At 41.5% G+C, this 142,930-nt stretch overlaps 7 protein-coding genes across 10 annotated transcripts; 3 read left to right on the top strand and 4 right to left on the bottom strand.

Moving 5' to 3' along the window:
• Positions 1 to 1,368: 1,368 nt before the first annotated feature.
• Positions 1,369 to 4,149, top strand: fzd9b (frizzled class receptor 9b). Its single transcript, XM_038693410.1, has one exon. It carries the CDS (start codon positions 1,856 to 1,858, stop codon positions 3,599 to 3,601), a length of 1,746 nt encoding a protein of 581 aa, XP_038549338.1. The 5' UTR covers positions 1,369 to 1,855; the 3' UTR covers positions 3,602 to 4,149.
• A 20,424-nt stretch (positions 4,150 to 24,573) lies between these two features.
• baz1b (bromodomain adjacent to zinc finger domain, 1B) lies at positions 24,574 to 41,968 on the bottom strand. The gene is made up of 21 exons (XM_038692899.1): positions 41,201 to 41,968; positions 39,733 to 39,849; positions 38,364 to 38,508; positions 37,427 to 37,619; positions 37,192 to 37,313; positions 36,745 to 36,942; positions 36,469 to 36,657; positions 35,032 to 36,352; positions 34,549 to 34,710; positions 34,217 to 34,355; positions 33,963 to 34,126; positions 33,730 to 33,844; positions 33,532 to 33,630; positions 33,067 to 33,244; positions 32,571 to 32,756; positions 32,121 to 32,268; positions 31,447 to 31,594; positions 30,738 to 30,853; positions 29,745 to 29,884; positions 29,500 to 29,606; positions 24,574 to 27,301 (listed from the first exon to the last, which is right to left on the bottom strand). Exons 1-21 carry the CDS (start codon positions 41,317 to 41,319, stop codon positions 26,662 to 26,664), a joined length of 4,746 nt encoding a protein of 1,581 aa, XP_038548827.1. The 5' UTR covers positions 41,320 to 41,968; the 3' UTR covers positions 24,574 to 26,661.
• Positions 41,969 to 42,415: 447 nt separating this feature from the next.
• bcl7bb (BAF chromatin remodeling complex subunit BCL7B b) lies at positions 42,416 to 44,908 on the bottom strand. The gene is made up of 6 exons (XM_038693699.1): positions 44,750 to 44,908; positions 44,183 to 44,258; positions 43,999 to 44,083; positions 43,694 to 43,852; positions 43,254 to 43,357; positions 42,416 to 43,086 (listed from the first exon to the last, which is right to left on the bottom strand). The coding sequence occupies exons 1-6, from the start codon at positions 44,860 to 44,862 to the stop codon at positions 43,015 to 43,017; spliced, it is 609 nt and encodes a 202-aa protein (XP_038549627.1). The 5' UTR covers positions 44,863 to 44,908; the 3' UTR covers positions 42,416 to 43,014.
• A 2,812-nt stretch (positions 44,909 to 47,720) lies between these two features.
• hip1 (huntingtin interacting protein 1) lies at positions 47,721 to 95,354 on the top strand. Of its 2 annotated transcripts, none has more exons than XM_038693696.1 (31): positions 47,721 to 47,963; positions 67,144 to 67,207; positions 67,854 to 67,996; positions 68,192 to 68,248; positions 72,797 to 72,877; positions 75,348 to 75,424; positions 76,310 to 76,371; positions 77,569 to 77,709; positions 79,216 to 79,273; positions 79,463 to 79,538; positions 80,152 to 80,295; positions 81,156 to 81,253; positions 81,442 to 81,514; positions 81,685 to 81,868; positions 82,937 to 83,025; positions 83,208 to 83,324; positions 83,635 to 83,736; positions 85,466 to 85,660; positions 85,843 to 85,990; positions 86,154 to 86,240; positions 86,809 to 86,916; positions 87,893 to 88,029; positions 88,187 to 88,297; positions 88,493 to 88,551; positions 90,115 to 90,208; positions 90,744 to 90,844; positions 91,069 to 91,174; positions 91,333 to 91,456; positions 91,622 to 91,683; positions 92,492 to 92,609; positions 92,694 to 95,354. In XM_038693696.1, the coding sequence occupies exons 1-31, from the start codon at positions 47,847 to 47,849 to the stop codon at positions 92,702 to 92,704; spliced, it is 3,144 nt and encodes a 1,047-aa protein (XP_038549624.1). In that variant the 5' UTR covers positions 47,721 to 47,846; the 3' UTR covers positions 92,705 to 95,354. The 2 variants fall into 2 exon arrangements, with proteins under 2 accessions (XP_038549624.1, XP_038549625.1); XM_038693697.1 differs by lacking the exon at positions 47,721 to 47,963 and adding an exon at positions 56,129 to 56,629.
• A 6,358-nt stretch (positions 95,355 to 101,712) lies between these two features.
• ypel2b (yippee-like 2b) lies at positions 101,713 to 126,503 on the bottom strand. 3 transcript variants are annotated; one of them, XR_005440595.1, is made up of 6 exons: positions 125,867 to 126,497; positions 119,546 to 119,777; positions 118,682 to 118,725; positions 118,165 to 118,273; positions 115,675 to 115,877; positions 115,460 to 115,585 (listed from the first exon to the last, which is right to left on the bottom strand). XR_005440595.1 is itself a non-coding variant. In XM_038693695.1 (5 exons), the coding sequence occupies exons 2-5, from the start codon at positions 119,660 to 119,662 to the stop codon at positions 101,895 to 101,897; spliced, it is 339 nt and encodes a 112-aa protein (XP_038549623.1). In that variant the 5' UTR covers positions 119,663 to 119,777; positions 125,867 to 126,503; the 3' UTR covers positions 101,713 to 101,894. The 3 variants fall into 3 exon arrangements, 2 of the variants coding, with proteins under 2 accessions (XP_038549623.1, XP_038549622.1); XM_038693695.1 differs by lacking the exons at positions 115,460 to 115,585; positions 115,675 to 115,877 and adding an exon at positions 101,713 to 101,963 and having other exon boundaries at positions 125,867 to 126,503; XM_038693694.1 differs by lacking the exon at positions 115,675 to 115,877 and having other exon boundaries at positions 112,746 to 115,585; positions 125,867 to 126,474.
• A 427-nt stretch (positions 126,504 to 126,930) lies between these two features.
• On the bottom strand, positions 126,931 to 135,818 carry gdpd1 (glycerophosphodiester phosphodiesterase domain containing 1). The gene is made up of 11 exons (XM_038693692.1): positions 135,660 to 135,818; positions 134,794 to 134,943; positions 134,179 to 134,221; positions 133,663 to 133,798; positions 132,408 to 132,453; positions 131,960 to 132,081; positions 131,432 to 131,521; positions 130,940 to 131,073; positions 129,343 to 129,402; positions 129,081 to 129,132; positions 126,931 to 128,547 (listed from the first exon to the last, which is right to left on the bottom strand). Exons 2-11 carry the CDS (start codon positions 134,927 to 134,929, stop codon positions 128,413 to 128,415), a joined length of 954 nt encoding a protein of 317 aa, XP_038549620.1. The 5' UTR covers positions 134,930 to 134,943; positions 135,660 to 135,818; the 3' UTR covers positions 126,931 to 128,412.
• An 845-nt stretch (positions 135,819 to 136,663) lies between these two features.
• On the top strand, positions 136,664 to 140,510 carry LOC119883531 (ion channel TACAN-like). Its single transcript, XM_038694230.1, has 12 exons — positions 136,664 to 136,766; positions 137,057 to 137,175; positions 137,378 to 137,494; positions 137,635 to 137,694; positions 137,921 to 138,016; positions 138,112 to 138,201; positions 138,422 to 138,487; positions 138,624 to 138,685; positions 138,779 to 138,871; positions 139,064 to 139,128; positions 139,979 to 140,047; positions 140,365 to 140,510. Exons 1-12 carry the CDS (start codon positions 136,698 to 136,700, stop codon positions 140,476 to 140,478), a joined length of 1,020 nt encoding a protein of 339 aa, XP_038550158.1. The 5' UTR covers positions 136,664 to 136,697; the 3' UTR covers positions 140,479 to 140,510.
• Positions 140,511 to 142,930: the final 2,420 nt, after the last annotated feature.

Genomic DNA, 142,930 nt, shown 5'->3' with positions numbered 1-142,930 from the left:
GTTATTATGAGTCAGCAACAGTAAAATGCCACTGGGACTATCAATTTACAGGAGAAGCGGGCTTTTTTACTATACTGGAGAAAAATAAACTACTCAGTGTTTGACTTACAGCATGCTCAAGTGGATCCAGAAGGGAAATTGTTGCGTCACCTTTTTCATTTTCTTCTATAGTTCTTGGAATTACTTAATAAAGATAATAATAATTTCAGTTCTATTTGGTGGTTCTTAACGTGACTCTTTCTGTTGATAACTGACAATATAGTCACCCACCAGTAACTAAAAAGTAGTGAGTAAATAAGCGTAACCACTCAGTGTAAGTTAAAATTCTGCTTACATAATCATGCCTCAGCAGTATAAATTTACTCAAACAACAAAATAAGCACAATTGTGAGGTGTTTTACTCAAATTTTATGCTAATTTATACTTTTCGGTCCACTATATTTATCCAACAACTGCAGTTACTAGTTAGTTTGCAAATTAAAATATAACAAATTACCCAATACCCAACATTTTTTGTTGATTATACTTATTGTACATACTTTTACTGAAGTAGGTATAGGGGCTCACAGCTCAGTTTTGCCCAGTGGCCCTGTTCAAGTGTGATTTGGAGTATTTTTACATTTCTACTTTTACAAAACATGTGACTTCTTCCACAACTGTACATGAGTATCAATAATCCAATAAAGCCAAGGGTCATCTGCAACAACAGCAGTGGTGGTTACTTAACTAAAAGTAGCAAAATAAATACTTCATTACAAGAAGTCCTGCATTCTAAATGCACTGAAAGTATCTCGTAAAAGGATTCATCACGTGCATGTTATTAAATCACTGAATTATCAATCCTGATGCATCAAAGTCTAAGTAGCATTTTACTGTTGTACTTGGTCGTGTAGAAGAACATTCGAAGTGTTATCTGTAGACCTATATAGTAACCACAAGTTAAAAGTTGCAACATTTACCATAGATACAGTTAGCGTGGCCCAAGTAGCCCATAAAGAAAGTGCAAAAACCTCAAATGTGTAGGCTACACTTTCACCACTGGAAAAGAGTAGGCTACTTCAGGTATATTTCGTTAATAATAGGCTGCTTCTGTAGTGCTTTCAGAATAATTAAAATTTTGAATAGAATACTTTTCCCTGCAAATGAGTGTTTTACATAGTGGCAGTTGCTGTTTAACTCAAGTAAAGGATCTGAATGCAATTCAGAGTAGAAAAGTCAGAGGTATCTGACCATCCTCCAGCATCTGTCTGATAATTTTCCTTGTGTGGTGCCGCCGGTTGAAATGTGAGCGTCACGGAGCGTCCACCCCCCTCCTCCTCTCCGTCTCTCCCCTGCCTTGAGTCCCACTGAGCGGCACTCAAACTTCAGTGTCGAGCCTGAAAGCAGAGGACGAAGAGCAACAGCAGCCGACAGACAGACAAACAGACTGAGGGAGTCGCAGCTAAACAGCCTTTTTGGACCCGCGACAAACAGCCGCTTTGATATCTGCTTTTTCATCGACGGCTACTAACGGTCGGTTTGAGGATTTACGCTCAGCTCTCGGTGTTTGATTTTGATGATTTTCCTCCATTGTTGGTCGAAGTTTCCGACTGTCACGTCTTAGTTACGGACCTTTATCGCCACTGTCCCTGGGATTAATCGCTTTAATTCAAGACTGAATAAATCAGCACGTACCCACTTTCTGTACACGGCTGTTTTTTTGGAGTGTTTTCTCTAACGGAGCGGGAACGTGAAGGCAGATTTTGGACGTGCCTTCGCCATGGGGAAATAGCGGGGATCTCTCTGTAACCGATCCCCGTGTGTTCAGACTTTTTCATGATCATTTTTAAAAGACAAGTTTTTTTTGACCAAAACAATGAGCATGGACGGTTGTCCGCTGAAGGTGGTGATTTTTTTGTGGTGTCTGCTGGTGATTTCTGGCTCCAGCTTTGAGATAGGCTCCTACGACCTGGAGCGAGGCAGACCAGCTAAGTGCGAGCCCATCGTGATCCCCATGTGCGAGGGGATCGGCTACAACCTGACCCGGATGCCCAACTTCATGGACCACGACGACCAGAAGGAGGCTGCCATCAAGCTGCACGAGTTTGCCCCTCTGGTGGCTTATGGCTGCGATGTGCACCTCCGCTTCTTCCTCTGCTCCCTCTACGCCCCCATGTGCACGGACAAGGTGTCCACCTCCATCCCCGCCTGCAGACCAATGTGTGAGCAGGCCAGGGAGAGATGTGCCCCCATCATGAAGAAGTTCAGCTACACCTGGCCAGACTCGCTCGACTGCTCCAAGCTGCCCACCAGAAACGACCCTAACGCTCTGTGCATGGAGGCCCCCGAGAACGAAACCAGGACGGAGGGCAAGAAAGGCGAGGGCATGCTTCCAATGCCCCCTCGCCCCAGGCAGTCGGACAGCAGCGGCGGGAACTCCCTGGGCAGCGTGGGCTCCTGTGAGAACACAGACAAGTTTCAGTTTGTGGAGAAGAGCCAGTCGTGTGCACCACGCTGCTCCCCTGCTATAGACGTCTTCTGGTCCAGGCAGGACAAGGACTTTGCCTTCATTTGGATGACAGTGTGGTCCATCCTCTGCTTCATCTCCACTGCCTTTACCGTTCTGACCTTCCTCCTGGAGCCTCACCGCTTCCAGTACCCTGAGCGCCCCATCATCTTCCTCTCCATGTGCTACAACGTCTACTCCGTGGCCTTCATCATCCGCTCGGTGTCTGGGGCGGAGAACATCGCCTGTGACCGGGAGCAAGGCGGGCTCTACGTCATCCAGGAAGGGCTGGAGTCGACGGGCTGCACCATCGTCTTCCTCATCCTCTACTACTTCGGCATGGCCTCTTCTATCTGGTGGGTCATCCTCACCCTCACCTGGTTCCTCGCTGCAGGGAAGAAGTGGGGCCACGAGGCTATCGAAGCCCACAGCAACTACTTCCACATGGCGGCTTGGGGCATCCCCGCTCTGAAGACCATCATCATCCTCACCATGAGGAAAGTGGCTGGAGATGAGCTGACGGGGCTGTGCTACGTGGGGAGCATGGACTCTGGGGCGCTCACCGGCTTCGTCCTCATCCCTCTGTCCTGCTACCTGATCATCGGCACCTCCTTCATCCTCACAGGCTTCGTGGCTCTCTTCCACATCCGCAAAGTGATGAAGACAGAGGGCACCAACACAGAGAAGCTGGAGAAGCTCATGGTGAAAATCGGCATCTACTCCATCCTCTACACGGTGCCGGCCACCTGCGTCATCGTCTGCTACTTCTACGAGAGGCTAAACATGGACTACTGGAAGCTGAGAGGGCTGCAGATGAAGTGCGGCCTCAGCAGCGACTGCTCGCTGCAGACGTCTGTGCCCACCGTGGCTGTGTTCATGCTGAAGATCTTCATGTCGCTGGTGGTCGGCATCACCAGCGGTGTGTGGGTGTGGAGCTCTAAGACCCTGCAGACCTGGCAGGGCCTGTGCAGCAGAAAGCTGGCAGACAGGACTAGAAGCAGGAAACCCTGCAGTGGTGTCAGCTGTGGCAGCACACACTGCCACTACAAATCTCCTGCCGTGGTTCTGCACATGGCCAAGACTGACCTGCACTCAGACAACCCCACACATGTCTGAGAGTGACACACACACACACACACACACACACACACACACCAAAATGCAACCACGTACACTCAAAAACACACACATTTACACACACATGCCCTGAGTAAGGAGCTGCTAAGACTTTGTAAGAAGATGAGTGGTTGAATTGAACTGTCAGTTACTGCTCTGCTGCTGCCAAGGGACACACAGGTACTGGCGTCACTATGAGAAACTACCTATAAACAGTATTCAATACATAAAGGGAAATGTTTAGTATTGTTACCCATATTTTTCTGTTTCATAGTGCAGTAGACATGCCCAGTGTTTTAAAGCAAGGCTGTCATGGGAGGCATCTTGGGAAATATTCTCCTCCTGAATGTGGCATGATTCACTGTATAAATCTGTATAAATGTTTTATTTATTGTAAATATATTTAATTTAAAGTTCACCTCGGCTCTTATCAGATTTGTTGTTTAGATGCATTTATTAAAGGTAAAGGGAAATGAAGTGCCTTTTATAAGAACCCTGGTTCTGGCCTTTAAAAGGGTAATAAATTTGTGGAATTCATGTTAAACGTCTTCGCTGCCTGGTGTTATTGTTGTCATCTAACTATCTCACAGTAGCTTATAATGAATATTTAACCATTTTAAAAGTCTTGAAGAGCTCCCAATTCAATAGTCACAAATGATTGCTCATTTCAGTCTGGTTTTCCTGATCTTCCTGCCATTCTTCTCCTGGGAATTTCTTTTACAGCGGGGCTCCCCGCCAAATGTGTTGTCTTCCAAGTGCATGCTACACATCCCAGAGGCGTCCCCGACAATAATCCTCAAAGAGAATCACTGATGAATAGAGTGATAATCCGTGGAAAAGTATTAATGTTTGCATCATCGTCTTAAAAATGCAGGAGCAGTCTGTGGAGGAATATATTTAATTAATGGCTGTTTTAATCCTTCCACAGAATCACTGTTGTGGCCCTCTCGCTGCTCCATTTGATCCCCGTGCAAACACTCGGCACTTTGATCTGAGAGGACAAATCTGAAGTGGATTTTAGCCTCATTGCACGGTTTCTCTGACATATTTAAGTTAAGCACAGGCTCAGAACTGTGGTTGTTCACGAAGTAGATGGATTAATAAATTAATATTTAAGTTTTTATGCGGTTTGTGGCTCGAGGAAGCCGTGTGTCTGATATTGAGTGATTTCCACTATACAAAAGATCCAAATTTCCACGTTTAAATGTTTGAATTTGATTCAGTGCAAGGCCTTTTATTTGGAGAAAGAAGCGTTGTGCCATCAGATATAAATAATCACTGACTGATGCAGAGAAAAACTGCATAACATTTTTTTCATTAAATATATACCCTAAGTTGGGATCTTGCAACTAACATTTCACTAATAAAGTCCATTTTATCATGCACAAGAGCCACCATGTTCTCAGATGGTCTATAAAAAAAGTGAAAATAAATAGCTTTTACATTACGGGACTTTAACAATTTAAGTGCCAACGCAAATTGCAGCCACACACAGTAAGTCATTTAGCAGCAAAAACACGGTGGAAATTACAGTGTTTGACAGCAGTGGAATTGATTATTATGTCTGTGTAATTGTGTGCTGTGTCACCAGCAGCAGCAGCAGCACATGGGAGTGATAGCATGGGAAAAAAATGTGATGACCAGGAGCTTGTTTTCATTACATTACTGGAACCTCGGCAGTGTGAAGCAGGCGTGTGCTCGCTTATATCTCCAGAGGTTAACAGTTGTTTTGTTTTCATTTTTCCACCATTTGCAATTCCGTCAGAGTTATAATAAGACCCATGCACGACAGCTTGTTCCATGCACATGTTGGTGTTCATTTACTAAACACACACACCGGTCTAAATCAAAGCTGCATTATGTCTCCGTTGTGAATTAACCACACTTCCAGTCAGTGCAGCGTTGTGTAGATCTGTGCAACGCCTGAGTTAACTTCAATTACTTATTCCTTCCTCCTGCAGAACACGATGTGGGTTAACTACCAACATCCTCCCCTTTTTTTGTTTTGTTTTCATTACTCAGCCATTGTAGACGTTGTCCACAGCTTGGCAGGCGAGCGCTGCGAGTCCTGGACTCTGACACTGTGCGGATCACATTTAACTGTTAAATAGGGCTGTTTTGCTTGGAGCACGCTTGCAGCCAGAGACTCGGCTGGTGGTGTTTCAGCCACATGTTCCAGTTCATGGGCGCCTGAACGGGGGGCGCGTGCTTCCTCCCCAGTTTGCACTCCAGTGACATGACCCAGAGAGGCCAAACACTTGCTGTGTGAGACACAAACCAGCTTGTCCCACCTGCACTGAGCTGCATTGATTAGATAGGAAGGAGGTAGCTGCAGAGGGTTAAGGACATGGGGGTAGCACAGAGGGCAAGTTTGTCTTCTGCTGCAGGGCTTTGTTTAAATGTCTTTTCCCCTTCTCAGCATTTCTTTTTTTTTCATTTTCTTGCCCTTTCTGCATTTCTTTGTTATTTATTTTTCCATGTATTGCTGAATATGATTAAGACAGGTTTTTAAAAATGGCGAAGGTCAACAGAAACGACTTTTTACAGCAGCAACAGGATGTCTTTACTGTTTCTTTTTCCACAAATATGAAGTCTATCGCTGCATTTCCAGGTCACTGACAGCTATTTTTAGCTTCTCTCTCTTGCAGAGGAAAGGAATCACACAGCACAGAGCTTCAGATAGAGGCAAAAAAAGAAAGGCTCACTCCAAAAACAAGAGTTTGTTTGAGCTGTGGTTCCTTTGGCGCCAGAGATGTGGCTGCCGGGAACACCTTCCCCATCACACACACACACACAAACAAACACACACACACCTGAGGTCTGCAGTGCTGGAGCAGCGGCAGCCAATCAACACCAAGCTTGTTCTGAAGAAGACCCCACCCCATCTTCCAGTAATGTCCAATTTCAGGAGTAAGTAAGCTCGGCCTCACTCAAAAAAATTTAGTTTGGCTGAGTCTCCACACTGTTTTTCTTCTCTTCTGGCTCAGGAGGTTAAATAGTGTCAGTCGCACTGAGCACCAAGTTTGTCTGGGCCAAAAGTGAGACTACTCCCAGAAAAGGCAATACTTTTCATTATAGCTTTCTCAGGAATATTACATTGTGTAGACTGTGAGCTCAACAGTGTATTTATTGATCTTAAAGCAACAGAGAACAGGCCTGTTTACCCAGGATTTGTACAATTTGTTTTTTTATTAAAAAGACATAGAAACACCTCAGTGGTTATCCTTCTTTCAGCTGCTGACACCATGTTTTTGTCTGCTGAGGAGAAATCCCTCCATCTGGTCATGGGTCTGATTAAAGGCGATCATTATGGCATCAATGTGCCTCCCTCATAGACTTAAACCCCTGCCCACCCCTGAGGGGGAAAAAGAGAAAATAAAGCATCCTTCATTACCCTGCCCTCCCTCCCTTCTGCAGGCCTTCACCCCCCTTGAGCACTATCCCTTTCCTGTGCTGTTTTGATGTGTAAATGAGCGTATTGAAAACCCGCAGGCCCCCAAAGAGATGCTTTCCATGAAAATGCGGCAGTCAGAGAGCACCAGAGTTCACACAGCTCGCCACTCCTCGCAACCGGACTCCAATCAGACACCCAGTACGCCGCTGCTGTCTCGCCTGTTAGAGCACGATACAAACACGCATAAAATCACACACACACACACACACACACACACACAGGCACACACAACTGCACAGACGCATGCTGACTCATATCGTGCAGACATAAACATTTACATGGGGAAATAAAAACCCGTGCAGGCGAGTTTGAGGATTTGGCTTCACTGTGACTTTTTGTTGGGATGAGGAAACAGCGTCAGGCGTGTGAAGTGGCTAAAGAGATACAGCAGCTGAAACTGTTCCGCAGCATCTATCACGTCAATGAAATCAAAGCACACAGGCTGAGAGATTAAAAGTCTGCTCTGGAGTACAGAGGGTTGGCTGTGTCTTGGAATTTCAGAAGCGCTGCAGAGGAAGAAATAGTCTATTACAGGTTACATGTAATCGAATTACATGTTATCAGATCAGCAGCAGTAGCACCAATTTGTCTTTGAGATTCTTCTTTGAGGTTATTTTTTATTCTTGGGTCGACATAATTAATTTAAATGTAATAACCTTTTCTTGAATTTTCTAAAAATGAGTCTTACTATCTCTAAACAAGACTAGCAAATAAGACAAATTGCTGCACAAGCATCAAGAAAAGGACCCTTGATTTGAGATAGTTTCTTGGAAATAGGTGAAATAGTTTTACCCCACTAGCAGATTTTGTTCATTTTAAAGATAATAATACTAAATAATAGACATAATAGAAGAGTTAGGATGAAGATTTTATGCAGTGTTCAAGTCCAAGATGTAACTACTTGATCTGACCTGAAGGTCTCAATTTCCAGACTTCATCCTTTCATCTTGATATAAAAGAGAGTCAAGACTTGACACCACTGAAATGGAAGTCCTTTTGAATTTAAATCAGAAAGAACTTTTAGTTAAACATTGACCAAAAAGGATCCAAAACAAGATTTGAACTTGAATCAACTCAAGTCAAATCAAGGCACTTTTATTCATATAGCCCAAAATCACAATTCACCATCAAAGGGCTTTACAATCTGTACATCATACAGCACCCTCCATCCTTAGACCCCTTGAAATGCTGGATAAGAAAAACCCTAAAATAAACCCTTTTATGGGGTTTAAGGAAGAGCACCAGATTAGGGATGCCTCTTCCAGGATGGTCAGACATGTAAGGGATGGTGTGTGTACAGAGGAGACAAAAACAGTAATATTACGTTGTTGAAAAGAACCATTTCACCTCAAAGTTAAATGTGTACGAACAAGCACCACAGCTTATCAGCAACGGAACTTACATATACATTTAAGGGATGAAGCTGGTGCTGATTGTGAAAAGACTGTGAGTTGCTCCCACACAAAAACAACAGAGAGCTGCTATTAACTATTACTAAAGTTCAAGGAAATGCAAAAGGAATTAACTATTACATAGCAAGGCTTTACCCATCCTCCACCACAGGCTGAAAACTTTCAAACTTCGAACACCCCATGCTCTCAACTGTTTTAGTTGTTTATTTGGAAAAGATGCACTGACAATGAATTGAATGCATTTATTGTACGTTACTTTGGACAAAAGCATCTGCCAAATAAATGCAATGTAATGTCTGAGACGCAGACAGGTCAAAATGGATGCAGATGAAAGCTGTGTTGCGACACAAAGTGGAAACAAGGAAGAGTACAGGCCGGGCAGATTATATTAAGAATACGGTGCAGGAGGAGAAAGTTTCAAGAAAAAGTTTCCAGCTTTTTGCTGTATCTTTTTTTTAAAGTGTTTTTTTCACATCCTTTGATCAATAAGCAGAAGACAGAGAAGTAAAGCTTTCTCATCCCTCTGTACTCATTCCTGTGCTCCGTCTGCCTGTGGCTAAAGTAGAGATGAATCAGTGAACAGAGGGAGGTTCCGCCGCTCGCTCTCACTCTCTGAAGCCAACAGCATTGCTGTGATCACTGTTAATCTCCTTTGCCACTCGGCTGCCATCTCCTCACATACATTCATCTCATTTCCAATAGTGTTTGCGGCCTCTTCTTCCTTTCTAATTAGGCGCCGTCAAGATTTCAGAAGTCATCCTTTGGTGTTCTGCAGCAGGCGAGATTGCTCTTTGAGCTAGGGGGTCAGTGATGGCAAGTATTTGTTTGAGGGTTAAATCACAGCAGGCCTTTCATCATGTTGTTATGTTGCACGATCAGAGGCTCGGGATTATGTAGGTCAGACGTTGGAGAGTGAGAGCGCCCCTTTTGTAGCTGCCATTTTTATTCAGTTGCTAGGCAGCACCCGCTCTAATCTCTTGTACCAAAGAGTCTCTCCCCAGAGAAAAAGAGAGGGAGCAGGAGTTACAAAGGACGAAAAAAAATTTGAAAACAGCATCAACAAAGAACACAAACCCATGCAAGGACTGCTTTTAGAAACACTCTAAAGGGAGGGAGTGGGTAAGGACAGGATGAGGGAGTCTAAGCTTGGCCCTGAAACCCACGTGGACCCTGAACATCTTTAAACCCCTGTGGGTTTGTTTGTGCCATTGATTGAGGGTAGATTAAACACCCAAGTCTGTGCCCCTTAGTAAATGCTGGGAAACATTATTTTAGTGTTGGGGTACAACTTGAGTTCAGCTTTTAAAAACAAGTGGAAAGGCTCCAGTGGGTCAGGGAAAGCAGGACAGTTGATGTGAGTCAAGATTTTGGCGCAAGTTGTTTGTCAGCAGGTACCAGAATGGATCAGATTTGGGGCTGGGTCGTCTGGCAAGTGTGTCTGCTGTCACACTGTCAGAGCACCCACATCCTAAATGTGCTCATGTCATGCTCCGCCATCAAAGGCTCACCCCTCGGCTCTGTGTTCTGAGAGAGGAGCCCCCACCCCACCCCACCCCACCCACACACTGTTCCCCTCCCTCCCACCCGGGCCTCGGGCTCGGTAAGGATCTGCTATTCTCCGTAGCATTTCACACACTTTGATTTGGAGTTTTGAAGTTTGTTCTTCTGTGACTCTTTTTTTAGACTTGGTTGTGTTTCATTTTGACTGTCTTGATTCATGAAGTTTCCAGATGATGTCTGTAAACTTGGCACTGTAGCACTGCTGGTTCTCGTGCTGCCTTTAATCACTTTTAATATACCTGCTTTAAATCACTCAGTTTTTATAAAGACAGAGTAAGTCAATGATTATATGAAACAAGTCTTATACTGACTTTTACTTTTAACAAATGTTTTACGGTAACAGAAAAGCTTGACATTTTGGGAAATTCGCTTTCTTGTCAAAAGATTACTACCACTCAGTCAATAATATGACGCTAAAGCAAGCAGCCCATTAGCTTAGCATAGCATAAAGACTGGAAACAGGGGGAAACAACTAGCCTGGTGCATACCAGCACATCTTAAGCTCACTAATTAACTTTTATATATTATTATATTTTTTTTCATAAACTACTACTACTAGCGTTCATAAACTACTCCTTTATTGTTTTGCGCTTACGGCAGACAAATCACTGACTAAGTGGGACCCATGTAGCAGTCTGAAATATCCTCGAGCAGACTGTCTAAAGGTATAAAAGTCCTTTGTGAAGCAGCTCAAATGTTTATTTGGAAGGATGTAATTGGCTAATTACAAAGAGAGCGGAGAACCTATGTGTGTGTGTGTGCTCTTTAGTGTTAGTTTCTGTTCTTGGTTTCTCCAAATGAACACGTTAATTAACTCAACATTTGTACGTTTTGCTCTGCGTGTTAAGTATCTGCTGAGGTTGTCCAGGGTTGTTTTGTATTTTGTGAACAAAATGACACAGAAAATTCAATGGGACATTTTGGGGCAGTTCAAACACATTTGGCCAAAAAGTTTCCTATCATCAATTAAGACCCTTTTTCCGGCTAGGGCTGTTGACTCAGGCTGATCACTGTACATTAGCCAGTCTGTGTAGTAAAGGGAACCAGCTGGGGCCACACTCACTCTAACACTGGACCTTTTGTCAAGGTCTCAGCCCCCCCTACAAGTAAAATAAAAACCCTGTTGCATGAGAGATACTCTTTGTGTAGAAGCAGACATTGTTCCTATTGTGGCGTGTCAAAGCTGACATGCCAGGTCCAACACAGTGCTGAATAAACTGTGGTTTGTGTACATACTGTAACTGTAGGCTGTGGAAAAGGAGCAAGGCAGCGGTCTGTGATGATCTTGGCGGCCAGCGAGGATTTGGCATTCAGAGCAAGAGCTGGAGCAGCAGTACCACATGCAGCCCTTTCCCTCAGGATAATAACTGCTTGTGGAGCAGTGAGAGAGAAAACCTGCACGGATCAGCCTTCCTGTTCACACCCCATCATGCATGAGCTGGCAGGATCCTTGTGTTGTTATGGTCATGAGACATTTCCTGTGTGTGTTTTGGGGTTGCATCTGGGCTTGTTTACAGCCCAGGGTAGAGCCTCATTAAGTGGAACATGGTACTAGGCGGATGTGGGGGGGCTCAAGTGCCTATTAGTGGGGTCAGCCTGTAGCCCCAAACCAGAACCCAACTGGGCCAGGTGCTTCATGCTACAGCCTGGTTTCCACAACACAAGGCTAATGAAGGGCTTACTCTTTAGAAAAGTGTGCATCATTAAGTTTATCTAAAAACCCCTCCTCTAAAACATCATGTTTTATTATCCATGATGACAGATGTCAGATTTGACATTTCAAGGATGTCGATATTCTTTATTTTACAAATGTAATGAAAACACCAAATTCAACAATCCATCCATCTCTCAATACTTTCCAACTTCTCTACCCTGTCTGTGGCACTCAGGTTACTACTGAAGATGTAAATCTTTAAGAACATGTCATAAATATATAGTTTAATTTAAAAGTCGGCTATAAATTTTCCTAAAACAGCTGGGCATTGTAGATTTTTAGAAAACATTACCAAAACATGAGTAAAAGTGCATTAGTCCGCGACGTATTTCAGCGCATTTGGCACGCTAATGAACATTTACAGCATTAAAGACAACAGTTAAGACAATGTGTATGTGGGACAGTGACCACATTCATCACAATGAAGGAACATGTCACCCAGTGCAGCAGTGTGGCTTATTGGTGTGTTTTAATAGTTTTTCTACAATAAAAATGTAGCTCTATGGCACAGAGGAATAAGATGTGGCAGGCTTTGGACACAAACACACTTGTTAGTAGAATCACTTCTTTGTTGGTTTTGGTCTTTTGATAATACAAAAAACACAGAATATCATCAGGTTTATTCTCTAGAGGAACTTTGTTGTTAAGTGTGAGCAAGGCCCCCGAATTTAGACCAAGCCAGAAATATGACTGAAAACTGTCTGAGCACACTCAGGTGTCCTTGGTTCATTGTTTCTGGTTGTGCACGTGTAAGTTGCCCTTCCTAGTTATTTTTTTTCATGTGTGCATAACTATGAGACCCTCACATCCCACAGCCCCCTCTGTCAGCAGCAGCTCCATGAAATCCTCCACAGTTCCAGTGTGAAGTGTCCTGCAAAGACTAAAGCTGGGCAGCAGAGGACAAAGCAGAGAGGGATTAGCATCCCCCGCCTTTCTGCTCATGCACACCCGCACCGTGTAACACTCAACATAATCAAACACTCACCCAGTGTGACACCCAACACAACCAAACACTCTTCTGGGGCTATGCTACTAAAACAAACCCTGCACTGGAACCCCAGGGGCTGAGGAGAGTAGCGGAGGAGCTGAGGAGGCGGATGTGAAGGAGGCCAAGAGCTCGTGGTGTTTATGCTGAACAGCCAGAGAGTGGGAAACGCACGGAACACGATCCTCATGTTTTCCTTACCCCAGCTAATCCGACGAAACGACGGAGGGAGCAGATTCCCTTACAGAGAAAACTGCCACTTAGATATTTATCCTCACTAAGGCAAACATCTGGCCCCTGCGGGCTCTTTTCATAGGGCGATATGAGTGGGTGTGATACTCAGCGACATTTATTTGGGTGTGAAGTTTTAATTAAAAGTGAAAGCGATGCCCGCCGGCCAACCCCCCATCCAGCTTTGTCTATTCCCTGAGCTATCCCCTGTGGAATGAAGAGAGAAAAGAAAAACTAAAGAATAAGAGACAGGTGGCAGGGAAAAAAACACAAAATAGACAAAAAAATGCAGAGGCATATAGGAGAAGAGCTACAGACAGGAGATATAGAGTAATTTATCTGCTCAGGAGGTGCTCAGGGTGTGAAATATCCCATCTTGCTGTTGTTTTCAGTTGCAGTCAGATGGAACAGCCTGAGTTACAGACATTGTGCCCATTGCCCCCCCCCCATACACACACACACACACACACACACACACACACACACACACACACACACAGACATTGAAGGTGGCGTACTGCTTACAGAAAAATCTGCTTACTCTCCAGAGTCTGGTTTTCCAGAAGTACCTCTGGATGCAAGATCACCTCTGTCAACTGGCTTAAAAGCATATTAAGGACCTTTACAACCCAGAACCAGGAAAACTAGAGGTCAACACCTGACATCCATCCATCCATCAATCCATCCATCCATGCTTTTGAGAATCATCTGATGGTATATATTTCTGTTAACGTAAATCCTGACACTGCTGCAACTTTTGCATTGTGGTCACAGTCAGAGCAGCAGTTTACTAGTGAGACTGAGCTCATGTTGTGTTTACCAGTCGCCTCCGGATACAAAGTGCTGGGGCCTCATTTATGAGCTGGCACATGGATTCCCTCATCACTTTAAACTAAAAAAAGCTCATTGTACGTACACCTTGTTTATAGCAACACAGGTAATAAAGCTAAACCTTCCATCTATCAGTTGTAATTGCCTTCAGGAGGCAGAAAGTGTGTGAATGAGCTTCAGGGCCCCCACGTGATAAATGTTCCAGACAACTTTTAATTAAAGCTTGGGATGGCTTTGCTGACACAGAGCAGAGAACGTTTACACATTTGTCAAGTTAAGATTCTTACATGTAGTCCAGATTAAACTTTACTTACATCATTTCTAGATCTTGTAATAATCACTCATCACACTTACCATACACACAGGGTCCCAGGCCTTTCGGCTGAGGTTACAGCGCTTCAAGGAAGGGTTTGACATTTTGGGGAATACACTTGTATGCTTTCTTGCCACTTAGATGTGAATACTGATACAACTCTCATACTTGAATATGATAAATATGAAGCTACAGCCAGCAGCTGATTAAATTAGCTTAGTGACTGGGAACAGAGAAACTCCTAGCTTGGGTCTGTCCAAAGGGACAAAAACTTGAGTTTCAGTTAAAGAGCGACAAAGTCTGTGTAAGGAGGGGAGTGAGGTGGATGGATATGTCAAGACTTTCACTCAGGTGAAAGAGGTTTGAGTCAAAGTTGACATGTTTTAGGTTAAAGAACATTTTGTAGATGTCTTACATAATGTGACTTACGTAATGTACTTATTTGAACTTATTTCACAACGTTTACCACGTGTACTTGCCAACGTTTGTACATGTTGTTTTGAAAAACAGTCATATATATCGTTTTGGGAGAATCGACCTATTTAGTCGTTTAGGTAAGAGGACTTGTTGGTTCACAAGCTTTAAGCTTTAAAAAGATGTGTTTTCTTACTATCAACCCAACGTTTACTTTTGTCCTCCATATTTTTGCATAATATGGTGTCAAGTTGGCAAGTCGTGTGCCAACATTTTCACATGCTTGTGGTTACAACATCTCCTGGCTCATTAATTATTATTCCAGAACCACATGAATGCTGGGATAGATGAGAAAACTGATACCACTGTCAAGTCTGTATAGTGAAACTACTGCAGTTAGCTTAGCTTAGAATAAAGACTGAAAATAAGGGGAAACAGTTCGCCTTGCTCTGTCGGTAAATTATAAAATCTGTCCACTAGCAGATCACCTCACTAATTAACACATTCCAGTTTGTTTAATCTGTAAAAAATCGAAGAGCAAAGACAACAAGTAGTGGTTTTCACAGGGAGCTATGTGACATGTTGCTTGACTATTTGTTAGCTTTGGACAGATCTAAGCTGTTTCCCCCTGTTTCCAGTCTTTGTGTTAAGGTAAGCGAACTCCACTGTTGGCTCTCAAGCTGTGACACAAAACACTTGCCTCGGGTAGTATCACCGAGAGATGTCCAGCGCATGGATGAGTTAATGAGTCTCACCCCACCTGACTGTCTGCCGGGCTCTTTGCTAGATCAGCCTAGCGTGTGTTACCTGGCCATGCTCTCAGTGTGAGAGGATGTTAATTGGCAGTGAGGCGCCAGTCTCCCCCAGCCCCTGCCGTGGCTCAGTCAGAGCCAGGAAAGGTGGCATAAAGCCTGGCCCCGGAGCGGTCCAGACTCCGTGGGTCCAGAGGGAACCAGCATGATGCAGTGTGTGGAGGCAATCCCTGAAGCACACACCTGGCCTGAACTTGTACACTTGAACGGAAAACCTGCCCAGAGAGCAACACAGGGAAGTTGTTCTTTCAGGAATAAAAGGGAGAATTATTTTCTATTTAAAAGCCAGAGTGGCTCAAAGGAAAACTCCTGTCTCCTGTTTAGTGCCATGCAGAGTTCCCCTCCTGGCTGATTGGAGTTCACCCAGTGTGTGTGTGTGTGTGTCTCCTGGCTCCTGTCTGCCGTCCGTCTGCCTCCCCTGGATTGGACTCCTGTCGCCTTCGCAGTGAAGGGCCACTCAGCCTGGGTGGATATTCTTTCCCTCACATCTGCTATGAATTTACCAGAGCCAAGTCATTCAAAGGCTCCTTTATGGAGCCGTCAGCAGCCCTGTGACTGCTTCCTATTAACACACATGCACACCTTGGCACACACACACACAAAGTGCACACAGGTTTGTTCTCATGCCTTGAATAGGTATTTTCATAGATGATGTGTTGTCTTTCTCTGCCCTTAGTCATTTTCTATATACAAATACAAATACACACACACACACACACACACACACATACTGTATACACACTCACCTCCGGTTTCTTACTAAACTAAAAATTTGAACTTAAGTCAGCCCTAACAGCTGCAGCCTTCTTGTGTTTTTTTAAGTGAATCACCCGTGCATGGTAGAGCAGTGCATGAGTGGTTATTGGGCCATTACACACTTTAATCTATTTATTGCTGACATCCCCCTCACTGGGCATATGCACACTCCAGAGAAACATGAGCCGTGACAGCAGCAAGGCCATCATGTAACTTTAGATGGATGTGATTTTAGAGAGAAAGGAGAGAAAATGTAGACGTAAAAAAGAAAATCTCCAAAAAAGATTTTAAAAAATGCTTTTGGGAAATAGGGTCTGGTTTGACAGGAAAATATTCTACATATATTCCCTTCTATCATTAGATCAAGATTTAAACTTCTTCACAGAGATGAATGGTAGATTTAGATGTTCACCGGCTCTGCTTTTTGCTTAAAACTCCTTGTCAAAGACATGGAAATATAATTTTAAAGTAATAGACATTCTGAAAGTTCATTTGCTTTCCTTTATTCCAACATTGACACCGCTCTCTGCGCGGTAAACTTTAAGTTACTGCCTACAACCGGTTAGCTTAGCCTTGCTCTTTCCAAAGCTAGCAAAATCCACCCACCTCTGAAGTTCACTAATTAACATTATATCTGGGAGAGGGGGGGTATTCATACAAAAAGACAGGCTTAGCCCAGCACGAAGACAGGGGTAAACAGCTAGCCTGGCTCAAAGGTAAAAAAATCTGCTTACCAATACCTCTAAACGTCCTAGTTACCAAGTTATCTCATCTGTTTAATTTGTACAAAAATGCAATGTAAAAACATCATGTTACGGTTTTGATGATGAAGTGAAGTGATTATGTGTAGGTGTTATTTCTTATTACTCAACCGAGCCCCGGAATAGCAGCATATAAAGACAATTTGATTAAAACAGTCATGGCCTCAAGGGTGGGAGTAACAAAAAATTATTAAAATATGGAAGTGATTAAAATGCTTATGAATTATTAATGGAAGTGATGAAATTTCATGTGAATTGAAAAATAGAGTGATATATTGTCAATTGATTTTATGAAGCTGATTGAGTGAACTGAGTGTTGTTTTGAAAAACAACAGACCTGTGTTACCATCTGATCCCTGCCCTTCATCATTCACAATACCCAACTGACATTTCATCAGGCATCATTTACAGCTAGCAATTTTCAGTTTTCCAACCCACTTTTGATGAATCCACGCCCACTTCTTTTTGAGGAAAGCCTTGACAGACAGAATATGACAGCTACAGTAGCTTACATCAGAGTGCTGATCGCTCATTATTTGTTTTACAAAAGAAAAACACAGACACAACCAGCTGTACATAATATGCCCAGAGCTATGACTCATTTCACATCCATTTCCAACCCATTTTTTTAAATTCACATGCATTTTCATCACCTCCAAACAATTCATTTTTATTACTTTCACCCCGCATAGCTTGATACCGCTTTCATGTCCGTATGTTTAATATTAAGCTATAGCCTGGCTTAGCAAGACTGGAAACAGGGAGACACAGCTAGCCTGGCTCTGTACTGCACACGGTTGAGAAAAAAAAATCCTTTTCGTTTTCACACTTTGTTTTTTTGTCCAAATTAAGCGGATTAGAAATATATATTTACATATATATATATATATATACACTCACCTAAAGGATTATTAGGAACACCATACTAATACTGTGTTTGACCCCCTTTCGCCTTCAGAACTGCCTTAATTCTACGTGGCATTGATTCAACAAGGTGCTGAAAGCATTCTTTAGAAATGTTGGCCCATATTGATAGGATAGCATCTTGCAGTTGATGGAGATTTGTGGGATGCACATCCAGGGCACGAAGCTCCCGTTCCACCACATCCCAAAGATGCTCTATTGGGTTGAGATCTGGTGACTGTGGGGGCCATTTTAGTACAGTGAACTCATTGTCATGTTCAAGAAACCAATTTGAAATGATTCGAGCTTTGTGACATGGTGCATATCCTGCTGGAAGTAGCCATCAGAGGATGGGTACATGGTGGCCATAAAGGGATGGACATGGTCAGAAACAATGCTCAGGTAGGCCGTGGCATTTAAACGATGCCCAATTGGCACTAAATGGCCTAAAGTGTGCCAAGAAAACATCCCCCACACCATTACACCACCACCACCAGCCTGTGGTAACAATGCATGATGGATCCATGTTCTCATTTTGTTTACGCCAAATTCTGACTCTACCATCTGAATGTCTCAACAGAAATCGAGACTCATCAGACCAGGCAACATTTTTCCAGGCTTCAACTGTCCAATTTTGGTGAGCTCTTGCAAATTGTAGCCTCTTTTTCCTATTTGTAGTGGAGATGAGTGGTACCCGGTGGGTCTTCTGCTGTTGTAGCCCATCCGCCTCAAGGTTGTGCGTGTTGTGGCTTCACAAATGCTTTGCTGCATACCTCGGTTGTAACAAGTGGTTATTTCAGTCAAAGTTGCTCTTCTATCAGCTTGAATCAGTCGGCCCATTCTCCTCTGACCTCTAGCATCAACAAGGCATTTTCACCCACAGGACTGCCGCATACTGGATGTTTTTCCCTTTTCACACCATTCTTTGTAAACCCTAGAAATGGTTCTGCGTGAAAATCCCAGTAACTGAGCAGATTGTGAAATACTCAGACCGGCCGTCTGGCACCAACAACCATGCCACACTCAAATTGCTTAAATCACCTTTCTTTCCCATTCTGACATTCAGTTTGGAGTTCAGGAGATTGTCTTGACCAGGACCACACCCCTAAATGCATTGAAGCAACTGCCATGTGATTGGTTGATTAGATAATTGCATTAATGAGAAATTGAACAGGTGTTCCTAATAATCCTTTAGGTGAGTGTATATATATATATATATATATATATATATATATATAACGTGTTAACTTTTTACATGGAATAAAAAAAGGGATATCTTATCAGTTAATTTTTGTTTCTTCCACCCCTCCTATAAATGTTCTAATTAAACTCTCCACAAGAAAGTGAATCCAAAATGTTGAACAGAAAACATTTGTAGAAAAGACACAGGCTTTGAAAATCATCATTCACTGCCAACTCCCTATCTGAGGTCTATGTAGGGGGACTATACAATGAAAAAAAAAATAAATATATATATATGTAGGCTATTGCTGCCGCACAATTAAAATGTACTAGATCAATATCAGCTGGTGGACCATTTTTTTGCTACACATGATGGTGTATATGGCTGGATTAATGACCACCAGTTGAACACTACTTTTCCAAATTCAAATACATACTTGGAGTCCAATTACAGTATAATAATTCTCAGTATACATTTGGACAGCTCTATAAAATGGCGAACTCACTATATTAGACTAAAAAAGAAAAGATATAGTTTACTATACAGTGAGTAGTGAGTGATTTTGGACACAGTCACATTGTCCATAATAAATTGGATTCAACAGTGAAACTAAATTAAGGGTCAGGTGCCTGTGTTGTGAGAGAACACATCATGATTTATTTTAAAATATCACTGTGTGCCTACTCAGAACAGTGGGTATACAGTGGTATATATATATATATATATATATATATATACTAAGCCTATTCAACATTTGCGATCACTAGCTTGACTGAATGGTAAGATAAAGCCTCAGTATGAATCATGAAAGGCCTCAACCCACTTATTACGACTACAAGTTTGACTGCCTTTCATCTTCCCCGTAGCGCGCTCATCCAATTGTTACTGCTGCCATATCTGGATCCCCAAGTTCAAAGAAATCCCTGGGTGATTCTGAGGTTATTCTCTCCGGTACTTTTTTTCAGATTGCCATTAACATTTTTCACATTTGTGCCTTCATGTAAATCCTGAATTCAAATGTTATTAATAAAGAAGGGAGCAATGTGTACAGGAATACCCTACATTTACCTGTTTGATGGAAAGCCAGCCTGAGTAAGCGAGCTAAGTGTGTATCTTGACACTGATGTGTGTGTGGTTGCAGTCGCGGCTGAGAGGATACATGACTGATATGTTAATGCTGCTGTTTGGAGACTGGTCTACAGGAAGATTCAGACTGTTTCAGAAGAGTGCAGGGTTCCCTTTGGGATGAGAGTTCTGTGTTCCCAAGAGAAAAGCCATCCTCTGAACTACTCCGTTTCTGCACTCCCTCACTTTTCTCCCCTCTCACTTTGGTTATATCATCAAAGGGAGAGGATGCACACGAGGGGAGAAAATTGGGGGAGAAGGCTCTGTTTCGTGAATAATGCATTAATAATCATTTGTACTTGCACTTAAAGCAGAAGGGAGGGAGAAATTTAGGGCATGTCGTGGCTGTGGTCATATAAGTTGGTTTTGGCACTCAATTTTCAGGTCACCTTTATGCTCTGTGAATGATTATGTTTCTTCTCTTCTTTCTGTTCTGGCAGACTGTCAGGATATTTCTGTCTCTTTCCCCCCTTGTCCTCATTTTCCCTGTGTGTGTTCCTGCAGCTGCTACCGTGATAGACTATTGACTGAGCTCATTCTGAAGTGTGCCGTGATATGACACAAATCCAGTTTACTCTTACAGCTCAAAACTCCCTTCATGCACCGCAACACCGACTCCAGCAGGAGAGCTTGACTCACGGTGTCACTTTGTGTGACGGCGCTGGTGGGACAGGTGTCAAAAAAATGCAGCAAGTAGGTCTCAGTATAATCTCGTCACAAGCTGAAGACCTGTTCAACACGTAGAAAGATATATATATGAAGATTTGAAGGTGATTACCCACAATGCAACCCACGTACAACAAGCAACATGCTGTTAAATTGCTTTTAAACTCTGCTTCACCCATAACAATAACAACAGATATTATGATATCATTATGGTAGTTTATTTAATTATTAAAGTTTTAAGAAGACATAAGGAATAAGTGCACTCGCACAAATAATTTTTCTGTTGTTTATTGTTCATTGGATCTCTATTATCTTCGCCAACGCAATCACTGAGGTCCACAAATATACACAAATACCTGAATAAAAATAAACTAGATGTTAACAGTAATTGCATTAAGAGATAAGAAAGAAAACAAAAAAGGACTTAAGAAATATAAAATGACAAGACACATGACAAGAATAAAAGAAAAGACGTTCAATTCATTTAATGATTGCAGAGGTTATATGAATGATTGAAACACTATGTGTCTTAATAACCAGTGTTATCAGTTGGACATTGAGGAGCTGTAAAACCAGACCCTGCCACAATGAAATGCCTCGACTGTCCTTTTTATGTGGTCACAGTAATGTCAGTTTCACTTCACAGAACAGGTAAATATTTGCAGGGTGGGTTGCTCTGCTCTGCTCTTACACACACATGCATACGTACACTCACACTGTGTGGATGGCTCGGTCGTACACACTGCTGCTGTCAGTTTGCACAGGGTTCAAAGATTAGTCAGCTCATGGCCAGTGTTTGCTTGTTACAGAGCGAGAGCACCTGCTGCTGCTGTCAGGCCAGACTTGTGATATAATAGCAGAGGCAACATAAAATCTGATAACTGTATGATATTTCTAAATAATTCAGAGGAGGTTAAGGCATCCAGACACATTCAATCAATGACGTGTCCTGAAGTGACCTTGTGATGCTCAGTAGTTGTCTTGTCACACCACACCCATCTGCTACTACAAGAAGTTAAAAAAAACACACACACACACACACACACACACACAGTGAAGTATAATTTACACCATGTGTGATCCACTGGAATAAACTGAGACACAATTTTGTGGGCTCCTTAAAAATAGTGTGGTCTTGAGATTCTGGTTCGTTGTAAGTAGTAAGAGAGAGAAAATTTGAATTTAACACACTGAGTCACCATGGTGTTTAACCATTAGTCAGTTGTTTATTTGTGTGTAAACAATTGCCTATGCCGCTCCAGCTGTTCCGGAGCAACATTATCATTTATTTGTAGTCACATTTGTTTCCACCTGGTGAATGTTAAGTCCAGTATTTACATGTTTTAGCTCTGATTTTGGTCTCTACTAACTCCTGAGGGATGTATCTGGATCTTTGGCTGCTTTTGCTTCACTATGTTCACCAGCTAATCTCTTACTGTCTTTTTCTACTGTTTGGTGCTGAGCAGCTAACGTTGCACACTACAGTTTCAAATTCAAAGTATTATTTCACTTTCAGACGTGGTCAACAGATGCATGCACCCTACACTGTGCTCCAAAATTGGACAAACATGTAAACAATGCTGAATCAGCTAGTAGTCTTCGAGGTTCATTTGATCTCATACAAGGGCACATAACCTTTGATTAGTAGAAGCAGTACAGATGGGATAATAAAATACAATCAACAAAAACATGGACAACAGAAATGTTCTATAGATAATTTAACAAGACTAAGAGTCTACAGTTATGTTCGCCGGCTCTGTGGTGCTTTAAAGCAAATACTAATGCTAGAATGGCAATATGCTCACAATGCCAATGCTAACATGCTAATTCTAGTAGTAAAATGTTAACCATGCAAGTTTAGGTGTTAGGATGCTAACATTTACTTACAAGTACTAAAGGCAAAGTACTAATGGGTACAAATGAGAATGTCATTACTTTTACAGGTATTCTATATAACGTGATGATGGTGCCAAAGGAAAAGTGAAGGGTTTTATTACAAGACATTGCGCTAAAATTTAGGTTATCGCCAAAGTCAAAGGGATTCATCCTCTGGGGACAAAAAAAATGTTTGTACAAAATTTCATGACAATCCATCTAATAGCTGATGAGATATTTCAGTCTGAAACAAAGCAGTAGACCAACCGACTGAAATTACAGCCCCCAGAACCAAGCTGCTAGCTTTAACCATAAATAAGATATATAACTCATCATATAGGAATCTTTCACAAAATTGTATTGTAACTATATCTGAACCTCAGTCCTACCAGTAACAACTCAGGAGCTCATTTGTGCTACACGGCAGCATGTACAGTCACTGACTTATTTCACCTCAATGGGGAGTGAAAGTTGGGTGATTAAATGCCTGTCTCAACTATGTTTCACTGCGTAGGATGCACCCTTTAATCATGAGTGCGTCATGAGTTTGGAAAGACCCTTGATAGATCCACCAAACTTCTAAAACTTAATATACCATGACTGTCTTGTATTTTATTCAATTTAACAGCACATTGCTAAAGAGGCTGAGCCTCCTAAGAGCGAAGTGATCCACTTCTCAGAGTTCACCAGAAGTTCACTCAAAGCATTCAGAGTTCATTTTGGTATACAGCAATGTTCAGTAGGATTTGGCTCCAACTGCAAAAAGTGGCTGTCACAGCGATTCAGGCAGCATTAGGTCTCAGATAAAACAACAAAACAGATTAAAAGCTGCGATTTCCCACCAAGCCTCGGGGCGTGTAACTGATATTGTCCTCAATCTGCCATTGACTTCTTTTCTTGTTGGTCAAAATCAAGGATCTGCAACCTTTTTTTTTTCTTTCATGGCTCAAAAAAATATTTCTGTGAAGATGGACAGAAATTACACACATTGATTTTATATGGGTAAAAGAAATCTAAAATACAGTGAAGGACAATCAAAACATAACAGAGTGAAAACATCATTTTATTTTAGGTTCATTAGCTGAATGCAGCTGCCACTGTGCTCAAACTGTCTCTAATCAAGTGGTACGTTTCCACTGACTTTTCACATCTCTGACCTTTACTCTGATACGCCTTAGCCTCCTACACCTGTTGCCAACTTACAGATGGCTCAGAGGCTGTCAGCACCTCAGTAGTTATTTCATAAAATCTAGCTGTCCTGCTGGCACTCTCCTCTGCCCCATACATCAGTGACTCATTTTGTTCTACAACTGTGGGACTTAGTTTCCAGTTGGTACAACCTGTACAGGCACATTTTTGTGGAGAGAGCTCCCTGTGAAACTGGCTCAGACTGCTGATTGTTTTGGTCAATAAATAACCTTAGAAGCCACATTCAGGTGCAGTCTAGACACTATACTAGCCTTGCGTAAATATCTAATGCTTCTTGTGTCTACTGCTTTCTACTGGCCAAACAAAATGAAATTGATATTCATCTTGCCCCTGACAGTTCAATATAGAGTGAATTTCAAACACTACAAAGCCAGAGTTGTGTGATTAAAGCCAAACTCTGTCTCTGTCGGCTTCACCTTTTCCACAAAATGTTTTCATGCACCAGTTTTAGTCCAAGTTGCTCATCCTTCACCGTGAATGATGAAACTATTTATCCTCTGCTGTGTCAGTTTTGGCTTCAACATACCATATTTGTTACTAACTTGGCTTCTATTTGAAGATGCAGATGTTTCTGAGAAAAAGAGCGCACACCAGAAAGTAAGAATACTGATATTTTATTAAAAAGTCAAATTAAGACATCAGTCGGTGGTCACGGCTAACCGGCCGTCCTCGCTGTTCATTGTCTTATCACAAGGTTTACAGATGGCAGTGATGTCGGTCTGGCCTGGGGGATGCTCACCAGCTCAACGCAAATAAAACAGGGAGAACTACAGTCTTCATCCATAGCCTTTATTGGAAATTCTTTACATGTGAATCCTCCGAACCTGCCCAAACCCAGCTTTAGAGACTATAATATATATATAAAAAAAGGAAGTGTAAAAGACTTTTGCAGTTCCTCCAAGAACAAAGAAAGCATTTACAGTCAGGTCTCAACTTGAGAAGGGCAGCCAACCTTTTCGTTTGTTCGTTGAAATGTCAAACAATTATAAAAGTGATTTTAACAATTATTAATCGTGTCAGGAACAAAGCTGAATTAAAACAAAAAATAATAAGCTGGGGGGGAGCGCAAATGAAATCAGTAAAGTCTGGATAACCGCTCTAGAGAAACACAGGAGAACAGCACAGTACAGACAAACCAACCACTGCCATATCAGTGTGTATGTATGCAGCTATATATATATAGCTGGCAACCTCCCCACAAACTACAAGAATTTCAGCACGTTTGAAAAGTTTTCGTTTAGTGAGTGTGTGGTGTCCAAGTCAAAATTTTAATAAACTTGGTGAAGCAGTTTTCATCCAAGCACTATGAAGCTCACCATGCCCTTTCATACCACTGCACACGCGCGCACGCACGCACGCCAGGTGTTACACCCATCCAGCTAACAGCTGCTGCCGATGAACTGCTGGGGAAAAAAGCACTCAAAATGCAGGAATAGAGCGCCACCTGGTGACTGAGCCAGGGCACGCAGGGAAGGAGCAGTTTTCACCCACATGTTTGTCACTAAATTATTTTAATCAGTGGCAGGGGCTTTAGGTGTTTTTTTTTACAAAATGTACAAGTGACGAGTTCAACCATTTCTGCTGTGACAAAAGCAAAATAAGTCCAACATGTTCTCCGCGTCGACTAGGAGAGCCCTGGTTTCAACTTGCGATTTATTGGATATGATTAAGATCGACTAACAAAGTTGTCATTTACAATACCAAATAAAATGTGCAAAAAATATCAAATATTCAAAAATGCCCATTTTCTTAACAAACGTCATATTTGTTTTTTTAAACACTGTTTACAAATGTTTATGCACATAATTTCAATAAAGTATGGTCCTGCAGCTGCTGGCATAATAGGTGCACTTGACACAGGAGGAGTGCAAACTGACATTGAGGTACCGGTTCTTTTAAAGTGGCAGGGCACTACAGAGGAGGAGAGGCTGGTCAGCTCTACACGCCAAGAATGAGACTCCAAAGTCGGACCCCTATTTTTGAAAACATCATGGCACCAAGAGCTGAGATGAAACTTGTGTTTTAGCACTAAAGTGTTGTGACTACATGTGTGATCTGCAGTCTCGACCCAGCTTTTGACAAATCTGGATTGGAATTTTTTATTTATTTTTTTTACTACATCTACTAAAATACTATCATGTTTATCTATATACTTGCATTTGACCAAAGATAATCTTGGTGTCAAGATGCTTAGTAATAAGAGATACAGGTGTCAGGAAAAATTCACATCAGCGTTGTTTTTAAACCAAGACAGACGTCCCCGGAGGAGTTCGTCTCTCTTTAACAAGAAGTACTTTGTGTCATTGAAAACAACTTGACTTGTGTGAGGGACAAACATTTTACAGCTAGATTTAACTATCCCAAAACACCCCAGTAAAGTGATGGCTGGACTACGTGTGTCAGGAGTGAAGACAGATCTCACATTACACTGTTCTGGTGTCTGGGGAGCGCAAAAAAACCCCCAAAAAACAAACAGTTCAAAGGACAACATTTCAAGTCAAATTACACTTGTGTGTGAGGTTGTCAAACTTTGAACTGAAATTCAAATCAAAAAGAGTCGTAAGAGCTATGAGGACCTCTCCGTTATCGCAAATGTCTCATTTTTCTTGGTTGAAAAAACAAACAAAGAAAAAAACATCACCAATATTAAACATGTTACAAATATAAATCACTTTTCTTTTGTCGTTGTCAAAATATGAACAGAAATTCAATAACACAAAAAAGTCCTTCTGAGGATTAAGTCCCGCTGGCTGGAGGAGGAGGAGACCGTGGGGGGCTCCTGATCATTTTTAGAAGAGCGGGACAGAAATTTTAAAGCAAAGAAAGACCCCCCCTTCAAAAAAAGCACACTGGACTTCATGAGCGTTTCTGTCTCTTGGAATGTCGCTGCTGGCTGGACTGGTCCTCATCGCTGCTAACCCCCCCAGCGTCACCCCGGCCTCCCCGCTGACGAGTTCTCCGTGTGTCCCGCTCGCCATCGCTATCCTGCTCCCTGTAATCCTTCTTGCCTGAGGTGGCAGAGGTCCGCTTACTTCTCCTCCTGCCATCATCCTCATCCTCCTCATCACTGTCGCTTTCCTCATCCCTCCGTCCCCGATCATTTCTGGCTTTCTTCCTGTTGGATTTGCCATTCTGCATCTTCTTCGGTTCTTTTTCCTCTTCCTGCTCTTCCTCCTCCTCCTCCTCCTCCTCCTCGGATGTTGCAGGGGCTCGGCTGATGCGTTTTCGTGAGCGCCGGCGGAGGTAGCTGAGGCCAGGCAGCAGCTTCTGGAGCAGCTCTGTGAACGTCTGCTCCGTCTTTACCATGCAGGAGAGCACGGTGCTGCCCTGCTGGTTGTACTCCTCTGCGTTGGAGAAGACCAGTTTCAAGTCTTCCAGGAAGTCCTGGGCATTACGATATGAGCCCTGGCTGAACTTTCCCAGCATCGTCTGGAAGTCCATGGGCTGGGAGATGATATCCAAGTAATCCTCTGCCTCATCCGGAGACACAGGCTCCCTGTAAGAGGAGAGGTGCATTTACATTAAGGATCATAAAAATTCACGAGTCATGCAGGTAGTAGGATATGTCCATGTACTCTATGACAAACATAAACAGGATTAGCATGTTCAGTGTGACACGTGGGGAAGTCTCTAAGATGAGCTCTGGAATGTTTAAGTGTAAAAGCAGAAAATGATTTATTTTCTTTTATACGAGAACAACTGCAACTAGGAATGAAGCTGTATGAAAATTTCATATCACGATTATAGTGACCAAAATTATCACGGTTATCAGTATTATCACGGTGTTGTAAAAATGTGCCAAAAAAATATTAAAATGTACTGATACACACACACACACACACACACACACACAAAACCATTTCAACAGCCAATTAAAACAGCCAATACCTTTTGTAAATGTATGAAAACCATCTACGTGCGCATTATCAAGATTTTATATCATATAGTTAATGCAATGACCCCATGCACATTTACATGAAAACAAACAAGTCTTTAGACAGTGATAGTAACTGCAATGAGCCCAACAACTGACACAAACACAGCAGTCTGTATCATTTCTCCTGTTCCAACACTTTTACAACCAATTAGACAGCTGCTGGATTTAAAATGAACAAGATATGCTGGTTGGTTGACTAAACTGCGCAACGAGTTATCGTGTGCAGTGGACGAATAGTCTGCAGACACAGGAGACAGACAGACAGACAGACACACACACACACACACACACACAACACACACACACACAAGAGCAGCTAACACTAAGAGCTTCAGTTTTCAAGTCGTTTAAGTCAGAGAGACAAACCAAAGCTAAAAGTTAATTCACTCTGCGTTCGCTATATGGTAATTTTCTTCTATCGAGTTTCCCTCAGCACTCTCATAAAAACTAAAATACAACCAGACTTCAGAGTGACTGAAAAATCTCTGCAGCAACATTTTCCACTGTGTTGTCATTGACCCAAACAAACATTTGCACACTGCGCATGCCTGCCTGCTTCAGGGAGACCGTCGCTAACTTTGGTTGATGCTGGACAGTATTTGCCGTGAGTTTATAACAGCCCGGTAACTGAACCCGGTTATCATGGTAATTAAAATGTATACGGTAATAATAACAGTCGGGAATTTTACCATGGTTTCTCGTTAAACCAGTAATAGTTTCATCCCTAACTGCAAAATATTTAATCTAGGGTGATCTGGTTATGTTGTTTCAGACTAAACAGCAACATATTAAAGGTTTATTTCCGTATCTTAATCTTTCAGTGGCTCTTCCAGTGGTACACCCATACAAAATTGCTCAGGTAAAAGTAAATATTACCATCTGACAAACCTACTCAAGTATAAAAGTACTTGGTCAACAAACTACTCAAAGTTCAAGTGCTGCAATCCTTTTTAGGGTGTGCAGGCCAGAGATCTTCACAAGTAGTTTTACACAAGTGCAAGTCAAGTCTCTTTTTGGACTAATAAGTGTTTCACCTGCTGTACATCACGATAGAAATAGCCACTGGGCAACATGGTTATTTCTAGGGAATGCACTTTGCCGATTAGGGATGGGAATCGATACCGGTTTCGAACGATACCCGGCTTATTAACTTATTAATTAGCCAAAGCTAAACAGAAAGCTGTTATAGCATAGACTGGTCTGTAGTCTTAAAATCTGGCACATTGTTGTAAACTCAGCTGCTGGCTGAGACAAACCACCCGCTCCTCTTTCGACCAGGTAACGTTACCTGCACGCAGGTAAGACTGATTAATGTTGCTGCTCTAGAAACAACATTTAGCTGTTTTTAAAATATTAAAGTCTAATCCTATAATTAAGTATCGATAGTGGTATCAATAAAGAATCGGATCATTAAGCAGTCTCAATAAAAGGTATCAATAAAAATTAACAAACCCCATCCCTAATGCTGTTTATTTCTAAATTTACCCATTTCTGTTTAACTACACAAAAGATATCATACTTGCTGCCTAGCATGATACAGTTTCCTGTTCCTATCTGTTGTTATCTTGAGATGGACATGTAGCCAACCAAACCACTTGCTCTGATATGAAGCCACATGCTTGTATGTTGTTCCTCAAATGTAAAATCACTTTGGATAAAAGCGTCTGCCAAATGAGTTAATGTAATGTAATGAAGGGCGCTGCTCCAGGGTAGCTAATAAACTGGATATACATGTACAGATTATGCTCCTTGCTCACCTGAAAGGCCAGCTGTAGCGGAACTTTGTCAGTTTCTTGAGGATTTCCTCACATCTCTCCAGCTCCAGCGCCTGCCTCCTTACTCCTGACTGAGCGCTCTGTCGCACCTGCAGAAACGAAAGAAACTGACTATGCTCTCAAGGAAGATTTTGATAACAAATGTCTGCAGGTTGCTGAAATGTCAATGAACTCCTGCCCTCATGTGTTTCCTGATTTACGTGTCAGTGTCCTGGGGGGTTTCTTACCAGTTCATCAATGTCTGCAGGGCTGTTGGGGCCAGTTCTCTGTTTGTTGTTCTGACTACTTGAAGACGACTGCTTCTTGGGTTTACTTTTTGAACTTTTCTGCCGAGACGAAGACTGCTTATTTTTCTTCCTTGGTCTCACTGTAGAGAAATAATGAGGTGACGAGGACAAGAAGAAGACAGCAGAGGAACAATTTAAGAAACCCTGAAGGAAACGGGAGCAAGTGCTGAAAAGGCACAGGGATGGTAGCACGAAAATCTGACCAAAATTAACTTTCATGTCACACAACCTGTAGACAGGGAATTAATGGAATAAGGTTGTTTGAAAGTGATGTTTAAGAATTCCTGACAAGTGCACAAAAATACGTCTACTGGCTGAAAGGTTCACTACGTGCACCATGAGAGTATTAAACGTTACGAATATGCCCCAAATCTGCTAATGAAATAAGAAATACCAAGTAAAATGAAAGCTTAATTGTTCATTACATTATTATCATTTACATTTGTGCCAAACCCAGACACACTAGAAATGAGAAAAATAACTCTGGTCGTAAGTGCATTGCGATCCTCTCGGGAACTATTCAGCAATGATGCATGAAACGTTTTAATCTTTCTGCTTGACATGCAGGCTTGAACCGACAGAGGGGATCATCCTGCCACATACTCAGAGTGAAGCCAGAGTGAGACGCGGCTTCAAAGCAAAAAGGTCCAGACTTGAGCTGTGCTACATGACAACACACAGACAATAGAGACAGGGGCCGAAATTCCTGGTCAGCATTCCTCTCATTCCCAAACCACCAAATCGAATTATCCAAAAAGCTAGGTGCCAGATTTACATATAAATCATCAACAATAACGTGGATGGAACATTTTGAGCATATTTATCACCATCTGTCTACTGATGTGGGACACCAACGTCTACTTTTTAAAAACCCTTCTCGAGGGGAGACAGTTTTGTGAAACCCGGGCTTAATTTTCTCTCGCTGATACTCACAGCTGTGTCCCATGGCTTTGTAGTCATTCTCTTCCTCCTCCTCTTCATCTTCCTCAGAGTACTCCTCTTCAGACTCCTCCTCATCCTCTTCTTCATCGGTGTCTTGGTTATAGTTCCTGCAATGGAGCAGTTGCACATAAAAAAATAAATTAAAAAAATCACATGAATGATAAAGATAGAACTTGTTCTGTCGGCAGAGAAGAGGCAGGATTTACTGCAGAGGCTTTCTTAAATTAGGGGACATTATTACATACATTGGGTTCATATTAATGCCGAAATACTACGTCAGAATCTCACAAATACTTATTTTCCTTAAATTTTTCGGGCTGAGGTGACGCACACTGAGGGGAGAAGGACTACAGTTGTCTCCCTGGCTTCAATAAAACTTTAGTACAACTGCAGCTTTAAGAACGTTGTCTTTTAGAAAACAAGAGGAAAAGATCAGAAACCTGCAGAGGTAACCTGAAAACAACTCATTCAGCATCATTTGTCTACAGTTTGTGAGAAAAAGTGTAAACCGTGGCTGCCAAGAGAGTGAGGGATGAATTAGTTAAGTCATTTGTCAGTTCTTGGTCTGCACAAAAGTTAAACGCTACTTCTTATATAAGTGAGGAGACATGAACTCTATAGTTACCCTGATGTAGTACCACAATTTATATGTTCAATGAAGGACAGTGACAAACCCAAGCAGTATGAGGAGGACAGTTACCTTGAGCGTGAGCCACGTCTGGCCACGGTGGGCTGGCAGGCCGGGCACAGCCACTCTCCGCTAGGAATGCGATACAGGGCCGGTCGCAGACAGAACAGGTGGAAGGCCTTGTTGCATTCATCACAGAGGATGAGTTTCTCATCATCACCTAGAAGAGATGTGTCACAGGACTGAACTAAACATTCATCAATTCAGTGTCCCCACATTTCTGTTGTTCCTGTCTTCTTTCTGCTCAGCACTCCCTGATAAGGCCGGCAAAGATCTTGCACATTTTCCTGTGCAAGTAACCACGTTTTTATTGTCATTTTAGCACTACAGGGTCACCTGTTGGACTGCGGAGCTGCCAGTTCTGTATGTAGACCTGCCTGACACTACTGAACCTGCCGTGGCTGCACTGTTTGGATCTGGGCTTAGACTCCGTCAGCCTCAGCACAGATGGGCTCTGCCTGAACACTAGACAGGGGGCAGAAGACCGTTGGGTAGTAGTGTAGCATGGCTAAGTCCAGCACACCTATTAGTAAGGTGTCTCTCTCGACAAAAAAAGCTGTGTCACAACAAAAGTCTTTTTATGTGAATAAAGGCATAATGCTCTCACTGGCTGCAAATAACATGTGATGTACATTTTATTTAATTTTCCTTTTGTGTGACCAAAGGCAGTTGAAAAAAGTCCTTACCTTTCCTGCGACAGACTTTGCAGCGAGCGTTCTCTGCAGACATGTCCCACTTTATGCAAGCGTCCAACATTCCCAGCAGGACGTGCATGCGGGAAAAGGACTGGGCTTCTCGGATAGCAGTCTTCCACTTCTCTACCGCTGTCGCTACCTACGAGGGAAAACCCGGTAAAGTCTTTATATTAAGAAAATATATATATATATATATATATATATATATATATATATATATATATATATATATATATATATATATATATATATATATATATATATATATATATATATATATATATATATATATATATACTTTGTCTTTAATGTAGCTTAATGGGAATTACAAAGACTTAAATACCTATGCAAACCATCTCAGCATTCTTTTTAAATAAATGGTCCCTGTTAACAGAGACACACACTATAACTGAACACTAATATTGCACTCTTTTCTCTTACCCTGGCCTCTTCTGCCAGTCTCTTCTCCTCGTCCACCTCTTCGGCCTTGCTGTTTTCTTCCCCTCCTTGCTTTTTCTTCTTTTTCTGCTTGGGGGCCATGAATCCCTGCAGGAACTTTTTGATGACACAGGCCTGAATAGTGATGATGCACTCGCCAAACTCTTTCAAGCTTTCCATGTTGTTCAACTGCAAATTGAGGATGAAACGGAAAAACTGTATGAATGAATCACAATTACCAACGCAGACATACTACATGAGCTATAAAACCATCAACACATCACTGTGTAATAAAACACAATACATCCTCTTTATGTTTCCTGCCTACGCCCTGACATGGATGAATATTGACAGAAGTGTCAAGACAAGTGTTGACTGAAGTCTGTACACTTTCACTCGACCCCAAGATAAAGGAAGTATCCTTTGCTGAGTATTCGGAGAACATCGATGTTGAAATTCCAGGGCTAGTAATATCTTATGTAGTCAACAAACTAATCACCTGATCTTCGATGTCTATGTTATCATCCAGGTATCCCAAGCCTCCCTTCTGGAGTCGCGAGGCTATTTCCTGTATGTCACTGCGCAGGTATTTGAGCAGCTCCGTGTAGCCATCACAGCTCCTGAGGCCTACCTTGCCCTTGCGGGTCAGATGGATGGAGTGGAGGATTTCCTGGTATCTGAAACATGGAAAGGACAGCTTTCTGTTCAGCTACATATTTACTCTATCACTGCTGTTAAAAACATGATTGCCAGCTCCGGATGTTTTGTCTCCCTCTTTTTTGAAAGCTAGCATTGTACATGCTTTCTTGTAGATGCTGTTCATTCCAAAATAAAGGCATTTCTGGATCAATCCAACAGATCTCTAAAAGCTGGTAAAAAACAAGCAATGCTTTAGCAGCGCAGTTAAACTGGATGGTTTCATGTTTGTTAAAGCAATCATCTCTTATGATGAGAGTGCCTGCACCTGCTTTTTATCTTCGCCTTCAGTTCACTCTCTCGAACTCCCTGAGGATGAAGACTTTCCACTAGTTCCTCCAGCTCAGCAGTGTTGTCACATATGAACCTGTATTCAGAGGCAGAAAAGAAACAGAATTAAAGACAGTCTAATCCATTTCCTTTGATTGACTACATCTTTTTACAGACAGCAAGACAAAACTCTTACCAGAGGTTCTGTCCCTGCTTGGGAACAGTAGTTTCTATACAGATGTCTGCTACTGCCCCCTGCTGGGCTCCCTCACTAATCGCACCATCTATGCTGCCCTCATCCTTTTCAGCTCCTACAACATAAACAGTAATTAATCATCTATAACATTTTATATATTGAAGTCGATATCAAAAGTAAAACAATCTAAATTTTTTAAAACTTTTTAATGACAGTAAGTTCAGGTACGGTACCTTGTGAATCCTGAGTGATGGTCGACCCACCATCCTCTTCCTCTTCTACCTCAGGCTCAGCTGGTTTGTCCTCAGGTGGAGGGGTGAAGCTGTAGTCGATGCTTTCGTGCACCCAGCCTTTCTCAATGTACAGCCCAGGAACCACGTCAGAGAAAAGCCAGTACCTGAACAAAAGCAAACCATGGTTATAAAGTTATTAAAAGAATTTTAATTTATCCGATTGTGCTCTTTCATCGTACGTGTGCAGCACTAACCTGTTGTGATTTCTGTCAGTACCCAGCGGGGTCCTGCGCATGACAAGCCTGGCTTTGGTTATACCATCCTGGAAGGCCCTTTCCGTAGCAGCCCTCTGTCTACGCATCCGCTCTTCTTCAGCCTCCTTCTCCATGCGCTCTGTGGGGGAATAAAACAGCAACAAATAAGAGCCAGGTATAGGGATTGAAAAATCAGTTCAGTAATTAATGATAAACCGCTGCCTGTGCTCAAAATGACATTACTCAGTGGTGGAAAATGATGCGTCACACAATCCAGTAAACCATCACACTTTTTAAAACCACATTTTGAGATGAATTATCTGTTTGTTTACCTTTGTTCTGTCTGTCCATCTCCTCCTTCTCCTTCTTGGCCTGCATGGCCATCAGACGCCGGCTCTTCACTGAGCTGATCATGTCGTCTGGCTCTGGCTCCGGCTCCACCTTTACCTCTTTTTTGATCTCCTTCTTAGCAGCCCCCTCTTTCTTTTTCTCACCTGTGACACCAGGGGGAATAAAGAGACAAAAATTATTAATATATTGGTAAAAAGTTGTATTCATATTAGTGAGGATATTAATAAAAGACTATTAAAAGGTTTATTTTCCTCTTACTTTTTGACAATAATCAAAACATTCATAATAAATGCGTTACCAAACAAGATGTCTTGCTATTTTGTACGCATTATATAAGATTTTACAGCACTTAAACTGAGTGAAGAAAGAAGTAGAAATCATAGTCATTCAATCATTAAATCTTTTTAATTAAATCAATGCTAAATTAAAAAACTGTAGGTAGATCTCTGGTGGTCTCCACCTACCTTTGACCTCCATCTCCTTTCGCTTCTTCTTCTCTTCCTTCTTGCGGTCATTGACCTCTTTCAGCATTGCCAGACGCTCCTTCCACAGCTCAGCAGACCGTTGCTGCTTTGCATCAACATGGTCTTCAACAGAGTACGTCATTAGTATGCGGTGGCACAGTGCCACCAGTAGGCTGACCTTCTCCTCTGGGCTCAGCTCAAACACCTCAACTGTCTCAAGCTTATCCAAGAACTCACTGGTCACCACGTCATCAAAGCCGCCCAGCGCACCAGAGTCCTCTGAGCCCTGGCCGCTCTCCTCGCCGTGAGCGTCATATGGTCGCAAGCACAAACGTGCCAGCTCTGACGCAGAGTGCATGGTCAGGGGGATCTCAGATAAGGGGACATCGAGCTCGCTGTAACCTTCTGCCAGCTCATCCTGCAGCAGCGTCTGAAGCAGCACCACCAGCACCCTGTTCAGATAGAGGAAGCCAGACCGCTCCCCAGCCAGTGCGTCCATCAGAGCCACCGCTGTGATGGGATACTGGTCATCCGGCATCAGCAGCCCTGCATAGCAGTGAAGGAAGTCCACGACCATAGCCACATCACCGAACAGAGTGTTGGGCAAACCCTCGGGCATGTCTACGAGTTTGAACGCCGGCAGACTCTTGTCACCTTCAATCTCCTGGTCCTCATATCTGCGTGATTGTTCACGGCGGACCAGCATCTCCTTCTCGCGTCGCTCCTTGGCCTTTTCTCGCAGTTTCTCTTTGAGTTCCTCTCGCCTTTTCTTTATCTCTTCCTGCCTTTCCTCTTCACTCATGGCCGCCCACCGCTTCTTTTGCTCCAGTAGCTCCCAGCGTTTCTGCACCAGCTCCTTGAGCTCTTCTGGCAGCCGGTTCCGATCATCTGGGGACAAGGTTTTCGCAGCCTTGGAGATGAGGGAGGAAAGGGAGTTCTTTTTGTCTTCTTTGCCTTTGTTCTCCTTATAGTAACGAAGGAGATGCAGAGCCATAGGGTGCAGTGGCTTCCCCAGTTTAGGCGTACCCATGCTATTACTACGGGCTCTCTTCTTAGGGCTCCCAGCAGGAGTGCTCTTAGCCAGATGCAGCAGAGTCATCTGCTTCATCTTCGGTGTCTTAGCGCCTGCTTTCCCTTCCTTTTTAGAAGCTTTGAGGACGTTGAGCTTCTTATCGCCGCTCTTTCCAGTTCTCTTTCCTTCTTTCTTTTCCCCAGACTTTCTGCTTGATTTTGGAGTGGAGGGAGCCGAGCCTTTTCCTTCTCCTTTCTTTGGAGTTCCTGAGTTCTTTACCTTAAGTGGGGAGCCATTCATTTTTATTTTCTGAAATATAGACAATATGATGTCATTAAGCAAAGCCTTGACTTTCAAGGGATACCCCACAAGCATCAAGTAAGATCTTAACTGATATATGATAATGTGCATTCAAGCGATCTAACCTGCATGTGGCCCCAAATGGTCGGAGAAAGGGGCATGCCTAACGAGTCTTTCTTCTTTTTCTTTTTCTTCTCTCCCTTCTCATTTCCTGACTCCTCTCCTGGTGTGTCAGAGGTCTTGAGCTTCTTGCTAGGTTTACCCTCTGGAGATGTCAAGCTCTTACGTTTAGTGGAAGGATTCTCTGCTAAAAACTTTGGACAAACAAGAGTGTGAGCCAAGAACAAGGAAAAATCTTTTGAAATCATGTAAAATGCAAATAACTACCATGAGAAAATTACCTTGTGTGGATCAAGCAGAAAGTCACTGAATTTGCTGGGGAGGTTAAATTTTTTAACCAGTTCATCTTCAACCACCCAGGGAGCGCTCTCTCCCATGCCAAGCCTCAGAGCATAATGCCTAATGAAGTAGCGCATGATCTCCTTGGTTGGAGGGCGCTCCGTTCTGTAAAGACTGTCGACTGGGACATCACTGATCACCTATGAGAGAAGTCAATGAGGAAGATTCAGCTTCAATTTCTTATCAAAATGCAAAGCGCAAAAGATCATGAACCACACGTGGAATTTTGAGACACCCATTATCAACAAAGCTGCCAAAAATAATCAACTGTAGCACAGAAATCTGCCAAAGAGTAATATACGATCAAAGGTTTTAAAGAAAATAATAATTATTTTCTGGGATCAAGGAGGAAAATACATTTACACTTTTTTCTGGCCGGGTTTACAAACCTTATCCTCATTGATGAGCTTCACGTCGTACTTATGAGGAAGGAATTTTGGCATCACCCATTTCTTCTTCTCTTCCTTCATGGCAGTGGGTAGTTTCCTCGGTGAACGTCGTGCTCTGTCACCTGATAGGAAGTGAAACAATATAGTGTAAAAAAAAAAAAAGGAGTTTATCCATGTTGCATGACTACATTATGTGATTCAAAACTTGTTTGTTTACACACTAATTGGTACTCACTGAGACTCTCCCTCCTGTTCTCCTCCTCTCTGGGAGGAGGTTCCTTCCTCTGGTTCTCCTGACTTGCATTCTCCTTATCGCTGGATGGTGAGTCACAGGCGCCTTCAAGCTTCTTCTCCCCTGTCTCGCCCTCTGGGTTTTCTAAGGGGTGTATCTTCACCACCTTCACCTGCAAAGTTTTGTCCTTCCCCACCTGAATCGAAAAATTATTGTGAGCATCTCAGAAAACACCAAGACAAAGTTTTCAACTAAACACCCGTTTACCACTGAGATTGGGTGTCATTTTGAGTTCACATTAATGCAGAGTCAAAATAGACTTTACTGCACAGAAATACTTTAGTGCATTGATTAATACTTATTTAATACTTCTCCAATACATCCCAAAGTAAAGCAATAAAACACTTGTATAAAATATAATTTTTTTATAATGTGTAATAGATGCCAACCGACATGAGATTTCTAAGACCGATACTATATCAATACATACCAATATTCTTTTTTCATCTTACTTTCAGAGATGTCTAACACAAACAAAGATTATCCCTAACATTTGTTATGTGTAGTAATGAATTCTCAACAAGATGACATAATGCTGTTTAAAAATAAATGTGTTTTTTTTTTTAATTAATAGCACTTTTAACAGCTGATTGCTGTGGTTTGTGGTGGACTTGTGGTTTCAAACAAGTGTTGCCAACAGAGGAGTTGCAGAGTGCCCTCTGATGGACAAACTATGAAACAACAACACTCTTAAAATCATTAAGGGATCTCTCTCTTTTTTAATTGCCATGTATTGGCTATTACAAACACATATACCAATTAATCCGCAATTAGATCATATCCGCCGAAAATAACCTGCATAACGATGTATCAGTTGGGCTCTAATGTGTAACCAGCCAACATAACAGACAAGTTTAGAAATGAAAGAAGTCAAACTGACCAGGAAGTCACACTCTTCATCCACAGCATACTTTGTGAGGATTTCCACCCAGGCCATTTCAACCAGTTTGTCTAAAGACACTGTGTTGTGGTGGACCATCTCCAAGACCGGCTTCTCAAACCACGTGGGATACTCCTCTTGAAGCCTGCACACAGAAAATAGTCAGTACAAGTAAAGCTTTAACTATAAAAAACAAACCCAGTATAATGTAGTTTGTGTCTTGCATTCCCATCATAATGTGCTCGACTTTTTTTCAGTATAATGTGAGACACTGTTTTTATTGTCCTGACTGCCTTTTAAAAAACAGGCCATCGCTACATCAGTCCTAAATTTAATTTGTTCATGGGTGTGATGCACTCTATTCAACATGATTTCTTTCACATTGTTCGGCTGAGATGCCATCATAACAGGGACCAGACCATTATATAACAGGGCAACAAAGGGCTCAGAGTGACCAGTAGGGGGAGTAAAATCTCTTTGCTGATATAATTAGAAAAGCTTAAATACAGGCTGTGATCCTGAGTGACTTGAGCTCTGGGTTTGGTTCACCTTTCTCTCACTGACAGCACATATACAGTGAAGTGAAAGAGATCAGCTGAACTATTTTTGGGGCCATCTTCTTCCCTTTTACATATCAGGATATGGGAACTCTCACCACGCCATTGCAGACTCAAGGATGACTCAATCACACGCCCTCTAAATAGAATGAGAGGAGGAGCACCAGGTTCATCCAATCATAGCAAAGCTGCAAGCCTTGTGACCTTCACTGGGAGAGTATGGCTCTTTCCTGACACTACTGAGTCTGTGTTGGAGACACTAACCTGTATTTCTGGGCAAGTAATACATACAGAGATCAATGAGAACCAGCACTTTTCTGGACATCTGAATCCAAATCACCGCCATCTACCAGGGCTGTCACTAATGATTATTTTCATAGTCGATTATTTGGTCTTTAAAACATCGTAAAAATGTCAGTGTTTCAAGTCCAAGAGGATGTCCTCAAATGTCTTGTTTTGTCCACAACCCAAAATGTATTCAATTTACCGTCAGAGTGAATAAACCAGAAAATATTCCCATTTAATAAGGTGAAATCGAAGAATTCGTCTTAAAAATGGCCTCAAACCAATTTTCACAATAGTTGGCCATTCATTTAATAGTTAATAACTAATAGATTAATTGTTGCAGCGCTACCATCTACTGAACTGTACCTGTGTATTCTTCACAGAACACAGTCCATAAAAAAATAAAAATAATAATAATAATCTGTATAGGCCCTGCAGTGTAATCAGGAGAGAGTAGACTAATGCCTCTTATTCACAATTTGGATGGGATCGCAAACACGCACACAAACATTGGATGTAATACTAACAGTTCAGTGACTTCTTGTTCCTCCTCCCATGCTTCTTTGTGTGTAAGCTGGCTGCTCCCAGTGCTCTTGCATGTCCAGATGCGCTCACCATACCTCTGCAAGCGTGCCTCATACTCTCTGTAGACATTTTGTCAAGGAAATTGCAATATCCACCTGCTAAACAGTCCCTACTCACTAATTACAAGCAAGACATACATGGTCCACATTAGTGTCAGTACTTTCAAAAGAGGCTGAGGCCAACGGACACCCAGCATACACAGACATCATTTCATTACAAAACCTAAATGCGTGCAAATGGGTATAATTAACAATGCAAAACTGGGGACAAGTTAGGGTGTTGTGAAAGAATAATGATGGTGGGGGAAGCTGGAAATAACTCCCGGCTACAGAACATGAAGAGAAGTTCTGTGGGGAAACCAAACACTTCTTGGTAGGAGTAACAAAGTTAGGCTGAGTTACATCTGCTGACTGTAAAAACAGTAAAGTGCATGAAACTTCCTGGGCAAATTCTCAGTGTTAGACGGGATACTGTATGGTAGAAGGGAGGCATGTGTTTCACATAGCTTTTCGTCAAGCAGTGATGATAGATTTCGGGATAGATACAAACAGTAAAGTCAATAACAGCTATGTCACTGCATGAATCCTAATCTACTACAATTTATAATAACTTAGGACGTCATTAAAACATCTAACTTAAAGGCCACTTTCAGCACTACGTGTCTCACGGTTGGAGTCGTCATTCCTGGCTTCATGATCTTGCTGACAGTTGACCGCTGACGCCTAAAGTTTTCAGATAAACACCAGAACAAGTGGCTAAAGTTACCCAACAATTACACAAGAACCAAACCATCTACACAAAAATGCTGTCACGAATCAGTAAACTGTTCTTAGTCTGCTGTTGTCCTCTCTAGGAAAACTTAACAATCACAAATGTACCGGTAGCTAAGGCTAGCGTGCTAACAGCTAACTAAGCAGCCGAGCAGCATCTTCAGCCCGTTGAAGCAGACGACGGGCTATTGTGACATAATGGGACACCTAACGTTAGCAGCCGTGCTAGCTAACCCTGCTAGCATCAGTAGCTGACAGCCGGGACGTCAAACCTGAAAGTGAAAGGACGCAATTATGCAGCTTTCTACATTTAACTAAGCGTGGAAATTTAGGAATGTGGCAAACAAAATCGCATCTTTCAGCTTGCTTAGTTAAATATTCAGCTAGCTTAGTTGCAATGAGTTGATTAGCAACGCGAAACATTAGCTAGCTAGCTTGTCATCCAGTGTAAACTGTGTACATGCGGGAGGAAATCTAAACGAGGTGAAAATGTCAGGTAACATTAAATTACGTTGTTTGACCAGCCCGGTGCATGTGAGCGTGTGAACATCAACTTAGCCAGGCAGACAAATCCAGTTTACATTAAACAGCATGCCGGTTGGCTCGATAAGTGGAGCCTCAGCATCATGTTAAAGGATACTCTTTGTTCCTGAAGGCCTCCTTGGTGTGCTCGATGATGTAGACCTCCTCTCCCGGGCCTGGTGGCTCGGCTAGCGGCTTAGCCAGTGGGTACGGTTTCCGGCCTAAAAGCGGTGCCATTTCAAATCCACAGATGGCACCGGAAAAAATAAAACTTCTAGCAACACACTAGCGCAATAGTATACAATAATGTCCTTAGCATGTATCCGTGTGTCCAGAAATATCTTAGCACGCTTCACGTTACAGCCGGCAGGCCCGGCACTCAACGTGTAGCAGCTAGCTCACTAGCTAGCAGGCTGGATTGCTATCTCGTTGCAAAACAATAACAGTGCGCTTCTTGCCACCCGCCTCATCGCACCCTTCTTCTCTCCTCTCGTAGCGGTGTCATGCTGGTTTCACGCAGTGTCTTAAATGTAAAACAGATTGCCAGACTTGTCCCTTGGTATAGTTGGTGAACTTTTAGCTCCTCAGGATGGACATGAAAGGATGCAAATCACCTTAAAATCAAACTCGCGGCAACAGCCAAAAGCTCAGATCAACGGGAGGTCTGGCGCGCTGTAACGTAACAATCCCAAGTCTTTGCAAACTAGGCCTGTTCTCTTTTAGTCAACCGTATTAGCGGCATGTTCGTACTGTCAGCGCTTCTCGTTCTCAGATAACAGCGTTAGCAAGTGTTTCGAAAAGTAACCTGGATCAATCAAGAGGTTAATTCCTTGTCGAAATGGCGGGAGTTTCTAGTCCACCGGCACAAGTCCGTACGCCGTCAGTACTCCGTTTCCCCGGCAGCAAGCAGCGTCGCACGCACGCCCCGCCCCCTCTCGACGCTCATTGGTCCCCTCAGTGAAGCGCCCTCGTCGATTTGGTCTAATTCGGTCTCTCATTAGCTGATCTAGCCTGCCTGTCAGTCTAAAACAGGCCCTTCAAATAAACCACGCCCGTATAGAATATAAATTGGAGGCTAGAGGTCAGCTGATGACAATAAAGATTATGTGATCCATTTTTAGTCTTTTATGCTTAAACACATTTTAATATTTTGATAATGTATTTGTGGATGCCACATTCATTTCCCTTTGAATTATCAGTTTAATTTCTGAACCCATTGTCTGGGCTCCATTTTGAACAGGTCTGATTAAACAATAGGGCCTGCCTTCATTATACAGTAGTGTGATTGCCATGAGTTATTGTGAATAAACACCAATCTTGCTGTACCAGTGAATTAAAATGGAAATAAAAAGTAGCATTTATTATGGTTTACAACGTATTTAGTTATGACATGGGCAAATTATATTCTAAATATCAAAAAGCATTTTATTCTTGCATGTGATAAGCCAACAGAAGATCTGGTCCAGAAAGAGCATCCTATTTAAAACAAAATGGCACATCTAAACATCAATCTGCATAAAGTTACACATTTAACACATTTTCGAAATGGCCTGTAAACCTCAAAAATAAACTAATAGAATATGGAAACATGCAAAAGTAAAGTTCAACTGCATGAAGAGCAAATCAGAAACCGTCAGTTGCCAGAAAACAGACATTTACAGCATGTGAATTAGAATACACCCTGCACGTTGTGACTTGCCACACAAAGTTTGGAATAGCCTTTCCATTCATTTCAGAAATCACTTAAAACAGCAAGACTTTAAATATCTTTAGAAGTAAACAAAGATTTTGCAGTAAATCCTTTTTTTTGTCATTTGCTAAAATGCAATATTTGCGTAAATGTGAAGATAACTGTAGAATAATTTTGAAAGCTTAGCTAATTGAACTGAGAACAGGAATCGTGTGCATTTTAACAAAAGTATTATAAATAAGCTATCTCAGAACAGCATTTTCTCCTGTGCAAATCTTCTTTAAAGGTGGCGCTCCTGATTCATCCAATTCCTCCTGTTAAATTAAAAGGAACACATGAAATAGATTACTTAAATGCTTACACAAGTAGAAACAATTATACTTTAAATTAACATCAACAGACCCCAGAGATATGAATAACAATCCTTTTTAATCAAGGAAAATAAGTTGGTCTTCCTTGAAGCCATTTTCAGAAAGTGTACCCGTGTATCTGGGGTGCTCCGTCTGACAGTTCCTGATGAAAGAAGGTCCTCCTTGATGAGAGTAGGAGGCTCGTCAGCCCCCTCCTGTCCTGAATGAACTGGCTCTGCATTCACATGAGTGGAATTACAACCTCATTAATGCTGCTTTGACAATGACGGAACACAGAGACACAATTAAGTGTTGTCATAGAGATATGTAAACCCATTTGTCATTATTTATAATAGTTACCATTGAATACAGACAGTTGAGGGTAAACACCTCAGGACACAGGTCGGTTTTTATTGTTCGGTCGAATGATAGAGCCATGGTTCCTTGTTGTTTAGTTTTAGGATACCATTATATTCACGAATACAGTATATATTGTGTGTACATGTTTTCAAACTACAGGAATAATGTGTAACATTGAGTGAAAATACGCTTCAGAGAGCCATCCACAAACCATCCACACTCTCCTGGCCCAGCATTGGTGGTTGCGAGTCTTCAGTTCGGAGGCTGGAGGTATGTGGAGGGCTGACCTGCTGCGAGCTTGAGGTGCTGCTGCTGTTATCCATTTTAGGTTGGTAAACGTCCGACAGAAAGCTCTGGTTGCTGTTTTCATCTGAGGCGGAGAGCACAGGTGTTGTTCTGAGCATCAGGCCACAGCTTCATCTCTTGCAACTTTTTTTTGTTGGTTTTTATTACATCCACATACCATCAAGCATGCAAAGGCTCCAGTATTTTATTAAAAACAGCCACAAAACTCACCAGTGAAATCCAGCAAAGAGTTACTGTTTTCCAGGACATCTTTCAGTCCTCTAACCTCTCCACCTGTGGATTTGGTGCGATATATCTGATAACAAAGAGGGGATTGACAAATTAGACTACTTATTAGCTGGATTCATTACAGTAAATCCTTAGTGAATTTTTTGACATGTCAGATGCCCCCCACCTGCTTTGTTTCTGTTACTGGCACCCACTTGAATATGCGTAAGGACGTGTCTCCAACTGTCACCCATTTCTTCTCCCTGGTGATGAAATTAGTTTTACTAATTGTGGTAAGGGGGTTTGTGTAAGTCTACTGAACAGCACTAACGTTACACCATCGGCTTTAATAGCGTTAATCTGCAACAAGACAGACAACATACATGCTCGTGTCTTATCTGTCCACAGCAGAGATGGCAGCAAATAAAATATCCTATTACGCTCACTGATAGCCATCGTTTACGCGTGTAGAAATCATGAGAATCGGCGTTGATTTATTTCAGTGTAATGTGACAACAGGGCAGTCGTGTAAATTGCAGCGCGCTGCATGTGAGGCTGTAGCCATATTGACAGCTCTCGGCGGAAAAAACTCAGCTAGCCCCGCCTCACCCGTCAATCCGGGGCATTGATTGGACGGCAGCTCCGTCAATCATCTAACTTTTCCGACTGAAGTTTGTTGAGCGACGCAGCAGATATCAGGCTACAGTCTACTAATACATTTCCCTCCATATTGTCCCCCACACAGCCTACATACCATTTGCGCACTTTCTCGATGGCTGCCAGGACCTTTTTAATGTCATCTTTAGCCCGACTTCGGGTCTCAGCGCGGCCTGATCGTCCAGACATCTTGATGCTGTTATGATTCATCTACAGATGCATCTGAAAACTTCAAGACCAAGCCCCAGTCATCCGTTACAGTGGTAATCTCGCGAGATTTCATCGTCTCAGTCCCCCCCCCCATCCTTTTTTGCCTCATCCTTCTCAGTATGCTCATAATGTAAGTACTGTAATGATAGGCTGTGTTTTTTCATTATATATTTATTTATCTGATGGACGTCTGTATTTACAGTGATTGAGACTAGCACTTTAAGTACTTGTACTTTACTTGAGTATTTGCATTTTATGCTACTTTATACTTCTACAGTCTATACTTCTACCCCACATTTTACTAGACTACATTTATATGATATGAGTTCTAGTTACTCCCCAGATTAAGATTGTACATAAATTTATAGTGCACTACTAAAGATAAAACCTGCGGTTCCCAACCTGCTAAGTAAAAGTACTCATTCTGGCCTTTGTGACAGACATGTGATCATATATCACATTATGAGATTGTTAATACTGATGCATCAATACATAAAAAGCATTTAACTGTTGTAGGTGCTCAAGTTGGAGCTTTAACTACTTTATATACTGTTTGGTAGTTTAGTAGTATTTTTAGTGTGGTATAGGTACTTTCAAGATCTGAGTATACGCCTACTTCTTCCATCGTCTATTTATTTGTTGATTGTGATTTATACTTTGTGCACGTTCAGCTGGTCCTCCTGTTTCCTTTGCTAAACAATCTATTTTTGTTTAGTTTTGTTAATGTGAATAACTGGATTTGCCCTTGCTACTGTGTTTATTTTAGACAAAAGCTTAGAAGAATGTAGACTAGTTTTGACTTGCGGTTCCCATGTTTGACCAGCAGATGATAGCCTTGAGCTGTGCACAGCAAATTGACCCCTCATGTGGGTAAGACAGAGCAAGGGTCGATTCTATTATACTTTGGTAATTATGGGAATGATCACTGACTGGAAATGATCATTCGTTAGCCTATAGCCTCCCGGGAATACGAAAGCAGGGTCAGCTCTCTTTAACCCTTGTGAAAAATACTGTGTAGTGACATAAAGGGAACAAAGAAGAAGCATGATAAGCTCTCTCACTTAGCAATCAATACTTGTTGACACACTGTACAGTTTCGCTGATCAGACAGTGCTGACACACTCTACTGACAATGTTTAGTGCCAGTCTATTGTCATTTGCACAAGTGGTGTTGTCACTGATCAGGACACCACAAGGGATATAATTTCTTCATTTCCTGCAGAGCTTATGGCATGAATTAGCCTACTGTACTGTCTGAATTCTGGTCTTATTGGCAAAAAGTGATGTTGCGCATAAGACATTACAGTTTATTCAAACTTCCTTTTGTCTTTATCTACCACATATATCAGCCTCGGCTCGGGTGTCATCATTCATCATGTTCCTCAAATTGAATTAAAATATATTAAATTAAATAGATTTAAACCTTCTCTACATCATATTACTATGAGATTGTCAGAGCAAAAGGGCAGTGATTGGGATTTTTACCATTAATTGTCGCTGCCTATGATAAATCATTGTCTTCTTCAATTCTGCAATATATATTATATACAGCAGTGGTTCCCAACCTTTTTTGTCCAACGTACCCCCACAGCCCTATCCGGTGGTTGTAAATATCCCTTTATCATGAGATGGCTTTATGGTATTATTCAATTGTATTTTTAGTTTTTTAAATTTTTTAAATTTTTGTTTTTTCCAACTAGTCTTTCTGCAGTCATAATCAATTTACAGTTGATTTAAGTTGGTCAAAAGCGGAGGCATGTCTTGTGCAGAACCCCATTGTTGGTAAGTTATTGTGACAATAGCTACAAAGATCAGCATGACACATATTTGTAATCTTACTTGTGTGTTGACAAATATGTGGCTATATACAGTATTATCATATCACAATAAAAAAAAATTCAAATTAGCTGAGCTTCACCATTCATCCAACACCCAGAAGTACCCCTTGGAGTACAAGTACCTCTGGTAGGGAATCACTGATATACAAAAACAGTCTTAAAGTAGTTTTGTAGCATTATGCGCAACATGTGAGACTGAATACTGTGGTACTGTGGCGATAATATTGTCAAGACCTATATTTCATATCTGTTTGATAAAGACTGCTGTTGTAGTTTAGTTATTTATACAAGGCTATAAAATTAAAATCACAACACATAACTGATGTTGTGGGCGTACCCTGTTGGAGCTGCAGCCATTGTCTGACAACACAGGAAGGAGTCAGTGATAGTTGCCAGAGAAAATATCCAGCCAGGCTTATCAGCATGCAGCTGAAGGGTACCCCCCATACCAACAGCAGAAGCTTGTACATGTTTCTCTGAGGACACTGTGAGTAAGGACAGAGGTCAAAACTGAGTGTTATTAAGACAGATAGCCTATTAATGTATTGTACACATCACTTCTGGTTTCTTTTAATGTCGTCTTGTCCTCATTAAGAAAAAGTATATTTCCTGCAATATTTTAGAGAAAATACACCATGTATCATGTTACTCATTTTAAATAATATTACGCAAATGAGTTGATTAGTAGCATAACAAGTAATTATGAAACTAGAAGTAGGCCTGTGATTTATATTGTTGAACATGTAGGCTAATCATTGGACCGAGTTGTAAACAGCTTCCGTTAAAGGTTTTACAGCTTACAGAGTTGAATCTATTTAAGCAAACAGCTGTATTTTCAGGCAGTATAGCTAGTAAATGATAGGGGCTTTATTTTGAAAAGTGAAAGCGGAAGTGCCGTCTATAACCGTGTCTCACTTTACTCTGGTGCCGTTCAGACGTCTCCTGTCATTGACGGGTGGTGGATAGAAAGGCCAAATGATCCCTTGAACGGGACGACGAGTCTAGTCCAGCACAGCATGGACCGCTGCCCGCCATAGTTAGTGCAGGTTTTTTTTTTTTTTTTTTTTTTTTACAGTCTAGCCTTTTTTATCGGCTGAAAGTTTTTTTTTTCTTATTTTCTTTCGCTGCTGTGAAAAACAGACGACAATGGATCGAGTGAAGAGCTCCATGCAGCAAGTACCCAACGCTATCCCCAAAGTGATCCGACGGACTGGAGGGGCCAACAGTCTGGAGCTGGAGAAGGAAAACTTTGAGAGAGGGCAGGTATGGAGCAGTGGGTACATAAATACAGCATTATTTTCCTGAAAGAGTGGGATGAATGAAAGTGCTGAGGTGGGAGGATAATGCCAGGATTTGTTTGCTGTCAGCTTACTACTTTAAACTATGCATTGTGAGATTTTGTCTGAAGTGAGCTCAGGGTCCTTAAAAAATAACACACAGGAACCACATTTTTGCATTTTTATTTTCGATATATTTAAGTAATTCCTCCAGTTTTGATACTTGAGTTACACAGCCTGTACTTGATGCAGCTTGTGGTTTATTCCAGTGCTACTTTCCCTGATGTCTGTCGGTGAGCAGCAGAGATATGCCAATGAATCCACTGTACAACAAAAGAGCTGTTGCAATGTAGGTCAATGGCCTTTTGAATTCAGATAACAGTGCTGTTTAGCCTATCTGTAGGTTGGACCAGGCAAGAGGAAGGCAAGTTGAAGCTCTGTGTGGAGATGTGTCATTCTGTAGGCCTTCAGGATCACTGATGATAATGACTGGATGTTTTTGTGTGTGTGTGTGTGTGTTATGGCTTCTGATATTAAATGCTGTGTAGCTTCAAGAGCAACATCTGACTTTGTTTGAAGCTGCTCTCCCAGTGAGCCTATGTATGTAGGCTGCTGCTATGCTGTCGAGCCTGCTGCTTCCTGCCTGGTGGTCTCCCCTCCCCTCTCCCCAAACCATGCACAGAGGAGGGGAAGGGGGGAGAAAGTAGGTCAGATGAATCAAGGCAGCCAAACTGCCATGGTAGTGCTGCCTGCAACATGCTTCTCTCATTTACAGCGGCTGCTAAACTGGACAGTACAGTCAACACAGGCTAAATGTGCACACAGCAGGTATTTGGCAATTCCGTGTCTGGATGGTCGCGTGCAATTTGACACACACACAGGCCTCTCCCATACAAGACAGTAGCAACATGGATTAAAAGGCTGGGAAAGAGACATGCGTGGCTTTATGTGTCCCAAGCCAAGCCTGGTCACTAGGTCAGTGGCAGGCTCCTGGGTTCACATCCTCTGGAAGTGTGTCAATGCAAAAGAGTCTTCAGCATCACAACACGAAATATGCTCATAGGTTCTTCCCATGCCTTGTCATTGCATGTGCAGATGCGTCTGAATGGAGTAGGGGTTTTGCCCTTTGACAGCTTTATGCATTAAAGCTCTCAATTATCTGACACCATTTAAATGAGCAGTGAAAATATTCATGCAAGATGAAACGAGCACAAGTTTGATTTGTTGTTAGTTATCCGTGCCCCAGCATGTCCAGCCCTGCAGCATGACACATTCAGTTGTTTTGTTCTTGATACTAATGGTATTTTCCTACTTCCTAGTTTTGACTGTTTTCACTAGTTAGGATTTGTTAGTTAGTAGTCTTGATGTTTGTGTCCAACCCACCCCCCACCCCCTTTGGTTGATTCTTGACTGGGGATCCAGAGCTGTGGCAGACGGTGCAGGAATCAATGAATCTGCTGTCTACTTTACAGGGGATCAGCGAGGGATAATCTTATCTGATCTGTTGTGCTAAAGCTGCCTAAATCTGCTGGGTGTCTGGCTTTCACCTCCTGTCTGTCTGCATAGCTGTCTGTCTGCCTGTCTGTCTTTTTTGTGTTGCAGCCATCTCTTTTTAGCCAGCTTAATGTTTAAAAATAATAAGCTATAATGTTATTATATATTATTGTGACAGATAGAAAGATAGATAGATAGAAGAAAGCAAATAAAAGAAGCCCACTCGCAAAAGTTATTGGACAAGTATCCTATCATACCATTCTACAATATCAGGGTACAATGAATTCCTCAGACAGTTATTTTCTATTTAAGAACCCAATGAAGCCTAACAGAAGACTGAGGTGTGTGTGTGTGTGTGTGTGTGTGTGTCAGTAGTATGAAGGGTGAAAAGTAGATCATATAGTATGCAACCTGCTTTCAATATTCTACAGTCAGATGTGAATATAAACAGTGTGCACTGCAGACAGCAGGGTCACCTACCTTCACTTTAATGCCATAGTTGTATAAAACAGTGATTCTGAGAATATCTCTCTCTCTCTCTCTCTCTCTCTCTCTCTCTCTCTCTCTCTCTCTCTCTCTCTCTCTCTCTCTCTCTCTCTCTCTCTCTCTCTCTCTCTCTCTCTCTCTCTCTCTCTCTCTCTCTCTCTCGTTGGGTAAACAACCAGGGTGTGTTCAAAATCCTCTCTGTCATAGTGTCCACACTGGGTTATAAAAAGAGCGAAACAGGGCGGCCAGATAGCACACAGTGCTTGCTTTTAATGACATGTTTTGCCTCATAATAGCAGCTGACTCTTTAATTTAGAGTTTAGGGGGAGATTTAATCTTTTGTGTTTTTGTCTCGGAACATTATTACATGTTTTATTGTGTTAGCAATAGCAGTAGGAAAAACCAACAAGTAAACAAGTTAGTACTGAACATTTACATGTTTTTATTATCTTTATTTTAAGGCTCCAAAATGCCAGAGATACCAACTCTCTCGTAGATTGCAGCACAGTCTCCCAGCTGTCAGAGGCCAGAAGAGGTTTTTCATTTGAAAGCTGGTGTAGGCAGTAATCTCTGGGCCGATATGAACCATAATTAGTGCTTGTGGAAAACTTCTGGGGCACCAGTTCCTCAGCCGGGACATGCAGCGTGAGCTCGAGTGACACCACACAAAATAATCAAGGCCTTAAAATTAGACAGCCTTCTCCTTCTCCTTTACATGTCCACACAGAGGTCACTCCTGTTTTTGAGTGCTGTGTGTTTTGGCTGTTAGTATGAATGTGTGCAGCAGTGTTTCCCAATTTTTCTGTTTATGTGAACTGTCAATATTATTGCTGGTTTGGTCAAGTTGGTATTTGTTCTGCTACTACTTGAAGTAGCAGAAGCTGGGCGTTTCAACCATTTATTTTAGTTAACTATTTAAATTCTTTATCCATTACTGTTAGCTGACTTTTTCGACTGTTTATCTTTTATTTTTAGCTGACCATTTTGACTGTTTATTCATTATTGTTAACCAACTATTTCAACTATTAATCCTCAACTAACCGCTACTGTTAGCTGACTATTTCGACTGTTTATCCATTTTTTTATTTAACCCTTATTTAACCAGGAAGTCCCTTGAGATTGAAATCTCTTTTCCGAGTGAGACCTGGCCAAGATGGCACACCAGTTACAATTTAAATAGAAATACAGCATAGTCCAAACAAACAAACAAGCATCACACATAAAGGAAAGGAACAGGTCACATGTGGCAGTTATATTTTTGAGGTACATGGCATTTTAACATGGCCTTAAATTCATTTAATGGGACTAGATCATTTAGATGTAGCAAGTTTTGGAAGTTATTCCAAGATCAGGGAGTGAAGTAAGAGAAGGCTTTTTTCCCCAGCTCAGTAAAAACCCTTAGAACCTGGTAAGAGAGCCACCTGGTGGAACGGAGATGAAAACTGCTGGAATTCTGCCTAAGGAGAATACATAAATATGCCAGCAATTTACCCAACATGGCCTTATATAGAAAACTACGCAAATGAAGTTGTCTACGTAGACTTAGTGACAGCCAGCCTGCCAGTTTAAAAAAGTTTGCAATGATGAGTACGGGAATCAGAGTTAGTTAAAAAGCGCAGCGCACTATGGTACACAGAATCTAAAAGGTGGAGAGTACTAGAGGCAGCATGCATGTAGACAACGTCAGCATAGTCCAAAAGGCTTAAAAAGGTAGCCTGCATTCTGGCTATCGTGTTAAAACAAGCCTTATTTCTAAAGTCAAACCCCAGCCTTAGTTTCAGCTGTTTTACAAGCTTTTCTGTGAGATCCCAAGTCCCCGGAACTGCCACTCTGAAATCATTTAGTATAATGCCAAATGTGTGGTCCTGCATCTTGACTGAATGGTCTGGTGTGTGGGTTCTTAAGATTAAATAATAGGTTGATTCTGCCGTTATGTCTGTGGAATCCCACATTTTTAATATTGGTTAAGATTTTTAAATCCTCCTGTGTGCACCAGACATTAATTAGCTGACTGTTTCAGCTGTTTATCCATTACCATTAGCTATTTTGACTGTTAATCCATTATTGTTAGCTAACTATTTTGACTGTTTATTACTTTTAGCTGTTTCAAGTGCTGTGTTTGCCCGCTAACTAGTTTTGACGCGCTCTCAGTTGGGTGTTTTAAAAAACAGGTGTTACAATGGGCTTGATATCCAGATCCACAATCTTCTCAAAAACCTCCTGGCAACTGCAGTAAGTACCCCCTGGTTGTGAAACACTAGTGTACTGTAGGTGTGGACATGCACTACTGGACGCCACTCATCCCCCTGGCCTACACCCTCGTTTAGTGCTGTTTGGTGCCCTGGAAGCTGTGGAATTCAGGGGAGGAGCGGCGCCATGGCCCTCGGGCACAAGCAGGGCTCAGCAGGACGGACTTAGACAAGAATTTTTTTAATCACCCTGTCTCTCTGCCTCTTTCTCCTGTCTTTTGTCTCTCTTTTTGCCTTGTTGTTCTATCCTTCATCGCTCATTGTCTTGAGTCTTGCTTTGCTTCTTTTACATCCTGCAATTCAAAATGCAGGGAAGTTATGGAGGGAAATCCACATACATGCAGTACACACACACAGACAAGCAAGAAAGCAAGACCATTAAAAGCCATGAGGCAGCAGAAACAGCAGGCAGTGGTTTATGGCCTCATTGCACTGACTGTCTGTAGAATAATAGAGCTGGTCACAGGTCAGTAAGTGGAACAAAGTGCACCGATGAGTTCCTGGTGGCACTAACAATGACTTTGATTTACAGATTATTTTGGAGTTTGCTTCTGTGTTTATGGCACAGTAAAGCGGAATGGGAGAGTGACAGAGATGAGGTGTTCCTTTTTGTTTTACATGCAGCAGGTCAAAAGTCAGCCTGAAACCTACATCACTGTTGTAAGCGTGTGGTATGCAAATTAGCCTGCAGCACCTTGAGTGGCTCTCATTTTAAATAATCATCCTAATACAATACAGGCCTCAGCTGTGTGACAGAATACATTCTGCACTGACTCAGGCTGGGTCATGTAGTTGAAATAAATAGTATATTAGTATGCATATTTTCTGATATCAGTAAAAGAATCACACAAAAATCAAACTGATGTCCTGCTGTTCTACATTACATCAGACAAAACTCTTCATTTATGTCAAACAAAACTTTAGCTAAATTAGTACTTGAGTAGTTTGAGTGCTTAGAATCATTAATTTGCACAACCTGATAGCATCATATAATCAGGTTATGATTCCACTAAATGTCGATAAACAATATTGAATTATTGCCCAGCCCTAGTACTGGTCATGCCAACTCGATTATTGCTATATAGCATGTCAGAATGAAAAGGAAAGCTTATTGATGCCTAAAATAAGCACAATGGATGCAAGCAGGATTTTACCCTCAATTGTTTTGCACTATATTTTGATAGATGTCTGAGCCTAAACATTCTCTGCAGACCTGCTTTAACACAGCAGACTGCCCAAAGGCTGATTTAAGGCTACTAGAGAGCATACACAGTAGGTACAATCTCTACTACAACTATCTTTTTAAAGTTTTACCTAATAGAAAAACATTAAGTAAGAGTGTTCATTTTTTTGTACACAGATTTCTCAGTTTTGATCAAGACTTAAACACTTACATGTTTCTACTGCTTTTAAGTAAAGCACAATAAAACCTTTAAACAACAAGAGGCATTTAGAGTATATGATGTCACCGTTACATGAACAAGTTTGTGATGTTTGATGAGCAATAAATGGGCAACTTAGTTGGAACTTCTCTAGTTTCTTGTCATCTGTCCCTCAGCCTAGAAATCTGTAATCATTGAGGAAAGAAGATTCTCTGTGTCATTAATGCTTAACTTGATTTTGAGAAGCTTATTGGAGTGGAAACATGGCAATGAGGAAATGACGCACAATGGACACTGATTGACGGCACAAAATTAACAGCCTTCCTTTTATTAGATTTCAGCATCAGCATTCATTTTCACCTACTTGTTTATTTTGCAACAACGGGCGTTTTTAATATTTTAAACACCTGGTTTAAAACAAGAAATCAAACTCCGATATATCCTTTATTTGAGGTTGGTAAAGTTGTATAAAAATAGGATGGGGTTTGGGTGGCTGAGTGAAAAGCCAAGCAGAGACAGAGTGGGACTGCTGTATGTGAGAAATGCGCTGTGAGCCTGCCCTCACAACGAAGGGCCCACGCCGTACCAGGAAGTGAAGAGACACAGGAGGGGGGGGGGGGGGGCATTGTCTGGAGAGAGACTGTTTATGTTGAGCAGCCTGGAGGTATATTGTGCAGCCCCGATGATATAATGAGTAGCGTATTAATTATTGCAGCTGGCCTGGCTTCGGTTGCTCAGCTGATGTCCTGTGATTGTATAGAGAAGCCTTTTTTAAAAGAGCGACCTGGGTTTAAAGATGGACCTTGTGGGCTTATTGTTTTTTTTTGGTGAGATCCACATGAAAAGAGTAGCATTATCATCCTTTTTAATAAACCAATTTACATTAGAAAAACTAATAATAAAGTTTCAAATGTTTGATCGTTAAAGTTCTATAATTCTTGATTTGATCATTTATATTATGACTTAAAACTCCTAAAATGTCAACACATGATATAGGCTACCAAAGGGCTGCTGTAACATGGCAGTACATTCTCACAAATACAGTATATTACTATATAACTTATAATAATAATAATAATAATATCAGGTTAGTACACGTTTATTGAAACACACTACATAGACATACCACTTTATTAGGTACATCTATACAGTGCAATCCAGCTCTGCCACATATCTACCTTTACAAAGCTTATAATGCTCACTTTCTGTTGATGTTAAAAAAAAAAAAAAAAACCGATATTGTTTTATTACTGAGAACGTGGTTTGTGGTGTTTTTGTACTGGACTGCATTATATTGTAATGTGTTTCCAAGTATTTTTTGGGTAAATGGGGTAGACAAAACATTAGAAACACCTCTCAATGTAATGCAGCTGATTTCAACACCAACATCCTCTCTAATAAACATGTAGTTAATTGATAACTTTCCGACAGTGTCATTCAAAACATAAACATACATTAGAATTTACAGGTGTACCTAATAAAGTGTCTCACACAGTTCTCTTTACCAGCATGCAGATCGAAACAACATTTAATCCATACAGAAATACTAGATACTATATTATAGCGATGCCAGTCAAGTTCCCGTCCACGCCACCCTTCTTGCGCTCAGTCCAGGAAATGTCCTTAACAATATTCAGCATAATATTGTAGGTAAAGGCATCCAGCATTCGTTACATGCAGGTGAAAGAACTGATTGTGTGTGAGGATAGATGTTAAACTTACATTTAAAGTTTATAATAATAAGAGTAATGATGGCTCTGTCGTCTAAATGCCATTCAACTATTAGCCTAATTCATTCAGTGTGTTATTTACACTTGTGCTTTTCCTACTGTGACGTATCAAAATGTCTTCTGTGAAACACCTCTATTCTAAAACATGTATTTAGTTTATGCACCTGGCTCACATCAGACACAACTGTGTTTCCTGGAGGACAGAAAATTGTGGTTGACACTCTCAGAGAAACCAGATGGGGGCATCAGTTACCCAGAATTGCTCTCATGTTGAAAGCTGAGCCCTCACCCACCCCTCTTTTCCCATTTGTAACTTGCTCATTTCAAGGCATCATGTGTTTTCCATAAGCATAATATCACTGAACACTTAAGACCTGGAAGTAATCCACATCTGAAATAGGCCTCATCTCATAAAAACAAATGTCTGCTTAGTAAAATATGGCATGTTTTCTTTAAGGAATAATGTTTCTAGTGGTGTTAAAACAAAAAAAGTTTGTGGTTATGGTCATATTTTGTGTATGTAAGTTGCTGAGGAGCATCCTCTTAGAAGATTGATGCCATTTTTTTGTCTTTTGTCTTCTGCTGCAGGTGAGGTGAACCAATCCATAGATAAAATAATTTGTGACCATTATTATGCTTTCTAATGAATTCAGCAACAGTGGAAACTCTGCTGTTTTCTCATTTCCTGCACACTCACCCCGCCCTCTTCACCCCCACCCCTCTCACAGGACCCCCTGGCGGTCCCTGGACCCCAGCTTGGGAACCACCGGGTTTGAGCCATCCCACTCTTCAGGCTCCATGCTACTATTGTCTAACAAGAGAGCGGGCTATTTGCAAAATAAAGGTAGCCTACTGCCTCGCTCTTAGCCGCTATGTGGGCTTATACCTAGACGGGCAGGGTGAGTTTTTTTTTTTTTTATTTTATTTTTTATGTGGAGCAGCGGTGAAATGTGCGGGTGTTATTAGCGGCAGTCCTCTTGCGTTTGTCCTCCCAGACAGCTTCGGCTTCTCGGCGGTGGATGCTTGAAGTCCTCGCCGAAAAGAGGGCACGCAGGGCTCACAGAGAAAAAGGAGAAGGGACGCGGAAGGAGGGAAAGATAGGGGAGCATTTTAATACCAAATCGGGACACATGTTGAGCTAAAGGCCCGCTCCACCCCCCCACCCCCACCTTCTCCCAAATGCATTTGTTGCCTCAATCGCTTTCCCGTTACTAATTACTCCGCGTTAGGATAAAGCCAGCGGACCTCCTCTCCGGCTCCAAGGATCCACACTCGCCGCTATAAGGGACGATCATGGATCTCAGTAAAATTGTAAGTGCCGAAGAACCCATTTGTTTTCTTTTTTTATCAGCTACAGATACATACGAGGCTTTGCATGTTTTTTGGAGGTGGGGGTGGTGTCCAAGAAGTCCTCTTGTGCACACACATACACATGGTCTGTTTGCGCGAATACATGCAAGTTGTTCTCAATGCAATGAGGTGCCTGTTGTTGTCTAAATATGCAGCTAAATGTGGCCTGTGGAAGTTTGTTTTTGTTGTGGAGAAGAAGGTTTGAGCCGCAAACCGGGGCACATGGGTACTTGAAGGGGGTCCAGAAGGTCTCAGCTAAATGGAACAGTTTAAATCCGCTAAAATTTAGTGGAAATAATCATTCACACAGATCACAGGTTTGTCTTTACTTGTAGAAATACTCTTAAATAATGCAGTCAAAAGCATCCTATAACAAGGACAGGGCTTTAACACATGAGGGTTTACAGCTTTAACTGGGTCTATTTTGAGGGCCAAGAGATGAAAATGTCTGAGATGCGCGCCTCCCGTTGCCCAGAGCTTTCTGTCTTTTTCGGTCAGTCTCCAGCTGCAGGTTAGTGGACAATGTTCAGCAAAGCACAGCTTAAATGTGCCCTGAATGTCAATTACAGATGGTGTTGATGTCTGATTTCGAAGCTAACCGTGTGTCTTTGTGAAATAATCAACGCGTTACACACATTAAAGAGTAGGTGGCACACTAGGTATGCATTTAAAGTCTGAGGTGGCATAATGTCTTTATCACAAGCAGGACCGTAAACAGACTCCTTGTGTGCATTTATTTTCCTTTGACTCCTGTGCGCTGTGAATGATGTGATAGAGGCTCCAAGTGTCCAGAGTGTACTGGAGCAGGTGCACATAAGCCAGAGCAACAAGGCTGGCCTTTCTCTGCCAACATAGATGGATGGGTGTACTTTTAGCCCTTGTGGAGTTGTGGGGGAGGGTGGGTGATGAAAGCAAAGTCCTATTAGCAAATGTATGAAGAGGCACCAAATCCAAACAGGAAAATCACTCTCTGATCTCTGAAATAAATCTCAGCTGCCCACATGAAGTCAGACGGGGCACGTAGCGCAGACATGGCGTAGGTGTAATGGTGGGAAATCACTTCCACTGGGTCTCCATTCATTTGCACTTTACTGGTTATTTGAGAGTCTCTTGATGCTGTTGGGGAACTGTTCAGTATTGTACAGAACTCCTCAAGGCTGTCCTCCTAGGTTCTTTCTCTGCTGCCATGTTTTTGCTGTTTGGCATTGTGGTGAGACACAGTGGTATGAAAATAAGGTCCAGGCAGATGCAGGACTTGTCAGCAAGCAGACTCTACATTCCCACGCTGCGTAGAAGTTTGGCAATGCACAGTAGAGGCAATTACCTGCTAGATACAAGAGTTTTGAGGAAGTGGATTGCAATAGAGATTTACGTGTTGTGTTTAGAGTTGCATGAAGTTGACATTTTTACAGATGTCAGATAAACGCTTATTTCAGCAGCATCATTGTAGCAGATAGCAATGTTTTTCATTTCCCTGCAGTAGCCCCATGCGTCTAGTTTACCAAGTGGAGTTTACTTGTTAGGTGTTCTTGCACATACAGATCCTGGTTTCTTACAAAACACTACACTGTTTCCAAATGTCAACAATCTGAAACCAAAAAGAGAGAAGGGCATGCAACCAAAGTCCCCAGCCAAAACTGAACCAGGCATATTGCGATTACATGTTTTGTACCTTTAGACCACTACTGAATGTCACAGAGGTGCGTTCTTGAATTTTAATGCTGATACTGAGGAGTTTTATAAACACACAGATTTTAAATATTAACCGAATCATTAAAAACTAGCTTGCAACCCCAGCTGGAATGATTAGTCAGTGGACAGAAAATTATGGTCAATTGATAATTTTTAGTAATTATTAAAAGTAATAAAGTCTCTAGCTTTTCAAAAATGTGAATATTTGCCAGGGGTTCTAAGTTTTCTATGATAGTAAAATTAATGTCTTTTAAGTTTTGGATGGGTTGGACTAAAGAAGCTATTTGATGACATCCCCTTGGGCTCTGAGAAAACATGATCTGAGAAAACCGAGCAAATAATCAGCAGGTTAATTGATTTGGAAATAACTTCTTATTGCAGCGCTACATGTAACAAGTAAAAAGAAATGCATTATTATGGCTAAGCAAATGTATCATCGGTTTATTAAAACAGGACAATAGCTATATTATTATTATTATTATTATTATTATTATTGTGATACTGTGCTGTCGTAGTCTGATTTTATAGATGTGGCTTATTTAAAGAGCAGAGGTTATTTCTCAGGTGCAATAAACTGCCTAAATTTTAAAGCACATGTTTCTATGGAGGAGCCAACTGTCTCATCACTGAATGACATACTTATTTTTGCCTCCACTAACTTCAGTAAAGTCTCTTAACGATGCACATCAAAAGATTTCTTGAGCAAATGTAACAAACTGTGCTGGCAGTTGCCAGTCAAACAGACTGTGGTGCTCAGAAGAAACCAGGAACAGTGTTTTGACTGTTGTGGGACATTTTTAATTGGTGTCAGATAGCTAAATAAGCCCCCATCAAGTCCTTCAGGAAACGCATACACCCGCACACCCACCCACAACTCTGTGATGTTCACGTGTGTTCAGTGTTTGGGAGTAATGAGCAAGTGGGCTGAGGAGCCTCCCAGAGCTGCACAGATGTTCCTTTTTATAACGCGTCGTTGTGACATCACCATTCCTGCAGGAAGTTGGGCTTTTAGAGCTGAGGCTCCTTCACATGAGTCTGCAGAAAGCCGTCTTATTAGGCGAGGCTCATAAACCTGCCATGGGGGTGTTGGCTTGAAAGTTTAATTATGCTGAAGCCCGGCCTTCAGCTTATGTGTGTGCGTCTTTTAACCAGCTGCTGCCGTCCACCTCTGCCATCAGGAACAGAAGCGTGGTGCTCTGAGGTCACACATTCCCAATATCCTGACGCTCTATGTTTTCATGCTTTTTAATGGGCTCTTAAGAGACGGCATCATCCCAGTGGGCGTACCTGCATCACCAAATGCCCTGTTATTATGTTATTAATGGGATAGAAGATGTTCAACACGTTCTGTAGAAAACAGGCCCCCAGTTAGAGTCTGAGAGGATTGTCTGTGACTGACAAGTCATTTGGATAGCAACATAGATGGGCAGTTTCACCATCACCAATGCATAATTATTCATTTCAATGCAGGTTCTGTTCACTGTGTTGATAACAGTGCAGATCAACATGCAGACTGCATCAGTTCCCTCCAGTGAGGCCTGTATAACTGGGTCTGGGTCTACGGGAAAAATAGCCGCTTTAAAAAAAGAGCTTCTTTTCCACTGCCTTCCTCTCCTCACTGCCAGCCACGGTCCTTTTCAAGAGGTGTGGAGTGACTGTTGTATGAGAGCGGATGTTCATGTCAAATGCAGCATGTAAAATGGTCCTTAAAACAAGCAACACAGAGGGCTCTGTTCAGAGGAGTGACCTTTGGAGTTGGGTGGAGTTACTTTTGGAAAAATGTTTGTGCCCCAAAATGCTTTTCCATTTATTATCTGATTTTTTTCAATGCGTTTGTTGAAAGTGCAATTTCATAGTGAGGGAGGACGTGTGTTTGTGTGAACACACCATGGTGAGGCTAGTTTTTGGTTTCAAGTGGTTATTTTTGGTCATGCAGGTTGAACCGCGAGGGGAGTTGTATTATTTTCAAGTAAACGAGCATGTATTTTTAGTTGGTCAAACCTTCCCTTTGCCCAATACCACCAAAGTACACAAAAATACAAATATTAAATGCCCAGTTGTATATTGGATCATATAAATTGCAGGTATATTCACACACAGTGTCAAAAACAAGCTGTTTGTGTATTACTCAACTGTAGATACTTTTACACCTGTGTACCTTACTGGTGTAAACAAACCTTGATCTGAATCAGAAAACATTAAAGTTACACCGTGGAGCATTTTAGCCTCTTTCAGCTCCTTGTTTTGGTTTTATGCCCCACCCAGCAACAAAGGTCAGGTTCGCATTTGCATCATGGATTGACGTAAAGGCCAGACTACATTCAGCTTAGCTTTAAAGGAAAACAACTTGGCACAAGAAACGCCAAAGGTCAGATATTGAGACAGTTTGTGAACAAGCCAAAGGGTTAATCAAACTAACTTACAGAAGACAATAAAAGTGAATTGCAAAGTTAATTATATCACACTTCCTGATTCAGTGTTGAACTACAATAACTTAGCGAACTCCTGTGCAATGAGGGATAGTGTGCTCACTTTCAGTTTTACATTCAAATACGTGGTTCAGATGTCTGGACAAACTTGTTTACAATATGCATAATCATCTGACAGCTCGTGTTTGTTGCCCCATATTTTTAAGAAGTGTCACCTTGTTCATAGAGCTCACCAATTTATTTAGGAAGTACACTTTTATTCATAACTGCAAAAATAAGACCCACATTGTTATAAACCTTAGATTTCCTTGAAAGACACCTGGAAAAGTCTGACAGTAGGAGATGTTAGAGGGTAGAAAGAATGAAATGTTCAGCCTGGCTGACTGTCTCGGCGCTGTCTGGGTTGACTGAACAAGGTTTCTAGCAAAAGCGGGGTGGAGCTGGGCATTTTTCAGCAGGCAGGCAGGAAATGGGCAGTGCAGGGTGTGCCAAGACAGGAAGCCTGACTGAGCGCCTGTGTCCCCGCGCTCCTCACCACTACCTCCACCCCCAGTGCATCAGCCACAATGACCATGCCTCCACCTCCGCACCTCAGCATTACAGTGCTGCTGCGTTTGTGGACAGCTTTGCAGGTTTCCTGTTTTCATTCCTTCCTCTATCCCCTCGCTGTTTATCAGTACAGCAGCTAAACAAGTCTCAGCAGCAGTGTTGCCACCCTCCTCCATGATGTGGCATCTAAACCACCATTCACTTCTCCAGAAAGAGTGGGAAAAGTGTTTTAATGTGTTCTCTGCTGCATGGGAAAAGTGGAATTGGAACTTTTTCAACAGATGGAGATCAGATGGAGTCAAATACAACTCTGAAATACACTTAATAGCATGTCCATGTCCTCAGTTGGGTTTGGTGAATTTTCAAAGACGTTAGGTCTTTTTGAAGGTCTTCATCGGGGCAAGTGCTTGACAAAAGGGAATCTCAGGACTTATAATTGCATCAAACAGAGCACTGGATACACGTCCTGTAGGTTTAAATTTGGACTGATGTAGGGTTATAGGTACTGTACTGAATGTTGTTTTTCTCAGTCTTTGTACAATATTTGTGTGCTTTTTCTTCAAACACACTCAGGAAATAAAGTTAAAAAATCTTGTTCTCCACATGTAAGAAAACGTGTTTGTTTGGTACAGACACCTTCAGAACGTCATATCATCATGATTTTAATAGTTTGTTCAGTGAAAATGAAAAGTGTGATGCAGAAATGATCATTCCTCCTAATATCGCAAATTGTAATATCAGTCAAAATAATCACTTTTAGATATTTTTTCAAAATCGTTCAGCAAGTTATGTTTATTTTTTATTTTGCATTAATCTGAAGATTATTCTCTTAAAAAATCATTTAGTCTGTGAAATGAGGATGAAAAGAGTGAAAAGATTAAAAACTAAACTAAATTTCAGTAGGAAATGCGTTTAATTTTAATTTTACTGTAGTAGCTGGCGCTCCCAGCTCTTCTTCCTTCCAGACCTAAATGACTGGGGTCAGATAATCATAGTACTGTAACTAAGATTAATCACTCCACTCCCATACTAAATCATCAGGGTCACACAAGGATATCTCCTCCGCCTACTCGACCATGAGAATTTAAATCTGGTGAGAACAAGTGTTTACGAATTTACCCTGCCCTCTTTCATTTGGCTCTGGTGAGGTTTTCCACAGTTGCTTTCTCATGATTGAACACTACTGGCTGTGGGTTTGTCTCATCATTAATGCTGACATAAAATGGGCCACAGAAGAGACAAAAATAACCAGCGAGCGCTGTCTTTCCTCCACTGCCATCACAGAGCGACCGTGATGCGATGACATATCTCCAGGACAAACGTGGAAATTGAATCGCCACGGCATGCGTTAATCACATGATCTCGTGAATTGGTCAGTCACCTGGAAGCGAGGCGGAGGGTAGGGACACGAGTCAGTGACTGAAGTCTGTTTCATTTAGCAGGCAGAAGATGCTTCCTCTCTCTGGGCTCTGTGCGCTGACCCTCCAGTGGACGAGGAAGCCAGGCTATGATCAGCATATCAATGCCCTGCTTTCCATAGAAGGGCCGATTGGGGCTTGCCAGGCTTAACTTAACATGCTTTCAACACTGTATCAATAACACTTTGTTCGAAAGCAAAGCTGTGGGGGAAAAGACATGTTTCTGTAGATACCAAGATGTAAAAAGGAGGTTCCTGTTCAGCTGGCGAATCATTGACTGAATCCTTATCACAACCTTTGGGTATGGTGTTGAAAGTGAGGGAAGGATAAAAGGAAGGTATGCGGGAGGGAGTTCAGGGGAAGGGAGTTGAGGTTGGCCGCCCTGTGAACGCAGTGATGTTTCTGTCCACATTAACCAACTAAAGCAGGACTTCCTCAGGGCTGATCTTTGTGCTCTGTCCTCATGGTCACTTGCCTCTCACCTCCGATTTCATTTCTCATCGTTTCACTTTGTCAGCTGGTCTGTGTGGCCGGCCTTAAGAGGAGCTAATGGGCCATTGATGCACTGATGCCAGCAGCCAATGCCAGGAGACCCAGGCAGCTGGCACTCTCATTCAGCCCAAACACAAAGTACAAAGTCTCACTGTGGGCTAATTGGGTCATCCTCATGTGGGAACCAGTCGCACTGGGAGTTTCTCAATCATCCCTTCGATTTGTTTTTTTTTGTATGCGTGTGTGATGGAGTGAAAAGGGGAAACAAAATGAGTTGAAATGACACATTGGAGGGAAAAAAAGGCTCTTCCGTTGATCTAAATGTGCCTTCAACATCCAACAGCTGTTGATATCTACAATAAAAACATTTCAGTTAAAGCTTAGTGTCATCTTTTCCGCGTGACCCTAGTACTGATGACTATAAAAACTAATGCCTCATTTGTTTTGACTGATTAAAAACCAGGACAGTGACAGGAAATGACACACAAGTCACTTCCCCCTTTGCTAATGCGAGGCAGATGTGTCCAGAGTGTAAACAAAATGTTGTGGCTAAGCTATATAGTGTGATTTCGATTTTGGAAATCGAACCTCCTTGATGAAGAGTCAGTGTCAAGGGGCGAATGTATTTATTTTAAGAAGCACAGCCCTTGCACTGAAAAAGCTCTGGCTAGCTTTACGTGCTAGGTGTAGAAATGAAGCTAGTATGTTGCATAGATTGAAATAATGTTTTCATAAAGGACATGTTTTGGTGTCATTGATAATATTTTATGCTTTTTATGTTCATTATTAAGCTGTGCAAGCAATCTCTGCGTTTTGCCAATAACTTCCAAGCTGCAATTAAGATATTAACAATAATGCTGTTTTTCATTTGTTCACCAGCTGAGATGAGATAAGAAAGTTAATCTGTCATTCCCAGCCGTAGTTACACAGATGCAGCTAAAAACTCCCAAAAGCTCCAGTGTAGTTGAATGACAGTTTATTAAAACTGTATCCAGTAATCATCCACTAGTGAGTTTGTGTTTATTTGTAGTTCATGTGTAAACAGGAAGTGTAACTTCTTTCTAAGCAGTTGCTCAAATTTAACTCTGTAACCTTTCCCTCGTGGTCTCAGTCAGAGGAAACAGACTGTAGGTGTGACCACAGTCTTATTTCAGCTCTGTTTTGCAAAGCCCAGACAGGACAGTGTAAACTCTGATGTGTTTGACCTTTTTTATAGTACTGACACACACACGCTCACAGCCAGAGTCTTGGCTCAGGTTGCTGCTGATGCAACAGGACAGGTGTTGGACTTGTAGCTCTAGCACTTATGTTTAATCAACACCATGCATGTTTAATGACAGGAGTGGAAGCGTGGCCAGTCATCATCTTTCTGACACGATGCCGGGTTTCCTCGTCATCGGGATTACGTGCACATGAGGGTAAAGGCAGAGATGTTGAAACAGCAGCCAGCTCTACATTCCTCCTCCTCCTCTTCCTGTTTTCACTCTCCCTCTGTTTTAGTGAACCACTCCTGAATCTTACTCATAAATTAGATTTTTGTGAACACAGAACTCGTGTTTGCCAACTTGCTGGAGCTGCTGATGACATGTCATTTAGATGACGCAGTTGTGGTGTGTGTAGAGGATGCAGTCTATTGTCTGCTGTTGTTTAGACGAGACAGATTGTTTTTTCAATTAATCCCAATTTAGTGTTTGTTCCAAACTGTTTTTGAAGAGATTATGTTTCTGAATAAAATATTATGTAGACTGAGTTTCCAGACATTTTAGATTCAATAGTCAGTGAGACCCGGTTGGATATTTGTTCGCTGTAAGGATGCAAACGTAAATCATTTCAGCGGAGTGTGTTGAATTTGTCCTAGTGACACTAATAGTGGCCAGTGCTCCCTCCTCTTCTGTCCTTCATTCCTGCCTCCTTCCTTCCCCACCCCTCCTGGCCCGCTCCTCCTCCACAATGATTCTTCATGGTGAACTTCCAGTCCTGAAAACTCGTATGCTGGAAGAGGAGGAGCAGACTTAGGATATATATTTTGCACATTTCAGGCCTAGGTTTTGAGTTGATGTCTTGAGATGTGATACGTGAGCCAGATGCTGCCCCAGAACACCTTGTTAAAAAACCCGTCTGGAACTTATAACTTTTGGGCTCCTCTTCATATTTATTTCATCATATAGTGTTCCTGTTCGGCTGTCTAACGTAACCTTGACAGGACATGACGAAAAAGCATTATACAAGAACAAGTAACAAATCCAGGGTTTTTAGCCAGTCGGTTGACACTATGGTCCTAAAATACTTTAGCAACATCTGCGTGGACTGCCATGAAATTTTGTACAGACATTCATGGTCCCCAGATGTATCCTACTGACTTTGGCGATCCCCTGACATATACTCCAGTACCCCAATGAGGTTGACAGCTGTGGTTTTTAGTGGACAGCTATTATTGCCATTAAATTGTAGATATCCATTGTCCCTAGAGGATGAATCTTAATGATTTGGTGATCCCTTAAAGGGGAACTCGGCTTCACACACATAAGTCTGTTCACAGGTCTTGGAGTACTGCTGCATATAAAAGTTGAATTCAGCCTTTTGTGGCTCCAGAGGGAGCTGTGTGAAATCTGATAAACTGCCTCAAGGGGTGTCAATTGAGTCAGCTCCGGTATGAGCTAAAGACTACAAGTTTGAAAACGAAAGAAATCTGGTGGTGTTGAGATAGATGTGAGCTGACCGGACCTCTGTAGCCCACTCCTCGTCTCTGCTTAAGGCTAGCAACTTGAGGCTACAGTAGCTGCTACTAGCATAACACATCCGAATCTGGTTATGTAACTGTCCATTAGGAGGCATACAGGAGTGCAGTGCTAAATGGGTAGAGTACTCCTCTAAGTTGTTTAAGCAAATGTGTTAGCATCCTAACACGCTAAACTAAAATGGTTTAACATGGTAAACATACCTGCTAAACATCAGCATGTTAGCATTGTTATAGTACAAGTGCAGCCTCATGAAGCTACTAGCATAGTAGTAAACTCTCAAAGTCTTGTTCTATGAAAAATCAGACAGATGGCATTTTCTTTCTGTCAAATGAAACTTCACCAAAAAAAAGACTGCAGCAGCTAACACTACCATCAAACTACTGGTGGGTGTATTTCAGCCTGTTAATATCAAACACTGCTACCGCAACAACTCTGTCAGAATGGCTGTCAAACAGTGCAAATCAGTATGAAGCTTTAAGTGCGTCTGTCTGCAGGATGCATATTTAACTCAGAAGTGGTGACACTTCTGTAGTGCTTCTGGGTTAGATGATACTTTAATTTGAGCTGAAGTTGGATGGGGTTCATGTGTAGCCTGGCCAACATTCCTCAGTAGATTTCACAGCACAGACAGATACTCCTCTAATCACCCACACATGAGTAATTGTTGGTGCTATCTCAAAGAAGAGAAACCAGATACACTTTTTTGACCCCCAGACCTCCTACATACACTTCCTGCTCTGTCACCTTTCCTTAATTTAAGTTGGCTACTGTTCTGCAGGTGGGACATGCAAAGGCAGATGTGTTGGCATATGTGTCACTTGATGAGACAGGTGTTTGCCTCTGTAGAGTTCCTCAAAAGCAGAGAGGAGAGCAAGGAGCCTCTCAGCTCCTGCCTTGAATACCAAATCTGCAGAAAATGGGTCAGTCACCATTTACTGAAAACTTGGCTGCTTCTCATTCCCCAGGTGGTTAGAATAGGGGGAAAAGCAACTTTCCGAAAGGTGGCAGGGCGTCAAGTTTTAAAATGAAACACTTGACAGGGTTTTTAAGGTTTTTAAGTTTTTTTTTTTTTCTTCAAGCGGTGTGAAAAATGCTGTGGGCTGATTTGTGTTCTCTGTTTCTCTCCTCTGCCCTTCCTTTCCTCCTTTTCACAGGCTGTCAGCATCAATAAGGCCATCAACACACAGGAGGTCGCTGTCAAAGAAAAGCATGCCAGGAATATCCTCATTGTGTGTGTGTGTGTGTGTGTGTATGTGTGTCCGTCATGTGTGGAGCCGTTCCGCTCTGTGTCTGGAGGGCTACTCTAGTGCAAGATCAAAAAACAAACTTAGTGTAACATCATCTACACATGGCTAATTTAGTCATGTGTAAAGCAAAATAAAGCTTACAGAGGAGAGGGCTGTTTCTAGTTTTCTCCCATTTTAAAAATACAAAACAGTTGAAACAAAATTTCAGGGAGAGGAGGAACTAAATACAAAATATCAAGGTCTCATTATTAGTGGTTTTTGCACTCTTTAGTTTAACCATATATTTAATTTTTAATAGTTATGTTTTACTTAAGAGTGCAGATTCTTGCAGCTTATTTGTGTGTTTTGTCTTTATTTTCAATTACTAAAAGCAAACTCTGAGCTGTCAACAATATAAATGGCTAAATTTAATCTGTGATAGTAAGTGACTTCTTGCACCACCATGAGAAACAATAACACTTGGCTATGTGGGGGGACTTAAAATTCCAGTATATCGAGTGAAATCCCTGCACAGACGGCAGAGAAATAAAAAGTAACATTTTGTCATGAGCGAGACTAACGCCACACAAAAGAATGTCATGCACTCTAACCAAGTGATCCTTGACTGTCCCCGTCACCCTGCATCTTGGGGACCCATCATGAGAAAGGCGCCCACACTTTCTGGGCAGCAGTCAACCGGCTTCCTCTTTCCAGCAACGCGGTGCTCTGCTGGAAGTTCTGCCATGTCTTCCACAAGCTGCTGCGAGACGGCCATCCAAACGTACGTAAAGATGACGTCCTGTATTCCCGTAACCATTGATCTGACCTCTCTTGTGTGATCGCCTTGTAAATATAGAATGCTTGTGTCACCTACAGAGAAAACTTGATGCTCAACACTTTTATTCTTCAGTTTATGTCAGACCTTATGTGTTAGGTTAACCCCCCATCCTCTCTTGTTTCGCTGCTGTCCCTCCAGGTGATAAAGGACTCCATGAGGAACAAGGCCGACTTAACCGATATGAGCAGGATGTGGGTAAGGACACAGAGATTGTTATTTGAATGTGGTCATGTCATTGCATGCAGTCTAAGCAGTATGTGTGTATTCCATTGTTGATCTTCTCTACTGGTGACTGTACTTTTAAATATTAACAAATTAAACCTAAATGAATAACAGACAGATTTTATATGTAGAGAGCTACTTGAATTACAGCTACCAATCCTTTTCTTATTGTAAAAAACCAATGGACATTCAGAATGAAACATTTAAGAAGTTGTAATTGTCCTTGCAGCTACATAATTACTGGTAGATAATACTAATATTTCAAGTCCGCGGGTGATGTAAGTCACATGGTTTTCCTGCGGCATTTCATTGTCTATTACAGAAACAGCTCCTGTGTTTTGGCAGCAGCTAAAATGTTTTCAGGAACAACAACTTTTGTTACAAGGGAGGAGGGGAAATATTTCAGTACCCTCCTCCCACTAATCCTATCCGAGTGGGGCTTTCAAGCGCAGCTGGAAAGCACCTTTTCTGACATCACGATGGGTGTGTGAACAGAAGTGCAACATGCAGCAGCCCCTCTTGTTGATTTACCCTTAAAAATAAGGAGACTTGTTGAGGACTAACATTCCTCCTTGTAATGGTCATCATGGTCAGTCTGCTGCTGTCTGAGTGACAGACGTTGTGGGCCATGATGGACAAAGCCATGTAAAACATGCCAAGTGTTACCGTCAGAGCAAACAACACATTGCCTGCCAGCTACATGCTGTGGCTAACAGACAGTAAATTACATACGCTCGTCTGCTAGCTTCTCTGCGGGGATCTCACCTGTTGTTTTAGGTGCCAGAGCTAAAAGTCAAGCATTATTATAGAAAGTGTTATTGGTGACAACACATTGATTGATCTAAGTGATCTGCCCCTGATGACATTCTTGTGGTTTATTGTTTGATCTTGTATGGACTGCCCTCCATAAAGCCACAAAACATGATCTTGAGCATTGGCTTGGGTGGAGAGCCTGTTTTGTTCTGCTTTCCTGGATTTACTTTTTGTTTTCTGTTATTACTCAGTTTTTGCTAATGTCACTTTGCAGAATACTGTTGTGTTCAAAACAATAGCAGTGTGTTGAAAAAAGGCCCAAATCCTTAAAAAAGCTTTTATTTCTATACATGCAAATGCATTGGGAACACTGCACATTCTATTTCAAATCAAAACATGAAGAAAAAAATCATCAAATTTGTCATTACTTCACAGAAAGTGAGGAAAAAATTAGGCTATTCAAAAAAATAGCAGTGTCCGCACATTTCTTTACAAACTTTATACAGTAACATTTACTGTATAAACTGAAAAATGCTGGAAGATTTAGCTTTCCTGTCAATCACTGAACTAGTATTTAGTTGTATGACCACTGTTTCTCAGAACTGCTTCACATCTGTTTTGCATGGAGTCAACCAACTTCTGGCACCTGTGAACAGGTATTCCAGCCCAGGACGATTGGACTACATTCCACAATTCCTTGGCATTTCTTGGTTTTGCCTCAGATACAGCATTTTTGATGTCACCCCACAAGTTTTCTATTGGATTAAGTCTGGGGATTGGGCTGGCCACTCCATAACGTTAATCTTGTTGGTCTGGAACCAAGATGTTGCTCGCTTACTGGTGTGTTTAGGGTCGTTGTCTTGTTGAAACAACCATTTCAAGGGCATTTCCTCTTCAGCATAAGGCAACATGACCTCTTCAAGTATTTGATGTATTCAAACTGGTCCATTATCCTTGGTATGCGATAAACAGGCCCGACACCGTAGTATGAGCAACATCCCCATATCATGACGCCTGCGCCACCGTGCTTCACTGTTCACAGTGTACTGTGGCTTGAATTCAGTGTTTGGGGGTCGTCTGACAAACTGTCTGCAGCCCCTAGACCCAAAAAGAACAATCTTGCTTTCATCAGTCCACAAAATGTTGTGCCATTTCTCTTTAGGCCAGTCAATGTGTTCTTTGGCAAATTGTAACCTCTTCAGCACGTCATTTTTGCGACAATGGGACTTTGCGGGGGCTTGTTGCTGATAGCTTGGCTTGCCATTCTGGCTATTCTTCGATCCATTCGAGTGGTAGTTTTCCATTTTCTTCCACGTCTTTCTGGTTTTGGTTGCCATTTTAAAGCATTTGAGCAGCCTATCATTTTCTGCACTTCTTTATGTTTTCCCCTCTCCAATCAACTTTTTAATCAAAGTGCGCTGTTTTTCTGAACAATGTCTGGAATGACCCATTTTACTCCGATTGTCAGAGAGAAATGCACTACAACCAGCTTGTACAACATTTGCAGCCTTTGCCTTTAAATGAGGGCCACCTGTTGACACCTGTTTTTTCATAGAATGAATGACCTCACAAATTGAGCTCCACACTGCTATAATTTTGAACACGCCCCTTTCAATTAATGATTCAATTACACATAATTGGCAGCATGCATTCCATGACTGTTGGTTCTGTTGGTTTTATACACTGCTCAAAAAAAAAAAAAGGGAACACTTAAACGCAACGTAACTCCAAGTCAATCACACTCCTGTGAAATCAAACTGTCCACTTAGGAAGCAACACTGATTGACAATCAATTTCACATGCTGTTGTGCAAATGGAATAGACAACAGGTGGAAATTATAGGCAATTAGCAAGACACCCCCAATAAAGGAGAGGTTCTGCAGGTGGTGACCACAGACCACTTCTCAGTTCCTGTGCTTCCTGGCTGATGTTTTGGTCACTTTTGAATGCTGGCGGTGCTTTCACTCTAGTGGTAGCATGAGACGGGAGTCTACAATCCACACAAGTGGCTCAGGTAGTGCAGCTCATCCAGGATGGCACATCAATGCGAGCTGTGGCAAGAAGGTTTGCTGTGTCTGTCAGCATAGTGTCCAGAGCATGGAGGCGCTACCAGGAGACAGGCCAGTACATCAGGAGACGTGGAGGAGGCCGTAGGAGGGCAACAACCCAGCAGCAGGACCGCTACCTCCGCCTTTGTGCAAGGAGGAGCAGGAGGAGCACTGCCAGAGCTCTGCAAAATGACTTCCAGCAGGCCACAAATGTGTCTGCTCAAACGGTCAGAAACAGACTCCATGAGGGTGGTATGAGGGCCCGACGTCCACAGGTGGGGGTTGTGCTTACAACACCGTGCAGGACGTTTGGCATTTGCCAGAGAACACCAAGATTGGCAGATTCGCCACTGGCACCCTGTGCTCTTCACAGATGAAAGCAGGTTCACACTGAGCACATGTGACAGACGTGACAGAGTCTGGAGACGCTGTGGAGAACGTTCTGTTGCCTGCAACATCCTCCAGCGTGACCGGTTTGGCGGTGGGTCAGTAATGGTGTGGGGTGGCATTTCTTTGGGGGGCCGCATAGAGGTAGCCCTAACTGCCATTAGGTACCAAGATGAGATCCTCAGACCCCTTGTGAGACCATATGCTGGTGCGGTTGGCCCTGGGTTCCTCCTAATGCAAGACAATGCCAGACCTCATGTGGCTGGTGTCCTCATGTGTGTGTCAGCAGTTCCTGCAAGAGGAAGGCATTGATGCTATGGACTGGCCCGCCCATTCCCCAGACCTGAATCCAATTGAGCACATCTGGGACATCATGTCTCGCTCCATCCACCAACGCCACGTTGCACCACAGACTGTCCAGGAGCATGCCCAGGCGTTGTAGGGAGGTCATACAGGCACGTGGAGGCCACACACACTACTGAGCCTCATTTTGACTTGTTTTAAGGACATTACATCAAAGTTGGATCGGCCTGTAGTGTGGTTTTCCACTTGGATTTTGAGTGTGATTCCAAATCCAGACCTCCATGGGTTGAAAAATTTGATTTCCACTGATAATTTTTGTGTGATTTTGTTGTCAGCACATTCAACTATGTAAAGAAAGGAGTATTTAATGAGATTATTTCATTCATTCAGATCTAGAATGTGTTATTTTAGTGTTCCCTTTATTTTTTTGAGCAGTGTATTACTCTACTACACCTACTAGTAAATTATTTGCCATGTAGGAATATAATTTCTATCAAAAACAGTGATTGTTCTGGTTAATGATGTTGGACTGCTATTATTTTGAACACAACTGTACAGGAAGTGCGGTCCCTGTGACCGGGGTTGTGGCCTCTCTTTCCTGTTGTGTCATTACCACCCACACTCCCAGGCTCAAGGGGAAAAAGGAAGTGAGAAGAAATTGGCCAAACCTCTACTCTATTCAACTTTGTCCACACTCTCAGACCAGGGACATTGTCGTACAGAATGAACTGAACTGAACCTGCTCCAAAAGTTGGTTTATAGTGTTTTTCAGTAAATATTATTTTGGGTGCTGTGGTGTAGTTTATCTCCCCAGTATGAAAACGGCCTTGTGCTCAGTCTTTGCTCACTCTTACCCATGTTTATTGTGTGCTGCCTCCAGCCAAAGTGCCACAATGAATTTCCTCAAAATGCCAAATGATTAAGTTCTTTAACCAGCAAAACCTGCAAGTCTTTGAAGAGGGTGGAAAGTATTATTTTCTGCCTTTGATTAAGTCTTTCTTCTTTCTCTTCCCTCTTTCTTTCCCCCCAGGGTCACCTGAGTGAAGGCTATGGGAAGCTGTGCAGCATCTACCTCAAACTGCTCATCACCAAAATGGAGTTTCACATCAAAGTGAGTTGGCCTGGCCTATAAAACCCAGAGCCAGTCTCCCTTGTCACTCATTATCTTTGTCTCAGAGTCTCCTTTTAGTGCAAGTGTGTCTCTGCGGGGGTGGGGGGTCTGGCTTTTACACTAATGTTCTCTCAAGAATCGGTAATGTAGCCTTTTTATGAGACTGTAGAGCAGAGCCGTGCAGGGACCATAAGGCAGCGTTGATGCTGTCACAGGAAAATGTGGTTAGTTGGTTCTCTGCTTAAGGCTAATTCTTATCCAAGCATGACTTTGCCAAGATGTAACCTAAGAATCAAACGAGCAATGTGACACTTGAGCTGATAAAGCCATAAATCAGCTTGTGTTTTCCCTCTCTGTACCATGCAAATTTGCCAAATGTGTCATTATACTTGCCCATGCATCAGCGTGCAGGTTTATCTATAAACCGCACGCAGTGTCCAAAATAACCACGGAGATCACAGAAAAGGAAATACAAACTTTTTTGTCGCTCACTGGATAAAGGTCAATTAATCAACAATCAGCTCCTGTAAACACGGTCTCTTATTAACTTTTAACAAAGCCTCCTCCCAGTAATCCTATTTGAGTGGGGCTTTCAACAGTCACAGTGGGAGTGTGACCAGAAGTGCAGCATGCAGCAGCCACTCTTGTTGATTTAACTTTTCAAAATAAGGAGACTAGTAATTAAGGAAGCTCATGTTTTGTTAATTAGCATGAGAGTACAATCGCCAACTGTCCTCAGTGATTGTTTCTAGTCAGTCTGCTGCTGTTGGAGTGACAGACATTGTGGCCCGTGATGGACAAAACCCTGTAAAACATGCCAAATGTGACTGTCAGAGCTAACAACACATCCCCTGCCAACTATGTGTTGTAATATTACATAAGCGTGTCTGCCAGCTTCTCTGTGGGGGATCTCACCTGTTTTTTGAGGTACCAGAGCTAAAAATCAAACATTATTGTCCATTATCATTACTAGAACTTTGTTATTATTGATCTATAAACCACACGCAGTGTCTAAAATCAACTCACAGAAAAGGAAATACAATTTGTCACCAGTGGATAAAGGTCAATTAATCAACAATCAGCTCCTGTAAACACGATTTCATATTAACTTCTGACAAAGCATGAAGCTGGTGAGCTACTGCGTATGTGCCTGTTTCATTTGAAATGGGTTGCCTTACCTAATCGTAGCATTATTCTCCAAGCAGAAAAAGGTCCTTACACCTGCTTAAGACATGTCACTGAACTACACAAAACAATCAGGCTAGTTAACCTTCCAAGGCAGCTGAGAAACAGGAACAGTTTTTAGTGCTGCAGTTTTATCTAAATCCAGCATTAACAGCCTGTTTGATTCAGAGCCAGGGTTTTGTTTTGATTGGCTTCAACTAGTAAGACAAAATCAAAGAATGCACACAGGCATGCAAAGTCCAAACAATACATTTATCTGATTGAGTCAAAGGCATTCTTCTCAAAAACTTACCAGCCAGCAGTGGAGGAAGTATTTAAACCCTTCACTGAAAGCTGCTGGATCACATGATTACTTGTATGTGAAAGGGGTCACTCATACCGATGAAGCCACAGAGAATATCATCCTACTGAGTGGTTCCCTTCAGCTCTATGGAGCTTTATAGTGACTTTTTCAGATGATTGTTTTAGTTTTCTGGCCCGCAGCTTTGCGGTTTTTGTTCACTAGGGAGCTTTGTTTTCGACTGGAGCAAGCAGGTGTTTTCAGCAACAACACTACCTGTCCAGCAGGTCCAAAGAAGTACTACAACACAGATCAGCTGGACCAGAGGTTCTGTCTCCTAAGACGGTCACTAACATCTGACCTAGAGCAAAGGGCTGCATAATCATTTACACAGTCTGGGTATCTATGTTTTGGGGAACAAAAGATCCTCAACCAGCCAAAACATGAGAGGAACAGAAAACAACTACACATCCCTGACCCTAAACCCTACACATGTGGACAGACTAGCAGGATGAGAATAATAATAAAAAGGTTAAAGATTAAACAATGTATAAGAAATAATAATAATAATAATAATAATAGAGAAATAGCACTCTTATACGTCCCTAATAAAAGACTATAAGAAACAATTTTCTGCCATCACAGTAATATGTCAGTATTGTGTTTAGAACTTGTTTCCAAGTGGCCAAAAAAATTGGTTATTGTGGTTTAAGTAAAAGTAGCAATACATCAATAAAAAGATTCTCCAATGCAGTGAAAGCCCTGCATTGAAAATGTAATTAAGTTAATGTAATGGAGTAGAAGAGTAAAGTATAAAGTAGCAACAAATGTGAATACTCAAGTACAAGTACCTCAAATGTGTACCCGTGTATAGTACAGAGTAAATGAGTTTTATCAGAATGTGAAGGTCTATGAACATCAGATTCTGCCTGTAAATGGTCACATGTTCGCCTCAGAGGGATGTCAGGATGGCTTAAACCTTCCTCCTGTTGTCTCCTCATTCAGAACCCCCGTTTCCCCGGCAACCTGCAGATGTCAAACAGACAGCTCGACGAGGCGGGAGAGAACGACGTCAACAACTTGTGAGTGTGGCGTGTCGCGCTGGTTGTCGTCATGCAGGGTAGCTGTGCTGGCCGGGCCCCAGGATCCAGATTTAAATGAGTTTCACGGTTATTTCTCACACTGTGTTGACCAAAGTGTGAAATTAAATCGTTAATATTGGATGAATACTTTAATCGTGATTCACGCATGAATAAGCCACAAGAATTGTGATTGTGATACTTTTAGATCAAGTCAAGAGGTGTTGTTCAGAACCAATAGTACATTTTTTTTTTTTTTATCAAAAATGAACATGGCTAAGACAAAGTCTAGTTAGTCAATTAATCTATTTAATTTCAAAAAATAATTCATATCTGCTAGTAAATAATGAAGTGGAGAGCAGAGGGTTAAATTAATTGTTGTCATCTCCTTCCAAGCAGTTTAGTTCTGGGGCTGGTGCAGTTACCTGCTTTAATAACTACTATGCCAGCAGTCACCCCTTAAAATAAGCTAATGTCAATGGTTAGGGCTTTAACAAGATCTGAGTGATGTTTTCCTTCCCAGATTGTTAAATTGAGGCCTGAGGTTGGGAAAGTTCTGCTTAAAATGTGTGTGTTTGAAATGTGTTTTTAACAACCCCTCAGTACTACTGTACTATGCATTTATGGCTGTGCATAAATGATCTTGATTTGAGGAAAAAAGAAGAAAACACACACATCTGCAACGGGAAAATCTAATTTTTTGAAACTCTTGACCAATTGGGATCATCGAGTTTGAAGCAGCGGGGATGCTGGCATCCATTTGAAAGCTCTCTCTTACACTCCCCGATCAGAGTTTACCACTGTGACACGGCAAAAACAGACCTGTGTATGTTTCCTGGAGGCGTGTAACAAAATGGTCACCTCTCTTTCTGGATCTCCCCTCTTTAGCTTCCAGTTGACCGTCGAGATGTTTGACTACCTGGAGTGTGAGCTCAACCTCTTCCTGGGTGGTAAGCTATTCTGGTCTGACTTGCATGGCGCCGGCCAAGATCATCTGACAGGCATACACACACGCACTGATTGATGAAGTTCACACTTTGACAGACAGGAAGACGCTGTTTACTAAACATAATGATGCACAGAAATGTAGACACTGTATATAATGTATGTCAGAGCGCCACCTTGTCTGACTCGGTCCGCTACAATACTTTTAGTGGTTACATACTGTACTGAAGCCCTGTTGTTGTCTGGGTGAGTCATGCCGGGTTAATGTCTCTTAAAGTACGGACAGAGCTAAAAATAGACGGCTGGTTTGTGACCAGGAGCGCAGAAGAAATGCTGGAAAAGCTGTGCGCTCCCATTCATGAATGAAAAGGAGGAAATAACGTTCTTGTTTTTATGTATGATGCCCCTTCATTCTACGTCCTGATTATGTTATCTCCTACTCCTCCTCCCGCTCCTCTTCTTTATAGCGAAAGCAAAATATCTACATTAGTGTTCAAGACAAAATGGGCAACTTTTTCCCTTATGAGGACATATCAGAGTCTGTGTTACCCATATCTCAAAGTGCTTGTCAGCTTCCTCCTCCGGTCTGGCGTATTTTAAAAGCATCACGTCATCCAGGGGTAAAGAGGCCTGAGGTGTGCGTGTGCGTGCGCGTGTGTGTGTGTGTGTGTGTGTGTGTGTGTGTGTGTGTTTTCTAGCTGTGCAGGAAACCACGCCTCTGCAGTGCAAAGAGGCTCTCGGTGGGGGGGGGGGCTTTGGGGCTGGTGTGAGCAGGGTGGCAGGGAAATGAAAGAGGGGCAGAATGATGGAGGCAGAGAGGGAGTCAGACAATCCTGTTAGTGTTCAGGTTGCTGCTGCACTTTGGTTTTTCCAATAAAAACACAAATGTGTTGCTTCCAGGCATTTCATTAGTTGTCTTTCATGGCGAGGCAGAGAAATGAATAGAGAGCACGGCAGCGCAACTTGATTGATTCATAAAAAATTCATGATGGCGCACATCTGTCTGTCTGTCTCTGTGTGTGTGTGTGTGTGTGTGTGTGTGTGTGTTTTCATTTGTAATCACTGATGTTTGTGTGTGTGTGGCGACTCTCGCTGTGTTTGTAATGATGCCTGATGGGTTCTCACACAAGTCTGCGTGAGCGTGTATTGATCTTGTGAATGCATCCATTGATCGGGTACGTGTTTCTCTCTCCCCTCCCCAGTATTCAGCTCCCTAGACATGTCTCGGTCGGTGTCGGTGACGGCAGCGGGCCAATGTCGCCTGGCCCCCCTCATCCAAGTCATCCTGGACTGCAGCCACCTGTATGACTACACCGTCAAGCTGCTGTTTAAGCTGCACTCCTGTGAGTGACACACTCCACTGTTGGTCCAACTGCACAACCAAAAGCTCAGTAGGAATAGCACACAGTAAAGGTTGCTTGGCAGTACAAAAAAGTGGAAATGCCACTCAATAATTCACATACACCACAGAGAAGTTCAGTCATTGTCACGCTAAAAAGAACTTGTTAGCAGGTGTGAATTAGAGTTTAAAGCTTCTCTGGATGCTGGAACTTAACCAAAACATATATTCGTCAACAAAGTGGATCAAATTAGTCTTTTTGCGTACGGTTTTCAAGCCGGATTCACCAAACTGTCTTAACTTAAGGCCATTTCAACCTCATGAGTGCCTAACAAGGAAGGTGCACAGTCATGGGATTTGAACATTAGCATAATCAACCACCCTAAATTGATAAATAAGGCGACCTCTTTCGCTCCATTTGTGGACAAGTTTCATTCACAAAAATGTCACCTGAGCGTAAAAAACAGAGTTTCACTTCACAGACTTTCAAGTCTTGCTATCAGAAATCAGCAGTTGATCACATAATGAACTTCGCGGTATCAGTAGTAGTGCTGCAATTATGAATTAATTTCAGTTAATCTGCAGTTTAACTGAAAAAAAAGTAGGGTCAAAAAGTAGTGAAGAACACCCATGACAACTTCCCAGAGGCCAAAGTGATGTCCTGAAATAGCTTGTTTTATCAAGCCAACAAAATCAAAATATAGTTAATTTAATGATAAAATAAGAAGCAACGCCTCATATATGAGAAGCTGGAACCAGCAAAGATTTGGCATTCTTGCTTAAAGAAATTACAGAAACTATGAATTTATTAGTTGCAGGTTAATTTGATTTTTGATCTACTAATCGTTGCAGCTTTATTATATTAATATAGCCTAAGTTTATTTTAGTTATATTTTATTTTAGTTGATTCCAGTATCATAATTAAGCAAAAAAACAAAAATTCATTGGGAATAGGGCATTATGTGGAGAAAGGCAGACTGTACATGACTCAAACGACACGTCTGCACCACTTCTCAAGTTTCCTTTGTACCTCAGAGAAAATTGGTGAATGCCACAAATTCACTTGAATCACTTTTACGCACGCTTAGAAACATATTTGTTTGTATGAGTGGTTCTAACATGAGAGCCACTGCCTCTTGAGCAGCGCTGGACTGAGCTGGTGAGTTTCTAGCTTAGCCTTTAGCTCTTAAACGTCCTGCAGCGCAGAAATAATGTGTGCGAACACTTAAAAGTGGGTGACTCTTTTTTCCAAGGATTCAAAAATGACATGCTCCTCTTCCCGGAGTCAGAGATGTTTTTTAGGCCCATTCAAAGCCCCACTGGATGAACTCAAAAATGCATGCAGTGCAGTTTCAAAAAGGCTTTTCTCCATTTCTGAAAAGTAGACTTTGATACTTCTTCATCCACTTGTGCGCGCACACACACACACACACACACACACACACACAGAATACCTGAGCAGTTTCGGTGTTGCAGCACTGACGTGTTTATGTTTTATGTGTGCATGCAGGCCTTCCAGCAGACACTCTCCAGGGACACCGAGATCGCTTCCAGGAACAGTTTAAGAAGTATGAAGTTCACTCGCAGTCAGAAACCCAGTCTGCCACGGTTTCTCTATACTCTCATGAGTGTGACCTCGAGGACTGAGCTCTTACCACGTTGAATAAATTTCAAACTCTTGTGCCCTTCTCACTGATTTTTGGTCTATTCCCTCTTCTGTCTGTCCTTTCCTTTCTCTGTCTCTCTCTCTGTTTCAGGTTAAAGAGTCTGTTCTATCGCTCCAGTAACTTGCAGTATTTTAAGAGGCTGATTCAGATCCCACAGTTGCCTGAGGTGAGGCAGAGTCTTACATTTTCCACATTTTCCACCTGTGACTGTTGTTTCACGTTCCTGTTTACCAAATGGTTAATACATTTCCCATCAAAAAGTTCTGTCTTGTGATGGTTTAACTTCATATGCCAGTTGTTTATAGACTCTGATGTGTCAGCTATACACTGCTACATGTAACATAAATGGAAATGAGAAAAGAGAAACACAGGGTGCCTTCACCACATTTAGCTCACACACGGAAATTAATTTTAATTTCCTAATGACATTTCTTTCAGTGTATCTGAGTACAGTGTGTGTGTGCCTCTAGAGTGTACTGCTGCATCTCATCACACTCTGCATGCTAAACCTCGCTCTGACAAGTTGCTACGGACACTAAAATTCTGACACAAGGCAAATGATTAACTGGCTTTCACAGAGAAACAGGTGAATTGATTTGAGTGTTGTAATCCGTGTCGGGTGTAGGCACCAGATGTTGATGTCATTTAGATCGGAAAAAAGATGTAGATCGGAAAAATAGGACAGGATAGTCAGGACATTTTGGGGCACGTCTAGCTGCATTTTGCCCATCCTTTAAAAATAATATAGTGATTTAAATTGTGCTTTGTGACTCTTGCAGAACCCTCCTAACTTCCTACGTGCGTCTGCTCTGTCGGAGCACATCAGCCCTGTGGTCGTGATCCCCGCCGAGTCGTCATCCCCTGAGTCAGAGCACGTGGTGGAGACAGACGACCTGGTGGACACAGACGTCCCCGTGTTGCCGGTAACTAAACGAGACAAGTATCCCTGAATGGTACCTTCTTAAATGCGGTCCATCTGTTGTGAAGATGGAATGTGGTCTGTCGTAATCAGCAGTCAGAAATGTAACAGGGATGCTGTGTTTGTGGGAGTTGTCGGGAGGGAACAGATGCAAAGTGGTGGAGATAAAACCGGAAATAACCTTCCAGCAGGGTAGACATGAATGCACTTCTGTGTGAAGCCACATTTTCTTTGATTCTTGGTAAGACTACTCTAAACATCTGGTTTATGTTCATGCTGGCATATTATGGTGCTAATTATAAATTGTCTGTCACACAGCTGGCTGTTGATGTTGAAATTTGGGGGGTGGACATATTTTTAGATAATGAGATAATTAATGACATTTGGCTCCACAATGCAGCTGCAAAACACCTGGAAGATAGACAGTGAATGAGAAGATGGAGAGGTTTAATGGAGACTGAAAAGCAATATTTTTTAGGTGTAAATCCTAATCTCAGTATTTAAGACATTCTTCCCGACTGCAGTTGGCCTCATCAGCAAGGCTCTGGGCTGACCGTCATCCCACTGCATCGAAACTACATGTTAATGAACAGTCTCCACATCGGACTTGTTAATGCACATGTTCTGGATTATTATCTCTGTACATTGCACATGTTCTTTATACTTTATTTTAAACACTGTACATCCCTTTTGTAGGACTTGCCTTTTTATTCTTACTATGTTTGTTATGCACCAAAATACCAGGGCAGATTACTTGTATGTGAAAACCTAACCTGATTCTACATGAAACTATAGGGGAATTAAGCTGGATCGTATGTTCAAACTCCATTACGTAATATCTTTGTTCATCTTTTAAACACGCAGCCTGCTTTGGAGACCAAATTTGACGACCTGTTCGGCACCTCTGCTGCTATCGACCCCTTCAACTTCAACAGTCAGAATGGCATGCGGAAGGACGACAAGTAAGTCGTCACACTGAGATTTGTTGGTCTGCATAGTTATAGCTGACATATACATAGATGCATACAAAAATTCAGACCAAAATAAGGCAGAGTATCATTTGTATCTGTTAACAGGTCACTTATGAAAATACAGTTTATTGATTTGCTCATTTTATTTGTGATTGATTTTTTTTGTCTTTACCCATCAGAGACCGTCTGATTGAACAGCTGACGAGGGAGATCCAGGCCCTCAAAGAAGAGCTGGAGTCTTTCAGACTGGAGGTAAAGAGAAGAAGAACCCCCCCCCCCCATTATTCATTTCTTTTTTACTCTGCACAGAGACAAAAAGCCGTAAAGGATCCCCAGAAGCATGTGAATCAGCTTTTTTCACCAAATTCCATATCTGTCTCTCTTTTAATTTCTTTTCGTTCCCCCTCTCTCTCCCTCGCCAGAGTGGTCGCTTGTGTCAGGCGCTGAGGGGGCGTGTCAGCGAGCTGGAGGCGGAGCTTGCCGAGCAGAGCCACCTGAGGCTGCAGGCAGCAGGGGAGAGTGAGTTCCTTAAGGCCGAGCTGGACGACCTGCGGAGGGTCCGAGAGGACACAGAGAAGGAGCAGCGGAGCCTGACAGAGATAGAGAGTAGGGCTTAACACTGGCACTTCTTGGTCACATAATCACATTATTGTCGCTGAATAGATTATAATACGATTTAAAAAATGTTTTGTAATTGTTGAAGCTTCCTTGCACTCATTTTTTTTTTTGTGTAGTCTGACAAATTCTACCCGTTTGGCAATTACATTAAAAGTCATCTGATAAAAGATTGTAGATGCTGTGTCCTACTTATACAAAACAGGGGGCATAATTGGTCTCACCACCCCAACCTCTCTGACCTCAACTGGAAAGCCATTTTACGGAAAGCACATATAATAGTACACGACATCAGTCATCCTCTCAACACATTTTTCACTCTTCTACCATCAGGTCGTAGATATAGATCCCTAGCCTGGAAATGGGCTCGTTATAGCAGAAGTTTTATCCCCTCTGCCACAGCACTACTCAACAAAAGTACATACTAAGTAAAAAGTTTGGTTGTCAATTTGTGTATAAAATGTACAGTATGTTGTTAGGTATGTCCGTGTTGTTTATATGTGAGGTAATGTAGGTATAGATGGTGGAAACAAATTTCCTGAAAAGTATAATAAAGAATTGAGTCTAATCTATTTAGATATCTTTGGACTTCTTGTTATATGCGTTAGCCCCTTTTATTCTTCTGGTCCACTCCTGGTTGTATCCGTGATTTAACTAAGAAGTGTCGACTGCAGATATTTTTGAAGTTTTGGCAAACAATAGAGCTGCTCTTGTTGTTATCCTACTTTGTGCTTGAACACGCTTTAAACAACTGGTTACCTCCTGTTGAAATTAAAATGACTAAATTGCTTTGAGCATTAGAGGAATTCTCTGACAAGATAATATCAAAATAAGGCCAGAAACAAACAGAAAGTGGGGGATTTAAAAACACTCAAAACCGTGAGTGGAAGCGAAAAGGAAGGAGAAAACTAAAGGTTGTGGCATGAAAAACCATACGAGTTTATTAAACCAGGTTTTTGTTGATGATTGCCATAATGAATGAGTTCCTGCGGCCATGAACTGTGTCTGCTAATAACAGTTTGTCTCTGTCTCTTGTCTCTGTTTTGGGTTTCCAACCAGAAAAGGCCCAGGCCAATGAGCAGCGCTACACCAAACTGAAAGAGAAGTACTCAGAGCTGGTTCAGAGTCATGCTGACCTGCTGAGGAAGGTGACAACAACAAGTCTTACTTCCTTTTCTTTCTCCTTGTCCCCTCCTAACAAACAAAAAAACAACCTTTGAGGTTATATTAAGTTCTGTCCTCCTGCTGTCCTTTTATATTCCCCCAAAGTTGAAGATCCAGCTTCTGTCCTAATTTATTTTGGTGTGTGTGTGTGTGTGTGTGTGTGTAGAACGCAGAGGTGACCCGACAGATGACAGTGGCCCGGGCAGCACAGGATGAAGTGGAGGCGGTGAGGAAAGAGATGCAAGAGAAGGTGAAGGCGGCTCAGGAGGCTGCAGACCGACAGGTGAGCATGAGATTAATTTTGTTGTCATCGCAGAGCGTGCACAGCAGGTCAGCCCCGTGCTTTCAACTCAGTGTGGTGCAGCCAAATGAATTGCTTTAGCAGAATACTGCATGTATTCAGAGCTTTGACGGTGAGGAAAATAATGAGGTAAAGTTTGGATGTTCGGGGGCACACAGTGAAATCATTCAACTTGAAAAGCGTGTTAGTGCTGAGAAGGTGTTCAGAGGTCGCACAAACATCCGTGGAGACTTAATCTCTGAAGTTTCACTTTTGGTTAAAGTTTTCCTGTTGTTGGTGTTTTCTTGCTCAGGAGAGGGACCAGCTGGAGCAGCTTCAGGAGCTCCAGAGAGAGCTGGTGTCCAGCAAGGTGGAGCTGGACTCCCTGAAGACCACCATGGCCTCGTCACAGCAGGTCACTCTTCTCTCAGCTTTTTTCCCCCACACATTAGCTTAAATCTGCTAACTAGACCCCTGATGTTGTTGAAGTCCCAATTTTAAAAGGTAAGGCAGCTGCTACATGAAAGTATGAAAAGATTAATGATGTGAAATTTGTCATCCTGACTAACAGACCTGGCTGAGCCTAATGGAGCACAGTCTCGATAAAATCTAATAATGGACTGCTGGCGTCACAGTCTTATTTTAGTCATCATCAATTATTTGATTATCTCACTTACACCTCACTTTTGTAGCGGTGGTTGGTGCCTGTATGTGCGTTTGTGATTGGTCGACAATATGGATCAGCTCAGTTCATGGGACCTGTTTTCAGAAACATCAGGCCCAGGCTACAGTGTGTATATACCAGTCTGTATCCTGGATCAGGCTGTTAAGATTGTAAAAACGAAATCCAGAATGCAAGTTCTAACAACATTTCCTAGATCCTGACTATTATACAAAACTAAACTGAGCAAAAAAAAAAGCTATGGTTTTGTGTTCCTGTCACGCTCAGAATCTGCGTCTTTCATCTATAAGACAACTGTCACTCCCTCCATTTTTATGTCATCTGCCCTCTTAGTCACTGACAGCAGAGTCTCGAACACAACCAGTCTTACAGAATTGATATGCTAATACATTTCTTTGACATCCGTGAATTTGTGTTCACTGTTGGCGGGGGGTGGGGGTACTCACCCTCTGCTCCTCCTCTTGAACCTCTGTTTGTCATCTCCGCACAGCTGAGCCAAGTGGAACTTGCAGATGCCAAGTTGATGTCTGTAACAGGCGACTGACGGTGTTTATTTTAAAAAAGAGACCAGAAAGAAAACACAGAAGCAGCAACATCTTGTCCAAATAAATTGCTTGTGTGGATGCGGCCGCTTGAGCTGCAGAAATATTTTGGAGGGGATAATAAGAGGGAGTGACAGAAAATAAGTTCAGTAAGCCATGAATTCATGCTGTTAACCAACCCCACTACTGCTGGTGACTCCCTCCGCCCCCAGTATCACATGTTTTTCTGCAGCGTTCCCCGTACCTCTCATCCGTCTCTGCCTCCCACTTCTGACGTCCTATTTTTGTAGCCATTACTTCCCAACTCTGTCAGTCTTTCTGTCCTCCTCCATCTCTCTAATCTCCATAGTCCTTTTCACAGCCCACGTCTTATCGCTCTCGTCACGTGTCGAGCTGTCACCATCTCCTGTCGTACAGTTTTACATCCAAATTCTTAACAATTCTGTTTCTCCTTCATCTCTCAACGTTTCTCCTCCTCTGTTGGACCTGCTGGCACCCAGGCTGTAAGTCTCTCTTTCTTACCTGCAGAACACTTTCATGCACTCACCTCGTTAAGCAGGATAGTAATTTCACAAACCTCATTACACAGCATCTGATGCAATGCCAAGCTCTGCTGCCATTATTCATGATCATTGCATTGCAGCCAAGTTGCACAACCACAACTTCCCAGTGTTCGTTTGATAGTAAACCTCAACCCAAACCTCTCTGGAGGCTGTACGCCTCTCCGCAAACTTGAAAGAAGACACTGTTGTTATAATTAGTAGTTGAGATTTTTTTTTTTTTACTTGTGAGGTCGTACCACATCCTGACATGTCACGGCAACTCTGTATTATCCTATCCATAAGTCTTCCTGTGCCTCGAAATAAATTTCTTCTATTGTTAACTTAACTCTTTCTTCATTTTTTGCTTCCTCCCTGCAGTCCAGTGAGGTGCTCAGCACCCAGCTGGCCGCGCTGGAGTCTGAGAAGGCGGAGTTGGTGCTGTCCTTGTCGAAGGTGGAGGCGGAGCTTGCTGTCCAGGGGGAGGAGCTAGAGCGAGTCCAGGGCTCACTGGCGACTGAGAGGGAGAGCGGGGTGAAGACAGCGGAAGCCCTGCAGAATCAGCTCAACGAGAAGGTGAAGAATTGTCATTTTCTCAATCATATTTCTTAATTAACTTCCTTAATTAGGCGTACTAAATCAAGCAGATGTTTCTGGGAACCAGCATGTCCAATTTTTTACATTTTGACCCTCTGGCATTTCTAATAAAGATTTGGTGTGAAGAGTTCGACCACGTCTGTGTGTGTTTGCATCCACAGGAGAGCAGGGAGCAGGCGTTGGAGAGCCAGCTGGTAGCAGCTCGCTGGTCCAGCCTGCAGGCAGCCGTGGAGGAGGCTGAGAAGATCATCCAAGACTCGCTGGCTCAGATAGACGACCCGGCACACATCAGCTGCACCAGCTCTGCAGGTCAGGAGCTGATGCTTTAATTCAGTAGCATAGCACAGAGCTGCTGTCATTTAGTGTTGGGATGCTCATTAGCACTGTGTGTTGTAATGTTTGTGTGCATGTTTATGTTCCCGTCTAACTGCCTCGAGTCTTCTACCATGCCTTTTTAATAAATTCTACATAGACTACCTGGCGTCCAGATGTCAGGCCTCTTTAGACTGCATGGACCGACTCCACTCAGCCAGAGAGGCCTTCATGGCTGACAGCACAGGTGAGAAGATTCAGTTTGGCTTTGTAAGGAATGCACTATATGTAATGAAATGTAATAGGGTTATGTAAAAAGATAGCACATAATTAGCCATTTTAACTGATGTTAACAATTATTTTGCTACTTAGCATTTTCATGAATGAATGTACAATAGGTGAGTAGGGGCTTTAAAACATCATAAAAGGGAACTGCAGAAAAAGTAGACAGTCGACATGAGGCGTTTTCTGCACTGTAAGAAAAACAGTTATAATTACCAAATGAAAAATAAGTTTGACCACATGCTGCGCTGTAATTTAAGTTAATATACTCTATTAGGCCTACTAGAGCTAATCAGTGTTTGCTACAAGCTATTAGCTGTCTAATGTCCTTCCTAAATGGTAACAAAGTAGTTTCTAACAGCTGTAGGAGCTTTTCTAAATATCTAAGTTGTGTTAAATAATTTGAATTTCGTTTAATAATGATAATTTAGTTTTTAAAATACAATTCAGAGGACAAGTTGAAAAAAATTATCTATCTATCATCTTAAAATGGCTGTAAATCCCTAAAGATTTGGAATTATTTGTTTGTCTAGGTGTATCTGAGCTGGTGCGAGTTGTGACCCAGTGTGGCCACCTGGTGGGCGACACCATTGTTCAGGGTAGTGCCACCTCCCACATGGTGCCTGTGGAGCAAGCTGATGGTAAGTGTGCACAGGTGTGACAGACATCAGGGAGAGAGAGATGAGTAGATTGTAGTCTCCACTTCTCTCCTGATAATAATCGGTGGGCCCAGATATATCCATGTTCTGACATGTCTATGAGTAGTTCTTCTTCTTTTACATATGTACAGTAAGGTTGGACAGTACAACTTAAAACTGTTGTTAGTGTGCTATGAAAATAATCTTCTGGTGAATCGGTCATAATACCTTGTGGCAATCTATATATCTGATCATCCTGCTCCAGTGTTCACATTGCAATTACAAATAGCTCAAGTCTTTCAGCCAAAACATGCATGGATAGAAAATAGTTTCTGATTCATACAGAAGTGATGTTTTCAGGATTAAATCTCTTGGGAGATGTTAGCAGTTGGGCAAGTCTATACATGCCCAAATATAATGGAGGTCTGGCCTGTGGTCCTATTACTTCAACAAAAAAACAAACGTGTAGAATTGAAACTGGGTCGAACTGAAGCCGCGGCTGTAGCTGTGGCTCTGGAAATCAATGTAGATGTACTATGCTGAAACATCTGAATCCAGCATTTGAAAGCATGTGTACAGTTTTATGCAAATAATTTGGCTGACCTGCATCTAAAATATATTTTGTTTTAAAACAGGCTGACAGCTGCTGTCAAAGTAGTATTGGTTCCCCTCTTCCTCTCATCAGAGTGGCTGTTTCAGCTCTTAGCTGACACTTTGCCAGAGGGGGTGTCAGTATAATTATCACTGCAGCTGCAGCCACCAGCGGCACTATTGCACATCAAAATTTACAGAAGATCTAAGATGGTATTCCAATAGGAAATGGAGTGAATATAATATCACAGCATGGAATGTGTTAACTTTACACTTTTAAGTGCATCTATATATTAGATCAGGAAACCATGATGATTTTGTGTGTGTGTATGTTTATGTATTTTAATGACAATAACGGATGCATCTACCCTGTCCTTGTGTCTGTCAGCCCTGTCAGAGAGTGTGAAGGTGTGCGGTGCTGAAGCTCTGGCTCTGCTGGCCCACATGAAGCAGCAGGACAGTCTGGCTGCAGCAGACAACGGCAAGCTGAAGGCGGCTCTGGAGGCCATCTTGGCCACTGCAGAGGTCCGTAGTTCATACATACAAACTAATGTTTGTTGCTGTGTGATAAAACAGAGAATGAGTTAACTGAATCTTGTCCGTGAGGTTAAAATTGTTTGAATTTGGCTGTAACAACTTTTGCTGTAATGCTAACTTCAGTCTCTCTTGTGTCGTCGTTCAGAAACTGCGTCCTCGGGGTTTGGAGCTACAGCAGGGGGAGCTGGGAGATCTTGTAGAGCAGGAAATGGCTGCCACGTCCTCTGCTGTGGAATCGGCAGCTGCCAGGATAGAGGTGCGTTGAGTGTATTTAGCTGGGGTCATCTCCTGGTGTCGGATGCGTATTTAAATGTACTTGCTTGTCTGTGTGTGAGAGTGTGCGGCTCATTGTGTGCTGTGTGAAAACACTGCCCCCTGTTTCCCTTTACAGCAGTTATTAACTTCAAAGTGTCTGTTTTTGTCTCCTTTGTGCATCTGCGGATCCCAACAGGAAATGCTCAACAAGTCTCGAGCAGTTGATACGGGAATCAAGATGGAGGTCAATGAGAGGTAAAATGCACATTAGGACTGAGTTTGAGAGCTGCAGAGAAGCAGACTGGAATCACTTTTTACCGTCTCAACAGGTTCAAAAACACACCAGGTGAAAAAGTGTGTATGCATTGTATAATGCCACAGGAAAAAAAAGTTGAAACCTCAAATTGACTGAGTACTTAAAGAATCTGCATCTAAACAAGAATTGAGAGTGCCAGAAGATTTGAACCAAAAAGATTACCTCATTAAGTTTACAAGAGTATCATATTTTCCTGAAATAGAAATAAAGTTGACCTACAGACTACTTTCTACAGCTTTATCTTTGTTTCTCTCCGCTCCATACTGTAGCTGTGAGTTACATTAAGGTTAAAGAAGAAACCATAACTTCAGAAAAATGTAACTCGGTGGTTAAAAGCAGCAGCAACAACCATGTCTGTTGTGAAAGAGAAATGAAAGCGGCTTAAAAAATATGAAGATTGAGGAACTGATCCCATCTGCTATAGATAAATACACTAAGCCAAGCCCCCGGTTATTTGTTTGGGAAAGAGCTGACCACAATGGATGCAAACAAAGGCAGTGGACTGGAATAGGAGATAGAGATGCTTTTCAACAAGGCAGCAACAGTCACATGATACTTCTGTGCAGTTGCAGACAGTCACACAGTCTGAGGGCTGATGTGCGAAGAATTTAATCAGTTCAGCCACAAAGCCTGTGCAAAGTGTGAAGCCAGTGTGGCATGTATTGTTTGTCTGCACATCCACACAAACCAGAAATTAGCCTTTTCAGCATTTATTCTGTAGTTTTAATATTCCTTTCTCACTGGAGCAGCTCCACAAACTGTTGTCATATTAAAGATATCTGATTGATTAGATTATCGTACAGAAGCTGCTCCAAACTTAACCATCAGAATGATTTGTTTCATGCACATATATCTTCACTAAAACCAGCCAGGGCTATAGGAGCATCAGTTCAGTTGTAAGGGTTTAGATTTTCACTGTGCTTTTTGTCTCACACTGATGTGTGCATGTTGTCTAGTATTTAGTTTTGTATCTGTTCATTTTTAGAGAAGAGAAAATGATGTATTATTCATCCGGTCTGTGTAATAATTCTCTTTGTGTGCAAATGAACCCAATTAAACGTTTGCTTTCTGCATACTTTTCTCTCATCTCTCCCACTGACTTAATTAATGGGTTTTTTTAAAGTTGTTTTCTCAATAGTCTCACAAGGAATGAGAGATAATAACAAACAACTACTGTAGCTGCAAATGCTACATTGAGAATTTAGGTCAGTGGTGCATCGGTCATGCACTAACTAGACTGTGGGGAAATAACTGCTATTTCTAAATAGTGAAGAGGCTGATTTCTTTGTTTTGACTTTCAAAATTAAGCCACTCTTGAATTATATTCTTTGGCTACAAGTTGAGAAGGCTGGACTAGAATGAGTTGCATTAAAGGTATCTGCGCACACAGCACTGAAGAGACTCCACAATGTTTTGCTTTCTGGCCAAATACAGAGATCAGTTTTAGCTGCAGCTGTACAATTATGGTGTGTTGATGTCCTCTGCTCTGTCGCCCCCTGCAGGATTTTGGCCTCGTGCACAGAGCTGATGCAGGCGATCAAGGAGCTCATACTGTCTTCCAAAGATCTGCAAAGGGACATCGTGGAGAGTGGCAGGGTGAGTTATACTGCAGTGAAGAAGAGATGTGGGTCATAGTATTAGCATAACAAAAATTCTAACTTCTCTAAACTGGCTGATTAGAAAATGCAGCTTTACAGTCTTTGTACTTGTAAAAGACACACTTCATATTCACTAATGCAAGTTTACAGATTGAAAGCTTAACTTCAACATTTTTACTAAGGAGTAAATTGTTGTATGTGTTTATATTTCATGGTTCAACAAATATGTACTGTAGCTATGATACCTAGAATAATATTAGACACTCCTTACAGTACAGTCTCTGACACACTCAATTTTGCTGCTTTTCTTTGTTTTATATCAGAGTTAACTGAATATCTTCTGGTTTGGGACTGTTGGTCAGACCAAACAAGAGGTTTGAATATGTTGCCTCGGACTTTGTGTTTGAGACTAAACGATTAATTGATCAATCTAGAAAATAATTGGCATATTAATCAAAAAGGAAAATGATCACCAGTTGCACCCCCTGTTCTTAGACCTGTTTAAAAAGTGTGTTTCTTCTTTTGTCCACCAGGGGGCTGCCTCCATGAAGGAATTTTATGCCAAGAACTCCCGCTGGACTGAGGGACTGATCTCTGCTTCCAAAGCAGTGGGATGGGGCGCCACCGTCATGGTGTAAGTATCAGTCCTCATCCAAAAAGTGCTTATGTTTATAAAGATAGCAGCCGTGATAACTCTGTGAATCTTAAACATCCATAAGAATGAATGAGGTGACCTTTACAGGGAAATAAAGGACAAACAAAACAGTAAATCAAGGTGTTTCTCACTGTGTTGTAAAAAAAGTAAACATTGATTCAGTGAATCCCTCGGGTTAATTTCGCACTGCGTTGTCATTCCAGAGATGCTGCTGATATGGTGGTGCAGGGCAAAGGGAAGTTTGAGGAGTTGATGGTGTGTTCACATGAAATCGCTGCCAGCACAGCGCAGCTGGTGGCTGCCTCTAAGGTGAGCAAAGAATACATTCAGATCATAGCAAAGTGATCTTTGACTGGATGGTGTGAACAGTTTGGTATTTGATGAGCTGACACAGGTGGAGGAGTACAGGTATAAGCAGCTTTCCCATGTTGTGGATCTCATGTCTCGTTGCCGCTCTCCCTCTGCAGGTAAAAGCAGACAAAGATAGCAGCAACCTGCACCGTCTGCAGCAGGCATCCCGGGGCGTCACACAGGCCACTGCGGCTGTCGTGGCCTCCACCAAGTCTGGGAAGTCCCAGATTGAAGAGACAGGTGAGAGAATCACTTTGAGTGGAAAGTGAGATTGTTTGGTTTAATAACTGACAGTTGGCTCATAGTGTTGGTTTTTAAAAGATTTTATCCAAAATCTCAATTGTTTTTATTTCTACGTTTGAGGGAGTTCAAAACTACAAGTTATTGTATGTTGTTTGTGTCCAGATACAATGGACTTCTCCAGCATGACTCTCACCCAGATCAAACGACAAGAGATGGATGCACAGGTAAAAATTAGGTTAGAATTATGTTTTGTAATTAATTAGAGAAGCAAAAGTAACTTCACTCCAGGTAAGTTTTCTTACATGGACAATTCCCTCTTCCCTTTTGGCCTATAACATGAGAGAACTTTATTTTCAGTATGGATTATTTAATAATTTGTTAGTTTCCTCCATTGTTTTTCTTTTACTGAGAAGCCCAATTTCACTCCACACTGTACTGTGGCTCTGCTTCCTCGACACTGAAGGAAAAACACAGAAAGGTTTGGACCTGCTCACACACATATGGCCCTTTATTGTAAATGCACAGAGGGCTTCTATCTGAAGTGTGTTTTTAGTCTTAACTAAAAGCTGTATAAGTAATGATTGTCACCTGGGCTTAAATCATCCACAGACACAAGGGAAATTGCAAAAAATCCAATAAGCAGCAAGAATTTTATTTACCACTGTTCTCTCTAAGCTTATTTATCATGAATGTCATTTTTTTGTTTAAATAAAAAAGAATTAATTGTATGAAAAGTGTGTTCATCAAGTGATCAACAACTCAGTCTTGAATCAAACAATGTTAAGAATCATTATATTACCTCTGGAATGGCTCATGTTTAAATTATGTGTACTATTCAATGCTTTAAATGAAGGAAACCATCATTTATTGCATCATGAAAGCTACTTTGTTGCCTCCCAGTCTTTTTTCTGTATGACTGAATAACTTGAATCTATTTAGGACTGTAGGTTTTCTGTGGTTGTGCGGGGAAATAAAAGGCCACAGTGAAATGACGAGTGTGTTTGTCCTCTGCCCGTTTCTGTGTTTCTTCAGGTCCTGGTCCTGGAGCTGGAGACCCGTCTGCAGAAGGAGCGAGAGCGTCTTGGCGAGCTGAGGAAGAAACATTACGAGCTGGCTGGGGTAGCAGAGGGCTGGGGCGAGGGAGAAGAGGGTGCGGAGAGAGGATCACTACTGTACAGTAAATATAACCCTAAATATCCTGAAGCTAAAATGACGTCCGTCTCGTTCTCCACAGGCACAGGTTGAGACCTGCCGCCCCCGTCGTCCCCCTCCTCTACCAGAAGACCTGCTTCTGTCTGCCTCTTTCTATTTATACACACTTTTCACTTGTCTCTTCCCCTCATTATTTCTTCTCTCTTTTTGTTTTTGTTATCTAAGCCAAATTAAAAGGTGCTTCTTTTCTAAACCTGCTTCTCCACCCATGTCTGAAAGCTTCCATTAAAGGACAGCACCAAGGGCTCAACGACGGTGGGGAAGGGGCCACAAAGGGAGGAACAAATGGATGTCGGGAGTGGGGTGGCGGGATCCTCTCCCCCCCAGGACTGTGTTGGTGAAAAGCTATTGAAATGAAGTGGATCCGTATTTATTGTCTTTTTCTTCCCCGGTTCTTATAAATGCTGCTCCATCGAGGAGTCACAGCGGAGACGCTATGAGCACAAGTTCTACTCAAGACATCCCAGGATGCACTGCACAAGGGTCAAGCTCTCAGCAGAAAGAGGGGGAGATCAGTGACTGTCCTACCCCAGTCCCAAAACCATGTCTCTGTGTAACAGATGGCATGCATGCTCTCCTACTAAAACAACACTAAAGCTGAGAGAGCCCGAGCTGCTCATCTGTCTTTATCTTCCCCTCCCTCGTTTCTTCCTAATCTTTTCTCACTGTGCGTTATCACCTTATTAAGTCCGTACCGCTTCACTGGCTGGTTCACTGGACTTTCTGCCTTTCAACTGTCCACCATTACAACGACTGTGACTGTTAACTGGAGCCGACCCCCACTTTTTTTTTTTTCTTTCCAACAGACGCTTATATGGAAACTCTTAAAACCGCTCCTATCAGAGTTTTTTGGGGGTTTTTTTGCTCTTAACAGTCTTCTCCCAGTATGCTTTGAGACTGCCAACTACCTCATGCTACATCATAAGAGGTAGCGGTGCATCATGGGAAGGTCTGTTGAGAGAGAACCATTGGCTAAACACTAATGACATGGGATCATTTTTGTTTTTTTTCCTTTTTTATTGGTTGGTAGGGAAAGATGGTCATGAGAGGAAAAACCTTTTTATATAGAAAAAAAGCAACAACACTTTCCCCCCCTTAGAAAGGTTGTTAAAATTTAACAACTTTTCATTGGTGCATTTCTTTTCTTTTTTTTTTCCTTTTTCTTATAAACAAATCTTACAAATGTCAGTGGTCAAGCAGCAGTACAAGATCTGTCCCGGCAGCGGCGGCAGCAGCAGCAGCAGCAGCTTTGGAAGAAGAGCTGGGATCCAGTCAACACATAATGAACTGCTAACAGTGTTGTCTGTCTAAGTTGTTCACTCTTTTATTTCCTGGAGACATTATGACTCTGCCAGCAGGACGACCATGCTCCTGGAGACAGGACTGCCCGCTTAGTCAGATGAATCTGCAGAAGCAACAAAAAGAAGTCCTGCAAAGTTAGATGATTCATTTTTTTTTTTTTTAATTAAACTTGAATGTCAGTTTCAGGATGTTTTAAGGTTGCACAGATCTTAATTCATTTTAGATTTTATCTGGCGTATGACAGGATCCTGCTCTTCAAACACCCTGCGGGACTGATGGTCGACTGCATTGCCTGGACAACAATGGAAGTATGCAGCACACAGGCTGCAATGTTTTCAATAGCTTCCTCAAGACCAAGTAGCTGTGTATATAGACTTACAAGCCTTCTATTGTTGGAAATAATCTTTCTTTTCATCTAAAAGCATTCAAGGTTTGCATCTCTCCAAGTAAGGATTCAGTTGAATTGAATTAGGGATACAAAATGGTGCACATGAGCTTCATACAACTAATATAAGTATATAATTTTTTCCATAAGAGGTTGTTATTTAACAGAATTCTCCTACTGAGGCTGATGGACTGACTTTCAGCTTGTTGCCAGTGGACTCTGAGACTGATCATGCCTTGAAATAAGTAGGCATCCGTTCTGATCCCCATCACCTACTTTTTCCTGTTTAATGAAGGCGATGAGGATCCTCTTGGAGTTTGTCTTTCTCTGTGTCTTAACATACTTAGTTTTGACACTCCGCTTCAGCTGTGTATCTACAAAGTTGTGACACTGGTTTATTTAACAGACGCTGGTGAAATAGCATTTGCCAGCAATTCTTAAAAAATAGTTTTAAACCACTTGGTGTTTTTTTTTTTTAGTAATCAGAATTTGAAATTATTTGCCAATTTGCTGCTCCACCAGGGTAAAACAAAGTATTATTTACAGTACTGTTGGATCCAGGTCTTTTGTATTTAATAATGATTTTCTGTCACTTCTTGCACACCTGGGCAAAACCGTAGCTGTTGTCATCAGACATATAAAACAGAAACAAATACCACAAAAGAAGGATAGCTCCACTTTTTGCGGGATTTCAAGTGTCTTGAAGGATGAATTGAATGCACCTTGAGTGATGTTTGGTTGCATTTTTGCCCAAATATTCTTAATTAACCTGTCCCTTTCTTTGTCTCTTTTTGTCTCTGCTCTCTCGGGTCTGTGTCTGTAGTCCTACCAGCTCAGCCAGCCTTTCAAACTGCCTCACACTAGTCAAAGAGAAACAAATACTCACATAGCAACATTGAAATATGTCTTTGTATGATATACTAAAACTATGTTGGTGGGTTTGGTTTTTATTTTTTCAGTTTTTAAAATAAATATTTCAACTCATTAATACAGAAACCGGGTGTGACTGTGGTTTTTATTTGTTTATCGAAGCGGCTACTCAGCAATCATGAAATGCAATTAGTGAGGAGGGAGGCTGACATGATGGAAAAAAAGTTATTCTTAGATGTCTCAGCTGTTTCATCTCATGTTTTCTGTTTTTCATCCACATAGTATTATTCTTAGAAAGTTGGCCATTACGTAAACAACCACTGACTGATAATTTGCTGCACCCACTTCTCTATTAATCCTCTTACCTGCTTATGCAATACTCGAAAATCTCGAGGGTTTTCCAAAATTCCAAAATGAATATGGTGCATTTCATCTTTTTTTCTGAGAAGATAATATATAAATATGTTTGTTATTTATTAGTGTTTGTTTGTGAGTGTGCACCCACACACACAAGAGAAGTGGGATGTGGATTCACTCAACAACTGTCTTTACAGGAGCAATAACCTCATCCACATCAGAGCAGAGCTAAAATCCTAATGCACCTCATTGATTTTTTTTTCTTTTGGGGGGGGGGTAGATTCTTTTCCATTAAAAGCATTGACTCATGCAATTTAAAGTGCTTTGTTGGCATTCCATTTAAAATAAAATATTGACAAATATAGAGACAAAAAACTTTGTAGAAAGTGTTCTGCTGCTACCAACTCCAACCTACCTGCTCTTCCTACAATAGAAATGAATGACAAAAATAAAATTCCCCCCGACAAACTGATATGTTTCAGGCACTTCAGGACTAAATGTATCAGCCTAATCTGAAACCACTGTGCTGAGATTACAGAAATCCCTAATCTGGGCTAAAGTTTCCTTCAGGATCAACCACATCTTCTGATAAGCGTCTTATTTCCTTGTATCTGCCGGGGCAGCAGACTGAGACAGTAATACAGAAAAATAAAAACTGCACCTGATGACAAGTTATTATCAACCTGATAACGTTTCTTGCTTATTTCCATTTTTCCGCATTCTTTATTGATCATTTCAGAGTGGACAGCGTCCTACAGGACAAGTAACAAGCCACACGTGCTGTCAGGTACACACAGAACAGGTGTGCCTGTTCAGCAGGTCCAAAACAGCAGTAATGTGTTTGTAGTTTAGTAAATCCATGGGGCTGACAGAGTTTGAGCAACAACAACAGGCCGAGGAACTGTTGCTGCAGAAAGGAAGCTGATGGGAGTGACATAAAGATAGCTTTGCTCTGCCACTAATGTTTTTAATCATTTTGGCTTAATAACCTCTGCTCAGGTGGAAGGTGGGTGGAGCTAAACTGGGAAACCTTGAACTTATAATAATGATTAAGGTTTAATTTGTCCCACTCTAACAGGTGCAACAAAGCTACCAGGGAGAGAGGTGTGCAGTTCTGGGTAAACAGATTCTTTTAAAGCTAAAAAGAAAACATGGCTGACTGAGCTAGAGCTTCAAGTTTGTGTGTACGGAGCCCTGAAACTGCAAAAATGTAGTAAAAAAATTATCAGATAAGTCTGAAATATAACTAAATAAATCAATAATTAATACAAGTTAGTTAAATAATTAAAAAGGACTTAAGTAATATAAAGCTTTAGACTTTTCCTTTAACTTTAATTCAGTTCTCTATTTTCCTACCTTTGTTAGCATTAGCTTGCAGGCTAAAATGCTTAAGCTGCTGTTTTGAAATTTGTAAAGTGATGCTACTGCAGTACAACGCAGAGGTAACTGATGTCACACACACATACACACACCCTGGATCAATTATGGAAGACTAAAATAAATTAGTTGTTAAAACTGAAGCTTTAATTCATTTATCAGCATAATGAGTTATATTTTTAACATGTCTGATAAGCGTTTACTGCATTTAGTCTTTCGGGCCTCTGTGCACTCATCCACAGGATGTTTCCATGAAACTGACTTCAGTTGTTCTTGGTTCTTGGCCTAATGCTCTAAACCAAAAGATTTATTTGGAACCAGCCCTTGATCTTCACAAGCCCTCCCTCAGTACTATTACACTACTTCTCTGTCAGTTTCTTGGTGTCAATTCACATCCACACCCATCAGTGAGCAGGTTACCTCTGATGTGGTTTACATATTGCTCAGTATGCACTGGTGCTGCATTGTTTTGCTCTGTGCTGACACATGGGTAATGTAGTGGGTGGTGCCTGTAAGAAAGACAGGCGAGCTATTTATAGTCTCTGCAGTCCTGAGCTGGGCTGCCTTAAAGCAGCGGGCCTCCTGGCAGCAGCAACAGCAGCAGTGTCTGTGTTTGTCTCCCCTCTGCTCTGCAACACAAGTGGGATCAAGCAGGGACCAGCCAACCTCACATAGATGCTTTATTTTGGCAGCAGGAAACCAAAACCAATCATATGGAAAGAAATGATCCTACAGTAGGTTGCACAGGAGGGAATAGAAGTCTTACTGACCTGTGTAATTGAACATCTTTTCTTTGCTGCTGAAACACACACAACACATAGACGGACTCAAATATTAAAATTAGTTTTTTAATCAACATCTGACATGGTAAACAGAAATCTAAGACCTACAGGAAACAACTTGCAAAATGTGTGCCAAAATGTGTTTTTCCCTCTTCTTCTTTCTTATTTGTTTAATTTCATTTATATTTTTATTATTAATTCTTCATTTCTTCAATGTATCCCAGATTTTTCCCCTGATGCTAGATGGGCACAATGGGTCTCTTAACTCTAAAACTACGGAATTAAACAGGTTAAATGTGATTGATTGTAATGCTTTCAGAAGTTTCCTGCAGACAAAAAAATGTGGTTCCCCTTCGAGGGAACTCGAACTGCGTCGGTTACGACACTATGGGAACGCCTCTAGGCGTAGCAGGTCTGAACGTGAATGAAATCACTCCAATCCTATTGGTTTGTTGCTAGAACGGTAAGGTGTGACGGAATAACCGGAGGAGTATAAAGCACACCTGTACACACTCATCATTAGCTTTTTTCTATTCAGCAGGCGCTCTGTATGTTGTTTGAAGAAAGCTCCAGTCCTACAAGCAGTGTGTCTTACCTGAAGAAGAAGTCTACCAGCATGTCCGGCAACCAGAAGTACAGAAGGTGTGTTTTTCCTTGCCCTCGGTACATCACGGATGGAGATTCTCATGAGATGTGTGTCTCATGTTTGGGGATGGAGCACGCCCGGGCAGCTTGTCTGCGGCCATTGCGAAGGGGGCTGCCTGCGGCCATTGCGAAGCCCTTTCCGTGCGGGTACTGAGGTCCCGCATGGCTCTCTTTTCCGAGGATGGCCAGATGTGTTCTCCCCGTGGCGCAGGCCCTGCGGCCGCTGAGGTAGCCCGGCGGCCTCACTCATGGGGTTCACAGCGTGATCTGTCGGAGGATTTCGGGATGGCTGAGGCTTTTTCCCGACCTTCATCCGCTGGCTCCGACGCTTCCTTTCCTCGTTCGGGAGCCCGTTTCTCAGCTTCTCAGCTCCAGGGCCCCGTCCACACGGAGGATGTACGGCCTGAAGTGGAGTGTTTTCTCCACTTGGTGTAGGGAGCGGTCGGTGGACCCTGTTACCTGCCTGGTGGTTCAGGTACTTGAGTTCCTCCAGGACCGGTTCTCTGCTGGTCTTTCCCCTTCCACCCTCAAGGTGTACGTGTCAGCTATTTCATCTTTCCACGCCCCTCTGAGGGAGGGGTCTTTGGGGAAACTTCCCTTGGTTGTACGTTTCCTCCTTGGTGCCCGGAGGATGAGACCTGCAACTCGGTCCAAGGTTCCCACTTGGGATCTGGCAGTGGTTCTTGGGGCGTTGGCTGAGGCCCCCTTCGAACCCCTGGAGTCAGCTGAGGCTAAGCACTTGACCCTCAAGATGGCCTTTCTCCTTGTTATCACCTCTCTGAGGAGGGTGGGGGATCTCCAAGCGCTTTCCCCGCAAAGCCTGGAGTTTGCCCCGGGGAATATTAGGGCTATCCTGCACCCTCGTCCAAGATACATGCCTAAAGTGCCTTCTTGTGCGGCAGGGTCCGCAGTGCTGCAGGCATTTCATCCTACACCTCATGTGACGGCGGAGGACGGGAGACTTCATCTGCTCTGCCCTGTCAGAGCACTGAGTATTTACACTCTGAGGTCCTCCCGTTGGAGGAAGGACCCGCTACGCCTAGAGGCGTTCCCATAGTGTTGTAACCGACGCAGTGTCTCGTTCCCCTTCTCGGGGAACCAGGGTTACATTCGTAACCCGAGACGTTCTCTCTGTCTATAATTGAGTTCTTAAAGCAACATTATATAATATATTATATATATATATACATTATATACATATATTTGTTTTTTTGTGCATTTTGGCACCCCTACTGTTTCAAAGTGTAAATAAGGACATCTGTACAAGTGCATTTATGATTACATTACTTATAAACAAAATCAATCAAGTCGACAACTCTGCTATCACAGCCAAACATCAAGCAAGTGCAAGACATAGCAATATTACTAACTTTTACAATAGAAAGGCTAGCCTGGCATCTGTCTTGCAGACTTTTATTTCACGAAGCTCTCGCCAATGTCTGGGAGCCTCTTGCTTGGTCACTCTCTTTTTCTCTTTTTAGCTTCCTCTGTCATTGCTTCTTCAGTCTCTTCACCTCTGCCATTAGCTAAAGTTACAACCATAGTCTTTTTAAGATTTGCAGTTCTCCAGCAAAATTTTTGGTTCATGCAAACCCACTGTATTTTATTATAGCTTCAGAGAACAAAGATGTATGTACATCTCTTGTCCTTTTTACTTGATAGTAGCTACACAATGTGGATGGGTTACACAGATTAAAAGATAGAGATTAGGATTTAGACCCACATTGTTTCACACTGTGCACTTTAGTTTAATTCAACTTCTTACCCATGCTTACAAGGATTAAGTTGGACTTTGATCCCCATTTCACCAATGAAGAATTACTGTTGAATTAGTCTAGATTGATTAGGTATTTTCATTAGAATTGATTGCCTTTTCTTTAGCATCTGTGTGCCTTGAAACATCTCATGATGTTGTTATAAAGATAAGGTACAGGTGCAGCCCATGAGACTCAGACTACATGTGTTTGAGACAAAAGCAAAACATTTGAATTGTCAAATAGCTGTGTTTACATGGACCCTAATATTCCACTAATAATCGGAATAATAGCCCAATCAGAATAAAAATAAAGGAAATTTATATAGGGGTTGAGAGGGGTGGTGTAAACCTTTGATAATCCATTCACTAGGGGAGTATTAGCGCCAAATAACAAAGTAAATGCTTAATCTGATCGTTTGTGTCTGGTTGGAATAAATATATTCATTCTGCGCATGTTTGGCCCACATGGGTGTAACATTAGGCAACGTGAACAGGTTTCCGGGCGGGACAAAAACATTGCAGTAGCAAAACAAAACTGGTCTGTGGCTGATGTAACTTTTTTGTCGGAGACGGACAGCAAATTGTGGGCAGCAGGAACGGGGAAAAAATATAGCCCAACAGAATGGTGACGTCGGCTACACAAAGCCACTAGCCAGATAGCTCAGTAAACTAAAATAGCGCAACATGCATTCCTGGGGTGGTGATGACGCAGTGGATAAGACGCATGCCTTTGGTGTGAGAGACCGGGGTTCAATTCCCCACTGTGACACATCCACCACTGTGTCCCTGAGCAAGACACCTAACCACTAGTTGCTTTAGAGGTGTGCGACCTCTGATCTAAATAGCAATTGTAAGCTAAATGAATAAATGTAATGTACCCAGTATTCCACCCAGCTCTGTGCTGGCTGCATGTAATATCACAGTAGGATTTCAAGCTATGATCATATAATTCCAGGTGGTGGTTTCTTTCTTATTTAAAGGCTGATTTTTGAAGAAAACTCTTCTTAATGGTCAACACACAGTAGATCACTTCACAAATCTGAGGTTTAACATTAACATTTAAAATAATTATGATAAAATCTTTGTCAACAAATACGCACAAGTAAAGTCAAGTAAACGCTTTTTTTGGTCCTTTTTCCTCAACAAAATAAACTAAAAGAAAAATTAAATCCTAATTTGTGTATGATATGTAAGTGAATAAAGTTAAACATTCATTGAATATTAATTGAACATTTGCTATATTGTTATTGAAAGAAATTACATTGCGATAATTATTGTTATTGTTTTATTGTCCAGCTCTACTTTAGACCATTGCTGTCCCTGCAGCCTCACATAATTTTACCATCCCGCTCTCCGGTTTGCGGTCTGCCTGAATCCATGTGAATGCAGCCTACAGAAACACAAATAGTCTCTCTTCTTTTTCTTTTACTGTTATGTTTCAAGCAGATTAGACACTTTACAGCAGGCAGAACCACTTTGCACATGTTAAAACACATATTCTGATTAAATGTGTTATGCCCAGCTCGTGGAAGAACATAACAAAGAGGGAAGGTCCACGCAGAAAACAGTTTAAATGAATCATAAGGTTTTATTAAAGTTACCTTAACTTATAATTAACTCAAAACACAAGTAAACTTGAACTCATCATACTCAAAGCAAACAACCAAAAGAAAAGGAGCTCCTGAAAGGCACCCGCCTTCCAGGAGAGAGGTCGCGATGAGGGGAGCCATCTTGGTTCACCACAGCTTTTTAAGGACTTAAACAGGTGGCTGCAATCACCAACGAGGTGTGTGTGTCCAACCAAACAGGAAGACAGACCTGAAAAGAAAAGGACAGAGAACAGGCCAACCCCCAGGCCGTCACAAATGCTTTGGGGCATGTAGACGTACATCTTACTGGATCATTTTATTTGTCGTCCATGTAAACAGTTAAGTTGGAATCTCTAATCAGAATGATATCAATCAGGTTAAAGAAATAGTGTCCATGTAACTGCAGCTACTGTCACAGTAGTGCAAGAAGGGAAAAGGAAGACAAGGGATTGGAGCCAAATGCAGCAGAGCAGAGCAGGTGAAGTACTGAACGGATGAAAAAGGCTAAGGTCAAAATCATAGAAGCAGTCCAAATGACGGCAAACAATTCAGTCACAGAGCGCTGGTATTCTGCAGTTTGTCTTAAAATATATTGGGGTGGTTCCTGAAACTGACTGAATATGGCACAGCCATACTATTTTACTATATTTTTCACCAGCTGTCACTGCAAACAAATGCAATATAGAGCAGGCAAACTCGCATCACAAAAGAGGCAAGGTTAAAGGGGCTATATGTAGTTTGTCAATGAAATTACTTAAATCAAATTTTCACTGACTTATTGTCAATGGGCTCAACTCACTTAGAAATGAAGCACATCCCTGTTTTCTCTCTTGCTTGCATCAGCCACTATTCTGCTATAGATGTGAGGACTCTCAGACTACAGCAACAACATGCAGTCCACTAACACCATAACACAACCGGCTCACAGGAAAACACAGACTCCACGTAAGGATACAAAATAATAATAAAAGGTTTATGTGCTGAAGCCCGTCAGACCAAACGGATTCGGATGATGTTGAGTAAAAACACAGTGAACATCAGAAAAGCTGGAGAAACACTGATAGTCACGTTTGCTTGCCGGCTAACGCCAAGCAGTTGCTAACGTTGTCCAGTACAAAGTTGTAATGCTTTCAACATTAATTTATCAACTAACGCGACCCTTGTCACTATCCTGTGTACCACCAGTATTATGTCAAAGTGTTGATTTAGCCTTCAAGAAATGATGTAACAGTAAAAAGCAAATGTGGAGCAATTGGTTTACTAGCCTATAGGGATGCAGCCAGCTAACGCTAGCTTGGACCTGCCGCATCTTGCTTTGTAACGTTCAATATAGATTTATTGTGGTTTTACTGATACTCCGGTACAAAGCTTCTCCACCTCTCAGTCACTGTAACTAACATGACCCACATCATGTACAATACTGCAACAAAACTGCGACAACAACACAGAGGAAGAGTCATCCACTAACCCTACAGTAAAGTTACTTACTGCGGTCTAACTGTTATAAAGTGTGACACAATGTCGTTATAATATTCAGTCCATCTCACTGACTGTTTCGTTATCATCCAGTACATTTAGCTGTGTTGAGTCTCAGGTGAAAGATACACCGATACAGTGGATAGAAAAAGTCTGCTCACCCCTGCTAAAATGTCTTGTGATGTAAAATAATGAGACAAAGATAAATCATGTCAGAACTTTTTCCACCTATAATGTGAACAATTCAATTGGAAATCTTAGAGGGGGGGGATGAAAACCTTACAATAACCTGGTTGCATAGGTGTGCAAACCATCATATAAAGTGACTGATTAATCACAAATGAAGTTCAGCTGTGTTAAGAGCTGGACAGAACAGACCCAAATGCAACGCTCAGGAGAAAGAGGTTTTCTTGAGGGGAAAAAAAGGGGCAGAGGGAGTGGCGAGATGGGTGAGGTGGACGCCAGGTTTAGGAGCAACCATGATCAAGCGTAGATTGTGTGGAGAACCAGGGTTGATATACTGGCAGAGATGGAGTTGATTGCTGGCAGGTGTGGCAGGCAGAGGAGGTGGCTGATGAGGTGCAGGTGTGGACTGTCAGCTGAGCTCAGGAGCAGAGAGAGAGGGAGAACACACGCAGGGGAAGAGGAGGAGACACAGAGGGAAAACAGGATGGCAGGAAAAAAGGAGAAATAAACAGGACACACCATCAGCTGAGCTGCCACCACAGCACAGCTGTTCTAGAAGAATTTTCCTGATATTTTCTTAGTTGCATCTCAGAGTAAAAGCCATGGTCCACAGAGACCTACCAAAGCATCAGAGGGATCTCATTGTTGAAAGATATCAGTCAGGAGAAGGGTATAAAAGAATTTCCAAAGCATTAGATATACCATGGAATACAGTGAAGACAGCCATCATCAAGTGGAGAAAATATGGCACAAAAATTGACATTACCAAGAACTGGACGTCCCTCCAAAATTAAGGAAAAGATGAGAAGAAAACAGCAACATTAAAGGAAATGCAGGAATTTCTGGCAAGTACTGGCTGTGTGGCACACGTGACAACTATCTCCCGTATTCTTCATATGAATAGGCTATGGGATAGGGTCGCAAGACGGCTGAAGTTTGCAAAAACAAGCATCAAGTCACCCAACACCATGTGGGAAAATGTGTTATGGTCTTTCCAAAAGGCATGTTTGTAGCAAAACAACACTGCACATCACCCAAAGAACACCATACCCACAGTGAAGCATGGTGGTGGGAGCATCATGCTTTGGGCCTGTTTTACTTCAGCTGGAAGCAGGGCCTTAGTCAGGGTGGAGGGAATTATGAACAGTTCCAAATACCAGGCAATTTTGGCACAAAACCTTCAAGTATCTGTTAGAAAGCTGAAGATGAAGAGGAAGTTTACCTTTCAGCACAACAACGAACCAAAGTACACATCCAAATCCACAAAAGCATGGCTTCACCAGAAGAAGATTAATGTTTTGGAATGGCCCAGCCAGAGCCCAGACCTGAATCCAATTGAACATCTGTAGGGTGATCTGAAGATAGCTGTGCACAGGCGATGTCCTCGCAATCTGACAGATTTGAAATCAAAAGGTGCTTCAACAAAGTATTAGTTTAAGGGTGTGCACACTTGTGCAACCAGGTTTTTACTTTTCATTTTTCCCCCTCAAAGATTTCAGTTTGTTTTTCAACTGAAAATTTCACATTATAGGAAACATTATATAACATAAAAAAACATAACATTAAAGGAAAAGTTCTGACATGATTTATCTTTGTCTCATTATTTTACATCACAAGAACCTGGCATTTTAACGGGGGTGTGTAGACTTTTATCCACTGTAGTTACTGAAAAGCAGACAGACGAGCTAACGCCGATGTAGCACGTCAGCTATATGCAGTAAACGTTATCATGTAAGGAACATGGATTAGTTCAACCTCAAGCTGATAAAACTATTACCTCAACGTTGCAGTGGGAGTTTACTTGAATCTCCAGCATGTTGTGTGAAGGGGTCTCCCTGTCTGTCTATAGCCGCTGTCACACTGCCTTTTTTCCGGGAGTGTTATTGTGCCAATATGTGGCTCGCTGTGCTGAATGAAAGGTTCGGAGTCGGTGTTGAGCTCCCTCTGAGCCGGGAACGTTGAAGTAACAGAGCCTGAAGATGTCTGAGTGAAAAGCCACAGCCGGCATGCCGGTGTTTCTTGCAGGATTTCTGTATGAAAATGGTGTTTCAGATTATGCTCGCTCATGAGTTCAAGCGAGCACGCATACGAGCAAACACCTGGTTGCAATTTTAAAACTGCACCGCTAGTGAATACTCCGTATTCCGTATTTGTATAGCGCCTTTCTAGTCTTTGCAACCAAAGCACTTTTACACTACATCGCATTCACACACTGAGCCTAAGTGTTCAAACAGAAACTAAGATTCATACACTGGTGGAACAGCCACCAGGGGAAATTCGGGGTTCAGTATCTTGCTCAAGGACACTTTGACATGCAGCCTGGAGGAGCCGGGGATTGAACCTGCCAATTTTTCAATTAACAGACAACCCGCTCTATTAGCTGAGCCACAGCCGCCCTTAGTGGCCGCTGAAAACTACACCGCAGTTTTTTCCCTATACACCGCAGACTTTAAGTAAAAGTCCAAACACCAGGAAAACCCTACTGAACGCTACATTCATGATCAAAGACGAGCTGCCACTGAAACAAAAGAACACAAACTAAAAACACTAGTGAGGAGGTGCAGCTAACTAGACACAGGTGAAACTAATCAGGGCAACCAAGAAAGGACTCTTTAAACATAAAACAGGAAATACAAAGCTAAAACCCAGAACCATGACTGTCTCACTCTCCATGGCAGCAATTTTGTTGTACCAAGTTTGGGGGAGTATTTGCTCCTGTTCACAATGTGTTAGGAAGCTAAATAAACCAAATCACATTCAGTCTGCCTCTTGGCTTTTTTAAGTAGTTGTAAATCGAAAACAACTCCTTTTTAAAACAAAAAAGGTGTCCTCGGCACTCACAGGGGATATTTATTCGGTATTCCAGCCCTCATCTGGTCAGAGCCAAGACATTTGTTCATTTTTAATGTCCCCTCAGACATGTTTCAAGACATAAAATATTTAGTTTGTAGAAATGAGGCTTTAAAGACTGTATGTGCACTTTATTTGTTGAAAATATCCAATAATAATAAATAAATCCATAAAAAACATGATGAAGTATGCAAATTGTGATGTATATCTATTCTGAGCCCAGCTGCTATACCACTTTGATGAAGAACAGTGAAATAAAGGTTGGGAAAGATTCCTGTCTGAACACTCTCAATGTTAATGAAAGAGTTTATCTGAATAGAAGTGTCAGCCTCCTGAACAGCAAAGAGTCATCACTCACGCCGCCCTCAACTGAAGGCATTTGAATGCATTGTTTTGTGCTTGCCTTGCACATTGCTCTCTGGTGAGGCTGGCCTCAGCCCGCTTTTGAGTGCCTGATACAGATATGAGGCCACAGGATGAGGAAAAAGTCCTTCCCCTCTCTGCTGTGGGCCCTTCTACCTGAGTAAACAAACAAGAAGGAGACTCTTTGCTTCTCAGGGGACAATGAGTCCCCTCAAAAGAAGGAAGAGCCACAAAGGCAGCTTTTAGATGCTGGTGAAGACGATCCTCTGGGGAAGCTTAGTGGCTTCATATCGATCATCATTATCTGGTGCCACTTGCGGTGTGTAACAGGAGCTTTTTGAAGTGAGACAGCACATTTTTATTTAGAGAAAATACAAAAAAAAGTTATTCAGCGCTCTCCTGAAACAGTGGTTTGTTCTTTGTGCTAGTCAAGAGACTACAAGGTGACTGATGAAGCATTTTTGTTGTCTGTGTGATGCAGCTGGAAAAGTAAATTAAAGTAATTAATCAGGGCCAGCAGCATCATAACATGGCCTGTGGCTGCCATTTGTATTGTTTGATCCCTCAGTAATACTGAGGTGTGTGACTGTGCGTTTGTTTGTCTGCGCATGATGGATGAGTACTCCATTAGAGACACCGTGTGAGCATTCTCCTGAACTTCTGCATTTGTGAGGACCAAATGTTGACCAAACAATAAAAAAACAAGCAGAAAGGAATAGTTTTAGAATATATGCTTATTCGCTTTTGTCCCGAGAGTTAGGTGTGAATATAAAAAACACTTTCAAGTCTGTATGGTAAATATGTACAGTATCTCCCAAAAGTAAGTAAACCCCTCACATTTTTGTAAATATTTGATTTTATTTTTTTATGTGACAACACTGAAGAAATGACACTTTGCTACAATGTAGCAAACACAGGTTGCTACTGGAGTCTTCTTCCACTCCTCTATGACTATATCACAGAGTTGGTGGATGTTAGAGACCTTGCGCTCCTTCACCTTCACGTTTGAGGATGCCTCACAAATGCTCAGTAGGGTTCAGGTCTGGAGACATGCTTGGCCAGTCCATCACCTTTACCCTCAGCTTCTTTAGCAAGGTAGTGGTCGTCTTGGAGGTGTGACTGGGGTCGTTGTCATGTTGGAATACTGACCAGAGTAGGTTCAATGGGAGAATTTATTTAACACAAGTGAGAACCGATATGTGGCTTGGGGGGTGATCGTTCCGAGGGTCATGAGGTCCAGGCTCCTATGCTCGGGGGGGAGGGGTTCCGTGTCTCAGGCGAGAATCCGAGTCCGTGATCAGGCAGGTATTTGTATGGTACAACGATCCGGCAGGGACTGGAAGGTTGAGCTGGTCTTTTAAAGGTTAGTTAATTGCAGGATGAGACACCAGTGTGCTTAATTAACAGGATGCGTCTCAGGTGAGTTGACTGGAGCTCAGGTGACCACGCCCACCAGCAGCCCCAGAGCATGAGGGAGGAAGCAGAACACAGAGACAGACGAAAAGCCAAAACACACCAAGCACACCGCAAACATACCAAAGAGGAAAAGAACTCAAAAAACTACAATCACACACATACCAACAGGAAGGCCAGGCTCACGACTGCGTCTCTCCGAAGGGAGGGGATCATGCATGTTGGCATTCATGGTTCCCTCAATGAACTGTAGCTTTCCAGTGCCGGCAGCACTCATGCAGCCCCAGACCATGACACTCCCACACTCCCACCACCATGCTTGACCAAGTGAATGTAGGCAAGACACACTTGTCTTTGTACTCACCCGGCTGTCACACACGCTTGACACCATCTGAACCAAATAAGTTTATCTTGGTCTCATCAGACCACAGCACATGGTTCCAGTAATCCATGTCCTTAGTCTGCTGGTCTCCAGCAAACTGATTGCGGGCTTTTTTGTACATCATCTTTAGAAAAGGCTTCCTTCCGGGACGAAAGCCATGCAGACCAATTTGATGTAGTTTGCGGCGTATGGTCTGAGCACTGACAGGCTGACCCCCCACCCCTTCAACCTCTACAATGCTGGCAGCACTCATTCGTCTATTTCCCAAAGACAACCTCTGGATATGAAGCTGAACACGTGCACTCAACTTCTTTGGTCGACCATGGTGTGGCCTGTTCTGAGTGGATATATGTATGTTCTTGGCCACCGCGCCGCAGCTCAATTTCAGGGTCTTGGCAATATTCTTATAGCCTAGGCCATCTTTATGTAGTGCAACCACTCGTTTTTCAGATCCTCAGTTCTTTGCCATGAGGTGCCGTGTTGAACTTCCAGTGACCAGTATGACGGAGTGTGAGAGCGATAACACCAAATTTAACACACCCCATTTACACCTGAGACCTTGTAACACTAACGAGTCACATGACACCGGGGACGGAAAACGGCTAATTGTGCCCAAGTTGGACATTTTCACTTAGGGTTGTACTCACTTTTGTTGCCAGCGGTTTAGACATTAATGGCTGTGTGATGTGTTATTTTGAGGGGACAGCAAATTTACACTGTTATACAAGCTGTATTTTCACTACTTTACATTGTAGTAAAGTGTAATTTCTTCAGTGTTGTCACAAGAAAAGATATAATCAAATGTTTACAACAATGTAATGGGTGTACTCACTTTTGTGAGATACTGTAGCTGGAGCCAGAAGCCGGTTAGCATGGCTTAGCATAAAGACTGGAAGCTACAGAAACAGCTAGCCTTCTGGTGTCATTTTTATACTTGGATTTTGTTTAGATTAAACAAACTAGGTATAACATGTTAAGCTAATGCTATGCTAAGATAAGCTAACTGGCTTTAGCTTAATATCATCATACAGACATAAGAGTGGTTTTAATATTCTCATCTAACTATTCCTTTAAGATTTGGTCAAGATCTTGGGTTGAAGATTAGATTTTAGGGTAAAAACAAAAGTGAAAAGGGGAGGGCAAGAACATGCTGTAAAATACTCTACAGCTGAAGATAAAAGACAAGAACCAGCAACACTGAGGAATTCACTTGTCTTACTGTAATAAGACACAATGGAAAAGTGAATTTATTCATTAATATTATTTTAAGTTACACATTATGTATCTTACTTTTGAAGATTGAGTTAAGTTTTTTTCTGTAATTGTTTTGTTTCAACAAAACAAACATTCACTGTGTATTTTTTACTTTGAAAACTTTAAATTGATTTACATAATATTCATATATTGTTTGCTTCTATCTGCTGTAGGTCCTCTATTGCCTCTAAGGGTTTTACATGTATTTTATGTTATATATGTAATGTTTTTATGTATGCAGATCAACTGTGTGTGCAAGTGAGTGAGTGTGTCCGCAGGCCAGAGGCAGCATGAAAGCACAGGAACCAATGCCATGTTAGGATGCAAGTCTTTTTTTGCCCTGCTGTCAGTGTGTGTGTGTGTGTGTGTGTGTGTGTGTGTGTGTGTGTGTGTGTGTGTGTGTGTCTGGGCAGAGCATTGTATGTTGTAGCCTGGTGCACTATATCTACGGCATTGCATGTGAGTATGGCTCCCACAGTGGTAATTACCTTTTTAAATGTTAGATCCTGTGATGATCAAGAAAATACCTAAACAGACATCTACAGGTTTTAGCAGCTAGAAATACCATGAATGTGGATTTAATTTTCATTAAACCCTAGGTGACCCAGATGTGATCTTTCCCTGCTGTCACAACATATGTGAACATCAGAAAATCTAGGTCATATAGGGTTACAAAGCACAGCGGTGTGTGTCCTGCTTTGCCCGTTTTCACGTCAAATTTAATCATTACACATGTATAGTTATCCAGACAGCCAGCCTCTGCCCTACTTTTGCATCCGAGAAAGAGACAGAGGTACAGACGTAAACATACAGACAGGCAGTCTGGTCAATCAAAGAGACAGAGGAGGGGTGGGCATGGCAGACCCAGACAGTGTATGACACCAACTCCTCCGCTGCTCTGCTTTAGGAAAGAGGCAGAGAGAGAGAGACGGAGTTGCTAGGAGACCTTGCCCAATGCAAACACAGCACCATCTGCTGCAGTGAGATTTGGAGTGGGTTAGCCAAGTCGGACAGAGAGAGAAATCAGCCCAGGAGGATCATTGGAAACAACAGTAAAGGGAGAGACAGGGGAGGACAGAGGGAGGAGAGGAAGGGATGATAAAGGATGATAATGGAAGGTGAAAGGCTATGAGATAAGATATGGGAGTGGAGGGGAGTGTGGAAAAAAAGTAGAAGGGAGAACAGAGGAGGAAAGAAGAGGAAAGTGAGCATGATGAGAAGCTTGATTAATGTATGACTAACAGGTGTGACTCTTACACCACCCACTCATAACCCTCCTCCACGCACACACACTAACACACACACCATTTTCACAGAAAACATTATGAGCACCATCTTTATGTTATTTTCTGTATTAAGGTGAGATGTAACGCAAGTGGAGGTGAAACCAAGCAGCTGCCACTGTTGTTTTTTAACAACCAAGGAGGCGAAACCAAGCAGCTGCCCCCCCCCCCCCCATAGTAACAAATGATGCACTTGTTACCATGGGGACAATAAAATGACACCATCAGACATCACTGTTCAGTCGCAGCACGCTTTGTGCCCACGTTATCTGAAGATGCCTGGACAATTCACACAGCCACATCACGCGTAGTGTGAATGATGGATTTTTCTCACCATTGCAGTTATTATTGGTGTGTTATAATTAGGGAAGAATGTTATTAGCTATGCTGAAGCTGTATTCGCACTTACTATCTACAAAAAAAACGCATTAGCTAAGGTTAACATCTACGTCGCAAACAAAGCTGTAACAGCCTATGCACAGAAGATCCAATCTGATCTCTTACAGGGACTCTCAGTTTTTCACATGATGCCTTACAAATCAAGACAATATAACTTTTGGAGGAAGAAATAACGTTCACAGATGAAAACAGTTGAATTCTAAACAATAAAACATAGTTCTGCTCAGTTCAAAACACTTGATGCTACAGCCACATTGTATACTAGCAGTTTATGATAGCTAATGTCAACTAATGTTAGCTAACTATATATATTAATGCCCTGTAAAGGCCGTAACTACAGTGCATATTTGTTCAGAATTCACCTGAATGTGACTTTTTGACATTATACCGTACCATAAATATTATTATACCATAGAAATGTGTAATTTCTGGGGAAAAAACAGCATGAAAAACAAGTTACAAGAACCAGAAAAGAGGTTAAACCAAACAGCTGTGACTGTACTCCTGCTAGTTAAGGCTAGCTGTTTTTATAGCCTTAGCTGAAGCTAATTTACTCACTTTGTCCTGTTTCATGGATTTGATGCTCCAATATCTTAGTAATTAAGTCTGCAGTGCCACAAACATAAATCAAACAGTAGCTAAATCTTAAATCATAATCTAGAAAGAAAGATCAGATTAAAGTAGTTTTAGATTTAGATTTGATGTGGTTAAGCCACATTTAAATCACATATGTACATGAATTTAATTAAAGATTCATATATTAAACTTCAAATTGACAAGAGCTAACAAAGAATCATTTAGTTTGTCGATACTGCGTTTTCCCTGCACTCTTAGTTCAAACATACCACAGAGTGTAAATGTTTTTCCTTATGTGAGGTGTGTTACAATGATTAATAATCACTCTAAAAAGGCATAAAATTATGGTTTTACAACTTTAGATGTCATTTTAGATAAGAGTCTTCAAACAAAACAACTTCACTGTTTGTGAGGTTACTGCTCTGTCTCTGTAAGGCAGCTGTGTATTGCAGCATTTAGCATGTGTTAGCACTGTTCAGCAAAAGCTTCAGTCTCACAGGCATAATAACCCTGATGTTGTCACCAGGGCTATCTCGAAATCAGACTTGAAAAACAGAAAGCCAGTGTTACATAGTAAAGTTTGAAAGATGCGGGAATTTACTGAGCAGGGATGGTGTAACAAAAGACCCTCTTTAGTTTTCTGATGGAAAAGTAGCATCCAGTCTTGTTGGTGTTTTTCAGCCTCTGCTGCATCTATATATTTTTTTACAAAATATTGTGAGTCGCACAACTTCATTAAGGTGCGATGCTAAATCATCAGAGTAATCCTTTAAAGCACGTGACACCCAATATCAAGGTCTAAGTTACATGAGAAGAAACAAACTCTATATTCCATACAGATATCAAGGTGCATTTTATTAGATGAAGATCCAATGATATATAGTCAACATCAGCATCCTCCTTTACAAAAGACATTAAAATTGAAACATTTTCAGTAAAAAAGTAGTATTGTACAGCCAATGTGGGGTACCAGAGAGAAAGCATGACATGACCTAAATCATATTCATTCATTATTGTATGGATCATAGATAAAACACAATACATTAACACTATTTACAGTCTGTAACACAGAGGTTGACATGAATGGTAATCCTCATGGTGAATACAGTAAATAGAATATATTTATATATTAAGATCTTTTGTTTACAAAATCATAATGCATTATATATATGACAGAGAAAGGCTATCCACAACCTTGGCTTTCAGCTATACATACCCAGTTATTTTGCAACACTTTGCCCAAGCAAAATTAGATCTTTTGTTTGGTCAATTTATTGTTTATGGGTGGGTTCTTTGGTTGTGCTGGGTTTGATGTCGCAGCCTCCGACTGAGCACTCAGCTGCTGCGTGTTACTGAAAAGAGTTATGTGTTTAGGTTTGGTTGTAACTGGAGATTATTGATTAGGACTCTCCATATAGAGGGCAACGTCTTGAGCAATGTTTGCAACAAGGGGAAACTACAGGGCAACTAATTTTACCTTTCTAAGCCATGATCATATTTAATCTGTGATGCTTTTGTGCCATTGCAGAAGGATCTCACAGCTCAAATGGACTGAGACGAAACTGATGTGATGTTGTATTACAGCATAAGGTTTCATTGCAAATTTAATAGATGCAAAATTTTCTTTTCACAAACAAACGTGATAAGGAACAAGCTCAAAAGTGTTCTGAACACTGGTTTTACTTCATGCATGCATAAACGTTGCATTTCAACGGGATAGATGGCAGCTGTAATGGATTCTCTCATTTGAAAGTAATACATTTCCATCAGAGAATAACGCATTACATTAGGCAGGATCCTGGCTTTAGCAAAGAAAAGTTAGCATCAGGGTACCTGAGCAATGCTTCCCATTAATGTTGCCTCAAATATTACCCATCATGTCATATCACCATATGTCATAACTCGAAGGCTCATGATGCATGAGGAATATTTAGTAAACTAAGAGGTGAGCAAAATATGAAAAAGTAAAATAATCTAAAATTTGTTGGTACAAAACAATAAGTAGGTCTATCTAGAACGTTGCCCAGTAAGTTTGTTATAATGCTTTGTGAAGGCCAGGTAGTTAAGATCAGTGTAACAGCAGTTGAACAGTAGTCATCCCAGACTGAAAGAGAGCGTACGAGTGATAGGTATTACCTTTTATACATATGTATCTATAATACACACCTCCGAGGTCATGTATATACCTCATAACTTCAGTAAAAGTAATAACTTTCTTTTGGTGTTTTTTTTGTTTGTTTTTACTATTTGCATTTGCCCTTGGCCCATGAAACCAGTCATGCATTGGCCATTAATTTGTCAGTTTCTTCAAATCAAACTGTTTTGCATGATAGCAGGGGCTATATTTGTCTGACTAAGCATTAGCTGCCCCAACCCACCCCCCACCCCAAGTTTGCAGAGCCTCGTCACCTTTGCTCATCAACCTTCAACAGCAGAAAGATGCTCACAGTGCTCGCAAACCTTTGGGAATCCCAGCCAAAGTTGTTCACCTGAGACACGCTTATGTTGTGTAATTCTATCTGGCCATGTGACAAAGGGGGACGCAGCGATGCGTCCGCCAACACCAGACGTACACGGGAAGGATCAGCAGATCACTTTACACGACTTGTTGTATTGAAGGATGAATAAAAACCCGGGGGGAGCTGCTTTGCTGCTGCGAGGGCAAATTCCTGTGAGGTTTTAGGACAAGCTGGTGGCTGTCTGTCTGTATCTCTTTCACTCTCAGCCCACCCTGCCCATCCTGAGCTGCATCACTGGCAAGACATGGAATGGATCCTAGCAAGAAGCCATCAGAGCCACCGCATAAGTGGATCAGGATCGTCCTCTCCCCACCATGTTGAGTGAGCGGCCTGGTGGGGAGGCAATCCCTGCACCCACCCCCTGCAACAACCCAACACCCATGTGCTCAGGCCTCCGTGCCAAGCCTCGGCGCCAGGCCTCATCACTGGCCCAGCTGGCATGGCCCCGATCAGCTGGATTTGCTATAATCATCTTAGGTCATCTCATTCAAGCTGAGGACGGAGTGAATGCCTGTCAGCTCTTCAACGAAGGCCAATGAACCCCAACAGGCCTGCCCAACTGGCCTCTTTCTGGCTAATTTTCCAATGACCTGTTAAAAACTGGTTTTAACATTACTGGAATACTTCACACAATGAAGAGGTCTCCCAGCATGTATAGAAATGTTGCCGCCCTTTTAAGAGCTGTCAAATCATGTTTCAGTAAAAAACAAACGTGAAAGTGAGACATCTTCTCTTGCTGGCAGGTCACCTAGTTCTGCTAGCTGCGTCCAAGTCTGTCTAGTCTGTCTCTCTGTCAAGCTGGGATGTCAGGGGCCTTGAAGTGTGTGTGTGTGTGTGTGTGTGTGTATGTGTGTCTGGTGTGTACATCAAGAGGCGCGGCAGGGAGGGATGGGCAGAGAGTTACAGAGGTTAATGGTAAATCAGCCAAACCAAAGTCACACACTCAACCACCACACATGACCCCCCTGCCACTCCCCCACTTCCATCTATCCAGTCATCCAGCCACCCCCACCCTCCCACCCCTTCCCTCTGTTGCGGTCGTGTCCCGGCTGCTCGTCCGTCAGTCCCAGCCGTTGTCCTTGATCATGTGGGCCAGCTCGATGATGAACTTGCCCTCTTTATACTTCTGACTGCTCTCAAAGGCATGTTCCTGGAGGGTGTGGCAGACAGACAGCATTTAAATCTAACAACAGATCCACGGATAATAATAACAAGTTAATATTTCTGAAAAAGACGTACGTAGCTTAGAAAACTGCTCATGACAGTCTTCAGCTGTATATGAAAATCCTTGACTCAATCCTGGCCTGTCTGCTACTGGCTCTTTGGAAGCTGGTTATATAACCGTCAGTCACTAAACACTGCACAACAGCCTGCAGAACCAAAATTCTGACTGGACTGGATCATCACATCTTGGCAGAAATGTGTCTCTCACCACTAAGAAACTGCAAAAAAACAAAAGGCCACAGGTTTGAGCCCCGCAGCAGCCAACACAGATGTAGCCTGCTGTAATTATGCAGGCTATAACATGCATTTCTACTGTTAACTGTGTAATCCAAAATTCCTCTGAAAAATATGAATGGGATTTCTAAGAAATGTCAGCTAAAGCTGCACAGAAGCTTTCTAGATCTACTTAGTGTTATTCTATTAAGTAACATAAACTATCATCTTAATTATTCATTTTCACCCTGTATTTATTTTTTTTTCCTGTTGACTGCAACTGTCATTTGCCTAGCTTATTGAGATACTGTAAACCAGTAAGCGAATCAAGTAATAGAGTGACTAAAAGTTAATAAAAACCAAAATATCAACATTCATGACGCCAGGTGTCACCCACCAAGCAAGCAAGCAAGTTTTTCTAATGGCTAAAACTATGAGGTTTTATTCGGCTAAATATTTGAAAAACAAATGTCATTCAGATCAGCCTCAGCTGTGTGAGTGCAATTTGTGTGTCATGCTAATGAGCAAAAGTTAGCATGCTAACACGCTATACTAAGATGCTGAGCATAGTAAACATTGTATCTGCTTAACATCAGTATGTTAGCATAGTCATTGTGAGCATTTTAGCATGACAACGTTCAAGTGATGTTTCAACTAAAAGAGGTTTAAACAGGAGTGTGTTAGTTTTTAAAGAACAGATGTCTCTCATGGTGGCCACGTGATCATGCTCAGCTGTGGCGTCTGCTGCTTGCTAATCCAACCTCAGTTTGTTCCAGTTCCACCTACCATATACCCAAATTTGGATTTTTTGGTCCCCAGTAACTGACAATAATACCAGCAAGCAGTAAAGCCAAGCCCCAAATTAAGAAAGGTCTCTTTGGAAACATAGACTCTTTTTAAAGGATGTATTTTCTATTTATACAGTCCTTAAAAAAACACCGAATTCATAATGGGACTCATTTTGACACAGCTCTTTAAAAAAAATCTTTTCCATAAAAAAACATTCACAAAATGACAACTTCTGCTTCCATTAACAACCTTGTGTTCTTGCTCAAAAGCCACTCACTCACTGTAAGCCTCTCTTGAAAACAGTGTCAGAGAGAAGGCTGATACACATTTTCTTCTGTACCTTGTTTTGTCTTTGGTTATTTTGGTTCAGGGCTGCAGAGGCGCTTTATCAGATTCTCGGTTTAGAAGTGCAGTAGGTCAAGCCTCTCAATAGAACGGCTGACAGCTTTGACGGCTGTAGAAAATCAATACTGCTGCCGCTGATATTAATGGTAGCCATCCTATCTGGTGTCTGTGTGCTCTTGTGTGCATGTGACCTCTGTTTTCTCTGCCTTGTGGGGTCCTGACAGGAATAGAAACTACCCAGAAAAGTGTCTACTTTTGAAGCTGGTCCACCATGTGTTTACCAGGCATCATAAGGAAAATTGTTATTTTTAGGCTGGAAGGTTAGAGAATCAGGTTTAAGGTTAGACACGTAGCGGTGAATGTTACAGTTAGAGGGTAGGCAAAGAGCGATGGTCAATGAAGGAAAACAACAAGGATGTTGTGTGTGTACGTGTGTGAGTGTTAACCCCTTAAGGATGCAGTCACGTGCCCTATAGTGTAAACTCGCACCTCCATGCTGACAGGGTTCACCAGTGACAGCTGCACATGCTCAGCTCTGTTGGTATATGAAGACAGCTAACATGTGTGGATCCTGTTGAGTTCTAAAATGTTGAGACCTAATTTACCACCTGTACTAAATACATCCAGCACATGTATTTTGACATATTTATCACAGCTTCACAGAGACTTGACTGTAGACGTAGCTCTAATGTTAGCCAAAGCTACACAGTGAGGCTGTCAATGTTATTTTTACTCTGAAACAGTTTAAATCATCATTATTAACACGGCTATGATGAAATCAGAAATTTGAACTGCAGCATAAGTCAACATCTACTGTTAAAACCTAAAGAATATATGTATGCAAATCTTCAGGTCTGAGTGACAAATGAAATGAAAACCAGATGTTTTTCACTTCCACAAAATATTAAATACTCGTCACAGGTCACATAAGATAAAGACTTCTCCTTCTTGTCTCCATGTGTCTGGAAAAATGTATCTCATAATTAACTGAGCCCACAGCCGTACCACTGCACTGACCCCAAGAGAAGCGGAGGTGCAAATATAATTAGGGTGCTAATAAAATCAGGGTGTGCTATAAGAAGGGCCTCCCAGTTTATCGTCCTCTAACCTTGGATGCAGTTTGTGGTGCTGTGCATCAAATCAGCCAAGGACACTTACGTATTTCCAGCCCAGGGTCGTCTTGCAGTTCTCACAGTAGATATCCGCTACAGCATGCAGGCCTGTGAGCAGAACTCTCTCCTCTGCAGGGCCACACCCGACGTTCACCCTGAGAGAAGGAGAATGGGTTTGTGGGGAGGAAAGTAGAGAGACACAAGCAGAGACAAAAGTAAAGTATTTTGTATTGTGCAAGTGGCTCAAGTTGCTTACTGTACGATGTGCTCAGAGTGAGTCACTGCCTTACACCCACTCACACAGCGCATGCTGATAGGGCAGCGGGGGGAGCATAGATTCAAACAGCCTAATTTTCACAGTCAATTCAGTTGATAATCACAGAGCTCCGAGCCACAGGCTGGTTCCGTCTACATCTTCAAAAACAACATATCTACTCTGTGGAACAATATGCAGCATGTGCGCTAAGTCCAGCATGCAGGACAATTTTTTCTAACACATAAAATCGACTGCGAAAGCCATTTGCGAACAGGTGGGTTGAAATGCTTTTAAGTGGACTACTCACACTGAGTTGAACAGGTAGGCTCTGCCTTGGCTGCCCTGGAACGACTGCAGAGACAAGATGAGACACAGATGAAATGGCTTAAACATGAATGTACCCTTTCATACAGTGTAATAACTATAAAATGACACAAGCATGCTATTATGTTGCCATCAAATAAGAGCCCTGATTTGGTTTCTTTATAAATACGGCAACATGCTGATTGAAGACAGGCTTTTGCTTTAATAGCAGCTCTTATTTTAAAACCTGCAGACAAAATCCATTCTAATATCTACTATAAAATAGTGTGTAGCCAATGTGCTGCTGATAGGCTCAGGGTTGACTAATGCATAAGTAGCTTTATGACTAGCAATGCAGTTATTTTTCTTGCAGGCCTTTATTTACAACACAAAAGCTGCAATTAAACAGATTTACGTAGTGCAGCTGTGTTACGATTGGCAGAAGGCCTTTGTGTACAGGTGAGCATGTTTTCATTATCACATGTGGAAAAAGTGATAGTGAATTCATAATCCAATTCACAAGCCAGCTTATAACATAATCCATCCACAGGCAACGGTGTGGCAGCGGCTGACAGACATCCAGGGGTTCAACCTGCTTTTATTTTTATAATTCCTCATCCATTCTCTGTCACTTGCTGTCAACCCTTATAAATTATATTCTATACTACACAAAATTGCTTATTTTTGCAGTAAAACAACATTACCTGTGATAAAACAAAACATGAAGTAAAGTACATCTGCCTGCAAATCCCAAGTCAGCTTTCTTTTTCAGTCTGTAATAATTAGCTGCCTGAATGTAAGTACTGTCCTAATGTTGGTAAAATGAGTCAAGTCACCGGAGTAGAGGGCCGCTGTTGCCGTCAGTTACCTTGGAGATGAGCTCGTCGTGGTTGGCCAGGTGAGCTCGGCAGTGGATGCAGCTGTAGGTTCGGTGGCAGCTCGGCAGATATGCCTGGAAGGTCTTGGAGCGCGTCATTCTGACCATGGGCGGGGTTGGCGGGCGGTGCAAGAAGGGACTGCCAGCCCAGGTCGGCTCACAGGGGAAGCACCGCAACACACAGGTGAGGGCCGTGGTGGGCGGTGGGTTGGGAGGTGAACACCTGAGCACAGGGAGGATAAAGGAGCAGTGAATGTTGGTGTATATTTTTGCTCTCCAACCTGCTTGCGTCTGTGAAACTCTTAAAACCTCAAAAAGCTACGCTGTGACGAGACATCATGCATTATTGATGAGCCTGTATTCCAGTCTTAGTCATTAAGTTTCACATTTCAGGTTCAAGCTGAACCTCTGGAGCTGAAAAATTAAGCCAACGTGGAAGTGCCAAAAACTGCAGTTAATCAGATGACCACTTGAAGCTGGCTCCAAAAGCAAGCCACTCTCACAGACCCGTGTTAAAATGCCCAACTTTACAGGAGAAATAAACACATGTACAGCCTGGTACAAAAAACTATTTTGTCTCTATTGCTAATTTTCGCCTTCATGACAACTGGCAGATTTGAACTTATTCGTTTAAATTATATTAAATTATGCATAATTAAGGACAGGACTCTTTGAGCAACAGGTGGGTGCTCTCTCAGGTGGCTAGACGCTAGGTGGTTCAGCAAGCAGGCTTCATTTGTCCCGCCTCAGCTCCATCTCTTTGTCCATTTTTGGATAAGCCAGACTCAGGCCACCACCACATATCGAGGGGACAGTTTGGGCTACAGAAGCAGGAACAGACAAACATTCATAATAACTATTTTGATAACTGCTTAGTTTAGTAAAATTTTGCCACGCTAGCAGCGTAGCTCTAGGGATGAAAATGTTGGTCAGTCCTCCACTTTGGTCAAGATTAGGGTGGAACGATTTTGAAAAACTAATTTTAATAATATTTAACTGATTTTCAAAAACTAATTTTAATAATATTTGACTGATATTGCAATTGGTCTATGCTTTGCGATATTATTATCATTATTCTCATTTTCATTAAAAAACATAATGATTATGGTGCATTTTTGGGGGGATGTGTACCAAACAAAGAAGTTTTTTCAAGTCGGTAAAATATAATGTGATTGGCCAGGACGTATCTGCAGCACCACAATATTCAATTAAAAATGGTATTTTCAAAACACATTTCAAATTGAACAAATATTGCACCTCCTGCAATTTGAAAATTGAAGTAGGTCGTAGGTGATTTCGAAATAATTTCGATTGATTGTTCAGCCCTAGTCTACACTGAAATATCTCAACAACTACAGGATGAATTGCCATGACATTTTGTACAGACATTCATCGTTCTCAGAGGATGAATCCTACTGACTTGGTGATACACTGACTTTTCCTCTAGATGCCACCATTAGGGCAAAATTTAAACTTGCAGCTATCTGCAGATTTTGTTTATGACTTAAGACCTGCAAAACTAATGACGTACCCATCAGCTGTTACTAATGTTAGCATGCTAACATGCTAAACTAAAATGAACATGGTAAACACTATACCTGCTAAACATCAGCATGTTAGCATTTTGGTTGTGAGAGTGTTAGCATACTGACATTTGCATGTAGCACAACTTTACAGAGCTGCTAGCATTGCGGTTGACTCAGCTGTAGACATGTTCATGCTTCTCAAATGAGGATATGCTACTTTTCCGTTTTATACCAGACTGTTGATCAGACATTTTTAAATGGCAGCTTGAAGACTATATTCTGCCATTTTATAGACCCAACAATTAATGAATTAACTGATTAGGCAGAAAATTGTCAATGAAAACAATAATTTGTTGCAGCTGTCTCTATTAACGTGTTGTCAAACCATTCTGCACTGACTCCGGTTCAATACAGTACACATGCAGCTAGCTCACATTCTGTGTTTAAGTCTATGAGGCTGCAGAGATAATCTGCTTAGCCTAGCACAACTGTGAGGATCGTGCTCTGCTCACTCCATGATATCAAATAGACCGAGCCCTTAAAATACTTCTGCTGGTGTGCCCTGGTGACTGAGGAGATTAGTGAGCTGGCCTGGGAACACATCCCAGAGGCTTGGGGCCAGGAGGACAGGAGTATGCTATGACTAACTGTACAGGAGAAACTATATGGTTCAGGGCCTGTGATCTCTTTTCCCTTGTGGTGCACTTATAACATTTGTGGTTTTATTACCTAATGCAACTTTAATTGCCATTTCAGCACTGGTGCTAAACAAAACATATCACAACATTTAATCTAGTTTTATTCCCCAGTGCTTCTTTTCATAAAGTTTTTGAGGAACCTCACTAAACTGTATATACAGCCTTTATTGTCTAGCTGCCTATTTCTAATTTAAGTAATAAACATGACCTTTCTAACTAAATAAAACAAATCATTTCAAGTGTCTACTATAAGTTAAGACTTAATTTTTACAAGTTCCATTCTGTCTCCTCTCCTTCCTGTCTGTCTTTACTGAACCATCTGGAAAAACTAATAAAATACTGAATGGGAGCAGCAGGAGACCTCTGTGAGTTCAGGACAAACAGGAGAGAGTGAGTGAGAGGCCTCCTAACTGCTCTGCAATATGATTGTTTTTAGTGTTGGATGGAGGCTGATAAAGGCTCCAGTGCTGATGGGAAGGACCGGAGGATATAAATAAATAAGGCAGTGAGACGTGCCCTTGTTTTCTCTCCCCTGACTCGGTGCCAGCGGCGTGGGATTGGGGCACAAAGACACGCTCAGTACAGTTGTCAGAGCTGACCCCTGACACACACACACACACACACACACACACACACACACACACACACACACACACACACACACACACACACACACACACACACACACACACACACACACACACACACACCCCCTGATGTTTAACCCAAAGCATGTTTTATCCTCACGGCCATTTCAGGACTAAGGACAAGGAAGACGTTGATGTAGCATCCAGAGATATGTTCAAAATATTTATTATTATTAGATTAGATTAGTGGATTAATAACAATTTTAAAAATTGTCCAGCAAACTTTTACAAGCCCTCACTTTTGATTGCTGAAAGTCTTCTACCATATTAAATTAAATATATTTTTGTTCATAAGACAAAACAAGCAATTCAAAGATGTCGTTTGGGCTTTTAACAAAATGTGACAGATGTTTTATTTTTACTATTTTCTGACATTTTATAGACCAAAGGATTGATCTGGAAAACCTCTCAAATTTGCACAAGTTGCCTGATTACAGCTCAGTAATTAGTATAAGGCACTGCAGGTAAAATCTAGGAGTGTAAGCTTCAAATTTAATTATATTAAATTTAAGTGTCTTCTCCTTCCAAGCCAGCATTTGCTATAGGTCACTCAGGGTTAAGGTACCAGCTAAACCTCTAACACATAAATCTGATGTGTAGACGAGAACCTATCCATCACAGGAAAGGCTCTGTGGGATGCTGTTACAGTTAACCGATGTACAGTGTGTCATGATAATAACGTGTCCTTAATGGACAGTCAACAGCAGTGCTGGTTTACAGTATTGCATGTTACACATCTTTTCATGGGTCAGACATAATCCATGTGGAGTTATATTATCTCCGAAGAATCACTTCACTACAGCTATAACAGCAGAGCACCAGTGCATGTGAGGGGCTTGGGATGAAAACCAAAACCTCTTACTAACTTTTTAAAAATGTGTTTTATGATTGCAAATATATAATATCTTTGGGTTTTTGGACTAACGGACAGACAAAACAAGACATTTTCAGACTCTGGGAACCTGTGACAAGCATTTGGCCATGATATTTCTTTGACACTGTATATAACATGAAGGCCTAAATTATAACATTATCAAAAGCTTATTTTGTTTATTTCAACGTTGAAAAAAAAGGACATAAGCAACTCTAAAGACAAGAAGGCCACTGAACATAAAGTACACAACATATTTAAGAGAAAGCAGCTACGGGCTTTAGCTTTTAGAGGCTGGACTATGACGCTGTTGACATTTTATGACAATTAACATTGTTTGTGGGAACCAGAGTGCTGATGTTTATCTGGGCTGCTTTGCACACACAAAAAAACAACTCTTTGACAGAATAACAAATTGCATAAATGATCAGATGACTACAGGAACTGATTGCAGCGATCCACACAGGCTCCAACAGCAGAAAATGTTATCAAAGCTGTCAGAATATAGAGTGCCGGCATAACCTCAGTGTGCGTCTTTGGTGTTTATCTTTCAGTCTGCTTGTGTGTGTTTTCTCTCCGTCTGTCCCCATGCGTCTCAGCCTGTGTGTATATTTGTTTTTTTCTCTGCTGCCGCTCTGTCCATTCATCAGTTCTGCCGCGGGTCGTTTGAGGTCACTGAGCTGTCCATTCTGGTCATTTCTGGGTGTCATCACAAAGGGCTACGTGCCACAAGTCTCAACAGCCAAAAGGGCCCTTGTATCCCGACAAAAAAACCTTTGTTATGTAACGCACTGATTCTGCTGCTGCTGATGCTGTTTCTGACAATGATCGCGAGCAGTAGAAAGACAGGGGCTGTGGGGGTGGGGGGCTGGAGAGTCAGACGGGAATGGGTAGAAAGAAAGAAGGAAGAAGCAGTGTGTGTCCCTACAGTGTTGGAAGAGCTGCGTGTCCTATACTGCCCACAAGCTGCACCAACACGGTTTCTGTACTTCATGTACTTCATCCTGCTCTCCATTCAGTCTTAAACCAAGGCCAACGCAATACAGCAGCATGACATCACTGACAAGAGGAGAAAAAAACTCTACCCCCATATCAGATCTCACTGATGAAGCAATGCTCCTGCATCCCAGGTGTGGGTGTCTGGTTACGTTTGCTATGTTTTATCTGCAATCACTTATAATTTTCTTCTGTCTGTCTCTTGTTTTGTCCTCTTTGGAGAGGAAGGCAGCTTGTTTTAAGGTGCTTCAGACACTTATACTTGTGTTTTTCCTTACAGAATTTTAATAGAAGACCTGAAGGAAACATGCTTTCAATGCTCAGTATTTTGCTTGTTCATTGTGGGTATAACTTATATATTCCTAACTCATATTCACACATGATTTCTATTGCGTGTGGCTGTCAGATGATAAACAGTGAATAGCATATTAAAAAAGCAACCACAAAAAAAACAAAGTGGGTGATGTGACAAAGAGCCCTGCGAAACTGTGGGCACAACACACTGTACACCACTTTTGCTTATGTACACAAGTCCTGTCTGTGAAGGATCACCTTTCAAGGCCTGCAACTCTCTGAACACCATCTTCGATTCCTGCCTATCGAATCCTCACATGATCAATAACTATCCACATACATGCTCTGTAATGAAAATAGATTTTCAAAATAAAGAAAAAGTGTTTGCTCTCTGTTGTCTTTGCAAACTGTTGTGGTGTGGATTCTGGTGGACTTTAGTAGATTTGGGGGAGGGGGGGTCAAATGCAGCATTTCCACTTACTTAACTGTCAGTGAGATGGGATGGAATAGTAGAGTGACCTTAGAGCCTGATCACCTGTGTAACACATCAATAAATACACAAACACGTTAAGGGGTTCATTATGTGAGTGTGATTTAGTGGTATGAATCAGGTCACAGGCAGTGGCGCACTTCATCTGGGGCAGAACTTCAGCCACCACACGGAGGACAGATGGCGGGGATGCCTCAGCTCAGCAACGGTGAAAACACACACACACACGTGCACAGAAGCACGCACGCACGCACGCACCACCCAGTCTGAAAACCTTTAACGTCTGCAATGACTTTGACAGATCGATGAGAGTCAAGTGATTGTCGTCAGAGTTTATGATCACATGAGCGCAATACACGATAACCCGCATTGATCAACGCTGACGTGCACCATCACGACCAAGCGCGCGCGCACGGAGATGATGGCGCATACGTGCAGGACTGCCACCACAAACAGCATGTGTCCTAATAATAACCATCAGATACTGTAGCTCCACTGCAAAGCAGACCTCAGCATCCCATCCACATCCAAGAAAACACCAGTCCAGGCATTAAAAAAATACTTTTGACAATGTCAACGCATGTTGACGGGAAACAAAACCATAAACTTGTTGTTTTACTGTATTATGTATAGGTACCTGCAGTCTATGTTAAAAGTTGCCTATGTTAAGTATTTGACAAGCTGTACATCACTATATCGACGCAGAAATAAGCTTCATGGGCCAATATGAAAACAGTGCGTGACAACAAATGCACCACACTGAAAAATAACGTAGAGGAAATCATTTTACCTCTGAGGGGAAGAAAAAGCGGATCTCCACGTAGTCTAGAAAATGTCGCACCTCCTCGTTTTCCTCGTGGCAGTGCCAATCCTAAACCCCCTTTCGCATTCCTTCCCAGGCAAATTTCTTCTTCTCGCTGGCCCTGGTAAGTCCTGCAGAGACGCAATGTTTTGACGCGCAAAAATACCCAGCGGAGTTTAGAGGAGGCAGGGAGATGGAGCGAGAGAGAGAGAGAGTGACGAAACAGCCAGCCGGAGCAAGAGGCTTCACTTCTTCCCACTTCCGTGTTCGCTGAAAAACCGCTATCTTCTTTTCTTGAACGGAAGAGTGTCTGACTCTTTAGGTTTCATTTAGATGTGTAGTAGCGTGATTCGCAGCGTCCGTTACTTAGGGCTATAATGTTGTAAAACGTAGACATACACGCTAAAATTGTCAAAACACTATGTCGCGCATGCTCTGTATGACTAGCAACTGACGTTTGCCATGACAATTTGTTGCGTTTATTGTTTGTGTCGTGGTCGCGTTTTCACAAGCTGTGACACAGACAGTAGCTAAACAAACAGTTACTATCACTACCACTTTTTCTACAGATTTAAGCCATTAACGCAACAGGTCATTAGTGCATACTTCGGAGGACGTGAACTTTCTTGACGGCCGAGTTGACGATCTTTGGCAAAAATCACACTGGCAGTTGATATGATGAATAAATGGACAGCCGTAGCAGCCAATCAGGAAACCAAAATGGCATAGCAACATTGAGCTTATTGGTCGAGGAGAAAAATGAGTAACCAATAATCTTACTGGAATCTCTCACTGAATTCTCTTGAATGGACACTGTAGTTTTATGAAAGAACATCAAGCAAGTGGAAGAACCGAAAGACCTCACCTGTTCTTGAAAAATGAGTAGAACCAAACTGTTAGGACGTTTTTTTATGTGACAAAACATGTCCAGCATTATTAACTTTCCCTCTACAAGGAAAACTTGTTAAATCCCTCTAGTCTACAGCGCCACCTTCTGTCAGTCTGCGAGTGGTTACAAATACTATCTATATAAAGTGGTCGAAGACATCATAAAACAATGTCTTTTAGTTTTTAATGATACAAAAAAATACTTTTTCAATTATCCTTCAGCAAATCAAATTACATACTGCATGTGCGATAAGGCATTTTGACAGGTCTGTCAAAGTCACAACAGATTCAAACACAATAGCTTAAATATATTCACCTAGGCATGCAAAACACATGTACACTCAGTACACCACAGGTAATGTAATCAAAATATTCTACAGTATACTCATTGATGTGAGATCTGTAATATAACTGGTAGATCACAAGTCTTTCTCTCAAAGGATAATGATTTTGGATGTACAGGAGTTCTTGAAACAATGTAAAATATCAGTCACCAAATTCCTGTGCACACATGAAAACCATTCAGTGCTGATACAAAATGCCCGACAACAAAAAACAGCAATACTGTTTTGACTGATACCAAACAACATACAATGCATTCAACCCATACTACATTCAATACTGACCCTTGGTGTGGTCACAAGTTTGGATTAGAGAACGTCTGCGGTACGATAATCCTAATGATCTTTACACTTTAAAAATGTTGACACACGTCAATGTGTGTCTTTAACATCTTTCAATTTAAAGTCACAACAATGAAGCAATCCATCAACATGTATCAGTGCTTCTACTGTATTGCACCTTAAAGCCCACACATTAAAAATGTTCGTATTTTTTAAATATAAAACTCGATGCTGTTTTACAATCACATCATCATAGGTGAGAAAAACTACGACTCATTACTAAAACAAACAAGAGGGGAGTTCCTTATTTTGTGCATAATGTCTCTCTCATATTCGACAAATGACAGGTCAGTCATTTAACTTCTGTCAGTTATTCAGAGGAAGATATAAAGTCTAAGCAACACAACTATGCAACATACAACCCATTGTCTTTAAAAAACAATAACATATAAAACAGTGGTTTTTACTGAATGTGCCCTTGAGTTGTAACTATGGGGCAGTGGCACCACCCACCTCAGTACTCACACTGCTCACTTTAAACTAAATCTCAACGCAGCCGAGGACTCATGTCTGCACATTGACATCTAGCGCATTTTTAGCTGCATCTCGCACTAAAAATATTGATGTGTGTATTATTGCAGTCAGATTGTAAAACATAAATAAATCGGACCTTAAAATATCGTAAAGATGCTGTTAAATTAACACATTGCAATGTCAAACTGCATCTGCTGTTTTTTTCCAGCACAATACTTAAAACCATAACGCAGTACTACAGAAAACTGTCATATATTGAGGTTGAGGTGTGCAGCAAAGGAACAAAGAACCTGCAAATAACACAATTCAAAGGAGATAACGATACATATAAGATTTGTGTTATCTGTACAATTGGTTCCTCAAACCAGTGCAGAACATGACAGAGATCTGGGGGGGGGGGGGCTTCTTTTGGCAGGTCAGCCAGGTTGTGTGTGTGTGTGTGTGTGTGTGTGTGGGGGGGGGGGGGTTAGTGAGGTAGATTCTGGCAGGTCACTGGGGCTTAGAAATGCTATTCCTGTCCATGAAGTCTTTAAGCTTGGTGGGAAAATCTGTCATAACTCCTGTGGCTCCCAAATCAAACGCCCTCTGGAAGTCCTCCTCGTCGTTCAGCACCCAAATGTACACCTGAAACCAGATGCACACACATGCACACACACACACACGCACACACACAGAGGAGGGAGTCACACATGTCTCAACAAGTCTCTGTGCACTAACAGCTGCGTTAGCCGCAGCCACTCTGGCCTATTTTTGAACTTGTAGGAGCCTTGAACATTTCCCAGTAACTACAACAAAATCAGCTCTCGGACATTTTATACGATGTCATTCTTGGAAGTATTACAGATAAAGAGACTTAACCTTGACACAATTCTGTATATGACACTGGTTGCTCTTAACTATGCACATGTCAACATCGGATATACTGCTGTATAAAGAAGCTCCTTATAATGAAGTAAACAGGTTTGGAGCTTTGAAAAAGAATGAAAACAAAAGAAACACTAATAAATTGACTTAATATGAAAGTGGCCTCTGGTCATTATTATTCCTACACAATGTGCATTTATCAATTTGCATCCGCTTCATATTCAATCATCTGTAGATAGACGTTTTTCTCATTTGTGAAGACTACTATAGAGGGTACATAAGAGCAGATTTACCTGTATTCCCCTGGCCGTTAGATGCTCAAACAGAGCTTTCCTCATCAGCAAACTGCAAGAGAAAATGAAGATTTGCAGGGAGAAACTAAAAAAGTAAAGCTAGAGAGAAGTTGTACAACTGTAAAGGGTCTGCATTAATCATGGTCACAGTAATGTATTTATTATTATTTCGTAATGAAGCCTCAGCATTATTCCCAGTGTTCCACATTAAAACAAAGACGGACAGAGGGATTTAAAACATTCAGATAAATGAGGGACTCACGTGTCTGCCAGCCAGGTGATGAATCGCTGACTCCTAGTTAATCTGTTAGGATCCTTAAGTCTGCAAAAAAAAGTGTCAAAAAGTTGTGTCCCACTGCGATCAAGGGAAATCATCTTCGAAAAATCAAGTGGGTGGTAGGAAATATAATCAATCGATGCTCTTTCACTTTTGCATTACAGGTTACTGTTTACTGCAAAATGATCATACAGCTACATGTACTCTGGAATTAAATAATTACCTACAGTAGACATAAATGAAACTGGCTGAGAGAAAATGTACATAACAAAAACAACAACGTTTAATCACATCAGACTGATGATACATGTACGTACAGTAAAACTACATGGGTGTTGGGGGGTTGTATTAATAAACTATTCAGTACAACATAAATACTGTGGTGGCCTAAAGGTAATGTGGTAATAAAGGAAATCATTTAATGAATGTTTGGCGCGTATAATCTGCTCCGTGACCTTGGTCCTTCTTATCCACTAACACACTCTATCCAGGCGAGGGGTGTGAATGTTTCTTTTAATGACTTAATTAGTGAGTGAGATCGTCTTTTAAAACAGCATTGCAGCCCAGATAACAGAGAAAGAAAGGACAACCAGTGAAGTGTAGCGTGTTGTATGCCTGAGCTGAGGAAGTTGGGTACTGCTTGCAACATACACACACACATATAGATCGATAGATAGATAAACAGATATAGAGTAATATATAATATATAGTGTATATACATAGTAAGTATATTTAATTAGAGAAAAGAAAGTCAAATCTGTGTGTGTACCTTTTAAAATCCACTATATCAACAGCAAGCCAAATACCACACTATTCCACACAAACAAGTCTTAGCACAAGGTCCCTTACCCGAAAATTTCAAGGGCTTTTAGTCACACCTCTTGGCCTTCATCTGCAGATAGAGTTGGCTCATACGGTTAAGTATGGAACTTCGGTCAAGCGGTAACGCCCCTGTCTCTGTTCACGGTTTGTCCCTGGTGTCTGATGAAGGCCATAAGATGTGGCTGAAAGGTTGGAAACTTCCCAGTAAATAGACCTTGTGCTAAGTTTGGCTTTGGTCAACCTACTATTTTCAATGTTGATAATGAACCTTTAAGCTCAATCCCACAACAAATTCCCTCTTACAAACAGGGTATCATCATTTAAGATTTTTAAGATCAACTTGTAGCATCAAAAGGACAATTGTCTCTAATGAAATAATGAGCTGCAGCTGAAAAGTATTGCCAATATCAATTGAAGTGTTTTTTTTTTTTTTTTTTTCTCATCTGCTCACTTTGGCCAACACTTTCAACTAAACAGCATGTTTGTATTTTGTTTGTACTTTACTTTTACGTTTTAGAGTTTGGGGGCTGAATTATAGTTTAATCCTGTTACACTCTGTCACATAGAGGCTACGCTGGGACTTGAAAGGGTAAAAGAAATTCTTACCCCAACCTTTGACCTGCTGTTATCTGATGTTGTGTACTTGTTGAAAGATTATCAGTAGTACGTGTAATGCTACTGACTTAACCTCTCCTGGAAACAAAAAGCGGTAAAAGTAAATCTCTTTTTAATTTAATCCTATTTTGTTATGTGTACCTACTTGGTCATAATAGAGGGCATGGGGATCTCCAGAAACTGCTCCTTGATGGGAACAAAGGGCAGAAGGCCGGTGTAGAAGAGGCCTAACAGCTGCAATACTCTGGGAAGGCTGAACAACACAGGAATACGAGGGTTCTACAAAACACAGATATAACACATGAATTTAAGGTCAACTCCCTTAAATTCAGCCACTGCTGGTGATATGTGATGTTATCCATCAGAAAAAAAGGATATCAGGGTCTTGAGATAATTTATGCGATTCTACATTTGATTTGAACATTTTGAAAAACAGGCAGGCGATCAAAAGAGGATTTTTTTCCACCCTACAGTGAGCCACCTACAGTACGTAACAGATTTAGGATTTCCAGTGGAAAGTGGCACCTTATCCACATTAACTAACTGTAGCAGGTGTTTTAGGGTTAGGGGTAGGGTTAGGGTTAGCGATTGACTCCCTGAATTGACTGGACATAAAGGTAACTTCCTGTAAATGTACCTCTTTGTAACACTTCTTTACAACCTGGTTGCTGGCGTTGCCCCAGACAGTCAGATGCTCTCTGTCGTACTTAACAACCAGCTCAGAGACCTGCGAGGATTAATGAGTCATTACTACAAAAACTCCATAGAATACGTGGTACACAGATATGAAACATGAATCAGAAATGTTGTTTCCATTCTATGTTACTTATTGACAGTCATATTTGTGACTGCTGAGGAGCACACATAGTCTTTAAGGTAACTGCAACTGCAATTTGAGGATACTGGGGTAACATTACAATGATGGATCTTAGTCTGAGTTTCTGCCTGTTTACACACACATTTGATACACAAAGAGGTAACCACTAATGCTGCTTTTAAGGTCAAATGTTAAAAATACAGCTTAGAATCTGTGAATAGCAACTGTTGTTAAGTAGACATGCCATGGGATAGTGGCAAACAAGAATAAAAAGAGAAAATGTTGTTTTTATAAGAGGGTTTAAGCACCAAATAAAACTCGAGGAGACACAAACAAGCGCACACACACCTTCTTGATAAGAGTGTCGTTGTTGACCTTGATGTCAATGTTGACAGGCGTATTAGGAAATGCATCAAAAACGTCCTTGAGGAGAGGGATGCGTTTGTCCTCTCCACCCTCGCAGAAGCACTCTGCACAGACAAGGACAAGAGGAAATCACAGTCAGCAGCATGACAGGCAGGGTGCACGCTGGCCCAAGTGTATTAATCATTTCAACTGTGACTTTCTTGCCAACAGCTTGTAAACTAAAACTATATTATCTGTTAAAAGTCAACTAAATACATTCACTACATTCAGCAGATCCTTGTAATTATGTTGCAGATGAATAGGTCCATTGTGCTGCTGGGATATTTGTTCAAAAACAATCACACTGATACTGACGCTGCGGATATGCATTTGTATTTGAGTGGTGTTAGCTTTGTGGTAATCACACCAGTCATGGGTGTGTGATGCTCACCCCTCTGAAAGGTTACACCCAGCTTGCAGAGGTACGGAGGGAGCTCCTGAAAAAGAGCACATAGCACTCAGTGGTTAACGGACAAGAAATACAGCGGAGATTCAGAGAATGTGTGATTGGGTCAGGTCCAGGGGTAGCATGATGAGTTTGCCTGAGGGTGTTCACATTAATGGCAATATAGAAGAGACAGGAACCCAGCAAAGACACGCCAAAGCAAGATAAATGTAAGGAACTCTGTGCTTCTCTGTACTACACGGCCAAAGAGCAGTAAAACTGAACTTTGTTAAGGCTTCTGAGGAAAACAAAGATCTTTGTTCCATTATCCATTAAAAGTGTAGGACATTAAAGATGTGTACAACAGAGCAGAGCAGAGATCCCAAGTGAGCAACAATTAATCCACTGACTCGCCAGGAATTTCTGCTGGATCGGATTTTTTCTAAATCAGGCAAAAGTTCATCATGTGACCTATCAGGTGACTGGTTATGGACCTCATCTGATCAAGCCACATGATCCATCAATGTGGTTACCTCATGTATACATAATTACGTAAGTCACAGCACACAACATGCAACTGTTGTTTGAGTTGGTTTCAAGTTTTTAACTCTATATATGAGGACCTCTTGACCTCTGTGTCTTTTAAATGTTAGAGGTGCCCTGTGGAGGTTCTAGAAAACAAGTTTGCACTTGGTGTTCATCACTAAAATTAATTATTTGTATGCTTGAGGCATAACAAACCCGCTGAATGCCTTTCCTTCATCAGTAAACATGTGCAAAGCTGTTTTTTCTGCATTGTTTACATCCATGTTTATTAGCTTGCAGTCTTCTTTCCTGCCTTTGCTGGCGCATTGCTGCATATCTTAGCATGTTACTGCCACCGGTTGTACATTGAAACAGTGTGAAACCACTGACAGGAATGTGCACTTTATCATTCAGCATGTGCATCATAATGCACGTCCACGAGACAAACAAATCAAGGATCTACTCATAGGAAAACAGCTTTGCAGCGCTACTAGAGGTCTAAAACTCCACGGGGAGCCTTTAATGCAGACTGCAAGATAAACAAATGCCCAGGTTTTTCAATAATTACATTATCTGATTAATTAATAAATCATCATTAACATTTTCCTTTCTTCATTTTGCCTAAAAAAAGGAAAAATGGCCAAACAAGCTTTAGAGCTGAAAGGGAGATTTAGTTGTTTCTCTGCGAGATATAGAAATGGGATCACTGAGGAGATATTGCAGAGCAGTAACTCACAGCGTAGGCCACGTCGGAGATGTAGGCATTCATGCCAGTGGCCCTCCGCAAGTTGGCGTCATGTGAAACCACTACCTGTTCATCTTTCGTCAAGTGGCAGTCCAACTCCAGCATGTCTGTGCCAAGATCCACAGCGCTGCATGAACCAACACACAGTACACACATGTTGAATTTATCACTGTACCTGGGAGTCTCCAGTGACTTTTATTGTTAATCTCACCACTGTGGTCATTGAGGTCACCATCAGAGGCAGTATGAAGTACTTTGCTTCCCACTCCCAGCAGCAGTATTTAATCTGAGGCTTTGATATTAACAATTATATAAAGGCATCATCGCTGCCTGTGAGCTCAAGTGTGGATAAGCAGGGAAAGACAGACAGACATCACAGACCGTGGTCACAAGCCAAGCTCAGATGACACACACTGCCCACAATCACAAGTGCAAGCACCAGTTATATTTCACGCACACACAAAAACCAAAGAAAGCTTTGTCATTGTGATGTAAGTTTCTACTCACTGCTTGAAAGCTGCCATCGTGTTTTCCAGGTTTTCGCCTGCTCCTGTAAAGTAAACACAAAATGTGGTACGGTGTTTTCTTTATATTTGCATTACTGAGGGACCCACAGCTAGAACATTGCCCTCACTGATAAAAAACAATTTCCCATAACGACTACTACAGCATATCAGGCAATAAACAACAGTGACAATCCTGTGTGATGGACGCACTGTGATAAATAAACTGCAATATAACCAAAACCATGCAAATACAACCATTAATAAAAGAGCCTGACCAGAGGTGGATAATATAGCCACACACTGAACAATAGGCCTCTTGTTACTTTGTAAGTAATTAACTAACGCTTGGTGAGAACTTAAAGTAATCCCAATAACTTGGGTTACAGTAAGAAAATATCTAATTAGCAAAAATATTTACACATCACTTATACCTGTCTCTTAATAATAATCACAAATATGTTGCAACTGTTCAAATATGGCTATGATGATACGGTTTTCTGACAACAGACATTGTAAAATGTGCAGTTAAATGGGCCAAGACGTCATCATCTTCATATACAAAATCACTTCCTGAATAAAAAGTACGCAAATATGTTACAAATTATGACAGACTCACCTCCACGATGGGAAATATGCCTGCTGAGAAATGTCTCTCTCTTCCTCCGGTGCAAAAGAGTCGGGCATTTCAGCAGCAGGGCAGAGGTGAGCACGTAGCCCGTTACTGTTGACAGGACATACACAGCAGCACACATCTCCTATCGGTCGGCTGTAAAACAAACACAACACGATCAGAGTTAATATCAACAGTGAAGCAGGATATCGTCAAGCTCACAGTCCATCCAAACACTGACTTGAGTTTAACTAAGGAACAGTGAGAGCAGAGCTTCCACTAATACATATTTTATCATATTAGTAAATCACTACACAAAATACCAAAAATGAGAAACGGGCAAAGTAATGTCTTTAGGCTGCTTACTTATCCCATTTTTAGCCGATATAAAAGGATATTTGCAAATGTTTAGAATTTATACACAGAAAATTATGGATGTTATTTACCCATTATTAAAATTACAATCAATTATTAGTGTCTATTAATCATACAGGCTCTGTGTTAGATGCAGGACTAGTTTGTGCCTCTCGTGTTTTAGATGCCAGGCACAAACTTGTGTGATTTTCAGACTGAGATTTCCCCACCAACATTCATTAATAAAAAGCCACCGCAGCTTCACAGACAGCACAATTCAGTTTCAGCTTTTATTGTCACTCATTCAATGTCAGTGTGATAGTTTTGAGTTTCAGCGTTGGAGAAAGGGGTTAAAGTCAGAAAATGTATTAGGTATATTAATGACATAATTTCTCTTTGATAACACAGTTGCAAAACCTGTAAAATGATAACTTTAACCAGCTCACTGACGATAGCGACTAACGTTAGCTAAAATAAGCTAACGTTAGCTGAGCTAAGCTCACAAGACGAAATCTTACCTTTGTCATAAAATTCTTTGGTTGTCTTTCTTTTTTCGTGTTGACTAACCTAGGTAGTCCCAGTGTGAGTTCTACGTGTAGATAAAGTGATGAACTGGCCTCTCCTCCACAGCTCCAGCCAGCTTTGCACCACACAGATGTCTCTGACAACACACGAACCGGCCGCTGTCAGCTGTACGCGCATGCGCCATCTTCTACAGGCGTCAACAACGACACTTCCGCTCGAATATTTCAGAATAAAAGCGGCATTTCAACAAATCTTTACACATTTGGGGGGGAAAATTTTTCTACTGAAAGACGTCTCACTGCGATTTGTCTTTCTTAAACTGGTAGATTTGATGATAAATCACTGGTCAGCAGACGTATAGCAACAGTAGTCAAATAATATCTATATACAGTGTCACTTATGTTGACCTGCACCTGAAGTTTGTTTATTCTTAAACCATTAGTTCAAAAAATTCAAATTTGTACAGAGTACAGGCCAGCAAATGTTTTTTATTATTTTTCTTTTTTTTTATTTAATCAAAAAGAGATTGTAAAATATTACAGTAAGACACTCCTCTGCTGTCTGTCTATTATGTACAGGCCCCCTCCACACCAGTGGTAAAGTGAGTTGATAACTGAATTAGTAATTTCCTCCACCAGGTGTTGCTACTATGCAGCTGTGTAAGTGACAGGGAGCTGGGTGAAGCATGGCAAGGGTAAAATACAGATCCCTCACTACATTGCATAGGCCTATGATATACAATAACCTTTTACATTTGGCTCTGTGAGTGATAATGGATCAATGTGATAACCAGATAATGTCCTGAACAATATCAAAGTCAAAATCTTGCACATTTGTACCAGTCAAAGTTCACTCTAAGCAATAAACCCTCCATGGAGATGTCATACACACCCTAGAAAAAAATACTTCACTATGTGCAAGCCTTTGCTGGTTAAACAATTATAAAACCTCACTGGATTTTTATTTTAAGTGGGTCTTTAGTTGCTGCCAGAGCAGTGTGTAAAATTTTGTGATAGATTAGTACTTACAAAATGCCTCAAGGCTTACCAGCCGTTCTGGAGGAGTGGAAATGTCTGGAAGAAGAGTATCAACAACTTCAGGTAAGAAATGGACAAAAGTCAGCTGACAGTATCAGACTATTTACATAGAGCAGGTGTATAAATCGTGCTTAACATAGCGTTTGTTTGCTGTTGTGTTACTCACACCACAGGATGAAATGTAGAAGAGTTAAACCTCTGGTAAAACTGCCATATACCTGCTTGGTTTCACGTCAAAAAAATCTTGCTTGTGCTCAAGATTGTAATCTCCGTATTCCAAAGAAAGTTGAAATGCTCCTCATAACCTACATTTTCTTTGGTTATTGAGGTAACTCCATGTTCTTCTCATCCAGGAGACACACAGAAAGTACTTACAGAAACTGGATGAAATTTCCAAACTGCAAAACAGCTGCTCTTCCTCCATTTCCATACAGCGCAAAAGATTAAAGGACGTATCTCGCCAAGTGAAAAAGCAAGTTAACACACACACACATGCACACACAAACCTGCATGGAAACACATACATTTAGAGTACATACAGTCATACACACAAATACTATATGCACACAGATTCACGCGGTAAAAGCAAAGCTTACTGATATGGAACCAAAGATACACACGTCATGTTGTGTCAAACACACAGACCTATCTTGTGCAATTATACTATCCATCAGATGCACCACAGGATCATCAGAAGAAGATGCTAAGACCTTGGATGACATAAAAGAGAAAATAAAGACGCGACCAAATGCTTTCTTTGAAATGGAGGCTTTCCTTCCCAAGAAAAATGGGTGATGACTTCTATTTAATCAAAGGCCTACTACAATATATGTTGATGCTTAAAATACATTAAAACAGGTGTATTTCATGTATTAAAGTTAATTCCACATATAAAGTTAAATAACAAAAATAATATTGTTTCAAATTGCAGGCTGTACCTCAGTCTGGTTCTGGGAAATGTGAATGTCACTCTACTCAGCAAGCAGTCAAAGTAAGCATTTTTCAGCCAGGGTTGTGTGCTTTCACGTGGTGAGATTATTTATCACAGAATTATGATCCAATCATTGATGCTCCAGTAGCCTAAAAAGATCTCTTAGTAAGATCCCCTATTTCCCTAAATCAAACATTTCCTTGGCTAATGATTTTCAGCCTGTGTCATTAGTTTTGAAATGCCTTGCACTGTATATTGAGACCGGAATTCATTACATCCATGTCAGATTTGCCTACAAAGATGAATATGAGAAGTTCAAGCTGTACCTCACAATCTTCCTGCTGCTGTTCTCCTTCATTTGCTATTTCTTTGTGAGCTACAGGTAAGCATCAACATATCGCACATCACAGCTTCATAAACATTACATGTACTGGTGTCTAAATCCAGCGCTTCTTCTTAATGTGTCCCTGACTTTAGATTTCTTGATGCAATCTTCAATTTCCTGCTGGTGTGGTACTATTGTACATTAACTATCAGGGAAAGCATCCTCATTGCCAACGGCTCCAGGTCAGCCCTATATCACCCTTCAAACCATAGACTGTGTATAAAAAGCTTCAAACTTTCCAACCAAACCAAAAATGAGCCATGTTTTTCATAAATAAAACCTACTCTTAGCTCTCTGAACTTACAATATTAAAAGAAACTTCTTCTTTAAGCAAGTCACTAACATACAATGAATATCCAATATCCAATGAAAATATCTAATGAAATGTGTCCTGCATCACAGAATCAAAGGCTGGTGGGTTTCTCATCACTACGTCTCAGCTTTTCTGTCCGGTGTAATGCTGACATGGTGAGCAGAGGAAGATTAAAAAATCATAAGTAACAAATTAAGAAACAATGAAACGCCTTTTGTTACTGTTAGAGAAAGACATATCCATAAAAAATGTTTCTTTGTAATAATAAAATTCCTCTGTTTCACAACCAAGGCCAGATGGGAACCTGTACAAGACATTCAGGAACCAGTTCCTTGCTTACTTCTTGTACCAAAGTAAGGTCAAAATACTTGGGATAAGTACATGGTTGAAACGTTTCTAAATCATACCAAAGCGTGATCAGTTTTTCTTTCATCTGGAACACGCAGGTTTTGTTCAGTGTCTGCAGTGCTATTATCAGAGCGGGTGTCTGTACAGACTGCGAGCTCTGGGAGAAAGACACAACATGGATCTGACCGTGGGTGAGATAGACTGTAACACACCAAGGACATGGAATACAGACGCACTGAGCATTTCATAATTAAAAATATTTAGTAGCACTTTTGAGAACCATGTCTGGGGCTGCTTGTCGTCACTGCTGTAACGACAGATGCATAAGTGGGAGTAAGAAAAAAGCCAAACACTTTAAACTCTTATCTGCTTTCTATTTATAGAGGGATTTCAGTCGTGGATGTGGAAAGGGCTGACGTTTCTTTTGCCCTTCCTCTTTTTTGGTCATGTGAGTATACAGTCTGTGACACAGAAGGATTGAAACTGATCTTGAGAAATTTCCTCTAACTACTCCTTAGTTTGCTTTAAAAATCATGCTTTGTCATGGTTTAGACTGGATGACACAAAAAACGCTGATGTCATTCTAGACGTAATGTTAGTCTGCGTATTTAGGTAAGTGGTGGAGAGTAAGTACAATTAAAGTACAGTCTTGAGGTACTTTTCATTTTATACAACTTCATATTTCTTACTCTATTATATTCATCTGACAGCTAAAGTGACTCTTCAGATTAAGATTTTATATTAACAATGATGATACATTTATATAATACAACACAAGATCAAACCAGTGGTTCCCTGCTCTTTTGTTGTGTGGCTGCTTACAAAAAACAGTGTCCAATTGGGATTACATTTCAGTGGAAGAATATTCCCCAAAATACAGATTTTTGAAGCAGAATTGAGTTTTTTCATCTTTCCTACCCCATTTATCATCTCACGACCCATCAGATTTATCTTGTGACCCTTTGGAGGATGCCCACACCCTAATTCGGGAAGCACTGGACTAAATTCTATACAGAGTAGTAGACATGTTAATACATCAGTATTAACAATCTAATAATGTATTACATAATAATAATATATCAGCTCCAGGGATAATTTTCTGAGAATACTTCTGTACTTTTACTTAAGTGCAATGATTTTTACTTGTGACAGAGCATTTCTATATTGTGGTATTGGTTAAGCAAACTTATCTGGAAAACATCTTAACCTTTAGTGTGTCTTGTGTTCGTGCAGATGCAAACTATATCCATTCACTTTTAACAAAACAAAACCCTTAAGTCTCATGTTTTGTCTTGTAGTTCTGGCAGCTCTTCAATAGCCTCTCTCTCTTCAAAATGGCTCAGCTCCCAGACTGTAAAGAATGGCAGGTCAGTGCTTTCAAGGTCACCAATTTTCATATTGCCACGTTCCTGCTTTTCAAATGTACTGTATCTATTCATCTTCCATCTACACGGCACTAATACCTCATTATTTTCTTACAATGTACAACTAGAGGGCTTACTATTTGTATGGCCAGAACACTGTGTTCACATTTGATCAGATATATTACTGACATTCTACTGTTACATTATAATGTATTTTTGTATCTATTTTCAATAGTTTTTCTCTGTGAAATCTACCTGTATAGAGCTACACTGTATTAAGCTTCCTCACATATTGTTCTCTCTGTTCCACGTGATGCCAGGTCCTGATGTGTGGTCTCTGCTTCCTTATTCTGTTCATGGGAAACTTCTTCACTACTGTCGCCGTGGTCCGCCAGAAGCTGAAGAGCAGGAATCAGAAACTAAAGAATATGTGATATATACTAATAAATGAAAAAAAAACAACATCTCTACAAAATGGTGTCTTACATGTTCCACTGCAAATTAAAACTCATCATCATTATTGCCATCATTAACAATATTTGTCGTGCTATTATCTTATAAAATTATTATAAGTCTAATGGCAATTATTACAAAATATGTACAGTAGATACAGTAATATAAAAATTGTGTTATAATGTGTAATAATCGATCACCACTGAGGGTAGATTATGATCCACAATACCTCCATGTTCTTATATTTATATAATTATGTAATTAGTAAAATTACATAAAAATGAAAAATAAAAAAAATAAACAAAAGCACCCTCCAATAAAGTATATCATCACACCATCCTCTGTGAAGCTGTTTTTAGTATTTCTACATAGTTTGTGCTTGTGCATAGGTGTGTCTGAATCTGTCTGATTCTATCCCTGCCCTTTATTCATTTGTTTCAAGTTTGGTCTCTAAATTCAGAGTTTCCCTGCAGGGATTAAAAAACCACATCCCATTTTATGTCATTATGTTTACTTTAATCAGTTATCTTCTCCCTGTGTTTAGCTAACAATGCAAAGCATTGCAGCCTTAACAGAAGACCGGGTTGTAGCTTGGTTCATTCACTCATGTAATGTATTTAAGTATAATTTTAAATTACTTGTTATTACTTAAGCACATCAATTTTCTGTTATTGTACTACTTCACTACATTACAAAGGAAAATGCTGTATTTCTTACTCCACAACGTTTACCTAAAAGCAATAGAAACTAGTTATTTTGCATATTAAGATTTTATATACAAAATCTGTGATGAGCATTTAAAATAAGACTTGTTGTAGATAAAACTACAACACTGTGCTATAAATGTACCTGCCTTCAAATGTTTAATTTAATACAGGAATATTAGCAATAAAACTTAAACTATGAAATGTCATTCTGCACAATTGCCCCTGTCAGTGGTATATTACTGCATATCACTGCATCATTATTATTGATATATTAACATGTTAGCAGTACTTAAATGTTGTCATTTCAAGGTGGAGCTAATTTTAATGTTACACTAGATAGTTCATTATATAACAATGCTTCATATTTCATAGTGATTAGTTTTAAATTTCAATCTGAAAAGTAACTATAGCTGTTAATTAAATGGAGTGGAGTAAAAAGTACTGTAAAGTGGACATTTCCCTGTGAAATACATTGGACGAGAGGTATAAAGTATAAGCCAGACGCACAAATAGATAGAGTACTTGATTAATCCCAGTGGGAAATTGCAGAAAAACAATCCGCAAACATAATAAGGATTCACAAAGAGGTACATAAGAAGATAGAAATACAAAAACACATAAGTTCTTAACTAGAAATCGAATTAAAACTAAAAAATTGTAAAATACTAATAAAATTGATAGTGCCTGGTAATATTATGTACATGGTTAATGCATGTCCAGTAGATACTGTACAGTATATTGTTATTTATTGATATGGCAAAGTGCTTCATTGGAATTGCATAAGTGAGTATTGGAATATCTACAATGAATATATGTACACACACACACACACACACACACACACACACACACACACATACACACACACACACAGTTAAGATACAAATACTAATAGATAAAGTTCAAAATTGTACTTAGGTACATTATTTTAATAGCTCCACTAAGTTACTCCTGTGTTGCCAAGGGTCAATATACTCCCAAATGATTACCATTACCTTTGATACCTCGAGTACATTTTGGTGTTACTTGTTCTGAACTTTAGTAAGACTGAATGCAAGCCTTTTTCTTATAACAGAGTATTTTTTTAACATGGCTTTACTTTTTCTTTACAACAACCACATGGGTTACTGCACTGTCAAACATATGTGCTTAATTATGTCAACATAAACACCCTTAATATTTGATGAGTCTGCCTCTCAATCTGTCATGGATACACAGTTTGTCCTGCTGCTTGCATTACATAACCATGACCCTTTGCCTGCTGCACCTCAACAGTTATTTGTCATAGTACAAAAACAGATAACTTCTTAACTAGAGATTGAACTAAAACTAAAAAGTAGTAAAATACTCTTAACACAGACAATGATAGTGCCTGGTAATATTATGTACATGGTTAATGCATGTCCAGTAGATACTGTACAGTATATTGTTATTTATTGATATGGCAAAGTGCTTTATCTGAATTGCATAAATGAGTATTGGAATATCTACAATGAATATATGTACACACACACACACACACACACACACACACACACACACACACACACACGCACAGTTAAGATACCAATAATAATAAGTAAAGTTCAAAATTGTTACTTAAGTAGCTGCACCAAGTTACCCCTGAGTTGACAGGGGTCAATATACTTCCAAATGATTACTATTACTTTTGATACTTCAAATACATTTTGGTGTTTCTAGTTCTGAACTTTATAAGTATTTTTAT

The sequence above is a fragment of the Micropterus salmoides genome, unplaced genomic scaffold (assembly GCF_014851395.1).
Source record: "Micropterus salmoides isolate LMB-PRFRI ecotype aquatic unplaced genomic scaffold, ASM1485139v1 Ms_hic_scaffold_3, whole genome shotgun sequence".
Lineage (NCBI taxonomy): Eukaryota > Metazoa > Chordata > Actinopteri > Centrarchiformes > Centrarchidae > Micropterus > Micropterus salmoides.
This window is presented reverse-complemented; position numbering and strand designations above follow the sequence as displayed.

Excerpts from the sequence above, each read along its gene's own strand:
- fzd9b (XM_038693410.1), top strand. The coding sequence starts at position 1,856 with ATGAGCATGGACGGTTGTCCGCTGAAGGTGGTGATTTTTTTGTGGTGT.
- baz1b (XM_038692899.1), bottom strand. The coding sequence starts at position 41,319 with ATGGCACCGCTTTTAGGCCGGAAACCGTACCCACTGGCTAAGCCGCTA. Across the intron at positions 34,711-35,031 it reads AAAGGAGATGGAGGTCAAAG|GTGAGAAAAAGAAAGAGGGG; the intron begins GTAGGTGGAGAC and ends CTGGTGTCACAG. Across the intron at positions 32,757-33,066 it reads ACATAGACATCGAAGATCAG|TTGAACAACATGGAAAGCTT; the intron begins GTGATTAGTTTG and ends CTCAATTTGCAG.
- bcl7bb (XM_038693699.1), bottom strand. The coding sequence starts at position 44,862 with ATGAATCATAACAGCATCAAGATGTCTGGACGATCAGGCCGCGCTGAG. Across the intron at positions 44,259-44,749 it reads ATCGAGAAAGTGCGCAAATG|GGAGAAGAAATGGGTGACAG; the intron begins GTATGTAGGCTG and ends TTTCATCACCAG. Across the intron at positions 44,084-44,182 it reads CAGTAACAGAAACAAAGCAG|ATATATCGCACCAAATCCAC; the intron begins GTGGGGGGCATC and ends CTTTGTTATCAG.
- hip1 (XM_038693696.1), top strand. The coding sequence starts at position 47,847 with ATGGATCGAGTGAAGAGCTCCATGCAGCAAGTACCCAACGCTATCCCC. Across the intron at positions 76,372-77,568 it reads GCTCAACCTCTTCCTGGGTG|TATTCAGCTCCCTAGACATG; the intron begins GTAAGCTATTCT and ends TCCCCTCCCCAG. Across the intron at positions 83,737-85,465 it reads CCATGGCCTCGTCACAGCAG|TCCAGTGAGGTGCTCAGCAC; the intron begins GTCACTCTTCTC and ends TCCTCCCTGCAG.
- ypel2b (XM_038693694.1), bottom strand. The coding sequence starts at position 119,662 with ATGGTCAGAATGACGCGCTCCAAGACCTTCCAGGCATATCTGCCGAGC. Across the intron at positions 118,274-118,681 it reads GCCTACCTGTTCAACTCAGT|GGTGAACGTCGGGTGTGGCC; the intron begins GTGAGTAGTCCA and ends TCCTTCTCTCAG. Across the intron at positions 115,586-118,164 it reads CGACCCTGGGCTGGAAATAC|GAACATGCCTTTGAGAGCAG; the intron begins GTAAGTGTCCTT and ends CACACCCTCCAG.
- gdpd1 (XM_038693692.1), bottom strand. The coding sequence starts at position 134,929 with ATGTGTGCTGCTGTGTATGTCCTGTCAACAGTAACGGGCTACGTGCTC. Across the intron at positions 133,799-134,178 it reads ACGATGGCAGCTTTCAAGCA|CGCTGTGGATCTTGGCACAG; the intron begins GTGAGTAGAAAC and ends TGGTTCATGCAG. Across the intron at positions 129,403-130,939 it reads ATGCCCTCTATTATGACCAA|ACTTAAGGATCCTAACAGAT; the intron begins GTAGGTACACAT and ends TTTTTTTTGCAG.
- LOC119883531 (XM_038694230.1), top strand. The coding sequence starts at position 136,698 with ATGCCTCAAGGCTTACCAGCCGTTCTGGAGGAGTGGAAATGTCTGGAA. Across the intron at positions 137,495-137,634 it reads TTCCTTCCCAAGAAAAATGG|GCTGTACCTCAGTCTGGTTC; the intron begins GTGATGACTTCT and ends TTCAAATTGCAG. Across the intron at positions 137,695-137,920 it reads CTACTCAGCAAGCAGTCAAA|ATTTGCCTACAAAGATGAAT; the intron begins GTAAGCATTTTT and ends CATCCATGTCAG.